At 42.0% G+C, this 136,675-nt stretch overlaps 2 protein-coding genes across 7 annotated transcripts; one reads left to right on the forward strand and one right to left on the reverse strand.

Annotated features, from left to right (window-relative positions):
• Positions 1-1,092: 1,092 nt before the first annotated feature.
• Positions 1,093-120,755, forward strand: hdac4 (histone deacetylase 4). 5 transcript variants are annotated; one of them, XM_040027682.1, is made up of 28 exons: positions 1,093-1,178; positions 13,913-14,107; positions 52,371-52,433; positions 73,165-73,341; positions 73,423-73,568; positions 74,353-74,503; positions 76,404-76,524; positions 78,303-78,421; positions 83,784-83,912; positions 84,024-84,130; positions 86,437-86,565; positions 86,819-87,029; positions 88,066-88,283; positions 92,361-92,633; positions 93,610-93,796; positions 94,123-94,256; positions 95,002-95,104; positions 96,201-96,247; positions 99,364-99,471; positions 101,325-101,380; positions 101,569-101,656; positions 102,747-102,866; positions 102,962-103,059; positions 109,020-109,138; positions 109,861-109,994; positions 115,916-116,000; positions 116,187-116,328; positions 117,072-120,755. In XM_040027682.1, the coding sequence occupies exons 2-28, from the start codon at positions 14,086-14,088 to the stop codon at positions 117,109-117,111; spliced, it is 3,327 nt and encodes a 1,108-aa protein (XP_039883616.1). In that variant the 5' UTR covers positions 1,093-1,178; positions 13,913-14,085; the 3' UTR covers positions 117,112-120,755. The 5 variants fall into 5 exon arrangements, with proteins under 5 accessions (XP_039883616.1, XP_039883615.1, XP_039883618.1 ...); XM_040027681.1 differs by lacking the exon at positions 1,093-1,178 and adding an exon at positions 1,670-1,809; XM_040027683.1 differs by lacking the exon at positions 1,093-1,178 and adding an exon at positions 1,672-1,809 and having other exon boundaries at positions 86,446-86,565.
• Positions 120,756-129,701: 8,946 nt separating this feature from the next.
• twist2 (twist-related protein 2) lies at positions 129,702-133,236 on the reverse strand. 2 transcript variants are annotated; one of them, XM_040027689.1, is made up of 2 exons: positions 132,482-133,236; positions 129,702-130,693 (listed from the first exon to the last, which is right to left on the reverse strand). In XM_040027689.1, exon 1 carries the CDS (start codon positions 133,007-133,009, stop codon positions 132,515-132,517), a length of 495 nt encoding a protein of 164 aa, XP_039883623.1. In that variant the 5' UTR covers positions 133,010-133,236; the 3' UTR covers positions 129,702-130,693; positions 132,482-132,514. The 2 variants fall into 2 exon arrangements, with proteins under 2 accessions (XP_039883623.1, XP_039883622.1); XM_040027688.1 differs by having other exon boundaries at positions 132,598-133,134.
• Positions 133,237-136,675: the final 3,439 nt, after the last annotated feature.

Below are 136,675 nucleotides of genomic sequence, written 5' to 3' on the forward strand. Positions count from 1 at the left end.
GGAAACTCTCAGAGAAACTCGCGGATTCTTCCACTGACCGTGGCACACCTGCACCAGGGTAAACCTCCGCCTACCCCACTCCTGCTTTACAGGTGAAAATAGAGCAACAGGACCGCTGAGTCTTTGATTTTATTTATTTTCTGCTGTGTTTTACTTGCATCTATTTGAAAGAGTGAGTGTAAACACACAAAAAAAAAAAATTATGTGCTGGAATGTGCAGAAAATAGGTTTAAATATTAAACAAATTTCTTCCAGTCAGAGAATGTTGCATATAATTAAATTTTTGCTTGATGCATAAAGTTAAAAGATTGAAACTAATAAAACAAGTTTTAAAAAGAGACTTTTCCATTTGATTACATTTTGTATGATGGATTATGTAGAAAAAGTAGAATTGGGCTGAGAGGTCTATCGCTTTATCACCTATTCAGGTTGTAAATCGTGTTTTTAAAAAGTAACTAAGTAACTAAGTAATTAATTACTTTTGAAAATAAGTAATCAGTAAAGTAACGGGATTACTTTTTTGGGGAAGTAATCAGTAAAGTAACGGGATTACTTTTTTGGGGAAGTAATCAGTAATTAGTTACTGATTACTTTTTTCAAGTAACTTGACCAACACTGGTGGCGACTGAAGAGGAAAAACTATGAGACAGATGTATGCCATGCTCCAGTTTGTTAGAGGAAGTTGGAGTTGCACTTCTCAGCTTACGGAAGTGTTCCTTTAACAAACAAGGGGAATCAAGAGCACTACCCCCTGATGAGAATTAAGCCTTTTGGTGCTGTGCAGATATCAGTTACATATGTGGTTTTGTGGCTATTGAACGTCTCCTTGGACACTATAAGGCAGCTTTATACATACACACATACACACACACACACACACACACACATATATATATATATATATATATATATATATATATATATATATGTGTGTGTGTGTGTAATTTGAAGTGTATATGGTTTTAGAAAGCTCACTTCCAGGAGGGCAACTGCAGTCCTCCAACCCCTTCTGGAAAATCTACTGTTGCCACATATCTCTCCACCTAAGTATTAAACCAGCTACTGCGTGTGACAAGTTGACACATGTTATCTGCAGTTTGGGAAAGTCGTCCCGGAGTGGGAAGAACCAACTGAAACAGCAGACTGAGTTCGCACGGGGATTCCATTCTTCGGTACCAGTGGGTGCATTACTTTTCCTGATTAAAAAAAAGTACAGGCTTGTTTGTGTTATATATTAAAGTAAGAGGAGTGCCGAGCATTCCAGTGACATTAGAAACCTTGTTTCTTTAGTGCAGGCTGGGTTTTGCTTGGCCTGTACTTTGGTATTTGCCTAAAAATACTAGAGGTTTGAATCAGCACTCAGGAGCTGTTTTACTGTTTATTGTAATTTAAACAAAATTAGGACATATACGTCTTTGCTGAGCACATACTTGGATATCAAATGAATCCTCTATTGAATGTAAAACACATAAAAACCCCATTAAACAAGTTAAAAATAAAAAAAAGCTTAATGTACTTGGTAGTAAAGGAGGATAAGGACGGGTGATGATACCTGTGTGTCAGAATGGTGGTCTTACCTCGTGTCCACTTAGAGATTTTCCCGTCAGCTGTCAATCATACTGCCCGCAGACCCCGCCTCCTACGGAAACACAGGGGGTTGTCTGACACGTGATTAATTCAGTATGGCGGATCTGTTGGATGAGTGATTTTTTTTTTAACGGCACCGACGGGTCCTAAAACCCTGCTCCGTGGATGCTGTTAAGCAGCGGGAGAACAGCAACAGCTCCCGGCCAGCACAGCTCGGTTCAGGTACTGTTTCTGTTCCGTGTTTGTGGAAAAATAAACAGTGTTTGCTTTGAACGTTTAAGGCACATGATTGAAAAAAAGTTAGCGATGTTTATCTCTGGGGTCGCTGCGCTTTGCGTCTCCCCGAAGTGAGCTGCAGTCGTGGGGCAACTCCACTTTACTCTGTTTCGTGTGGGTTTGTGGGGTGTTTTACAGTCAGCTGAAGGAAGCCGTGAGTGTTGCGCAATAGAAGCGTTGTTGCTCACTTTCAGCAGTTTGTAGTAGGTTATCAAAAACAGTGTGTTGTGCAACATTGTTGCTCAGCTTTCAGCTCGGTAGAGTCAGACTGCGGTGAGAAGCGGACTGTTATTAACGCGTATTCACTGTTTCTGCCTCGTGTTGGCACACTGCCTTCATGATGAGTTTGAGGTTACAGCGAAGGGCTGCCAGATGTTCTGGGGAGGTTTCGGTGCAAACAGCCGCGCTTTCAGCGGAGCTGTTCGAGCTCACATAAAGTTTTGTTCTTGTAGTTAAACGCACCGCTTTGCTCCATAGTTCCTCAAGTAACACAGAGACAGCACGGGTGTCCGTGTGCGTGCGTGTGATGGAGGTTTCTGCTGAGGTCGGACCGCGCTGCCGCAGTTCTGGCTGTAAACTTTGTCTCGGTGAAGTGTAAACAGAGCGGAGCAGCAGCAGCAGGGCTGTGCCTGTGCTCTGCTAAATCTCCTGTAAGCCTTCACTAGTGGAAACTATTCCCTCAGCATTACAAGCTCTGGAGCACTGCTGGCGCATGCTTGTAAACTCCAGGCCCCACGGGAACAAGGTCACAGCAGTCCACTAAAGAAATGTCTGAGTTGTCCTCCTAAAGGATGAGTCTGCCGAGAGCACAGGCCAGACTGGTGAAGATGTAAAACAGGATCATTGAATTATGGCAGGATCTCTTTCTACAGCCTGCTGCCTGTTATATTCTTACTCTTTAAGAGCTGGTGTTCAGCAGTGTCTGTGACTGAGAACTCGTTAGGCATGTCTGATCTTCTGTAGCTTCAAAACGTCCTCGTGTGGTCTCATTCAGTTGTTTGGTGATGACGGATGTCATTACATCATGATCTCAATCCTTTGAAGGTAACAGCATAGTGAAGATGATGGTGTAAAAGAAATAAATGTTTGTGAGCCGAACGCTCGGGCTTCTGGCATCTCTGAACGATCAGCTCTAGACTGTTTTTCACTCTTGGCTTCTCGTGATGTCATGTAATCTCAGACACGCCGCACTGATTGTGAGCACAGCAGCTGCAAACTTGAACCTTCTGACTGAGATGGGCAGCCAACCAGAAGAAAGCTGATTTGGGGAGTGAGTTAAATGGGTTGTTCAGACAGTGGATAACCTGAGAGGTTACACCAAGGCCTACTGTAGGATAAATAAGGGTTATTTGAACGTTGGAAAAGTGACTTCTCTAAGGAGTTGAGTCCAAGTATTGAGCTGGAATAAGTGGGAGAATAAGATGGTTGGAGGATGGGTGTCCCCTTTAAGAAGCATATGCGAAGTCTTGTTGTACAAAACAAACTCTAAACATGCCTAATAAAACTCCACGGGGTTGGCAGCCTGTAATTATTCTTTGGCCACATGAAAAATTCCAGAGGAAGACCATATTATGGCGTTTTGGATTGCAACGCAAAGCCGCCACAAAAAATGTTTTTGTTTGAAATAAATGGTTTTGCATTTGCACAAAGTTTTTCTTTGTGGCGATTACTGCCATTTTGCATTCTACATGCAAAGAGGAAGTGTTGACATGGTTGTAGTGCGTGGTAATGATTTCAGTTATTATTATCTAAGTCACTTTGTTTTCTTTGTAATGATCATGGGGTGTGAAATATCTTGCAGTTCCTCTGGATTTTAGTCTTTGTAGACCAGTGATGATGATTTGTGTGGGTTATTGTAGAATGTGAGTGCGAAACTGAGTCCGACCCTTTTGCTTTCTGGCAAGGACGACCCTACCAGAGTTGATCGACCCACCCAAGACAGTTCTTGGATTTTGACCAGATGCTCTGTATCCATCTGTATCTGCATCTCCGTGATGGGGGTGTACAGTAAGCTACAGGAGAAGCATAAATAATCTGGTCAGATTTCAAATGAAACACCTGTTGTATTGCTTGTATTGACTTTAAAAGACAAAAAGTCACCTGCACATTTGATTTTCCCCTTTCGACAGCTTTACCTGGACTAAGGACTTAAAGGATAACTGAGAGTTTTTAAATCACTGTAAATTAATTGTGAGTCCATCTAACAAAACATCTGCATGGCTTAAACACCTGCAGTAACTGTCTCACATTTTAGACTTTTGTGTTTGTGGAACTGAATTATTCCTAATTGTACTGTGCAATGTGGGATTTTGATGTGGGCAGCACGGTGGTGCAGTGGTAAGAACTGATGCCTCACAGCTGGTCAGCCGGGGCCTTTCTGTGTGGGATTTGGGTGTTCTCCCTGTGCAATCCAAAGACATGTGCACGTGTTAGCTCTGCGATAGACCAGCGCCCTTCCCAGGGCGTAACTCGCCTCTTGCCCAATATCTGCTGGAGGGTGTTGGATCTTAGGCGTTAGTGTTTAAGAAAATAGGTTTTTTTTCTTGTAATATTTAAGCTAAATGAGACTTAATAGCACGATACAGACTGGAAGTCCCGCTATTGTTATTATGTCAGCCATAATATGTCCACTTTAAAGGAATCTGTTGCAGTTAGTGCCATGTGCAAAAGGCTGTAATATTAGGAAGTCTGCATTTTCAAGCAGGACTTGGGGTTTGACAGTAAAGAAAAAGAGAACTTCTGTCTGTCTCTAACACTGGGCTGATTGGGGTAAATGCAAAGTAACCAGTCTTTTCATCTTTTCATCAGGGAAAAGGCTTTTATATGATGGCCTGCAAGTTGTGCTTTTGTTTGTTTGAGTATGAACCGAGAGTGTACCGTGAGATTGTTTTGTATTTCTATTAGGAGGATTAAAATGCTGGTTTTGGGAAAGTACAAGGAAAAAGAGGGTTTTTTTTGTTATTTTTCTTCAATCATCTAGTTGATTCAGCCTCTATTTTTTCTTGGAGTTTCCCAGACAAAAGTTGACTAACAAGACAGGTGATATGTCATGCTGATATCTTTTGGTCGTTACTCCAAACTCATGGTACTAAGTCACGTAATAAGAGAGGTTCAAAGTTATATTGGTCTTTAAACCAACCAAGCCTGAGGCAAAATTCATAAAGTACCAGAAGTGTAGGACAAGCATTTCACAGTGTGACTGCTGACTACCAACTGACCAATAGGAATGCAGTGTGAAATGATGCACTGATCAACAAGCGCTTGTGAAAGAGCCAAAACAAACTCAAACAGTATAGATGGAAGTAAAGCATGCAGAACAAAATAGTTGAGATTCCAACAAAGAAGAAAATCTTGTTGAGAAGCTTTGTTTGTATGATTTGTCCCCCAGCTGGTATCATCACTGCGCCAAGGAGGGTGTAGCACGGAAAGATATAGTGGATGTATAACAGCTGTACATCTTGGCCCCGATTCAGTACTACGCATTAATATCATAGGGAGTACATGCATCAAACCTCTAAGTTCCATGTTGGCTTGTAGTATACTCAGAGGAGTACAGAAATCTCAAGATGTGTAGAATAGACTAGAATAGCCCTTTATTGTCGTTGTACATGGACTATGAAAATGTAGGTGCTCCGCATCAACTGTGCTGGGATAAAATATAAATAGCAAACAGGAGAAATGTGTAAAATCAAGAAACAAGAGAAATGTAGACAAAAATAGGAGAAAGGCGCACATAAGAGAAGTTGCAGTAAGTGACCTTAGACCAGCAAGCACACGGGCTACCTACATCATTACCTTACCAAAGTTCATGAGCACTTGTGTCCTAAGTTTGCCTCTTTTAATCTCTTTAATAAGCTCATTTATCTTGGTTCCATTGTGCTTTGTGAAATTCCGCGTCTGACTTTCCAATTTCCTTCTATTATTTAGCACAAGCTGGCGCTCAGAAAGTTTGCTTGTTTGTGGACAGTTTGTGGACATTGTCACACTAATGGATTCTAATGGGTTCTATTAACGCGACTGTTGTGCTCGGAGACAAATAAAACCCAGCAATCCACAGTCACCCAGTAGGAATTTGTAAACTGGGAAGGTCGTTCCACCAGCTCACTGCCGTTCTGAATACTACTGTATCTTTGATTTCAGTCTGTATTCATTTATTCTTTTATTTTGTCCTTCTCTTGATTGCACAGTGTTTGAGAAGACACTAATATAGTTTGAATGACACTTGGGGAAATCGGCTGCACATGAATCCTTCAACTAAAGCAGCCAACCAGTCAACAGATGGTTACAGTACATTGTTTTTTCTCATTTGGCTTACTGTTGTGCAAGTTTATAAAAAGAAAGGAAGCTGGATATTGGCCAGAAAAACAGCAAAAGTAAACAAGAGGAAGATTGAAGGCAGTAAAAAAAGGACTGTGAATTTTCAATGGCCAACTGTAAAGAAGCTCTCAGCCTCAATTGATGTGATTTGAAGCTTGATGAATCCTTGTGTTGACCCCCTTTGGGTGCTGTATGAGTTCACTGCTGTTGACTATTCTCCAACATTCAGCTCTATCCCCAGTTGGTGCCTCAAAACTCCAATAAAAACACCCTGTTTAGCTCTTTTGTTCTTGTCCTGACTTTGAACCTCTAAAATCAGTTAGCATGTGGTTGGTATTTGGGACAGGCATCCCTGTTTGTTCACATGTTGTTTACGTTACACTGATTGACTTTGTAAATGGCATTGGAGCTTTGGTTTCATACTCAAGCAGCATGGTCCAAATAGTAATTTGTCTATCAAACCAAAACTGCAGTTGACAGTTGCTTTTCAAATGAGTGTAGTTTAGATTTTAATTCCTCTTAATCACCATATGTTGGTTTTAGTCTCACTTCAATAACCTTCATTGTGCCATGTGTATTTAGAAAACTAGATGCAGATGGCAAAAGTTGCTTCTCGGTATCTGACAGTGTTAAAGTTGGCACATGCTAACCATTCAGTGTTTTCCACACGTAAACTTGCGCGGCTGTAGGTCTAACGGCCTCAGTATATTAGCAGTATATTTTTCATTATAATTTCTTTAGCTGTCTGTTGGAATGACACCATCACTTTACTAGTAGATGATCCCTTTGCGCTTTTTCTCATTCTTCTGCTGCTAGCCGCCTTGTTGCTGCCCTTAACAGTTTGGGTTTTCCGCACAGGTCGGCTGGCTGGCTGTTATAGCGGTCCTCAATGCCACTCACCTGCTTATGCACCAAGAGTCTTCTACATCTGTATTTACTTCAATATCACCATCTGGGACTGACGCTGGCAGTGGTGGTCCTTCTTCGTCAGCAGTTGTAACCTTTTTCTGTAACCATGACCTGGAGCACATGGACAACCGGTTCACCTGCTGCTGTGCCAGGCTTACTGATTTAAAGTCAGAGTTGGAGTTACTTGCGTGAAGTATATTTGAATGAATGAATTTAAGGAAGCAAGCATGCACACACAATGCTTGCAGACTACTCCCTCCCTCCACAACACCTCCTACCTCTGTTACGGTTGTCAAAAAAATAGATTCTCAGATACTAACTTGACTGATAATACTGCAAATTACTTTGTGATTATGTTATCATTTGCAGCAGTACCAATACAAATGACAGCATCTTGGCCTCCTCCAGTTGACACAAAACATCACACAGAGCAGTTGCAGACAGGTAGGTACACAGCTCCTCCCCTTACCAGCAGCTGAAGTATTCGATGTCCACAACACTGAACAATTTTGAGAGGTCATGAACCATCATAAATGTTAACTTGGCCACCAAACAATAATTTTAGTTGCTTAACTATTAGGAGTTACAAACCCAGCCTCAGGGGATCACAAACTAGTGTACGCCTAGTGTTGGTGTTGGTCCCATGCCTCCTTAATTGGGAGCGCTGCTTTAGGAATTGCATCTGGTATTAAAATCTTTGCCAAATCAAAGGTGGATCTTTCAGCTGAAGGTATTTTTATTTGATAGCAATGTTAGCCATCTGTTACGTTATTAATTATGATGTTACAGACAGACAAAATTGATAACATTTGTCTCCTGGCTTAAAATTGTCATTAAGGTAGCGGGCTAAGAATGAAATCATAGCATTATCGTTCTTGCCTGTCTGTAACATTATAATGACCACTGTCATGTTTTAGTGTTTTGGTGCTCCCTAAGACAATCTTAAAATATTTGTCACATACATATTTTACAATTACTTTTTTGCACTATATGCTATATATAGTCCAATCAAAAATGGTGTTGTCACTGTTTGCACGATTCTAACATTTCTTTAAAAAACAAATGGCTGTATAAATGCTATAGAAGAATCCGCCCATTTACCATTTACAGTATCAGTGTGCTAATGTTTGGATTTTCTAAACCAGTAAGAACGTAGGGAAACGTGCAACCTGATAAAATCAGCACACATTGCTTATATTTTGATCCAGAAAACTTTCAGTACAGGTGTGTTGATGTTAACCTTCCAGGAAAGACAGCTGTGCGTGCTAGGACTTTTCTATTATTAGCAGAAGAGTGCTTTGTTACGTTCAGACTTGTTCATTAGTATAGATTGAAATTTCACTTTAATCAAAGAAAATGGATTTTGGCCCGAAAAGAAGACAAAGATTGAAAGCAGCAAGAAGGATGCTGGGATTTTAATGGGCGGCCATACAGAAGCTCTCATCCTCAACTGATGTGATTTTGAGGTTTGATGAGTTCTTGTGGTCACCCAATGAACTCATGGCTGTGAATTATTCTCCCACAGTTCAGCCCCTTACACCCTGTTGGTGCCTCGCAACTCTAATAATAACCCGTATTAGCTCTTTGTGTTTTTCCAGGACCTCCTCCTGACTTGGAACCCGTCCTAGTGCTCTGAAATCGGTTATCAATAGGTTTGCAGTTTGGAAAGACATCCTTATTAGTGCCCATTTTGTTTTCCTTTCACTGATTGTGTCTATTAATAGCACAGCTGTGTTGGGTTAGAGCTTGGTACCTGTGATGGATAGGCCTGCACACTCAGCCATTGTGCAAATAGCCATTTTTTTTAATAGGCAAAAGAAAGACCATTTCAGGTAATCTGTCTGTTCTTGTGATGGGAATTTTGGTTCATATTCCCTTCCTAGTTGCATTAATATTCTCAAACTATTAATTTAAAAAAATAACTCAACATAAAAGGTTGCATCTGGTTGAGTCAACCATCAGCTGAGGATGCTGGAAAAGTGAATTTTCGGGCATTTAGCTGGTGTGCTTCACCCGCGTCGGGATATTTTATTTGACATTTAGATGAATTCCAGCATTTTGTGACGTTAACCCAGTAATAAAAACAGTGACTGAAGATGAGTCAGTACATGAACAGAAGTAATGCTAAAATGGTATGTTGTTGAGAAATAAAACACTGTATTTTAACCACGACCTCCACCACTTTAGGCTTGAATGTTTAGTAATGATTTGCCTTCACCGTAGCTGCATTTAAAACATTTTAAAGTCGCTTAATTTAAAAGACTTTTAATGCAATATCCGTGATGTTATTTGAATTTGTGTAGAACTCCGGTACCAGGTCTCGAGGTTGGTCTCATGATTTTTATCTCCAGTCATTTCATTAACATGTACTCGGTTACTGTTTTGCATTTTGATCTGGAACATTGTGTGCTGTATTGAAGTTGATGTGAAGGGAAAGGTGTCAGTAAAATGAGGACTTTAAAGAAAAGATGATTTAAAGAACTTCCACTGGACGAGGCTGGTGTCTTCATCCAAATATCCACCCACTCCTGAACCAGAAACACTGTCAGAAGTGTCTTACCTGGACTGTTCCTCAGTAGTCTAGCTGCTCTTTTCAGATAAAAGTACATTTTGGAGTAAAGAGGCACAGAATCCAATGGATTTGAAGTCCAGCGTGACGTTTCTGTGATGCTTTGGGGTGTGATCTGCTGGAGTTGGCTGCTGTTGGTCAACTGTGCTTCATCAAGTCCAAAGTCAGTGCAGCCTTCTACCACGAGATTGTGGAGCTCTTCATGCTTCCATCTGCTGATGAACTTCATGGAAATCCTGATTTACTTTCCAGCAGGACTAAGCTCCTGTCCACTGTGCCAAAACTACTGTCAAAATAAGAGCAGTCATTTCTGTGAAGGTGCACGCAGGCAGATATAATGCAAGACCTGTTTTAGGGTTTACGCACCCAAAAGTGATGGAGTACAGGTTCTAATTCTTATGACCACAATCTACCTTTTCAAAGCAATGACGGTTTCAGGCTTTTTGGAAGCAGTGGTGGTGCAGTGATTCAGCTGTTCTCGTAGGTCTTTGGCATGTACCAACTAAAACTATGAGATTTGAATCTTTTTTGTTGTTGTTGTTGAGTAATTTGGCTTTGAAAAGAGCAGTTTTGTTCTTAGTGTCTCGTTTAAATAAAGCAGGAAACCTCATCAGCTTCAGTCACAAATGCAATTTTAACATTCAGTTAACGAATGCCTCAAACTTTAGTTATCACTCACGTCAGGAGAAATTCCAGAAAGTGAGAGTCTGCATAGAGAGCTTTATCTAGGGCACACTTTATATACCTCAGCATCAAAGGACATTCTTATATAAAACAGAACTGTCTCATTCGGTATATGTTTTGAAATTATATCAGCTGTACATTACCCAGCCCTTGTTTTACACCCTGAACTTCACAGATGGACCAGCTCCTGTCAGACACACTACAATATTCTACCTTTGTCTTGGTGGTAATAATAAAGCAAAAAGCTTCCTGTTGGGCCATCCACATCTATTTCAAGAATACTGAGCTGCTATCACACTGTAAAGACTCTACACCTCAGAAACATGTCAGTCCATGGCATACAAGGCACTAATCCCATCGCCAGCTGAATAATTCATAGTCAATTAGGGCTGAGAGGCTGAGGCGGTCTTCATGGAGCAAATGCATTTTCAATGATTCATTTCATGAGCTATGCAAGGGGTCTCTTAATTGTTGTTTACTGCTCACTATCCAACCACATGTTATTTTTATGCTATCGTGATTACTCCCGGCAGTGCTCAGAGTGCTTGGGAAATGAAGTCCATTAAGGGGTCCTGAGAGCTGTTTTCCTGTCAAGCGCCATGAAACGTTTCCAGATCCAAACTTGACTGCATGAGAATAATAAATCTTATCCAGACGAGTTAGCCGGTGAAAATGAGATGCTTGAAGAGATGCAGGTGATGTGTTTTATGGTGCCACAGTGCAGGAAAAAGAAATATCTGCAGTGTTGTACAAAGATCCATTTTTAATGGGATCCCCGTAGAGTAATTAAGATTCCAGGAGAAAAAAAATGAAGTCATGTGGAAGTAGCATCACAACTGACAACAGATCAGCTTTACAATCTGCAACTGGCTGGAGTCGGTAAAGGCCTGTCTTTGAGCTCCACGGTGTATGTGTTTGGCAACAGAGAGAGCAGGAGGAGAAAATGCCTAAAGTCACTGCTGTCACACTATAACAGACTGTAAAAGCACATTGTGTGTGTGTGTGTGTGCGCATGCGTGCGTGTGTGTGTGTGTGTGTGTGTGAGACAACTCGTCTGACAAAAATAGGTGGTTTGAGCTGAGAATAGCTCCACTGCCCTCCAGTTGGCACCCTGGCGACTTTTTCTGACACCCCATGCCTCAGCAAATCCATCAACACCCATTTTCGGTGTCCCTCACGGTCATCCAAGTGTCACCAGTGTACATGTAACTAAACACACACCCTTGTCAGGAATTCAGACTGACATCTAAACCTCTTCCATTGTTGTTTTGCCCCATGGCTTGAAAGATGCTATGAAGAGCACACTCAACGCAAAGAGTGGAAATACTGTGTTTTGACTTTTGTCATAGCAACACATTCATCTTTTTCTCAAAGTCACAAGTGGCAGTTATCCCATCAGTACTCTGACACTTTTTCCCCTCGCATTTGACGGCAATTAATAATCTGGTTTCTCAGATGATTTTGTTCTAGACTTAAGGGACCGTTATGGTGTTTATGGTAATTCCTGATAGCTGAGGTAAGAGCCTGGAGACTGTTGGCAGGAGTACGTTTCCATGAAGTTTTATTTTTCTGCGCAACAGAACTGAACGTAGGTATGTGACAGTAATTCAGTTTAGCAGCTTTAAAGAGCGAGCGAGTGTGTCTGTTTGAGAAAGAGAAGGGAGCGCAGACGCACTTTGCTGCGGCCGCCGTGGGGTTTAAACGGACTGATTGCAGCTCTCATTACCACATGTTTGTTTTCAGCTCTGCCGACACCTGTTAGACGTGACAGAGGTGAGTTTTAGTTTCTGCCGGTTAAAGTTGAAGAGCCAGAGGCCTCTCTGTGTGTTTGTTTGCGCACCGCTTGCAGTTTTGATTGCATAAGACACACAAACACCAGGCAGTATGAAAAGTTTTCTTCCCCTCTTTCTTCTGCTGTTGACTCAGAGGTGAGTCTAAGCCTTCATGAAGCCTCTGTTTGCATTTCATTTGGAGCTCTACTACAGCCTTTCATTTAGGCAGTGACTTTCCCAGGCCGACCATGCAAACTGTGGGAGCAAACACGGTAACAGCGTAACAGTAATAGATGTGATCAAATCTTAAAATGCTTGCAAAGGCGTGTGCCCCGGTAAGCTCTGATGCATAAATGTGAAAAATGCGGTGTATTATTGTTGCAGTGCTTAATCACCGATGTACACCTGCTCAATCTCTTTGCTGGGTGTGGCTCAGGCAGCGTTGTGATGACAGTTCTGATAGTGACTCGCATTACTCTGTAAACATGCTGTGATTTTAAGTAAAGCCAGATGGTTCAAATGAATCATTTTGATTTGATAAAAAAATAAACATCTTATACAACTTGCCGGTTTGCTTTCACTCCGTTTTCTTTCTTTTAGTCTCCGTTTTAAATTTGCTCGTGCACTGAAAGTTTGGAAGACCCACATGGACATGTTGTAGCCGCCTCCTGTCACTTGAGGGCAGTGTCAAAAATATGTGGACCAACCCGCCCTGTGGGCTACTCTTGTTGCTCTTTGCTGTGTTGTTGGTCCTTTGGTTTAGCCCCTGCTGTGGAGAAGAGATGCCAAAATATACAACAGAGTGTTAAAAATGAAAACGAATGTCCAGTCTGCCTTTTTTGTACTTTTTCCCTCTTCGTAGTTAGCCCCACTGTTGCTCCCTTGGCTGTTCAACCATCAGCATTGGAGAACATCAGTCCTGTAAGCCCACAAGCTGTTGTGGAAGTTCGTCTTCACAGCCCCTGCACAGACTGAATTCCCACTCCTGCTTTTCTCCACCAAATCCAAGCTGTCTAACACCTGCACTGCTGCCCTGAACTTTTCTCTGTATAACTGAGCCGAGTTTTATGTCAAAATGAAAATCTCCAAGCCAGTTGGATTGAATATTAAAGAGTATTTACTGAAGCAGCTCCCCAGAGCAAAGGCTGCGTGATGTCCGATTGTGAGAATGGAGAGGGTATTTGTCCGGGAAATTCTCTGCAAGCCATGTGTGTTGCCTGCCGAACACACTCTCACCTAAACTGAACTCTGTGTTTCCAGCATTGTTGCAGACCGTCTCCTGCTGTGTGCTGCATGTGAGAAAGTGCGACTCAGGACCGTGTCCTAACTTGATTCTTGCCACATTTTCTTCACCTTATATCTCACTTTTAGCAACAATTGTAATTGTAAGACTGTTTATAACAGATTTACAACAATTAGGAAGTTGCTGTTGAACATTAAACACTTGGCTTTGTTTTGTAACAGCAATAGCAGAAATTGCAGTGCAGTTTATTTTCTAATTGTCAGTGGTTTTCACCAACTATGTGTCAGAATGTCCTGGACAGTTTTGTGCAAGAGATTTAATTTAAATTGGGGCTGAAGAGAGGCAGAAACTTTGAACTGGGGTCATCAGTTCTTTGAAAGCTGGTTGGCATGCAGGGCTGTCTGTGCTTTGTTGCCTGTGCAGGGAGGAATAAATGAATGGCAAAAACCATAAACGTGTTTGTTTTAAGTTTGTTTAAAAATTTGGAGCATATTGCAGTGATAAATGAGCGCCTGCATGAAATCCCCCGCTTTTTTTTGTATCTCCTCCTCACAGGCTGTTTGGTGAAGCAGTCCAACGAGGTCTTCACCTGTGGCACAGTGTGATGAACCCATGTTCCTCTTTGGTCGAGCTGGGTAGCGAACGATGGTGACCACGACAGAGGCGCGCTGACGCCCTCGCTCCTCTCTTTCCACATCAAGTCTGCACGAGCAACAGCAGCCATAACAATGAGCTCTCACAGTTGCCAAGGTAAGAAATAAGAAATGTAAAATTTAAACACGGCAGTTTATTTTGAATAGATTTATAGCTGCTGTGTTATGGGAAAAGTATATATTCTTTTCCTCCTTAGCACAGGTCTGGATTTTCTATTTTACTTAACTGGACAAAAGGTCCATTGTGTCCTCACTTCCCATCAAGCTCTGCTTGTGTTGGTCATGTTCAGCAAATTGATTTCACAGGCATTTATTAATTGTTGCAGTACTAAAGATTCTGTGTGACACAATGTAGCTTGCTGGCATCACCTTCTATTCTTTTGAAAAGTGTTTGGAGAAATGGTTGAGTCCCTGCCAAAAGGCTTTTCAAAGGGGTTTGCGTCAGAGGGGATTCATGTCGTCACATTACGGGGAAAACTGGCACAGGCCAAAGATATTTACTGATTTCTTTCTTGGTCTTCTTCCTCTTTTTTTCTTTTTCTTAAATACGCTGCGTTATGCAAGTGATCGTTGGAGTGGGCCGTGTTTTCCTGTTTCATTTCCTTTTTATTTTGGTCATTTCTGTTCCCTGCTCATGCTCAGAGAATATGACATAAATTTAACTTAGCAGTTTTGGTTTTTTTCACATAATAAATCTGAATTGATGACGTTTCTCCAGTGTTTGGTTAAAGGAAGAGTTGTATTCGTCGCATGTTTTTCATTTCATTTGGGGAGGTGGAATTTTTACGTCACAGCTAACAATCTGCTGATGGACAAATCTTTTGAAAAACAAGTGTCAGCTGTTATGAAATGAAATAAAAAATAGGTGAGGGATGATTGTGTTTGCATTAGGCCAGAGCATTCATCCAGTGCCAGACGTTCCTTCTCTTTGGGGAGCTCAGAAATTAAGCTCTCATTGCTCAGTTTCACTTCATGTTAGCAGTTCATTTTCTCCTTGTCGTCCTTCAGTTTGTGCAGTTCTGGTAAAGCCTTTTTCCACGTATGACAGATCATCATTTCCTATTTTTTTCAGACCACCACTTAGAGGACTAAAGAGCCTTTTGTCTGACTTAAACTTGGGTGGCAAAGGCTGGCATGTTGACATGCTACTTGGCATTTTGGAACTGGGTTTATGGCCTTGGAGGCAGAGCTAGAACACACACACAGAAAAACTCTCTTATCCCTGCAAGACCTTCCCCTTCTGTCTACCCCCCCTCTCCCTGCCCTCGTCTCCTCTCTCCAGCAGCAGTAATCGGTGGCAGTCCTGGCTGAGGGGGATCTTGCGTCAATAAATCGTCATGCATAGCGACTCGCCGGCCTGGAACACAAACAGAGAGAGGGGCCGTCTGGTGCTGGAGGCCTTGTATAGCTGGTTAAAAAAGCTTTGAGACCTCTAGAGTCTAACCAGAAAAAATCCTGGATGTTGTATGCACTTGGGTCAGAGTGTATTGTGCAGTCTCAGTCTTGTTTTTGCCTCTTGGACTGGCCCCAGCCTCCTCTTCTGTGATGATATGGATGCTGCTGTTTAGTACTTATGCTTTATGTTTGCAGTCTGGACAGAATGTGTAAACAAAGCAGCCACAAACTTTGACAAAGTGAGACCAAGAAAACTCCCCGCTGGAGTTTTTTCTTGCCTTGAAACCATGAAATGCTGGCGGCATCTTAACGTGTCTGCTTCATGTCCGCAAAAGCACCTTAGTCACTTTAACGTAGTAGGTGTGATGACATTCTTGACTAACGTATCACTTTCAACATGACAACCACTTGCTTTAAAGTAACTGATAGCTGGAGCTCTGAAGATCGCTTTTTATGGTGTGGAGCTTCAGTGCTAATCAGCAGTGAGGCTTTAAGAGCCTTTAACCAGTTGGGGGAGATAAAATGATCGCAGCGTTGTTTAACAGACCATTCTCATGGTTAAAGGTGAGGTTAGTGCTGTTGTCTTAGGCTTAGTTGTGAGTAAAATAATCACTCGGCCCCAAATTTGAGAACCAGCAGCCTTACTGATAATTACACACGTGATCATTTTGGAGACTTCCACTAACCTCATACAACAGTCACCTGTACATAATAACATTTTACATCTAAAATTTCATTTCTAATTTACTGCAGACATAAATTGGCTTAAATTGTCGAGAAGGTAGAGACGTGTTTACGTCTCCTGCTACTCTGGCTTTCTCCCACAGTGCAAAGATATGCATGGGTTGGGTTAACTGCGAATTCTAAATCGCTAATTATTTAAATCTGTAGGTGTGAACATGAGTCCGTCTCACTTCCTGTGACGACGTAATAAAGTGAATCAAAAGCAGACCCACACTTCCTTTCTGTGAGACACACAAACACACACAAAATAAAAGAAGTGATCACAATAAAGGAATCGCACCTCCTCGGTCTTTTTTTAATTTAGACTGTTGGTTTATGGCAGATGGCTGTGAATTATTCATGTTTTTGGGATGACCACAGCCATGTGTAGATTTTATCCCAGAGATTATTCAGTATCAGGAAGGACGGCACAATAAGCGCCTCATAAATGATGCTGGAGTTGAAACCAGATAAGACTGTTTTGTTTTGTTTTCTCTACTGATCGAGACAGTGCGTTCTTCATGATCTTAATGATTTTTTTTTTTCCCCTTAGCTCTCGTCAATTTTGTCTGGTTCTAGCATTTCAGTAGTGGTGCTAATGTCGCAGTTTTAAACTAAAAATGCAGGGTTTCATTCTGTAGTCTTTCCTGGAGGGTCTGTTTCCTGTCAGAATATGAGATACGTGTTTAGGCCTTTGGGGTCAGCTCATTCCTCTAACAAAATTTAAGCCCAAGTATTAGATTTAAAGGTAATCAAAGGCAGCTGCTCTGCAGTTTACGCTCCTGCATTGGAAATAGGAGTAATTTTTAATTCTTTCACTTGCCCTTCCTTCTCCTCTGTCACTCTAATTTCTCAGTCTGTCTCGTTTTCTCTCTGGCTCCAGGTTTTAATCAGAAATTGTAATAAAGACTCTCAGTGGGAGCTATCAAAAGCTTGCAGTGGTGGATTAGAAGAGAGTGGCTAGCCTGGGCCAGGCCACTGCAAGTGAAGCATAATCTTCAAAAAGGGAGCTTAACACCTGCCGGTCCACGCCGATGATTCCTCATTTACAGAGGCCGGTGTCGCCGTATCGGAGAAGGCTCGGGTGTTAATTGATGGTTTAAGTCTGAACGTTTTGAAAGTTGTCTAAAGATGACTGAAGTCGACAGAGTCGAGAGGCAGAGTGAATTAAGCAGGAGCTCAATCAGAGGAAGTTATCAGGGAAGTCGAACACAGAGCGAGGTGGTTCAATTCATCTGGGCTTGATTGGAGCCGTGCACAGAGCAGCTACTGCTATCTAGTAAGAGCTGGAGGAGCACAACGGTACTCTCTCCTATCCGAGCCTGATTGCTGCATTCAAATCGCGCAGCGCGGTTATTGTTCTAATTTATCCTTGGCTCTGCAGAATATTTCTCAATGGAGTGATGGATTGGAGTGAGAGCTGAACCGGACTAAACAGAAGCATTTTTAGGAGAACAATGGGAGCTGCTGTGGAGAAATAAGATTACTGCTTCATGATTGTCTTCCCCTCTACAGTTTTCCAGACTATTCCATTCAAGTAGTCTCATTGTCAGATGAAACAAGCGTGCGGTGCAGCCTTCAGAAGAATTTATTAAGCATTCAGAGCTTTGCTGCTGCCGCTGCTGGAACAAGAAGCTCGGTACTGAATTGCGGTTTTGTGTTTTTTGTTATGCATAGTGTTCTTTCACGTAATTAAAGATCATTTCATAATTAGATTATTTTTAGGGCTGTTTTTGGTAGCAGTGACAATGTGGTAATGGATTTTTAACGTCCTCTCATACCCGGCCTTTTGTGTTGATTTTTTTTTTTTCTTTTCTTATTTAATCTTTCAGCAGCTGTGCTAGTAAACGAGGCTGTCCTGAAACTTAATACTTGCTGCATGTGACGTTGCTTTGTGGGGAAAAGAAATGAAATGACAGCATGCGCTGACCTTGTATGTAGTTATGGGGTTTTTCCCAGATGTCCGGTCTGGCATAAGTAGTGAAATGAAGAAAACGATTGACCTCTAAGATTAACCCGTAAGGCTTCACATCTAGAAGTGAAATGCAAGAGGGCCCCATTGTCTTTAAGACCTCTGCCCAGCAGAAAGCTCTGAAAAGAATATCCGTGTACTGCTGTATTTCCCATCTGGCTGTGGGATGAAGTCCGCTGAGTTCAGCAGGGGACAGCCGAGAAGAGGGAGGTGGGTCAGGTGGGTCTCTGAGGATGTAATCCTCCTGCTTCTATGAACAAAACAAAATCAAAAGTTCCAGCAGTTACACAATCCCTTTTAGGAAGGACTCGGTGCACCCTGGATCTCTCAGGGCAGAATGAACTTTTCCAGGCATTAATCCGAGGATAAGCCCCGAGTCCCTCTAACTCTGTGTGCCACGGCGTGCTAAAAATGCATGAAATACCCCACGGAGCCGCCACGCTCGCTATGATTGGCATTCCCCTGCAGATTTGTACTTGTGGCACCAATTTGGTGGTTTGAAAAAGCAGGTCTTGCCTTGCAGGAAAGTTGCTTTAAAAATAGAAACTGCGTGTTTCAGAAACAGTTGGGTGGTTTTGCAGCGACTCAGTTCCATAGATTAAGATTAACTGATAAGCAGTCATCCACTCAGACCACAGTCTAAACACTCTTATCTCAACCTCTGCCTCTTAAGGTTTTAATGCAGGTCTGATAAAACTGACATTTAACAAGGTTTCTATTTGCTTTGCTGATTAATGTCATGGATGATGAATAAACTTTTAGAAATGACTAATTCATTTAGCAGAGGAAGGTTTATTTTTAGATTGAAATGTTTTTAATGCTAAACCGATATTTAGAGACTGTCGCTGATATTAGAATACTCTCATACTTTTGTAAACTTGTTTGTAATAGTCTTGGTTTATCTAATGGAGCTTTTATTTTATTTTTAGTGGATCAATTATGATTTTTTTTTTCAGAAATATACTCTATTACAGTTATGCATATCAAACATGGTCAAGATATGTACGAGCAATCTCAGGGAGCTAAAAGCTCGGCTGTCAGACTCTAAATGCTTGCACTGCTTTATCAGTTGCTTAAAGTCCGTCTGTCAGTAATTTTTGAGGCTATTAAATACATAAAAAGGTTTGTATTCTTAATTATAGTGTGTAGTTACATTTTCCAGAAAACTGATGCATTCTCATGAGCTTGTAATTAATCTCTTAAAAATACATAGGAGCTGGGTTTGTAGTTTGTGGGAGCTATCATGTTGCCCCACCATATTTAAATGCAGTGGCTGGGACAGAGATTAATGCAAATAGTTGTGTTTCTCGTATGTAGCTAAAACTGACCACATACATGGAACACCAAAGGTGGAGGAGAAGAGAACTCAATGGCTAAAGGGCAACAACAGGTTATAAGCCAGCGGTCTCCAACCTTTTTTGCGCCATGGACCAGTTTATGCCTGACAATATTTTCACGGACCGGCCTTTAAGGTGTTGCGGATAAATACAACAAAATAAAACTAGTACCGGTACCGAAAAAAAGAAGATTTATTCATAACACACGTGAAAAGACCCAGGAAAACCAAGTTAACGATAAAAACGATAACAAAATAACGCTGAAAACCGATAGAAACCCTGAAAACCATACATTTCACACCTGAGCTTCAACTCTCGCGGCCCGGTACCAAACGACTCATGGACCGGTCCCAGTCCGAGGCCCGGGGGTTGGGGACCGCTGTTATAAGCTAACGGTGCCAGCTAGTATTATGCTCAGGTATCCTAAAAATCACACTTTAGCTCCCACAGTTTGATTACATCCTCACATCATATGAGAGTTTATTCACTTAGCGTCAGAGCCCAACAATGTTACGTTCACTTTAAAGACAGTTTTATTAACGCTGGCTAACAGCAGCTAATGGGGACTAACAGCAGCTAACTGAGGCTAATGGCAGATAACAGCAGCGCTTATTGACAGAAAACAGCATATTGCCATCAAAACATCACTCATCGACTTCTTTCACAAAGTTTAAATGTGGATGTTTGTCACCAGAAATTGAGAGCTGAGGTATAAAATGATCGCTTCAAATGTTTTGTTTGTGAGAAACAGCCAATCGGATGAAGGTAGGGGTTAAAGGGAAGAGAAGGTGTATATTTAGAGATTCAGGATATGACTAATAATGATTTTTGTAATGTGAATCTTGCATGGAAGAATACCAAAACTATGGAACTGGAAATGAGTGTAGCACATGCCCTTTAAATTATTATTTTTTTTCCCCTCTGTGTTTGTGGAACTTTTGACTGTTCTTGTCTTCTCATTGTGATACTCCCCAAACAATCTGATCCTGGTTAACATCATTTAAAGTAGCAGCTTAATCTTCAGAGTTTTGCTAGCTGACATCATTTCACGGCATCTTATTCATGATTAATTCACAGAAACCTCCTTCTCTCTCATTCCTTTCCTCTGTGAGAAGATAATGTCTCTATCAGCACCAGCCAGCAGCAGTAGGGCGTTGTGCCACGATTCTGCCATGTGACGGCTCTACTTTGAGTGGGGCCTTGGTGCTTCTAGCCTGCTCAGAAGGTCATAATGGAAACAAACTGGCCCTAAACCTTCCTGCCTGTTGCTTTTACTGAACAGTACTACAAACCAACCCATTCCAAGAGGGACTTGACATTTTTTTAAGCAGCACTACTCAACCAGTTCTCCAGTTAACTGATGAAATTCAGTCTGCAGCAAGAGATGATTCCTAATATGGCACAAGTGACTTTGTTGAGGTAGAGGAAGACGATTTCAGACGTGGAGGTTTCTGGCTTTATAACTCAGATTCATCTGGGGAAATCAAGGTTGTTTAAGTGAGTGTATTATGTTCCTCCTTCTGAACCGTGCGCTCACCAAGCCTTTTGAACTCCTACTGCTCCAATGGAGCTGCTCAGCTGCCAAGAGTCGACTCCTGTGGTTGCACTTGGCAGCTTGCATGTGTGAATGTGTGCAATCTGAAGCCTTTTTTTGAGACATACTGGCTTCTTATTAAGTATGTCTTAAATAAATAGCAGGTAAGATTGCTTTTCATAAAATTTCTTCCGTATGACATTGCAATGATGTTGCTGGTCAAATTAAAAGCAAAGCTATATTTAGATATCTTGTTTCCATTGCCATTTGTGTGTGTGTGTGTGTGTGTTCCATCTTTTAATGTAATATAAAAAACAGATCTTTGTGGAATGGAAAGATCCTCGATTTGTGATATTTTTGTTAGCATCAAGCTGCTTGTTGGCTGTAGCGCACAAAGCCACAGTAGTGCTGCTGCATTATCTGTGTTTTGGATAAACACACTTGCTATTTTGGATGTGGAGTGATACATGAGTGGGTGGTTGATATGCAAAATGTCAAGTTTATGTTTTCAGGTATATTTAACCGCACAGAGTGAACTGAGTGAACATTAAGGCTACGTTCACACAGAGTGACCTGTGAACTTTTAAAGAGTCAGATAAAGATGAAAACGCAACCTTAGTCCGATCATTGGCGAGCTGAGGGGAAAAATGGGAGGAAGACACTTTGACATTAGACTGGTGTGTCACTGCTTGATTTCATATGCTATAACAGCATTTTAAAATGTATTACACTAATGATATTAAGCTGTCTTCTCTTCTCATCTTTGGTCAACTGCCACTGATTTCACTATATGAAATGAAATTATATTGGCTGTGGTTAATCTGGCTATAACTTGGAATAGAAACTGAACTCTTGGGTGCTGTCTGGTTGTGTTTTAGTGCTCTAGGTTGAGTTGATAATGATAATTCAGAAAGAACAATGGATTGGCTGATTTTTTTTTATTTTTTTTTATTGATTTATTTGATGAAGTCCTACTTTTAAAAGCAGAACCTCATCAAGAGCAGCAATATCTTGTTCAGCATTTCTTGACCAAACAGCAGAAATGACAAATAACGCAAAATATTGCTCTTATGAAATATATTCCAACAGGCGATCTTTGAAAACTTTAGCCAAGTCTTTGTGAAGCAACAACTGGCTTCCTAACGTGATAGAAGTGGGATTTTCTTTTTTTTACTTAGGTTAAGACAGGAAGCTTTGGTGTCTCGGACTAGCCACAGCCCAGTTTTCATCCAAATATATTATCATAAACTCATAAGATCGTAAAACTCTGCATTATCTAGCATACCCATATCACCAGAGGCTACATGAAGCCTTTACTCTGGGGAACAAGGAAACTTCCTGAATTAATCTATGCGAGATCACCGAGTTCAGCCACACTCGTCATCAGTCAAATTGCATGTAAATGAGGTTTGTCGTCCTCCCACTTTGTAATTTACCAGATTTCTCTTACATCCATTACCACAGCGTAGCACGCTCATTTCTCCAGCTTTCAGAGGCAGCAGCCTATTAGATGAATGAAGCAGCAAGAGTCTGCTTAGACTTGGTGTTGGCTAGATAAATGAGCTGGTATAAATGCACTAGTTGGGTAAGAAATATGACTCGCTGTGACCCGTGGGTTTGGAAGCTTGTTAACTGGAGTTAACTCCAACTCTGAGAAAGATTTTAGTTTATGAAAGGTGTATTTGCATATATCGAATATAAGGACTTTTCTCTTGCTCCTCTGCTGTAGCTCAGTGAAATGTCACTGATTGTTGAGCTCATGCTAAACTATCTCCTCTTTGTCAGGCCGACGATGCTTTTGTCTTTGTGTCTGCGTCTATCAGGCTCTCTGTCATTCTCACACGATTGCAACGGGAGCTAAAACTCTATTAATGAGCATCCGTGCAATGACAAGCCACTCGGCAAGCATTTCAATGCAGAGGAAGATGCTGACACAACATGTAACACACACAAACACCGCTTCTTCCGTGGGAATGTTTATTTGACCTGACAAAGATGCACACTCAGAGGATTTTTTGGTGGGACTGAACAGTTGGTTAAAACAGAAACTAACACTTGGACAGTGAAGACTGCTGTGGGTGTTGGAAAGTTAAATATGCAGGTGTTTTAAGGATTTTAAGAGGGCATTTCTGGGTTCCGATGCTGTGACTTGTCCTTCTTCTAAAATATTTTATTTTTGAACCATTGGAGATCATTGGTGTTCATTGGAGATGTCACTTGGATGAGTGACATAATGTTTCTCCCACTGAAAACGCGGCGTTCAGATGAACAGAATCAACCTTTAGGCATTTCCTTTGTTGAGCATGGTCCAAGACAGATCTATCGAGAGCTGTGCAGAGCAGCTCATCCTTTCAAGATTGAAATATTTGACATGTAAGACATTTGAACCTAATATGAAAAGTAATTCCTCCTTTATCATTAGGCTAACCATATTCATCTAAATTCGCTCTAATGAAGTAATCACAAGTTTATGTTAGTGCAGGGTGCCTTGAGGATTATTAGTGGCAGGGCTAAAAAACAAAACAAAAAAACAGGGAAATATGCTTTTGATCTATTTATAGGCCCTATTACTAGACACCAGTTATCCACCCTCCCCAGTGTTTTCCTCTCCCACAACTGTATTTTATTTGGAGAACAAAGGACATTTTGTTGGGAGCACAGATCTAATGGAGCTCTTATTCCTTTTTGTTCACACCAGAAACACACAGTAGGCTCATACCAAAACATAAACAAGCCACATCAGAGCCCAGTCCCACTGCCGTCTTCGCGGTGGTAGTTTTCCATCATAGAATTGATTTAATTGCACTGCCAGCACCTTTGAATACCGCTTTAAGGTCCAGGTGCACAGTGTTGCTCTGGTCTCACCCCGATGATGTTATGAGCTTGGTGTTATGTCTTTATAGGCGGATCAAGGCAGCCTGTTGCATTACTCAGTGAGGTGAAGCCCTGTAATAATGTTGGCAGCAATCTAAAAGCAGCCCTAGATTACAGTGCCTGAATGACATCATTACTCAGCCTTAGTTGCCGGCAAAGTGTCACTTAATGTGCTGCAGGTAAGACAGATGGCTACAAATATTTGCACACGGTGAATCATAGATTCTTAACCATTTTCTGGCTTTCATGTGTTGTTGTTGTTGTAGATATGTATATGTTTGTTTAAATATCCAAATAAAGGTCAGGGCCAGATAGACTTTAAAAGTCTTTAAAAACGTACATTTGCTCCTAGAAACTTGTGGTCATTTGGAAATCTTCTAGAGCTTCCTGATAAAATAGTTTTGGTCCTGAGCTCTTAATTAGAAGATGTAAGGCTGTACTTACTTTTGCACATGACTGCAAACTTTCTGTGAAAATTTCTTTATTATGTGACGTAGGGCTGTTCATATAACGATATAAAAACGTCTATCGCTTCATTTTACGCTATCGTTTGTTTTGTGGTGTCGCAAAATAAACTGTTTACGGCAATATTTTTTCATCGTTTTGATGGTCACTGTAGTGGCTGTATTCATTTCCTAAAGTTCTCTCTTTCTCTTATATTTAATATAACCACACTACAGACGGACAAGCGCCTGTTTTTATGCGTTGTCGTTAGCAACAACGCCGGTAAAACCATCGCGTGTCCGCTGGTTTAGTTTCCACAAACCTTTCACAATAAAGCTCAAGATCCTGTTGAGACTTTTCAGAATAAATTGAATCACGTGAAAGAGTATGCAGAGTGTTTACGGATGAGAAGCAAAAAAGAGCCGTCAGGTGCTAAAAAATAAACCTTAGACTCAAACGTTAGAACAGGCTTATACTCACAAAGAAAACGGCGGGCGTCACAGCTTATGTCTAAAAATGTATAGTTTAAAGCATCGGTTAAAACACTCAACCCCAGGTACACGACGCCCAGCTGGAAACACTTCACGCAAGTCGAGCTGCCCGAGATTCACCACATTTACAGAAAATGTTACATTTTTGTGATTTATATCGTTACCGGGACGATAGATGTCTTATATCGGGATATGAGATTTTGGTCATATCGCACAGCCCTAATGTGACGACGCATTCGTCCTTAAAGTTGTTAGATGTGACGATTTGGTGCCCTGGATTGTGTGGCGTTGGAAATACATTTCCTAAAATGGGTTTGAACCAATAACCTTTTATCCCCTAGATGACATTCAGAGGCAGTCTACTAATATTCAGGTCAGAGAAAATAGACAGCTTTCCATCTCTGCTGGCAAAGGTCAGGCTGGACACAGGCCTCCGCTATTGAAGGCCCTTTTGTTGCGACCACAACAAACAAGCAAGCCATTCTCAGCTCTGTGCTGGTGTAATTATACTGCATAAAAACAAGCGTGACGATTTTAATTGTAATTAGAGGGGGAAAATTGGTGAAGGGACTGAGCCAACGGTAAGCAACGCACGTTAGTGTGTCGGTGTGGGTCTATTAGTATTTGAGGACGTACTCCTTGTGTTTTTGCCCCGGGCAAGCACAGTCACAGGCCCTTTCATTTTTCCCTTTTATGTGAATAATGAATCCATCGCAGCTGACACTTATTGAAATGGTGCTTCAAAATCAAGCGGTCAAAGGCTGTAATCGTAGCATGTTTAGTCATACTGTGGTTAGAGCAATGACTGTATAAAAGATGGACGACGCGACACCGCCTCCTACCATTGTGCAAAAATGAAGCCAAAATATCCCGCTTGTGGAGGCTGCCATCTTGCAAATTTGGAGCCAGAGTCTGCGCAGTAGTGACTTGAGGTGGAGCGACTGTGTAACGCTCCCGCCATCACACCCGCTGGACGTGACCGCAAACACGCCCCTCTACACTTTTACGTAGCCCGGTGGCTCGAGTTTTTTGCTGGTTTACCACGACTGACGACTCGTTTAATTAAGATGTCACTGTTATTAAAAAAAAAAAAAGAAACACAGCTTATCATCTTATAGTTCTAAAATCACTCTGTTGTTGATTCGTTCGCTAGATTAGCCGCTAGCATACGCACTGTGTTGGAGGCTTGTTGCTAGCTAGTTAGCGATGCTACACACCTGTTACTCTAATAGTCCGTGTTATTGAAGGGTTCAGCACTTCTTGTGTTTTTTTTTTTTGTTTTGTTTTAAATCCATTTTTAGACAGTGATGAGATCAGCTGCACACTCTACAGAGGCCCAGAGTTACTGTTAATATCAAAAATATAACGCTGTCCTTTGAGATTTTAACATAAGACTGTGAGTGTAATGGATCTGAAACTGTTTAAATCTCTACATCCTGGTAACATGGAAACTTTAAAAACATCAGCAGAACGTTTCAGTAGTGTAGTCTAATTTGTTCTTTTCATTTAATAATAGAGTCCATATTATATCAACAGCTACATTCACCCTGGAGAGAAACTAGTGAGGGAGACCATGAGGACTAAGCTGGGTTTCCTGGGTCCAGAGGTTTGGAGAAACTTCTTCCCTTTCTTTCATCACAGCTGTCCTGTGCCAGAGGTTCTGTTGACCCACTGAAAGAGGCATCATTTAAGAAACAATAGGAACACTGAAGCTCATGGCATTGATCAAGCAGGACTCATGATCTTCACCAGCAGCTCCCTCACAGGGAAATCTTCAGCACTCTTCCGTAGGCCCGCCCCAGAAGATGGATAAACCCAGCATTTCATGAACACTGTGATGGAGACCTTTGCTTTGTGTAATGTTATAAATACTCGGATACTCCCTTGAGGCTCCAGGCTTTTACATAAAGATATTATTAGGGCTGCTCGATTATGGCAAAAATGATAATCACGATTATTTTCACTGAAATTGAGATCACGATTATTTGACGATATTTATTTAACCCTTTAAGACCTACCATGGAACCAAGTCCGCCAGAGCTTATATTATTTTTTTTACATGCTGTAGTCCCATTTATGGGAGCATTTCAAGTTGCTATACATCAATACAACTGTTATAGCCCATATTTTAATAATATGTATGTATTAAGTCCATAGTAACTACATTAATTGCAAAAAAGTGCAATAAACTAGAAAAAAATTGAAAATCGTTTTTGTTTTGTTTTTTTACATATATATTTCTACTTGGAGTAATTTAAGAGGTTTATCCCTCAAAACTTTAAATACAAAAAAGTTGCAAAAAATAGTTTACAACAACAGGAAATTTTGAGTGTCTTCATAGTTTTATTTTGGAGATACAGCAATTTTTATATACTGCAGGAAAAACGAAAAAAACAATCCTATGATGCAAATTTGCAAAGAAAACAGCATGTGCATCAAAATAAACTATTTCCAGCAGTGCAATTCGAGTTCTAAGCATCCCAGAAACTATTCAGAAAAGTCAAACATGACTTATAAAAACACCAGTATAGGCTTTTAAGGCCTACAAGTAAAAAAAACTAAATTTTCTGCGAAAATGACGTCACTTCCTGTTTCGGGCAGGAAATGCGATAGTTCGTGTTGACGTCTTTTTCAATGTGGGAAGTGTTACGAACAGCTGATCGGATCGGCAAAGCGTGTTTCTGGAATATTATGTTTTTGTTCCTGCAAGCGCTTTTTATGCAATTTTTGCAAAGCTTTATGTGGAAGGAAACCGTGACCGAGGACAAGCTGATGGCATAAGATGTAAGTACAACTCCTCTGGTTTCATATGGAAAAAAATTTATTGCGCTAGCTTAGCGGGATTTAAAAATAGTTACACAAAACGGAGCTTGCTGCTCTGACCGGTTTTAAAGGGTTAACAATAACAATGTATTGAATAATGACTTTTAAAAAATAATATAAAATAGTGTGCAAATACTGATAACAGTGCAAATGTTTGCAATATAAGAAATAAATGAAAAATGTAAACATCTACGTTTAGTGAACTTTGCAGTGTTGCTCTGTGGTGCAGCTACTACACCGTAGCAAAGTTTACACACTGTGTCTACTTGATCCACGTCTGACTCCGCGAACCCATAATGTTTCCACACCACTGAAGTTTTTTTTACCTCTTTTCAACCAACGGCAGTCACTCTTCTCTCCAAATAACTTCTGCTTAGCTTTCCGAGCTTCCGGGTCCTCTTAATTGTTGTGACGCGTGTTCGAAATGCAGAGAGGTGCGCTCGATTTGCCACACGGAGCAGCGCGAGAGTAAAGCATGAGGGAGGGGCTAATAATTGGCTCAGTCATTTTTAATGATCGGTGAAAACCCAGATCGTAATCGTGATTAAAATTCGATTAATTTAGCAGCCCTAGATATTATATTTAGTCCTGTAGAAAGTTATATATTTAAAAATATGATCCTCTCTGGTTACTCTGGTATGAATAACTCTGCATCACTTTATGGTAAATAACACTATCTACAAAAAACTGTGAAAGAACTCCAGATCACAAGTTTGTAGTTAAACATACAAGTGATGACCTTTGACCTTCATCAGGTTTTATTTAATTGTGTTAGAGAAAATCTCATATGCTCTTCATGCAGCTGAGTACATCAAGTGTTTAAAACGGAAGCTGTGCAGGTCTGAGATCAGCAGCTTTGTGAAACACCAAACTGAGGTCCTGTTAATGCTGATATATAAGTGACACAGTTACATGAGTGATTGATCCTTTTGGGTTTTTTTTTTTGTCTTTAACTTTATCAATAAAACAGCTGCAGCCTTCACTACAGCACATGTGGTATTTTAACCTTTGCACTGTTTTCATCAGTTCATTTTGCAGTTAACATGTGAACATGTTGGATGATCTGTCTGCTGTCACTGGGTGGTGCTGAGGTCTGAATCTGAGGGCAGCTCCTGTAATCACAAAGAGAACAGAATCATCAAACTCAAATATAAATTTTATCCCTCAAAATTGAAATAAAGCTGATTCTTCTGTCCTCACACACTCAGGATCTGAAGTTCTTCTCTTACATTTTTTTTCAGTATTACAGTACACTACAGTACTTTAATCCATAGTTCCTGATTAATGAGGAGTTACTGAAGTACAAGCTTTAAAAAAAAAAAAAAAAAAAAAAAAGGGTTATTGTCTTTACAGATGTGGCAAGAGACTGAAAACATGTTGTTTACACATATTTAATATTCAGCTCTGCACAGGAGCTGAAGCAGAGTGCAGCCTGTTGTTTTTACAGTATAATACTTGTAACTACAGGGGTCCAACAAAGAATGGCCACGCATCATACTGATGTCTTCGGAAATTTATTTCTCTCTCTCTCTCTCACTCTTATTGTCTTCAGACACCGTGAAAACTGAAGAAACACAAAGTTTACAACATAAATGTTTTGAGCTTATCAGTCTCTCATATCAGTGTCCATAAACAGTCTTGTGCAAGCAGAACAGAAAAAATGCACAATAATGGATATCACAAAAATGTCCTCTCATTACCAGTGTAGAACACGTATGCAACATTATACAAACAATATACATGAAACCATACCGTGTGCGCCTCTTGGACCACATGCAGAATAACATTAACGCTGAGGCTGTAGATGCATCTGTAGCCATGTATCCATGCTAGCTCCACAATGCCATGGTTGTGCTCTCAACCAAACTCTGGTCATGTGACAATTACAAACTTTACCTCATACAAACTTTACAGCACTTTACATATTTAACAAACCCATAATTTGTAATCACATATTTTAGACATGTTTTTTTTAATTAATGTTAAACTTTTATCATCTTATCTTATAAATAAATGAACTAAATTAAGCACGAATCTATCACAGAAACATGAAATAACCAACTTTATTTTAACTGTCTCAGGGACAGTTACAATACTTGTAATAAAAGTACAGTAACGTTAATTAGTGACTGAGTAGCCCGGGGCGTTTCTCTTGATTTCTTTAGTCAGGGTAAATTCATTCACCTGCACAGCTAAACGAACCCTGACAGCCGAGTGCTCATTTTAGCTAGCTAAGGTCTCAGGAGCTAGCTAAGGACGGTAGTTACGGAGTAGCTTACAAACACATTTAACTTACCGAAAAAGTGCAGCGGGGCCTCGGGTCCTTCAGTCGGGTAGTCCAGATTACTGAAGAACACCTCAGGCTGTCAGGTTAAAACACTCGGTCGTGTTTTCGTAGCGTAAGCGCTGGGCATCCTCTCAGAGCCTACGCTCTATCTGCTATTCCCGGACAGAGATACGCAAGTTTCTCCGTGACGGCAGCTGCCAGTCAAAGCTGCTATGATGACGTTTCACCCCCAATTTAACATCACCGCGGTAGGAATTAGAATCAAACTTATGGGAGAGGAGACCCCTTGGACATAAATCAGAGTGATGAGAACTATTGAAAACAAAAGAAAGAATCTTTTTCCAAAGATTCTATCTAAGGAGAATAAATGTATTTTAATCTGACCCCAGTCCCATCCGCTAACATGGAGGAGGCGGGGTTTATGACCTATACTGCAGCCAGACACCAGCGGGCGATAGAGACGTTTTGGCTTCATTTTTTGGGGTGCCGTGGCATTGTCCATCTTTTATACAGTCATTGGGTTAGAGTGAGAGTGTTCAGAGAGGTCTTTCTACCTTTATTCAACCAGTTGTTCATTGGTATTGGTACATTCTAACATTTCATCGTGAGCGTGTTTTCTTTCTGTCATAAAATCTGTAGTGGACTGAGGTGAACTAGTTGTTAAGTTGGTGTTGTGCATGGACACATAGGGAATAGTCAGTCATTCACTACATTGTGTATTTTGGGACCAGATCCAGCGGTAAGGCAGCACTTTTATCAAGCGCACGTTGGCAGTACGATTGATTAAAGATGTCTGATAGCGGGAGAAACTGGAGCGCCCAGATGAGACTAGAGCCAGCTCTTGGCAATAGTGGGAAGGAAAACTCCCTTTTAGCTTAGATTCTTAACCATTTTCTGGCTTCCATGTGTTGTTATTGTTGTTTGTTGTTGTAGATATGTATATATTTGTTTAAATATCCAAATAAAGGTCAGGGCCAGATAGACTTTAAAAGACTTTAAAAACGTACATTTGCTCCTAGAAACTTGTGGTCATTTGGAAATCTTCTAGAGCTTCCTGATAAAATATTTTTCTAAGGTTTTATGGACTGATGACATGAGAGTGAGTCTTGATGGGCCAGATGGATGGGCCCGTGGCTGGATTGGTAAAGGGCAGAGAGCTCCAGTCCGATTCAGACGCCAGCAAGGTGGAGGTGGAGTACTGGTTTGGGCTGGTATCATCAAAGATGAGCTTGTGGGGCCTTTTCGGGTTGAGGATGGAGTCAAGCTCAACTCCCAGTCCTGCTGCCAGTTTCTGGAAGACACCTTCTTCAAGCAGTGGTACAGGAAGAAGTCTGCATCCTTCAAGAAAAACATGATTTTCATGCAGGACAATGCTCCATCACACGCGTCCAAGTACTCCACAGCGTGGCTGGCAAGAAAGGGTATAAAAGAAGAAAAATTAATGACATGGCCTCCTTGTTCACCTGATCTGAACCCCACTTGAGAACCTGTGGTCCATCATCAAATGTGAGATTTACAAGGAGGGAAAACAGTACACCTCTCTGAACAGTGTCTGGGAGGCTGTGGTTGCTGCTGCACGCAATGTTGATGGTGAACAGATCAAAACACTGACAGAATCCATGGATGGCAGGCTTTTGAGTGTCCTTGCAAAGAAAGGTGGCTATATTGGTCGCTGATTTGTTTTTGTTTTGTTTTTGAATGTCAGAAATGTATATTTGTGAATGTGGAGATGTTATATTGGTTTCACTGGTAAAAATAAATAATTGAAATGGGTATATATTTGTTTTTTGTTAAGTTGCCTAATAATTATGCACAGTAATAGTCACCTGCACACACAGATATCCCCCTAAAATAGCTAAAACTAAAAACAAACTTAAAACTACTTCCAAAAACATTCAGCTTTGATATTAATGAGTTTTTTGGGTTCATTGAGAACATGGTTGTTGTTCAATAATAACATTATTCCTCAAAAATACAACTATCAACTATCATCAGACGTGGTACCGTGCACGATGGCCAAACATCAACACTTTGGTCTCGTCTGTTAAAACGACATAGTTCTAGAAGTCTTCTGGTTTGACCTGATGCAACCTTGCAAAACTAAGCTGTGATGCTATCGTCTTTTATTAGACAGAAGAATCTTTCTCATTGCAACAATTGCAAACAAGCTATATGTTCAGTCTTTTTTTTTTTTTTTTTTTTTAAACATCGTATTGTCATGAATTTTAACCTGCTGATTTTCTGCTTTTGCAGAGTTGATCATACGTGGTAATAACCAGTTAATAAAGTGATTTATTAGCAGCACCAGGCTGCTGCTCACACTCTTAATTAGAAGATGTAAGGCTGTACTTACTTTTGCACATGGCTGCAAACTTTCTGTGAAAATTTCTTTATCATGTGACGTAGGGCTGTTCATATAACGATATAAAAACGTCTATCGCTTCATTTTACGCTATCGTTTGTTTTGTGGTGTCACAAAATAAACGGTTTACGGCAATATTTTTTCACCGTTTTGATGGTCACTGTAGTGGCTATATTAATTTCTTAAAGGTCTCTCTTTCTCTTATATTTAATATAACCACACTACAGACGGACAAGCGCCTGTTTTTATGCGTTGTCGTTAGCAACAACGCCGGTAAAACCATCGCGTGTCCGCTGGCTAAGTTTCCACAGACCTTTCACAATAAAGCTCAAGATCCTGTTGAGACTTTTCAAAATAAACTGAATCACGTGAAAGAGTATGCAGAGTGTGAGATTTTGGTCATATCGCACAGCCCTAATGTGACGACGCATTCGTCCTTAAAGTTGTTAGATGTGACGATTTGGTGTCCTGGATTGTGTGGCGTTGGAAATACATTTCCTAAAATGGGTTTGAACCAATAACCTTTTATCCCCTAGATGACATTCAGAGGCAATCTACTAATATTCAGGTCAGAGAAAATAGACAGCTTTCCATCTCTGCTGGCAAAGGTCAGGCTGGACACAGGCCTCCGCTATTGAAGGCCCTTTTGTTGCGACCACAACAAACAAGCAAGCCATTCTCAGCTCTGTGCTGGTGTAATTATGCTGCATAAAAACAAGCGTGACGATTTTAATTGTAATTAGAGGGGGAAAATTGGTGAAGGGACTGAGCCAACGGTAAGCAACGCACGTTAGTGTGTCGGTGTGGGTCTATTAGTATTTGAGGACGTACTCCTTGTGTTTTTGCCCCGGGCAAGCACAGTCACAGGCCCTTTCATTTTTTCCTTTTATGTGAATAATGAATCCATCGCGGCTGACACTTATTGAAATGGTGCTTCAAAATCAAGCGGTCAAAGGCTGTAATCGTAGCATGTTTAGTCATACTGTGGTTAGAGTGAGAGTGTTCAGAGAGGTCTTTCTACCTTTATTCAGCCAGTTGTTCATTGGTATTGGTACATTCTAACATTTCATCGTGAGCGTGTTTTCTTTCTGTCATAAAATCTGTAGTGGACTGAGGTGAACTAGTTGTTAAGTTGGTGTTGTGCATGGACACACGGGGAATAGTCAGTCATTCACTACATTGTGTATTTTGGGACCAGATCCAGCGGTAAGGCAGCACTTTTATCAAGCGCACGTTGGCAGTACGATTGATTAAAGATGTCTGATAGTGGGAGAAACTGGAGCGCCCAGATGAGACTAGAGACAGCTCTTGGCAATAGTGGGAAGGAAAACTCCCTTTTAGCAGGAAGAAACATTCTCCAAAACCAGGCTCGGGGGGGGCAAGCATCTGCTGCCATGTAAAGAGAAGTCAGGGGAAGTAGTCAAGGTTTATAGTTCTGGACAGATGCAGATATTTCAGTTTAGACCAAAGTAGTAAGAGAATGACGCCTGTGCTGACCCCCTTACAACAGGACTACCGGAAAAGTCTCTCGTAAGCAGTTTTGGAGCGATGGCACATTTTCAAACCATGGAGTATATTTACTTGGTTTAAGGCACAATAACACCTAATGAAATTGAAAGGAAACAAACTATCCTAAATGGCTGTGTGTGTAGTTTTCTGTCAGTATACAAAATAGACCATGAGATAGGTTTAAGGTCCTACTGCATCACCTTACAATGAACATGTTCTTAAAGCTGTGTGTAAAACTCAGCTTGTGTTTCCATGGGATTGTATTTTCTCCTCCTTGCCACAGACAAAGCATGATCTTACTCAACCCACCCCCTCCCCCACATCCCCACATTTGCTTCAGTCAAACGATTTATGTCTAATTACCGGGTATAAGCTCTCCACTTCCTCTGAAAGGCTTCATATTAGAAACCAAATCTTATAATTAACCCATCCTTTCACATGAAAGTAATGGCAATGCTCTGCCTTGTCAGAGGCCCATGTTGACAGTTCTGTGATCTCAGCACAGCCCTTCCGAACACTGCCTCTCTAAATATGCCAGGCGTTTAGGGAAAGATGAGCTGGCTAATGGACTGCTTACTAGTGGAATGGAGTGAAGAGATTGACCTTGAAGGTTTTTGTTTAGTTAAGTTGTCTGAACAGAGAAAATCTCCTCCGAGTAGGAAAGTAAAGGAATATGATCCACATACGCTTTCATATGTGCCTAAATGTCTGTTTAGTTTAGATTAATTACACATTCTATACAGCTGCTGACTTATGGGGCAGAAAAATGAAGCCACCTTGCATGTGCCAAAAACTGCAGTTCCTGAAATGTCCACTTGAGGCTAATCCTTGTTAATATCCATAAACAAGGATATTAACAAGTTTGCAACCGTACTCGACAAAAGAAAAAACAAGTTACTTGCTGATTTTTCACTTTCTGCAAACCAACATGGAGGATGGTGCAGCCGTTAACATTGTTGCCCTGCACTGTCACAGTAAGACGATTCAGGGTTTGAACCTTCTGATCACCGCCAGGGTTGTGTTTGCAGTTTGCACGTCATCCTGTCCTTCCTCCCACAGTCCAGAGATATACATGCTAGCTTAAACGGTGATTCTAAATTAGCTGTAGGCACGGATGCAAGCAGGTAAAGCACTTAATGCATGGGGTAAAGTGGTGTACAATTGCCTCACTAATTTAGTAGGTTAATATGAATTGGGAACTTTTATTATATAAAAGCCAAAGTTTCCATCTCAGTAAATTGTATTAAGAATTAAAGCGTGTATTATTAGAGGTGGTGCTACTTTGAGTGGTGTTTTAGCCACGGATCTACACCCTTTCAAACATGTTTATGCTGTTTGTGCCATTTTCAAGCATTTATAGTACAATTATAATTATCTGACAATTAATTATGACTTGATGTGTCGATATTTTGGACTAACAGTCTGTCTGTGTTCTACGTTTGGTGAGCAATACTCTCCTATTTTGTACGAATTAGCAGACGTCTGTCTCTGAGTGTAGACTCGTACCATCTATGTGCTGCATGCTGCTAACCAAGCTTGCTTGAATTAACTGATATTTTGGCACGCTACCCTCTTGTCTAAATATAGCCTTGTCTGGCTTAGAAAAACCAACATGGCAATGCCCATAAAGATAAAGTTTAGACTTCGGAAAAGCAACTTTTATAGGCTGTGCATATTTTATGTTTCTGAAGTAATGTTTTAAATTTCATTCAGAATTTAATCATAAATGTATCTATGGTTTTTTGTTTGTCCCCCATGTCTTCTTTGACAGGTGGACCAATCTGAGTGAAACATGAACTTCATCATAAATACACTGACTATTCTATTTTTTTGAAAGAAAAAAAATCGATTTATTATTTAAAATATTATGTTCATTTATCATCCCTCTGCAAATGCGACTTTACTTTCTTTTGCGTGAATGAGTTTTTTGGGTCATGTTCACCGTACGTAGCTTGTATTTAACTCGATGGTCACAAACATGTGTATCTGACTGTGACAGAATTTTATTTGACTCATAACTAAACATGGAATGAAGAGTTTGAAAGAACACCACAGTTGATCTAAACCGATGAACACCGGCATAAATTTTGGCTATTTTTACACCAGTTTAACTTTTCTGCTTCTTGATTTATTGTCATCCTCTAAATTTTGGTGTTGTTTTTTTTTTTTAACCTCATTCGTTCCTGTTTACATACACAAATGTGATTGGCAGCACAGCATGTGAGATGAGTCCCAAGTTATTTACATTTTTATGAGGTGATTTCTCGAGTTCTAAACAACACTTGTGTGAAAGTTGGCTCTCCTTCAGTTTGTTTCCATTGCTAACTGATCTAGGGGAGTTTCAGGAGTGGATTAGTGTTGCTGAAGGAGCTTGTTGACATCAGATGGCATGGGAACTATGAATCCACACACAAGGCTCAGTGAAGGAGCTCAAGCAATCCTGCACCGGGCACGTAGAGAGAGGGGGGAAAAACAAATAAACTAAGCCTAAAGTAAGTATCTCCACAGTTGGCTTGTTCCCATAGACATTTGGTAGAGGAAGAAGATGGATACAAGGACATTCTGGTTGTCAGTGATAGACTTGGTTAAAAAATTCCCAGTAATTCCCAACAATCCGAGTGGCTTTAATATAAGCTATTGAGATATCAAACTGATAATTTGATTATTAAAAGTTTATCAAATAAACTGGACAAATTATATCATTAAACATTTTTAAAACCAACTGTGATCAGTCACACCCTCTACATGCTGCAGAACAATCCAAAGACGAGCCAGTTATGACCCATCTGTGTTATCTTAGATACAAAAGAATGAAGTTACTTGTGTATCAAGACGTGAAGTTCAAGTGTAGTGCGTTATTTGGTGCTCGTGCAATCAGAACACTCAATGAAAGAAACATACAGTGTAAGTATGAGCCCAGTATGAATATTAATAATTGTAATGACAGTGCAATTCACTCAGCATCAGACTGGTCTGTAATCCTATAGTAAACTCTTCTAAAAACCCAAGTGAGTCACTATTATTACAGATAATCCCCTAGTCTGGTTTTGTGTGACATGCTGGTGAATGCAGAAGTAAACTACACACGCGCACACGCGCACACGCACACACACAGCACACACACACCATTCTGTTTACAAACTGATTGCATTTCAGCTATTATCTTAGTTGAACAGAAAACAGCACAAAGCAGATGGCTGCTGTGTATAATGTTACAAGATTGCTTTTATCTTGTTTATGTTGTGCTGCATGAATGCTGTCAGCAGACTGTCATCAGCAGAATGTATGTCCCAGTATGCACTCGTACTTAAGCAGATCAGGTTATTACACAGAGATCCACGATGCAGATATTCTAGTTTAGAACTCGAGCACAACAGGAGAATCTTGTTGCTTTTAAGCGGTTTCCACACGTGGATTCTGGACAATGTCAGGAGGATCAGGTTGGGAAATTGTCCTGATTTGCCCTTTTTCTTACCTGTAGCATCAACAGTAGGTAGTCCACATGAGATGTGTTTTTCTGACAGTTAATGCCATGTTTTGTTAAGTGGAGGGTTAGCAGGAGTTCAGACTCATTGTAACCTGCTACATTAATAGACTTTGTATCATAGAGCTCCCTGGATAAAGGATATTCAATGTTGAGTCCAGATGATTGGAGTCAATGTCCCACATACATGTCTTCATGTCCTCCACGTGATCTCTAGAAGAAGCCAGGACTGTAATAAAACTATTACAGTTAAACAAGCTGTGAAGAAAGATTTGTAATAAAAATGAAAACTAACTGAAATTATTTTGTGAACTTGGAAAATTAAAGTATTTTAGTATTTGTTAGTTTGGTAAAAATGTTAATTCAGTTTGCCTGATGAGGTATTGATGGACAAATTTATTCAGACTTTGGGTCAGCTGCTTTCAAAAAGTTCACTGTTTTTATTCTAATACTTGAACTTCATTTCCACACAATAAGTCCAATTTATTTTGTTTTCAGGAATAGGGCAAAGTATCAGGGAATCTAATCTGGCAAACATGGAAAGAATGAGATTAAAGATTTTGTTGAGGAAAAGCTAAGAAAAGCTCTTGGGTTTTCAAACTGCTGTATGTTCGTGCACAATAACAAGTGCTGCAGTTCAATTCATTATCACCAAATGTTCTCTCTTAAATACCTCAGGACGTCACACTAGAACTGTGCTGACAGCATGGTTTCATGGGGAACTGTTGTTGCACCTGGCTGCATGCGCCTTACCGAATGGCCCACTTAGAGCTTGGACACTTTGGACTCTTAAACTGTTGATTGGTGTTTTGTGAAGCTAGGGAATCAGGTTAGTTTGACATGGAAATTAATGTTTGGGCTCTGCGCATGGCAGAAAACGCAGATCTGCACATGCAAGTGTTCAGAATGTCACTTACAGTGAACGTCTCATAAATATCAACTCCATTTAAAAAAAACAAAATCCACAAGTGGAGATCAGCCAAATTTAAATCAGCTGTGTTTTTTTGATTTTTAAAAGCAGAGCAACAGGATTTTATGATTGCAGGCAGTCCAGAATGAATTTACATAATTACTGTTGGATGAATGGACTGTAAATTTTCCCTAAAGAGGACTTTAAGCAGAATCAAAAATCCAAACCTTCTCACAGGCTGGGGCCAAACGAACACTTCACATGGACTTTATATAAGAGTGTTTGAACACACCAGTCCAGTATTTATTGGTTCTCATGTCTTTGAAGTCTACAGATTTTTTGCACTCTGCTTGAAATATCTGAACTTTTTGAGTTTGTTAAGATATACTTATTTAGCAATCGCCAACATACACAATAACAGTGCATTAGCACAGGAGAGCCAAATACTTGAACTGGGGTTACCTTGCTCATCTCTGCTTGCTATTCAAACAAGCAGAGAAACCCCACCCTTCCCCCTAAACCTCTCTAGCACCCAAGTCCAGGAGGTTTGCCAAAAGCAGCCTAACACTAAACATTCACAGCACCGGGGAAGAGAAAGCAAACTCTGGGAAGGTACAGGATTGACGTCAGAGAGAGCCACATGTAAGAAATTCCTTCCTAATTACTGGGAATGCACAGGCTTTTTGTATAAAAATGTTCCAGTTCATATTCATGTTTTAAAACTTGTCTCTTTGTTTTGTCTTTTCGGTGTTGTGTTAGTTCTCTCTGGTAGTATACATTAGCCAGCCCTAAAAATGAACTACCTCCTTGTTGATTCCCTCTTTATTTTTTTTCCCTGCACTGTGGTTGCACTTAATTATTCTCTCCTTCAAACTGCTTTATTTCTTATGCTCCTCTTCCTTCCTTCCTTCCTTCCTTCCTTCCTTCCTTACTGGTGTTGCAGCGAGTCTTCTTTTCAGGAATGTACTGAAAAGTCATCGAGTGTGTTTCATGCTCATGTTCCCATAATTGCATGAAACTAGACTCAGACAATTAGACTAATGTTGTAGTGTTGTTGCTTACTTTTACCTATAAAGTCTTTGTACAGTAATGGATATAATCAGTGTCACAAATGTCATTGTGAGAACATGAATTAAGAAAAGTATTAACTATTAATTGCGCTCCCAGTTTCAGAAAATGTATGAAACTTTACTAAACAATCGATGATTTATGCAGCAGGACACGAAGACACAAAAGACCTGTGTGCATCCTGTTTTTACAGGATTACATTGGTTCATTTATAAAGTTTAATTCACTTTAATCTTACTGTAGCTGTAGATCTTGGTCTTCTGTGAAATCACATATTTTTGCTAAAGCCCGACAGAGTCGAGGCGGGGCAAAAAGTGGAACACGATGTGTCTCTAAAATCGATTTCCTTTTCAGGGTCCTTGATAGAGTTATACTATAGTGCTTTAGTTTAAAGAGGAAGGAGATGGGCTGAGTGGCGAGAGTTGATTTAGGAGAAAGGAGTTTGATGGCGAGGTGCGAGTAGGTTTCACACACTCACAGGGAGGATTTGTGCTGAAAATGGAGACGGTAGGAAGCTCGGGGATTTATGGAGGATCGCATATCGACTGGAGGATGACTTTGAAGCTTCTTCTTTCTCCCCCAGGAAGCATTTTATTAGTAGGGGAGAGCTACTGATCAGACACATTTTGGTGGGCGATATATGTTGGAGCCAAAATGAATGTTAGAGACTTTCCTTTCCTTACAGGCTCCATATTTGGTTTCAGTTTCGGTGTTTTATCTTAGAACAATTTGTGAAAATGGACAGATTATTCGTTTTTAATAGCCAACATCAGCCCAATAATACAGCAGGCTTGTAAATTTCTTTGCATCCAGTGTGATCATGTGACATCTGTGAGCTGTAGTCTCAGGGCCGCTTAATGTTTTGGGCATGACACACACACACACACACACACACACACACACACACACACACACACACACACACACACACACACACACTTCCTGAAGGATGTGTAGTGTGTCACCCCAACCCCTGACCCTGCCTTATAACCCTACGCTGTTGCCAACAGCACCTGAGGCTATGGGACAGTGGGATCACTCGCTCCGTCCCTGTGTGCTTTACTGCTCTTCCTTTCACCATCTCACTCTCCTTTCCCTTCTAAAGCCTTTCTTAAATTGTGGTTTTATTGCTTTTATGATGAAAGTGTTAAAAGGATTTGTTGGTGGATATGAAAGTTGATAATATTGTTAATTTTGGTTTAACTTGTCCTCAAATGGAACTACAACGTAAATGAATTTAAATGATTTTAATCAAATTCAATTTAGCAGATAAACCCCCCCCTGTTAGCATCTCTTTGGTTCATTCTGGATTGGGTTTCAAATGTTCTGTACAAAGTTGTGGTTGTTTGATTTATTAAGGCGTAATGACTTAATTAAATTTCACCGTGATTAACAATAAATGATCACATCACCAAGGTTGCTCATCCGACCGAGCCTTCTAGACTCCTTTTTTGCTCATTATATTGTTTTTAGCAGTCATTTTATAATTGAGTTTGACTTGCGCTCATCAACAGTTGAGAGGCATCTGGAGGTCTGATTAATATAGTAATTTACAATATGTGAGAAGCATCAAAGTTCGGATCATTAAACCCAGATGTGAGAATGTGTGTTTTACGCCATAGCTATGAAATAAGCACAAATACCCTCTGAAAGCCTGAGCTGTAACCTGACGTGCACGGCCCCGTAAGTGGAACTTCACATCACAACCTGCTGATTGGCCTGTTGACTACAATTCATTCCTCATGTGCATTTCCAGATACATTTGTGCCACAGTTTTTTAATTTATCACTGAGAGAACAACAGTCATAGCCTCAGTATGATGAATAATAGGACTCACAGATGTCAGCAAATTCCTGGAGGAAACTGTTGGAATGGACTTGAGGGAATGTGCAAACATAAAAACTGACCGCAACAAAGAGCAGGCAGTCGGGAAGGAAAGAAGTCCTAGCGTTGATTTGTTTGTCTCGACTGACACTGTACATAAAACACTGCGACATGACCACGCAGTAATTAACACATAATTCACCAGCACAAACATTAATGTTGGCAACAGCGTCAGCCTCTTGTGCTGGTTACGTCGTAGGCTCTACAAAGATTCCCCACAGAGGTCTAAATGAGGCCTAAGGTCTTCGTTTCTAACTGTGAGCTGAGATTGTAGTGCTGAGACAAATAAAAATCATTCAAAGTCTAATGTGAATGCAGTATCTGTGATACCACATTAGGTAAAAACTGCAGCAGGGTAGAATTTTGGCTGTCCAGATGTCCTGGATGTTTCCAGGTTCAGTAGCTTGTGGGTTATTATAGGCCTAAAAATGTAAATGATGATACAGGATAGGGGGAAAAAATCCCCTCCAGCTTTTTAACCAGCGTTAAACATCGGGTTTCTTTTAAGTTTACCTATTAACATAATGTAAAGAGAATCAGGGGCATGCTTTTGACTTTCACTATATCTACATATGTAAACGCACAGCCTATAGAGAGACTAATAACAGGTCTCAGCAGCATACACACAAAATCAACAGGAGTCAACATGACTTTACATGCTGAGAATCACACCCATATTCCCGGCATCAACACACACAGTGAATACAGTTCTTGTAAAAACAAACTCTGATACACAAAAGGTGCAATTAACTCCAGCGGTTTACAGCCTGCTGGTGTAGCTAGCTTGTCATGACGGGTCTCTGTTCGTCTCACTCTTTTGTCTTCATCATGGTGGCTTCAGTCCTGCATTTTAAACTGGTGGTGCCTGCATTCAGCGTAGGAGAACTTATCAAGCCTCTATTGTCCTTATCGTAAGAAAAAGTCATTTGTCTCTTTCACAATAGAATGGTATGACAAATGAGTTGAGGTTAGAGGGTAAACATGGTACTGTGTAGAGTTGTGATGAAACCTTGGGATTTCTCTCAGTGTTACATCCTTTGAATTTCCTGCTCTTAGTCCTTTGTGGCTCTCAAGGCTAATAAAGCACAAACGTGTTTTGAAGTCAAGTTTAATCGCCACAAAGCTGGTTATAACATTTTAGACAAATATCAGCGAGGTACGGCAGATACCGCGGTTAAAACAGTTTGCCTTCTTTCTTGTTGGTGCAGCTTGGAGCACACATGGTAATGACGCAACATCTCTAAAGTTAGAAATATCCTGTCTCAGAGTGACGCTGAAAAGCTAGTTCATGCATTTATTACTTCTTGGCTGGACTCCTGTAATTCAATATTATCAGAGTGTGCTAAAAACTCCCTGCAAAACTTTCAGTTGATCCAAAATGCTGCAGCAAGAGTCCTGACAGGGACTAGAAAGAGAGAGCAGATTTCTCCTGTTTTGGCTTCCCTTCATTGGCTTCCTGTTAAATCCAGAGTTGAATTCAAAATCCTGCTCCTCACATACAAGGTCTTGCATAATCAGGCCCGATCTCATCTTAATGACCTTGTAGTACCATATCATCCTATTAGAGCGCTTCGCTCTCGCTCTGCAGGCCTACTTGTTGTTCCTAGAGTATTTAAAAGTAGAATGGGAGGCAGAGCCTTCAGTTTTCAGTGGAACCAGCTTCCAGTTTGGATTCAGGAGACAGACACTATCTCTACTTTTAAGATTAGGCTTCAAACTTTCGTTTTTGCTAAAGCATATAGTTCGGGCTGGACCAGGTGACCCTGAATCCTCCCTTAGTTATGCTGCAATAGACGTAGGCTGCTGGGAGATTCCCATGATGCACTGAGGTTTTCTTTTCCAGTCACCTTTCTCACTCATGTGTTAATAGACCTCTCTGCGTTGAATCGTACTTGTTTTTAATCTCTGGTTCTCTTCAACGGCGTCTTTTGTCTCGTCTTCCCCTCCTTACTCCAACTGGTCGAGGCAGATGGCCGCCCCTTGTCTGTGGGTCTATGTTACAATATAAAGCACCTCGAGGTGACTGTTGTTGTGATTTGGCGCAGTATAAATAAAATAGAATTGAAGTGAATGACATAGCCTCCCTGATGATAGCACACTATAACAGCAGTATATATATATATATATTCATTTTCAATGTTTACATTTTTTTTTAGTTAAAGTGGATATTTTATACGTTTCCTTATTTCTTTATTTTCTGTCAGACAGAGGAGGATAAAATTATTTCAAAAATTATCTTCAAGTTTACACACAGTGTAAATATTTCAGCAGAGGTTTGAGCTGTCACTGTTAAAGCATCATGCCCAAAACAGAAAAAAAGAAATGTTGATGTTCACAAAGCAGGAGGTGAATATACAAAGTTATCACAGAGTTTCCAAAGTGGATAGAACTGGAGTGAGGAGTATAATCGGGACATTCAAAGAGGGCCATTCCGCACAGAAGGAGGAAGTGAAGGTTTCAAAGATCGACTCTGCTAGACATGTTTAAAGACCCCACAAGGACTCCTAAGACACTCAGGAAAGACTTAGCCAAGTTGTAAATTGTAGAAATTTTAGCCTCAAAGAAGACAATCACATCAGAATCAAAATCCTGCACGGGGACGGACTGTGAGGCCGCAGACCAAGACAAGCTAAAAGTCTGGCTTGATGTCTTCTGCAGGAGAGACACATCAAGTTGAAAACTACAACAATTTGTTGCTGTGTTTAAAATTTTCATTCATATTAAATATGAATAAGCACTCTGGGAAAAATCTGTCAGAAACAATCTTGGGGTCTGTATGATGTCAGCGAGAGAGGAAAGTCTTAATAAGGTAAACTCGGGAGCAGCTCGGACTGCAAAGCTCACAGAAGCCCCACCTAGTTTAGATTTTCTGCTCGTGAGGAGCAGCAAACCAGCAAAACGACACTTAAAGTTTCAGATAGTGAATGGACTGAGCACAGTATAATGCAGAGTATAAGATGAATTCGGACTATTTGAAGTGTAACTGCTTTAATGAAAGAAAAACATGTGTTTACACTTGTGTCTGTGGGACTGTATTAACTTCTTTTTACTTAAAATTCAGCAGAAATGATCTGTTTTGTTGGAGTCCACACTCTTTCCTCCACATCTGTATATTTTACAATCTTGTGGACTCTGCCGAGTGCCGTGCACACGTTGTAATGCTCTCACAAACACAAAGGTCCTTCTCTCTTCCCAGTGACCCCTTCAATCCTGGACAGATGTCACTCTCTCTTTTTTTAAATTCCTCTTTCAGGCCTTTCTCGAACATGCGCACAATCTGCTGTCTCTCAGTGGACTTACTTCATGTTGCCTGCATGCTGCCAGCCCACATGGACTCTGTTTGTGGATAGTTGGTGTGTGTGTGAGTGAGACACAGTAAGAGTGGTAGATTGGATCAGACCGTTTGACCTAAAATCCGAATTGTTACTTTTTTAGCTACAAATATCCTGTCGAGCATATCTGGATGCTCACGCGTGCTCCTGGTTAAATGTGTACACAGCCCTTGTTTCACTGAGCACTGAGTCTTTGTGATGAGTTGCACCTAAAATGTAATGAGAAACATGGGCCCGAGTGTCACCGATGCTCTTTGTCATTGTTGATGGCACAAAAACGTGTAGTAATTAACCTCTTTTCCAGGAGCATCTTTACAGAAAAGCAGGCCTCGCACACATACGCAGATCACTTCTTTCTGTGTTTTCAGCTGTGACGCTGCTGCATTTTACCACAAATCTGTTTTCCTGTTAATGAATTTGAGAAGCTGGCTTTGTTTCTGTGGAGGTTTTAAGACAGTTGCAATGAAAATAGGAGTATATAGTACATCATATTGAAACTATATAAGTTTTTTTTAAAAAATATTAGGACAAGCATTTGGCTATTCCTCTCTGCAAAAATTGCTTCTTAATTAAAGCAGCGTACTTGGACAAAACAATGATGAAAATAAGCTTTTTTAACTATTTATTGTATATAAATATCAGAAGCTCTGTTATTCTTCTGTTTAACAAGTAAATATACTTTGGCCTTAGAAAGTAGTATTTAAGTCTTAACGTGATTGTAGTACATACACATAAATGCATATTGTGTGTACTATAAATACCTAAATTATGTTGTTTAATAGCAGCCAAGCCACACAAATGTATGTGTACGCAAACAGTACACACATGTGAGTGCAGTCAGACAAATGTAAAAAGGCTCAGCAGTAAAAATAAAGTCAAAGTCTGTGGTTTGTCTCGTAGGTTTAAAATGCCCAGAGGAAGGGCTGAGTAGTTGGTAAACATGGCCACAACACCAACAAGTGGTTTGCAGCATTGCAGTGGTGAGAAGTTTTTCATGGGTTTAGCCTGCACATAGATGGATTCAACAGGCAATACAAGGATTTGCTGTTCTGTGCATTGCTAATTATTAAAGCATGAATGAATAATGTAGAGGTCAGTCTCTAGAAAGTTCCAGTAGGTTTGATTAGAATCTGTCATAAGGGCACCATCTCTGAGTTAGCTGAAACTCTATCAGGCATGCTCTCTAATTGATCTGTTATTATATACAAAAGTCTGCATCAGTGTGAGTGATTAATCTGTGCGACTTTAATTTATAGACTGTGATTGTTGGAACTGTTGAACTTTTATTAGAATATGATATATTTGTACACAATTTTTCTCTTTATCTTAGTTGATATAGTCTTCGGTGGTAATAATATCTTATTGAGGCTAAACCTTGGCAGAAATGGGGTCAGGGAGAGACGCCCATCTACTGCGACCGGTTGGTGGTGATGGGACAGAGACGGGACAAAAGGCACACGGTGGAAGAGAGCCAGATATTAATAATAACTGATGACTGAATAAAGAGAGGTGTGAACACGTAGTGAGTGAAGACGAAACACCCAGTGCATCATGGGAGTCCCCCGGCAGCCTACGTCTATTGCAGCATAACTAAGGGAGGATTCAGGGTCACCTGGTCCAGCCCTAACTATATGCTTTAGCAAAAAGGAAAGTTTGAAGCCTAATCTTGAAAGTAGAGATAGTGTCTGTCTCCTGAATCCAAACTGGAAGCTGCTTCCACAGAAGAGGGGCCTGAAAACTGAAGGCTCTGCCTCCCATTCTACTTTTAAATACTCTAGGAACAACAAGTAGGCCTGCAGAGCGAGAGCGAAGCGCTCTAATAGGGTGATATGGTACTATATTAAGATAATATGGGGTCTGATTATTCAAGGCCCTGTATGTGAGGAGCAGGATGTTTTTCCACACAGAAGTGGCTGATTCTACAGCTGGTGACTTCTTGTTAAGCTCAGGAGTCATGTTGGTTTGACCTGTCCTGTGACTCTTTAATTATACAGGTCATTTTAGACAGTATGAGCAAACGACGGATAAAACCCTTTAGCTGGAGACTGCTTCACATACACTATAAGCTAATCTCCTAAATAAAGCTGATGTCAAGGAAAGAAGAAAAGAAGCTTCCTTACCAAATACAGAAACTGCAAGTTTCCATGGAAAGTCATTTTTTCAGTCACATGATTGAGATCTCATTTTGGATTGAGTCTCCTCATATGTTGGCTTCCCAGCAGATTATCTTGCGGTTTAGAGTGGCGATGACAGGTTGGCGTTGCTGGCACCCTCTCGGACTGGCTCGGAGTTTGGTTGTAGCAGAAGGGCAGTTTTGGTGGAGCCTCGGCAGACAGAATGGCATAGTTGGCAGAGTAGAGGGTGGCAGGGCTCAGAATACACCAGACTGAGTTGTAGTGGACTAGACAGGTTGGCGTGTATGGTAACGGTGCAGAGAAGCGGCCCTGAACAAGGCAGCTTTGACACCTTCGGTCTAGCGGGAGGAAAGGTGTGTGCGAGATGGGTGTGTAAATGTCATCACATTGTCTTATGTGTTCTTATGAATGTTCGTGTATTCTTTGTGCGTCTCTTATTACGCTGTGGAAGGGCTCTCCCCTTAGCTTAGTACACCGGGTGTGTATCCACTGAACCAGGCACTCCTGCTTCCTGTTGGCCTCGGAGCCAACTTGTCGTTCTGCCAGCCATCGGTAACTTGGCACTCCTCCTCTTCCTTTTCCATGTGGCGATCACGTATGTCTGTCCACAAGGAAGGCTGTTAGGCTTTTACAAAAGGAATATGACATAAGGAAAGAGAGCGAATCATTTTCCTGCCTGAGCTTACGGGCACACATGTATTTTTTTAATTTTATGTCAGATTTATTTTTACATACCGTATGTACTCTGTATTCCTTGTCTCTGAGGAGTATGGTCAGTCTTTGCTAGGAGGTATGCATATGGCAAAGGTCACAGGTCAGCACATTAAAATAGCCATTACATACACATAACACATATAACTTATGCACAGCATTAACACCCCGCAGGACATTACTTACTTTAATAACGCTTTGTGCATTATGCTGCACAACAAGCACATCCTCTAAATACTGGTGACACAAAATGTGTCATAACAAAATAAATAATTAAGCCCTTTCGAGTGCTCCTCTTCCCATTTGTTCAGCAGCTGAGCCAGAGCTCGGACCACCGAATGAGCTGTGAGTGGTGGCGAACCTCTTTGCCTCGTCTCTCTTGAACTTTAGCTCTTTTCACCACCGTAAATGCAGATAATAGTTGTACTGTAGAGAGGACAACTGTTCAATAAAACTCTGACACAACTGATGCGTTATTTGGACAGTATGGATAAGTGCCCTCCTTAAAATGAATTAAAGGGCTTTGCAGGCAATTTTGCAGGTAGCACTTGGTATCTTCTCCAATGGACTCGATATAGGTACTCGATTGATTAATGCTGGCTTTAGGAGAAAGTAAATCAGGAGCAAAGTAGGACATATTGGACCTGGTTAGCTAGGACACTGGCTTTCCAATTTTTGTGTCTAAGGGACATCAGAGGTCAAGACAGAATTTGAAAGCATATCTATAATACACGGTCAGATGAAGGTGCTCTTTGAATGTGCGTATGCAGCATCTATCTAACACGACACCTAAAACATAGTTCTGTGTGCTTTGCTCGGCACATAAAATTAATCTCTTTTATCTTCTTGCTACCAATCAGTGCTTTAATGTAATGTAATGTTATGCAGGGCTAATAATCATGTATGCTTGATACAAAAGGAAAAACTGGACTTGCTAATGGCCTTTTAAACAATGAAAGCTATAATGGTGATTCAGTCAGATTGCCGAGTTAAGATCTGAGGTTTATTGTCAGTCTGTTTGTTGATTATTTTGACTTACTGATAATTTCCCGATAACAGGAAATGCCCTCAAGTAGCCTGTTTTGTCATATCAACAATCCAACCTCAATTCATCGGTTGAGTTTATCCCCACATGTGTAATCCTGTGACTTGTCGATATGTTTTTATTTTATTTTTTTTAATCATAATTGTAAGAAAATTAAACTTTGGCAACATCATTGCCGTCACACATTTTCCCAGAAACACCAGGTGTTTATCCTGTGCTTCGTGGATGTGCCTGTTCTAAGAAAATGAACAATATAATTTAACACGCAAAACCTAAATAAGAATGTAAAGAATGGGAGACGACTCGAATGAAGATTTAATTACTGCTGTTTTTTTTTTTTTTGTTGTTCCAACCCATAATCTCATTAACAATACTAACCTTCCTCAAGTGTTCCTATGTCATGTTTACTTTGGGCTTTTATCAGTTTCTGCACAACACTATGTCATTTGTTGTTCTGGGACTGTTTATGTGCTGGAAAATGCCTTAACAACAAGCACTGTGACCGCTTGTTGAGCCGAGATATTCAGGCTATTTAAGGGTAGTGCCATGAGTATTGCAAACACCAGGTTTAAAACAACACGTTCTCTCTTTCTGCCTATTTGTTTGTTCTGGTTCCCATGGAGACCTTCTCTCATCACTGCGTGTTATGGCAGAAAGCTCCTGACCCGTCTTCCCGCTCAGGCGTTAAGAGGTCATACCGGTCATAGTCGACAACCCAATGAAGCTGGTTGGTTTCCGCGAAATACATTTCCTCTGCACATGCAGATAATTACACACATTTCTGAGCCTTATATTTGTCTTCCTTTTTAAGTCACTTCCTCCAGTCACGCATAAAAATCGACTTCTGTAAAACTGCTCTGACCAAGACACAATAAAAACTGAAGGTAAACAGCATTTGTGTTGCTGATCGTTGTGGCAGATAAAGAGTCATAAAATCTTGCAGCATAGATTTCCCCCCATTACGGCACACTATACCAGGTAAAAGTAGACCTTAACTGTCATGCACAGCTCCCACTTTGTCTGCCGATCTTAAAGCACCACCCCATGACTTCTTTTTCAGGCTAAAATCAGGCTGTTATACACATCTCTGCATATATTAAAGAGAAAGTCATACACAGAGTTTCCATGAGGCCAAAGGCAAAGAGGTTAAAATGAGGTGATGGAATTTAGCGTAACAGAGGGAAGATGTATAACAGCCCCTCACACGTTCAAATCTTCCTTTGTGTGTGTTTAAGTGTGGCCTGTCTCTTGCCCATCAAGCTCTGGTGTCATCTTTCTGCCATCTGCCACTGCCATCCTACTGACATGCGCGCACAAGCGCACACACACACACACACACGTGTGCACGCACAGCTTTCCTATAATACTCTGTCTATTCAAAGCTTCTCTTCTCTTTAGTTTTGTGTCTTTTCTTTTTCAATATGTTCTGTTAAACACACAAAGGAAGCCGGCGTTGCCCAGGAATTCAAGAAATGCATTTACTGTGTTTGTATGTGCGATATGAATATTTAATTCAGCCCTTCCCTTCATCATGTATTAGTCATAGGACAGTCTGCTTAGGCTCAAAATAGTGCCTAGCAACCCAGAAAAACAAAATCCATAGTAGTTGTGGGTATGTCATGTACTGCTGCTCGATCATGTGGCCACAGCACTCGGTCTCCTTTCACATTTTCCTTTTCTTCCACACTTTCTCTTTTCTTTCCGCATGTCTGTCTCCAATGATTCAAGAAAACGATGAACATTTTTTTGATGTTGTGATTTCCATTCACACTTACTATTTGCTTTTCAAATTTGCTAAGCATTGTCGATTTTATATCGTGTGTCAGTTGTTGTCGTTTTTTGCTCGTCTGGCACACATTTTTAACTCTGACAGCCTGCTGTGTTTGTGCTCGCACCCACTGAGTGTAGACAAAGTTAGACATTTACTACATTCTAAGAGTTTGCTTCCCAAAAGTGGTGATAATTGCAGGATTACTGACCCCACCATGCATACCAGCTGCCAGTCTTAAAGATAAACTAATGTAGGCTGAACGAAGCTGAGTAGAAATATGGCAGCAAGCTTGTATTCAGCACAAGAGCTTGAATTCAAGACCACGGAGCGCCAGAGTGACAGTTTGTAAAAGCAAGCAGAAACTGTTTGCCGTTTGACGGTGTCGCCCAAAAGCTGAAATTTCTTCATTGAGGTAACCTTGGAAACGCTCTAAAATGTATATTAGCTGCCTTCTTAAAATTCAGTCCAGCAGGCTAATTATAACTCTGTGTGTCCTGTACAGTCAGTAAGTGTTGGTGATCACATCCCTGTACTGAACTCATATAACTTAGTCATGAAATAAAACATAACACTGTTATCACTTGATGCCAGTGTGACTGATATTGTGAATCACTTGCTAAACAAGAGGACAAAACAAGGCTGCAGTACACAGAAGAAGAGCTCCAATATCTGTTGATAAATGTTGGAGGGCTGTTATGAATAATGGAAGATTAAATGTGACGTCTTCTTGATATAAGTTTGTTTAACTTGCCTCTAACAACAGTGAACAGAAGGGTTTACAATTCACTACATACACTGACGTGAAAGCTGAGAGTCGGCACTGCTTCACTTTCACTATTTCATTTATAAGCCCAGCATACTAGAGCCCCACTCCCACACACTGTGAGAAAAATCCCCATACTTCTTGACCACACTGCTCTTGCTGCAACTACAGTACATGGTATAATCTTCTTTTTTCAAGGTCTTACCACCTGATAGTAGGTCAAAGTCTTAGGCCGTATGAGGAAATTTAAAAATGGATAATAAATACAGTTTAGAAATATATGTTAGGAGTGGTAAGAATGGGAATACAGGGAAAAAACTGTATGTAAAGGGATATGTGTAAATTGTAAATAAACTATATGTAATGTGTGTGCGAAATTATCCAGGCTAAAGAGGGGAAAAAGATATTAAAGCTAAATGATATTAGAACTACATTAGTGTATATGGCATGAGTAACTCACACATCTGTGAAGGCACCTTTAATGCTTAATGATTTATATAAAGGTTGTGGAGAAATATACTGACACCCATGAATCTCTTTTCTGGGGAGGATTTTATTGTCTCATTCTGCACCTGATACAGCACAAAAAGAAAGTTTCTGGGTGCAAAACGTACTCATTGAAAACTTCCTCAGTATGTCCTGAAACTATCAAGTAGAAGTAAATTAGAAACAAAGTAAGCTGTAAATTGTTGAGCAGCTGAAATTCAGACAAGAGTGGAGGTGCGGGGAAAGCTCTTTAAAAACCAGGAAATCTTCCTTTCAAATCTCAAATGCTTTCATCGTCTCTCATGTGTTTTGAAAGCTGTTGCACAGATCCAGTCCTCAGTTTCAGCAGCTGTTGTCTTCCAATTAGTTTCCAATTAAATGTAGAGTTTTGGAAATTGCTGAATTCTCTTTTATTACATTTTTTTAAAGGCTGGTCCATGACTGAATCAGTTGCTAATTGTTTTATTATCACATGCAGCTAATAATTACACATGCACTCCATCATACGACAGGGGCCTGGCATGGAGGACATGTGTAATGGACAAGGCTTAAGTCTAGTTCTGGACTTCCAGCTTTCTGTACTACATCATGCAGTTTGGATTCCTAAAAGAAGCCGGAAACATTGTTAAAATCTCCTGACATATTGATAAGTGCAGTCATAAGTACAGCAGGCCTTCTTTTGAGCAGATATCTGTAGCAGTGAAGCCAGATTAAGAAAGCCTGAAGACTGATCCATTTAAGAAGAGACTTTGACATTGTGCTTGTGAATGCTTTTAAGTCATCTTCAGTACTTTTCTTCTCAGATTTCACTAATGCTAATTTCATAAGCATCCCAATATAAATATTAATACTCTCACTAATGAGGGCTTGCAAAGATGACTGAAATTAATCCTACTTAACTTAATCCAATCCTGCACAGTCCATGCCAAATTGAGAATTAATTTTGAATTCTATTTTAAAGTTAATTTTGTTGCCACATTAAAGACCATATTTAGCCCAACTTTTCCTTCTCTCTGACAGGTGGATTAACCAGCACGGAGAAGCCTCTGGAACTTATTAAACCAACGGCACACAACCATTTTGGTAGGGCTTATTTGTCTGTGTAACTGCATGTGTGTGAACTGTGTTTGGATCGGTGTTGATGGCTTGGATCAGTCTTGTCATTGTTTGGATTCACCGTACAAATTTTTATTACAGGTTTTTACAGGTTGGTCAGAAATGATACCCGGGTAGTCGGTGACATTTAAACCAAGCTCTCAAATGGTAATAAGGGGCCAAAAAGTTTGCAGGGAAAATATCCCCAAAATTCATTACACCACCATCCAAACTGTTGGTACCAGGGGGGGCTGGGTACCAGGGTACCAGGGGGGCTGGTTAGCCTCAGTTTCCTGTTCTTGGTTTACAGGAGAAGCACACGGTGTGGTATGCCTGTGAAGGTTCTCAGTCATGGTCATCGTAGTCTAAGGAGCTTGGAAAGAAAAGCGTCTGGGCTTCTTTAAGTTGCTTGAAGATGTTTCACCTCTCATCCGAGAAGCTTCTTCAGTTCTAAGGTCAAATGGTGGAGTCCTAGATTTAAGCCGTGTGGGAGTTTCCCCCCCCAAAGAGGGACAGTGGACCCCCCCTGATGATCCTCTACCTAATCACATGAGCCAAGGTGTGAAAACAGGTGTAGGCCACAGTCAGCCAAGCCCCACCCTATCATGGGATATCCTGAGGTCAGATGGCCCAGGATGTGAGTGGGCGTTAAGGCGTCTGGGAAGGAATCTCAAAACTGGATTATAGATGGCAGACAGTTGGTGCCGTAAACCACCGCCTCTGTTCAAAGAGGGTCGCTCATAGTGGACATAGATAGCTTCTTCCATTCCTCTTTCAAAACCATCATGATGTGGTGTTCTGCTGCTACAGCGCATCTGCTTCAAGGTTAGACGTTTTGTGTGTTCAGAGATGCTCTTCTGCGTATCTTGGTTGTAACGAGTGGTTATTTGAGTTCGTGTTGCTTTCCTATTAGCTCGAAACAGTCTGGATAATCTCCCCTTATCTCAACTGGGCTTTTTCACCCAGAGAGCTGCTGCTAACTGGATCATTTCTCTGTGTTGGATCATCGTAGAGATGGTTATGTGGGGAAAATCCCAGCAGATCAGCATTTTCTGAAACACTCAGACCAGCTTTTCTGGCACCAACAACCATGCCACGTTCAAAGTAAATTAAATCACTTTTCTCCTCTCTGTTCTGTTGCTCTGTTTGAACTTGAGCAGGTCATGTTGACAGTGTCTGCGTGTGCACATGCGCTGAGTTTCTGGCATGTGATTACCTGATTAGATACTTGGATAATGAGCAGTTGAACAGGTTATCCAGTACAATTAATTCAGTGGTGTACATCTTACATGTGTTTACTGAGAGCTGAGCAATTGATCCAGTCTTGTCTTTGGGTGGTGTACACCACAGGTGATTACAGAACATTAATGCTCAGAGGTGATCAGGTTTCTCTTGCTTGCTAATATGTGGCTTAAGAGTACACCCTGTCAGTGTCTGATTATGAGGGAACTTATCATTTAGGCCCAGCCATGCAATCATTTCCACTAGCTGACGTTGCGTGTTGTTTTTAGTACATGACAATTTGCTATTCAGTGACAGACTCCGTTTAGAATTCGCTCTGCGTGTGTCACTTCATGTGCATTTACGTGAAAGTGCACGTGGCACGAGCAAATTTGGTTGGAACTTCATCTTCTTGTTGACTGGAACGTAGGATGATCGCGCCACATAAGCATGTCATCAACCCACAAGCGGTATGTTTGTCCCATGTGGCAGGACGAAATGCTGATGCAGCAGTGATGTCACAGATATGGGTGCCAAGGCTCGGAGCTGTAGTCTGCTAATAGTATGTTTCATTGCCTGCAGTGGTGACCCACGTAATGGCATAAACACACAGACAGACGCATGCACATAGACAATGGTGCAGAAGTTTTAGGCATTCGTGATCTTTAGATTGGTATCCATCCCGCAGTACTTTGAGGCGGAAAGCTTACTGGTGCCAAATACAAAGCACGAGAGTGATTGTAAAGGACTAACTTCAGTGACAAGAAGAACCATGAATCCTCCGGATTGTAAGGCCTCTGCTTTGATCTCACCAGCAATGAGTCAGTCCAGGAGACACGAAAACAACTCAACCGACTGCCTACATCCATGTATTTAATAAAACCCAAAACAACAAGTGGCTCTCAGAGGCTTTCAAGTTTCATTTTAGTTTTCAATTAAGTATAAAAAAAATGTTAAAACCCCTGCTTTATGAATGAAATTGAAAGAGTGTTTTTAGAGTTTCTTAGCAAAGCTGTAAATCTAGAAAGTTTTAGTCTTCCATAAAATTTGATGTCTGCAAGAAAGCTTTGGTGTAATTATGCATTTATTGGAGCTTGGAGCATAATATAATGCATGTACAAAATTATACCCCATTAGACCAACACACTTTATCCCCTCCTGCTCTACTCCTCGGTTAACTTTGGGCTAGATGCCTGCCTTTGTTGAGCTGGTATCTATAATATGGAGAGAAATGAACTTAATGATATTGACATTTACAAGTCTTTAACTGACTCCCTAATGAGAGAGCGAAACAGAAAGAATATGAACGTGTGGGCGAGTGAGCAAACTGAAAGGGGAAGTAAATGTGAAACTTATTAATGTACTGCAAGTCTGAGATTTGTAGAAAGTGTTAGAGCTCCACTGTAGCCTGTGTTCTCTGCTAATAGTGACAAGCAGGGATTAACCTTTGACCCCTTTCTCGTGTGGTGGATAGGACCAATGGGGGTTAAACCTGTGTTATACACAAAATCGCATCACTGCGTAATGATACATTGACATTCACAAAAACGGAGAAGAGAAACTAACCCTGTGTCATATGAAAGAAGTGAAAGTAGTTTCTTAAAGGCACTATTTTTCGTGTGTGGTATGACTCATGTTTGTCACCATATCAACAAAGAAGCAGTTAAAAAATAAATTGTTTGAATTTATTTCAAGGCTTTAGTCACTTCCTCCATACAAATTGCTATAAATTGAAATATCAATAAGACCTCACTGACACAAGCTTACAGACCAGTAAATGACCACCTGGTAACCTCCAGCTTCTAAGAAAAAATGTGGTTTTCCTGATTGGTTGGCGAGTGGTTGCAAAGAGAATGCTGCAGCAAAAAACTGATTGCCTCGGACGCCTGCACTTCCTACAGAAGACGGAAGGCGCCCACGCAATAAAACTGAAAAAGGCGTGACACATACTGGAAAGTGGGCACTTTAAAACTTTTTTTTTAAATGTGCCTTACCTTTCCAAAGGTGAAACTTCAGAAGGTGGAAGATTTCCATTTCTAGTTTGGACCACAGTCTCCTGTTTTATAATTGTTTAGACAAGTTAGTACCTTCCATACAAACTACATGTGACTATAGCAAATGCTCATTTCTTTCCTCTTGTGGTGGTTGTAAGGTGGTCTCCAACTGGTCTCTACGTCTGTGTGACTGGCTCCATAAATTACAGTGTACATTACACTTTAAATGCTGAGAAGCTATACACAAAATGCCCCACAGTGTATTTAGAGTGGAAAAAATATTTCTAGGGCATTATATTACATTACTTTCTCTTGTGATGATATTTCAGTTATATTACACCAATTCCCTGTGAGAAAGAGTTTGGCGATGGTAGGAAGGAAGATCTGTTGTCTAACAGGAAGAGACCTGGCAGAACCAGCATCAGGGAGAGGCATCCATCTGCTGGGCCGGTTGGTGGGTGAGATGAAAGGGGAGGCAGCACAGAGAGGACACGGTGCCTCTTTTGACTGTTTTTATTGAAATACACAGGTACTCTTAGCAGATTCCATTGATAATTTCACTTGCAGGAGTCAGTACTTCATGGCTCTTCATTGGGGTGCTTATCAAGTCAATGAGGTTAAAGTGAAGGGAAGTAGCTGTAAAAAGGATAAACTAAATAAAAGGAAAATCAGAGATCCGATTAACTGAACTGCCACAAAATTGATGTTGAATAGTGTCGATAGTACGCACACTAACAACAAAGGGCAGTGAAAAAATGCAGAATTCCTGCTTTTTTGCACTTTGAGAGGTTGTTTTTTTTTTTTTCATTAAGACATTTGATGTATCGTAGATAATTTTCTTGCAGAGCATCGAGTATTGCAAAACTGCTGTCATGATACCATCATTGTGGGCAGCACACAGGAATAGTGTTTCATCACAGGTCGCAGCCACCCATACTGTGTATACCACAAAGGATCCGCCATAGATGGAAGATTAACCGGTTCTCTTCAAAGCTAGTACACTTGTATTTCCACAGTTAACTCGCTGGACTGAGATGCTGAATAAATTCACTTGAAAATGTGGAGACTGTTCCAACCCTAAGAATAACTAAATGTTTAAATGCCTGCCAAAAAAAGGACAACAGCATTTTATTGGAATAGGTACAGTACAATGGTCTATTAACACATTCGTACGATGTGTTAGAATTAATTAAGTGGGTGCCAAGAGCAACAGTAACACTTCCTCTGTGTGTGTGTGTGTTTCTTTGATGCTGCAAAGTCCATTTCAACACAGACCTTAATGAGATGCTAACAGCATCAGTGAGTGGTGCCGACCTTAAAGCCACAAGTCTGTGACTGTGCATTTTCTTTCTTTTTAAAGTTTCAGATCAAAATTTGAGTCAATCAGGCGACATGATGAATGCTACTGAAATTTAAAAATGAGGGAGATAATGAGGAAGACTCTGATAGAAACAGATTTGGGTGCATATTAATCAGGATGACTAAATTGCACCCAGGAGGAGGTACTGTAAGAGGAACAGAAGTCTGCACCTTCCAGAGTCACTTCCACACTTTGGATGTGAATGTAGGTTTGAGCAGCTGCTTCTATCAGTAAATGCACATGTGACATTAGACGAGGATGTGAAAATTACAGGCTAAACAAACGTGTATTAAGTGAGTTTTTTTGTGTGTGTGTTTGTGCTTAGTTTGGCTTATCTATCCATCCATCCCATCATATAGGCTAAACTGGGCTTTTTTTTTTCCCCCCCTCGGTGAGCCAAAACAGCTTTCTCCCACTCTGCACAAATTAGCAGCAGCCCACGCTCCACTCACACATAACTGTCAGAGCACAGACGCTGCAGGGAGCGAGGAGGAGGGAGGGGAAGGTGAGAGAAGTGATGAGGAAGGAGGAGGAGAGAGGAAGACAAATTGAGAGAAGAGGATGGAAAATAGAAGAGTAAAGTGGGAGCAGAAGTGACAGATTATGTAGACCAGAAATGCTTTTGTAGCTCACAGAAGGACTTCGTTATGGCTCCTTTCATCATTGCCTGCCTGGCATGCACCGTCGTAATCGGCAAGAAATTTGACAGCAGTATTTCTTTTTTTCCTTTTCAGTTTTTTAGTCTTAAGGCTTTGTGCAGTGTCCATTTTCCGTCTGCACAGTGCTGATATTAGGGCTGAGCTGAATGTGAGGCTTTGAGCAAGCCTGCTAAGAATGAGGAGCTGTTCACACAGGAAGTGGCAGACCTGTTGGTCAGCTCCTGTTGTCTGGCTGAACTGCTTATCTTATCGTATCTTTATTTAGAGTTGTCAATAATCTATGAGCACTTAAGAACCTGAGAGCAGGTTAGTGGGAGGAGAAGAATAAATGCAATGAAAGGAGATGGTAAGAGGCAGGAGAACCGCAATTTGAGTAGAAGAGAGCCTGGATAAGTAGAAAAAGAGGAACGAGGAAAGGCACATTATGCAAATACCAGCAGCCTCATTACCATTTCAAAACTCTGGAAAGGAAATCAGAAAAAAAGTGGAGAGAAACATTTTTGGACTACACCAAATTCTTTCCCCCTCTGCATCTGCATTTCTCTGCACATGCACAGGATGCTCATTGGCATAATGCATTTCCTAGAATTAACCGCTGACAGCTAAATCGCTAACCTCAACCTTAACCCCGCAGAAATGTTCTCCCTTCAGTGATGCTGAACTCCAATAATTTAGTGCAAATTTGGAAATAACAGCAAAGCAAGGACAGAAGAGAGTGGAAACGCAGCCGAAAGAGGGAAAGGGTTGGTGGTGAAAAGCCAGAGATGGAGAGCGAGGTGTGTTCCAGAGGACACCACTTGTGTAGGTCACCATGACCAGACACTTGTCTGCCAGCCAGACCCCTGCTGCCTCCCTCCCTACTCGCTGGAACAGAAGAGTTTCGTGTATCTGCGCATGAGTGTATGCTTGACCTTAATCCTGACATTGTTGTTTTGTGTGTTGGTGTTAGCTCCCACTCTGTTAATGTAAAGGAACATGCTTTACGTCACAATGGGTCAGATTTGCTTGTGGTACAACCTCATTTCTTTCTTTCATTCTGCTCGTTAACTTCTCATTTCTCTTCCGTACGACATCCTGTCATCACATCCTTTCATGTTTTTTGCTTTTGTATGCTGAAGAACTCATTAGGAAAACAAACTTCCCCTCAGGAAAACCTTTGAAGTATCGCCACACATTATCATCACATTACCTTTTTCTTTTTTTTAATCACAATCAGTGTAAGCACTAAAACATACAATTTCAAGACTGAGTCATCCATTTAAACTGAGGACGTAGGTCACAGATAAATAAACGGAACATTATAACCTTGTGAATTTTTAGTCCTAGATCCCAGCAGTGTCACTTAGAGTCCACACCTTTTCCTAATTCCTAACCGAAGGCCACCTGTTTAATACGTACATGCTCACCAGGGAACCCACAAGGCTGTCGGGTCCTGGTTCCAGCCCCCCATATGGGCCCCCAGAGCCACCTACCAACCCCCTCCCCATCCTTGTCACTCCCTGACCTGGCATGGATTCCCCTGCTTGGTGCCAGGTTGGTGTAGGCAGGAGCTGGTGGGCAGCTGCTACTTTTCTGCTTAACCACCATCACTAGCAGAAACACACACACACACACACACACACACACACTAACAAAGACGATGCTCAGGAGATTTTTCCAATAGGTTCTCTGAAACTTCAGATGAGCTAAGATATAATCCTCTGCCCTTTGCTTCGTCACGACGTATTTTTCCCAAGCGGAACAGAATAATTTAACTATTTTTAATATTCCTTAGAGGCTGATATAAAGTCCTCGGAGCATACAGCCACGAGTTTAAGGCAGAATCCTAAAACAAACCTAAAGCTGTCGGAGAGCATGAGGTGAAATCAAATCTGATCCTGAGCGAAAGATAGGCGTTACAAAGGGAATACAAGGCAGTGTATTAGAGCCTGATTATATTTACAGACATAGCCTGAGGTTGTGGCCTTCATGTCAACCCCCTTAAAGAGACACACACACATACACACTCTTCACATTTGGGCATAAAAAAGTATGGCGGAGTGCTTCGAGCCAGACTTGTTTTCGTCTTCCAGCAGAACAGGCATTGCCTTAACCTACTTTGTCTGCATCAGTGCCATTATCCTGACAGCCTCGGCAGGTTCTGCATGAGACTTTGTGCGGATGTCATATAGGGAGAAAGATTTTACCATGTTACCAGGTTATAAATATTGCATTTGGCCCTGTTATGGCTGACTGTCATGGCTTTCAAAAACCTACCAGACGTCTCAAGAGTGAGGCTGTGTTAGTCAATGTTTGTGTATGAATACATAAAAAAAAACACAAAAAAAACCCCCAACCTTCATTTTTGATGTGAGATAGTAACATTTTGGGGCACAATGGGAATTGGTGAAGAGGAGAGATGTGGGGATTTGAAGTGCCAGCGAAGGTGTGGTTGTGTAGTATTACAGGACAGCAAAATGGAAACGTTTTTTTTAATGATGGTTTTTCTACTTTTGCATTCTGATCACAAGGGAACCAACCCTGATCGTAACACTTTTAAAATTTGTTTTTATTTCCTCGTGTGTTTGTTCACGTCACAGAGTTGAAGGGGAAATTCCACAGGAACAGTTGAAGGTAGGCCTGGAAACTTTGTGACCAAATCACAAACGTTTTAAAACAGTCCAGTGAAATCGTCACGCATCCGCTATATAAACCATGACCCGTCTGCACCGGGCACGACTTTCTGTTTCGGCAGAGCAAAGTTGTCTAAATTCTGTGTTCGGTTTTTGGTGTCTCCTGCGATTGTGACGCTTTGGGTCGCATCTTCGCTCAAAGTTCACCACGGTTCAACTCTGTGGGAAAGTTCAGCCTGGGTGAACTTCCCCTGAGGAAGGTGGAGCTTTTGAGGTTGTATTGATTTGCTTTCAGTAGAAAAAGTACAAATATGTGCATTGTGGCTTCATGCAGATGAAGGAAGTGTTATTGCTGCTGTGGGGCTCTTGAATGAATACAGCCAGGCTGTGAGTATAGACTGCATATAAAGTATATCTTTCTGAAGGTACTTGATGAGCATTTCCACTTTTGCTCTCTTGGATTATAATAAAAAATAGCTTAACCTGTGCACTTTATGCACGAGAGAGATTTCACTGCTCATCAGGTGATCTGGCCTTCAATGGTCTGAAACATTGTTTGTGTGTTGTGTGACAGCTAAGCAATAAGACGGCCTGTTGCCATCAATAAATAGGTTGTTTTTACTGTTTTTCTGCAGCTATAAAAAGCTCAAGAGTGGGATAGACGTAGTGCATCAATAATGAGACTTTTTCAAAATGATTTTGCCTGTTTGCTCTTAGCGGGCAATGGAAAAATAAAAATGCATTGTTTGTGATTAAACCTGGAGTGGTCAGAGATATAAAAGTCCCTGAACACAAAGGGAGTTGGTACCACTGCCTTGAACACAACTTGAATGCAGAATACAGATTGTGCCATAACCAACAAGCTCTGCAGACTTTCTTTGTCTTGCATTGATTCTGTTAATCTGCAGCTGTGGTTTCCCTCGCTCTTTCCCTCTGCCTGTTTAAGAAAGACTCAAACGGTAACGTATTAGCATGTGCACGCTAGAATGTGATATAATCAGCAGGCAGTACTGCGAATACTCTTTTTTTTTTTTTCCCTCCTCTTTCTAAGTTCTCATCAATTACCACATCAGAGTCTCCAGTTCCTTTAAAGCCATTTGTAAAAGTAGTGTTTGTCTGTTTATATGCAAATGGATATGTTTCACATTTGACTCCAACTATGCATTGCCCTTTCACTTCCTGTCAAACTCACTTATTAATGCAGAGGTGTGTTTTGTAAAGGCTTTTAAAAGCCTTAGTAGAAATATATGGCTCTGGAAGAGTCTTCTGGAAGCTATTATGGAAGACCACTCCAGGGCTCAGACCTTTGCTTTCTGCTCGCAAAGAATTTGTTACCATTTGTCCAGGACACCATCACAACCAAAGGTTAGCTTTCCTTGGTCCCGGAAAAGGAGTTCATTATAAATAAGCCCACAGGCTAATGACTACGGCGTGGCTGTCAGTGATAGACTGTACTTTACCGCAGACTCATTTAAGAGAAGAAATAGACAATGGTTTTCTGCCTGCACCAATTTTCTAAGTAGAGTAGAAGATGGTGCCGAGAAAGACGAGAGGTGGGCGTTTTGTAGAACTGAAAAAGTGAATATCAAAAATAGACTTTCTAATCTCTTTATCAGTATCTCTTTATCAGATATCTCTAATCTTCTATGCTTACAGTTTCTGTAATAGAAAATAATCAGAGTAAAAACGAAGTATAAATAGGTATTTGAAATAAAAAAAAAAAAACTTTTAAAGGGCAATAAGTCCTTAATATAGCCCCACAAGATGATATTTGTTTATCCTCCATTTACATCTGTGGTCATCTTTGTGTTTGTTTGTCTGTGGTTTTATTTTTTTCTTCATTGTTGACAAGGCCGTAGTAAACAACAGCTTCATTGCTCATGAAGAGTCTGAGATTTGAGCGGTTGGTGTTCTTGTGACCCATGTGATTGTAAGAGCACAGGGAGCAGTGTGGTGGGCTGACGTCTTTCATAAGTTCAGTTTAGCATCACTGAAAGCTAATGGGTCTCTGTCTGCTGTGAGCTCGGCGAAGGCATTACAATTGAGATGGAGCGAGACGGTATAAAATATGAATGAACGGAGTTCCTCGCTGCAGCTGGCAGCTCGAAGCCTCTCTTTCTGTTATCTTTGCTGCGTTTTTAAGGTGTTTTTAAGCCTTGATGTTTTCAGTTCTTCAGAACTGCCTGAATTTATATTTAACACACACTGTGTGTATTTCTGTGGAGCTGTACCGCACACGCACACACACACACACACACACACACACACACACACACACACACACACACACACACACACACACACACATCCAGGCTGTACAGTGGGCATCATTTGGCCCGAGCTTTTTCCAAAAACAATGCTTTTAGCTTTAAACAGTGAAAAGCTGAGATTCATCATTATCGTTCTTCTGGATACAAACCAAGTAAATGGTAAATGGTCTGTACACTATACACAATCATCCACCCATCCACACACACATTCACACACTGGTGATGGCAGCTACATTGTAGCCACAGCCGCCCTGACAGAGGCGAGGCTGCCGGACACTGGCGCCACAGGGCCCTCTGACCACCACCAGTAGGCAACGGGTGAAGTGTCTTGCCCAAGGACACAACGACCGAGACTGTCGGAGCCGGGGCTCGAACCGGCAACCTTCCGATTACAAGACGAACACCCAACTCTTGAGCCACGATCGCCCCGAAGAAGAAATATCTGTGGATGCAATGATTTTATTTTTGAATAATAACTTTCATTGCCCTTTCAGCTCTTCTCAGAGTGTCTTTTACAATATGGCTGGATAATTTTATCTCTGTAGGCCTCCCACTCATATAAATTATTTAGCTCTATAAGGTTTGTGTTAGCGGCCTAACACAGCTAGAAGCGTTTAAGTTACATCTCTGCTGGATGACAAATCATTTCACTGTATATATGTATTCATAGTGGATCTTACAACCATACTTAGAAACAGCGAGACAGCAGCTCGAGACGTTTTAGAAAACTGATGCTGCTTCCTTGTGATTTGTCCAGTCAGCGTATGTGTGTATATTTATGTGTGTTTGTGTATGCAAAGAAAGGCAGCATCACACAGGTTTATAGCGATGGTATTGATTTCTGTCACTTTTGCTTTTATGTGTATCCACATGCTGTTCAATAGACAATAAAAAGAAGCTGATATCAATCGCTGTAAACATTTTTAAACCTCAATCACTTCGGACAACATTCAGTTCACTCCAGTATATCAACAAAATATATATACACTCTATATTTTGCCACCTTGTAAATTCTGCTGCCTCTGTTGCCATCCTAGTGGCCCTTTTGATATCTAGTACGTTCTGGGCTCTGCAGAGGGACTGGCTTACAACCCATCTGCATCCCCCTTCAATTCACCTGCTTCTTCCCCCATTTTACTTTTGGAGGCTTCTTTTAGCCAAGTGCACTTTGTCTTTTAGTTTATTTATAGTTTATCTGGGTCCTCTTAGAGACCAGAGAATAATCTGACCGGGGGTTTGGGATCAGACTGGGTGTTACCCTGTTGTAGCAGGTGGAAACCTAAGATGCCCCCTTTCTTGACTTTCATGGCGTTAACTAAATCTGTGTTGATATTATTTTGAAATACTTCGTAATACTAATTTTAGTTATTATATATTATTGTATTGTTGTTATAAGTTTCAGGTTTAGTGCCTCAATTTTGAGATTTTCCCAGTGTGCCATTAAATGGGAACGCTAAAGGGGAGAGAAGGGAAGGTAAAGGGGGATTACAGAGAGAGTATGTGTGTGTATTATAAATAACTCAAATCAATAATAAACGACATAGTATTTTGAGTTGGGTCTGGAGTTCTCTGGGGAGATGGATGAAAAAAGCAAAGCCCCCCCATCACTATGAAGAGGAGGAGGGATAACGAGAGCATACCAAGGTACAAAAATACGACTTGGTGTCTTTTCTTCTTCCTGAGCTTGAACAGGTTCGTTTATTGTTTAGTGTGTGTGTGTGTGTGTGTGTGTGTGTGTGTGTGTGTGTGTGTGTGTGTGTGTGTGTGTGTGTGTGTGAGCTGCTCTCGTGTGTACATTATGAGTCGGACACCATCCATTACTTATTCATCAGTTCTGTCTGCCTGCTTGCCACACTGTGTATTTCAGCATGCCTTGCGATCATTATGCCACATGCATTATTTAAGACACATGTGCACACTGACTATGATGCAGATAGTTATTTATCTGTGAATCACTCACTTACTGCCTCGTCTGTTTCTCTCTAAGGCTTCTAAATAACTGCAAAAGCCCAGTTTCACAGGAATTCATTGCCTAACTTGTATGAAGGTTCTGGGCTTTGACTAATACGAGTTGGTTTTACTCGATGAGCACTCGTCACATCCAGCAGTCCCAAGGATGCGGTTCGGTAGAAGCAACACTTACTGTATCTGCATGCAAACCTGTTGTGTATTTGACCTGATTGTTGCTGCCTGGCTATCGTCAGACATCAGTGATTTTGGCAGCGAGTCTTACGTGGAAGTCCCATATGTAGTTGTTATTACATTTGCTTAATATGCAAAAAAGCTGCAGTTTGAGGGGAGGAGGCACAAATGCTCAGGAGGGAGACTGCGGGAAGGGCAGCTGACGTAAAATATTTCCAAATAAAATATGTGGATCCATCTGCTGTGGTGATCCCTTGTGACTAAGGAAGCAGACAAAATTCCCAATAAGACACATATTAACAACAGGAAACAACATCTGCTGTGGCACCACAACATGGTTTGAACAACTCCGTGTGGAGCAAGAGAAGTTCTGTTTGTGTTGAAACTCTTTGTGAAGAGCTGTATATGGCACTGCAGCATGCTCCTTTATTTCAAGACTTTTGTTGATTACAAAACAAATTTGCTTTAATTGCTTCTTTCTTATGTTGTCCGTCCAAACAAGCCCAATAATGCACGAGTGGTCTGAAAACAAGTCGTCCTTTTTGCATGCGGTGTTGACCAACGAACATTTTCCAAAGCCGACTACACGCACCCCGCTCTTCATTTTCATTTGTTAAGTTGTCAGATCGTTGCTGCTGCTCTTTGACCGTCGTCTTTCCCTCCCGGCTTTTCTCTGCACGCTGATTTCGCCGCGACGTGTCAGCGGCCTCTGCGAGGGAGATTCTCCCTGTTCTAAAAATGACACGGTGTTTGTTTGCGTGCGTGTATGCCATTGCGGTTTGGGATCAGTAGCGTTAGGTGTTATCAGTGTCATGGCTGCATGATGCTTAGCTAAGCCTTTGACGTCAACACTATACAACAAGCTGATAAGGCAGGCCTTTATCGCAGCCAGGTGTGTAGGTGGGTTGTCTGATCAAACAAAATTGGCTTCCTGGATTCTACACTGAACTTCAAAAATAGCTTCTGCAAACACGCACACACAGGCACAGACCATGCTGCACACGCATACATCCACACGTGTATGTACATGCACATTCATGGGAACATATGCAAAAATAGGACAGTATGCTGCATGCTGGTATCCCGTGTGCTTCCATGATCTCTTTAGTTTCAAACCTATCAGTGTAATTCCTTTTTTTCCCCACTTCTGCTCTGTCCGTTTATTCTTATCTTTTCTCTTTTTCTTTTTATTCTCCTTGTCAGCTCAGGCATTGCCATATTCCATATGCACTAATGTGAATAATAATAGAAATGAATAAATAGATAAAGAAAAGAAAAGAAGAAGAAAAACACGCAAGGAACCTTTAAAGAGTTTACAGAGCCCGTCTTGGAAAAGCAAGATCATGATGATTGCAAAAGCTGCCAGGCTAGACGGGCGTTAAAGAAAATGATTCTTTGTTATTTTTTGATTTTTTTCAGACATAAAAACTGCAAAGGACATCTCTGACCTTGGATGTGTATGTTGCAAGCACTGGACATATCTCAGTTGGACTGAGCAGTCCTAACCCTTCAGTGTTGTTTAACTCCATATGCAGTGGATCAGAAAACCATCTGTTTCCCGTCAGAATCAAAATGAAGACAATTGTTTTCAACTGCCTTGCAAACGGGGTTACTCATAAAAGTGAAAAACTGAACATTATCCACAGTGGCAGTATATCACTCATGTTTTTCTAAATGCAGTCCCGCGAATTTCAACTGAAAAAAACAAACAAAAAACAAACACTGGCGTGAGAGCAGAAGAAAGCCCGACGCCATCACACCATCATAAAGTTGCTTGGCCCAAAGTTGCACCACATACCTGCGTATATGGGAGGGGCCGTCTCAAGAAATCGACCTGTGACTCAGCCCACAGATTCTGTTCACCATGATTCCACTGTGCAGCGCTTGGTCCAGTTTGATTTTTGAACTTGTCAAAACTTGTATTTATTTAAAGAAATTAAAGCGCAACTGGCTCCACCCGGGCTCTGAACTGGCACCCTGTCGGTGAAAGGCAGGTGTCTGATTCCAGTTCACAACTGGCACCCTGCCTTTACTCCAGTGTAATTCAAGGGGAGTTGGAAAGCAGACTGTTAGAGCGCAGAGGACAACTAACCCACTTGGGGCAAACAGTCAGGTCCTTCCTGCCTGTTTCTTTTAACACATATCGACTGAACCTTCATTGAAAGAACCAAAAGGCACGTCAGGTGTTGCCCCCAGAGGAGCACTTGTCTTAAGTGGACTGATTCCACTCAGTAGGCCAGTCCTTCAGCCGTCCCCTAAACGCTCCCCGTTATCATTCAATCCCAAACTCATCACTAATCTACAAATAAGGTTTCAGGCCTGTGATTCAGCGTCTCTCCTGTTTATTAGTCATGCATTCTTGCTAAGATTTACTTATTTAACTGCTTCAGTAGAACTCCTTAAACAGATAAACTTCTTTCCGTCTTGTGTAATAATAATCCATTATTTGCATATTTAGGTGGCGATGATTCACTGGAATAAAAGGTACTTTTCTTTTTAAAAACAGAAAGAGTTTCCAGAACAAAGTTACTAACATCATAAAGTTTCTGGGGTATCAGTCTCCACCAGTAAACAGCTCGTTTTGTTTCTATGTGCGTGTTTGTAGTGAACAGAGACAGATGTCTGTGACGTATGTGTGTCTTCAGTGGTTGTAATGTATTGCTACTGTCAAACCAGCTTCACAGAAAGCGACTGTCTATGCTGTAAGGTTCCTGGTGTGTAGGAGGATTTTACATAAAGTGTGTGTGTGTGTGTGTGTGTCTGTTAATAAACGTGTAAGCGTGGGTAAGTACAACTTGGCTCTGTTTAGTCCAAAAATGCAGATTTAGTGCACGAAAGCATAGGTGGTGTAGGGAAATAGGAATGTAGACAGAGTGTTTGCCGGTGTGTTAGAAGAGGGAGAGTGACTGTAATAAAATGCTCAACATGCCCGAGACTGCCCCCTGATGTCACTGAGAGCCGAGGGAGAGAGAGTGGGAGAGAGAGTGAGTGGGAGGGGACCGGAGGAGCAGAGGGAGGGAGAGAGTGGCAGCTGGAGGGCAGAGCAAAACACGTCAGCGAGAGGAGCAGAGAGAGGCGACAGAGTGAGAGACGGACTGTGTGAAAGACCGAGAGGGAGAAAGATTTGTTGTTAGGACCTAACCCGGGCCGGTCTGCTGTGTCTGTGTGCTGCAGTGGACTTGAACGCCATCTCTTCTCACTCGCACTTTTGGCTACAAACGCACTTTCTGTCTCTCTCTCGCTCAGATACTGTACGCCACTCTCAAACGTGCAAGAACAGCGCAGCACGGCATAACTGATGGGTAAGAGCTATTCCTGTTATGCAGAGAATTACTGTTCAAACCGCATGTAGTGAAGTGCTTCATGTTATCCTCGTGTAGCTGTGCTCGGCCGGCTTGTAGGTTTGTTGTGGTTTTCCTTTGTGTAAAGGATGTGTTGTTGGAGTCTTCTTTCACAGAGTTTATTCAGTGCAGTGTGCTGATTGTACATTAAGTGATCAACAGGCGTGCATTTGTTTATGCAGACTCTTGTTTTGCCTGTGGATGTGTTGCTGCGTTACGTATATATGTTCACTTAGGGAGTGAGTGCATGTTCGTGTGTGTGCATGTTCATTTGCTGTGTGTGTGTGGGTGTGCGGCTTGGAGTAGTGGCAGTGTTTATTGAATGGCACTGATGTATGGGGGCTCGCTCAGCGCAGCCTTTAACTGAATGGAGCAGATGGCAGTGGCTGCGTCTGTCCTTCCGCACAGCCTATTGTGCACATAAGTGTGCATTTGCGTGCATGCGTGGAGCAAAATGCATGGAAGTTGGTGTGTAAGCTCACTGGGACTACTGCTCGACATATAAACAGAAAGGACTGAATGTTAGATTGCATCCCGTATCACCATTTGACTCTGCTGCTGCCTGCCTTGGATCACATGTGGGGTCTTTAATTTATCTCAGTTTACTCCAGCTTTGACATTTAAAATCACAGCGCTGTGACACAGCTAGATAATCTCCTTGAAAAGTGCTAGTAAACACTTTTTGTATCTCTTTATCTCCTAACGAGAACACTTTAGTACTAAATGCATTTTGTTTTTTTATAAGTTAATCTGGGGAAATATCGCCAGAGAAAGGAGGAAGCAGAAAAAACCCACAGGTTTTTGGTGGCCATGTTACCATGCTACTGGGACATGCAGCGAGGCATACATCAACAGTCACACCCACCCACCCCGGACTTGACAGTAAAGCACTGAGCTAAATGCACATGCAGATCGTTTGTTGAATCGCTTGCCTACCGTCATTGGTTCACCCTCCACCTCAAGCCCCACCCCTTCTCCACTGTCCGACCAACCACTGGCCACAGTCCCAGCAGTCACCATGGTGTTTGCCTCCCTCCTCTGTGAGCACCTGAGTCTGCTGGGCTCGCAGCCGGTTGACATTATGTCAGCGATTGCTGTTCATTCTAAATTTGTGAGGCTTGTGTTGACATTTGCTCATTCTGTTGGAACTGTGAATGAGTTTGCACTCTTAGTTTCTCATAAGCTGTGAGTAAACATACATGGGAGTGCACAGGAGCCCAGTGGGGCGAGGAACTCCTCTGGGAGTCCTCATCTATAAATAACTCTGTGTGATCCATAATCTTAGCCTGATTGGGGGGGTGATGATGAGCGGAAGGAGGGAGGGGTACATCGAGGGACACAGTGATGAATGAGGAGATAAGAGAGAGAGAAGAGGAGGCAGAGCCTGGCATTTCAAGAGTTTTGTTTATGTTGGGTTTCGTTGCTTTCAGTCAGGCCGTAGTCATGAACTCTCTCGATCCTGAACGATTTCTACAAAGTAAACACAATTTCCTGTCCAGAGTTTATCTTACGTTTGCCTTTTATAGTTTTAAAGAGACGTCCTGGGGCTTAAGGACATTTAGAGCCAACTTCATTTGTGAATTATTCGAAAAAAGACTTTATTTTTTTATTACAATTTGCAGTGTTTTGTGCAACAAGGTTGCAAGAACCGCAGCAGTAGTCTCCACACGTGCACATATACTCGAGATAGAAGTCAGTGCGTAATAATAGCGCTAGTATTTTTATTCGTTTATTTCAGGAAGCATCTGTTAGCATTCATTCTGAATTGCTCATCCAAATCTGCAGCGAGAATCTTTGCATTATCACGTCCGTTGTTGTCGGGGTGAGTCAGCTGTTGTGAAAGCACCTCTCCTCCCCGTAAGCCAATGCCATATTCACAGAGTGCGATCAGTGTAAGCTGGGCTAATTACTTCACAGGTGGCTTCTCCCAGGGCTGTATGTCGCCCTGTTTGTCTGCCGCCATTGACAAGGCTTTGTTTACTATAAACATGCCTCTGAGGTTTGTTATTAGGAGAGCTGCTGGTGTTTTTGTCACGGTGCAACTGTAACAGTACTGCGATCCTTGAGAGCTGTGTCAGCTTGACTGTGAACTGTTAGTGACGCAAATATGTTTCCTTGGAGCTCCAAACTTTTGACAGCCCTCTTTTTAATGATCCAAAGCATAATTGCGTCTGGATAATTAAAGAAAATAGTTTCAGCCCCTAAAGATACACAATCCCGACAGCATTACAGTCTTAAGTGCATCTTCTCTCATGTGAGATGCATTTATCCAAGAGGATGAAACCATAGGAGCAAAAACATTCTCTCCGGGCACTGGAACGACTTCTCCGAGTCTGTGCAGTTTGGGTATAGACTGTGTTGGTACATGATCCTTATTTATCTTCCCGTGTCTCTTTGTGTAGCTAACAACACAATCTGTAGCCAGCAATAGCTCTCAGTGCAGTCTTAATGTGGCAGCCCAGTGTGGTTAGCCTCGGAGTAGCTGGTCGAAGCGATGATTATTACACCGCCTCCCTATTTCTCTCCATCTCTGTCTCTTCCTGGCCGTCGGCACTAGTAGCCCCTCAGTTTGAGGATAAGTAGCTGTAATTAGTTTATTTTGCTGCCTGGCTTTAGCCTTGCACTTGGCCATTGATCACAGCTCCGTAAGTGGCCGGCCGTGTTAACATAATAAAACATACAAAGGCATTTGGCTTTTAAAATTGCTTCCCATGTAGACGCACAGAGGTAACCCAGTGCTTCTAAAACACTGTTTGCACAACAAAAACCGCACAAAGGAATATGCATCACAGGGACAAGGGTATATTCAGGACCAGCTGCTCCGAGGTGGGGAGAGGGGGACTGCTGTGGCACAAGTTTAGCACCGTTTTTGGCTAAAAATTATTTTGGTTCTTTGGCGCATGTTTTTGGCTGAGAAACTCGCTCTGCTGTGTTTGTCTGTGAATCGTGGCATTAAGTGTCAGCTTGTTGGCAAAACGTGTGTGTCTGATAAGTTTCGTGTGTTAGTTTACTAATCTGTGCTGCGAAAACACGAGTTGCTTCATATTTCATTTCAGGTCATGCGAGACAGCTGCGTTTGTTGTTTTGTTGCTTAGTAATAAACATCTAAGGATTCCATAGGGTTGCATGAAAGTTTGGATAGCTAAATTTGTACTTTGCTGTGAAGGGATCGTGTGTGTGTGTGTGTTTGAGTGTTTGGGAGCGTGTGCCAGAGGCCTGTTTACAGGACATTTGTGCCACTCACCTAAGTTCACGTGGAAACATTTACAGCTGAGGTGGCATTAATTGAGGTCCGGCTCCATTCATGTTTGTCACCACTGATTGTCAAACAAAACGTTTTGTTTTGTTTGACCTTGATGTTTATTGCTTATTAAATATGTGTGTAAACAGCTGACATGTTTGTGTAAATGTTTGCGTGAGAGGCGAGAAGGGGGCTGAATTTGAACATGGTTCAGTGCGGCTGGCTTTGTTTGGATAACATGGTTGATTGGGACCGACTCTTTACTCAACATGGCAGTCACTGTGGTCCTCTAATGAGGCTCCTGCATGTAGACACAGATGACTCACCCGTCACAGTAAATGCTGCTAAATTCACCTGGCGTTATGTTTTTTGTAAGAGCAGCAAGAGTGGCGCAGCTGGATGGTAAACTCTTAAGTCTTTAAATAAACCTCCACCCTTGCCTAATTAATTCTAAGCCTAGTCCTTTTCATCTTTTCCAACTGAAGGATTTAACAGAACTTCTAATGTCCAGCCTATAAACAAGTCCCTGCAAGAGCAGTGATACAACCAAACACACACACGTGTGCGAAGCACCAGCAAGTCTGGCCTAGCCACACCCTTCTTCTCTCCCATGCTGTCCCATTGGGTGGTGTCAAGTTTCTCCCCGCACTGAAAACCTGCCCAGTACCAAAGATGTCATTGGACCTTTCCTGCAAGTAACTGCAACTTCATCGCCACCTCATTGGCCACCAGGGATGCCAGAACATCCACGATAGGCTGGGGAGCCTTCGCGCTGGTTTTAGGTTATTGATCGCTGGTGGAGGGCTTGGCGTGGTGCAAGCTGCTTCTCCACACAGCAGATATTGATCCGAGTAGACCAAATGGTGCACGTGAGGTTTTGATGTATAAGTCAGAATTTACTTGCATAGATAAAAGGTTTATTTCAAAAACTGAATCTGCCATTTGGATTGAAAGGAGTAGCGTGCTAATGGTGTTTGATCACAGCATGTTTTATTCAAAGATCAAGGCACAGAATTTGATTTTTTCTCTCGTTTCCCTGGTGTGCTACTTTTTGTGTGTAAGCTGCTGTGTTGTTTGCTTGTAGAGAACTAATCTGATTGCACTCGTACCCTGAGCTGTTGCATGACAAGCAGGGGTGTTGAAGCAGGGCATTACCTTTCATTTACCATGGGGCCCTGTGCGACCTCGCTGGATTATTCATATAAAGCAGATTAAATGATGCAGACTGAGTAAATCATAAAGGAAGCAACAAAAACAGATGGGTCTTTACGGTTTATTCCTGCCTGCTAATATTTTAACACCTTGTCGCGAGGTTTAAAAAGTCGATTCCTGCGACCTTTTTCTTTACGGTGTCACGTCTGAAGTCGTGACGGCTGTGACACAAGCAGTTCTGCTCACACACACACAAACCGAAACGCAGACACGCACAAATCCTTGCTGTGAAATTCATGTTGGGGTGGGATGGGCGGTGTTTACGCTCTCTGATGTTTGTATGGATTTACATAAACACGTTTTCTCCCTCTGCCGCTTACACTGATGCTCTGATGATCTCCGGCTTTCAGAATCTCAGACACATTTTATGCTTTCGCTGTGTCCCTAATGCTCTTATCTGCTGTGTACAGCTATAAAAACAGACTTAAGTTCTCAGTGCTAACGTTACAAGCAGCCGCGAGCAGCATGAAGTGTAATGATGAGTGCAGCTGGCACGGCCACAGAGTTTGGACATCTGATGTAACAAGTGTCCGTCTGTCTCATTTGGATCAAAGAGGACATGATGTTTTGGCTGCTATTAAATGAATTTAAGATGATCTTTAAATAATTACAAATTTAATGTGAACATATAATAAAATTTCCTTCTCACTGTTCCCTGCTGTTTCAGTGGACGTGAGCACAGCGGCGCTGCCCTCCACCGCCACAGCCATCCTTCCCATGGATCTGCGCATAGTGGACCACGCTCACCACCACCAGCAGCAGCCCTCCTTTGGCTTGGTTCCTCCACCCCACCCCACGCCACCCACCTCCACGTCTACTGAGACAGGCCGCGGACCAGTCATTAGTAAGTCTCCGCTTATCTTGCGGCATTCCAGCCCGTAAATGTAGATGCGCTGAGTAATCGCGTCTCCAAAACCTCCCACAGGCCAGCAGGAGCAGCACCTGCAGCAGGAGCTGGTGGCTCTTAAACACAAGCAGCAGCTCCAGAGGCAGCTACTCATCGCAGAGTTTCAGAGGCAACATGAACAGCTATCACGACAACATGAAGCCCAGATGCAGGAGCATGTCAAGGTGAGGTGTTGTGATGAAGATGGAGAGGAGAAAACTTCCTCTCCTCCCTTCTGTGTGTGTGTGTGTGTGTGTGTGTGTGTGTGTGTGTGTGTGTGTGTGTGTGTGTGTGAGAGAGAGAAAGCTGGATGGGGGTGAGGTGGGAAATCTTCCTCGGATACTGTAGAGCTGTACTCAGCAGAAATATGCCTGGTGAAGGGCAAACAGAAACAAATTGAATTTAAGTGTGTATGCTGGTGTAATCTGATCTAGTGCTGGTACGTTTTTCAGCAAATCACCCAGCTGAAAACGCCCCAAAAAACCTGACTGTGTTGCCATGACCACAAAACCAAAAGGTAACAAAGACTGTCATTTTGGCCTGACTGCATCTCTAACGGGCGTAGCTACCTCGATGCCACCCGCTTTGAACCTGGATGTGACAGCAGAGTGACCGTGAAACCCTCATCCTTACTGGCTAGTGACACACAGGTCGTTACAGGTTGCTTGCCAACAAGCATATTCCGGATAATCCAATATAAAATAAAATAACAAAAATGAGTGACTGAGCCCATAAATTCATCAGGAGAGTGTTTACAGAGAACAGTTTCCCCATAGACTTCTGTAGGACTGGAACCACAGCTGTCGCCCCCTTGTGGCCATTAAAAATAATGCCATTCTATATTAGCTTTGCTTTTCAGACTCAGTCTTTCTTGCTGTCTGTGATGTTATTTATTTATCTGCAGATCACCACGGCTAAGTCCTTTCAGCTCATACTGATTCTTCTTTACTCTCCTCGTCCTTCTCTCAGCACCAACAGGAGTTACTGGCGCTCAAGCATCAACAAGAACTGTTGGAGCACCACAGAAAGATGGAGCAACAACGTCACGAGGAGCAGCTGGAGAAGCAGCAGCGGGAACACAAACTCCAACAGCTCAAAAACAAGGAGAGGGGACAAGAGAGTGAGTAGCGACTGCCACAGAGAATTATTTTTAAAGAAAGCGACCAAGAGATCTTCATCAAAAATGTGCACAGTGTTACTGTAAGAAGGTAACGTATGGCCAAAATAGTCAGTTCAGTGCTTGGATTTACTCCGCAGTGGGATCAAAGGTGTTATGAACAAAGTCTTCGTGTTCGACCGAGCGCATATTTGCTCTGCTGCGCGCTGCCAACATCTGCTGTACCTGTGCAGAAACACTGTCATATTATCACAGCAGGTGTCAGAGGAGCTTGGCCCTCGCAGCCCCTCTGTCACAGCACCTGCAGTTACAGCACAGCGGTCAGAACAGCCTGACCTCACACATTCACCGCAGGGAATATCATAATAAGACAGCCAAGACGGGGTTAGAGGGGCGAGACGTCGTGCAGAAAGACGTGTCGTCAGCTTTTCTACAGGCGGACTGATTGTGAAATAAAATGACAGCAATAAAGCTGAACCAGGCAATGTTCTCTCTCTCTCTCTTTATTCCCTTTAAACATATTTCTTGGTCCAATGCTGGTCTGGTATCATTTCTTTAGACATCATTGCATCAGTTATTTAATCTCTGTACTCACCAATAACAACTGGGACAGAGCAAGATCATCTCTATTGTTTCCTCTACTCAAAATATTCGAACTCTCCTTTAAAATAAAATGTGATTCCTTATTATTTTAGCAGCATCAAGCTAATTGTGTTTCTAATTGTTACAGCTAAATAGTACTCGTATGAAAGACTCACTGCGTAATTGACTTTGAATTTCCTTGTTGAATGGCGCTTTGTTTATAAACTTGCCCTTTCGGTGACATTTCTGAGCCACACTTTACTAAATTGCTTCTCCACTTGTACTTATACTTGAATCAGTCTTGTAATATAGGAAATATGCATTCATCCATGCTGCTGTGTGTTTGTGCGCATTTTCATGTCTGTAAATGAACAAAACGAGGTTTTGGATACGACCGTAAACACAGTTTAACGAGGAGGAAATGGCTCACGTATTCCTGTATTTGTGCTGATATAATACTAGAATGAATATATATATATATATATACGCACACACACACACAGTGCATGGACCCCCACTTTTCAGAGCCATTATTTTTTTCCAGTAATGCCCTTTTTCTCAATCATTCTGCGCTGAGCAGAGTGAGCCTACAGTTTGACGTCTATGGAAAAAGCATTGGGTTGCAAACAGAGGAAGCTTTGTTAAGTACTGCACTAAATTGCATCGGAGGCAGTCTCATAAAAGCCAATTTGCTTCAGTGGCAAAGCAGACATTTTGGGATGTCAGCACTTCCAGCTGCACCATGATTTAGGGAACATGTATTAGCTGTTGTCATTTTCACACAGTGAATTTACCACTTCTGCTCTGAGGCTCGACACGTCACCTGTTATCACTCCTACTGTCACATTCTAATGAAAACACACCTCTACTCTATTCTCTACTTTCTGAAAGCAGTTTTTTAAGCCCGGCTTCCCTCGCTCTTCATCTCTCCTTCCCTCTCACCTGCCTCTGTCTCCCTCCCTTGATAATTTGTTTGTTGCTGTGAGAGGAGGTTGGTAATTGAGGAGAGACCAGGAGCGGAGTGAAACTCGTGATGCACGTCTTCGAGGCAGGTTACGTAGCGCTGCAGTGGTCTCAGTGGGATTTCAGTGACACTCTAATGCAAGATTGTGCACTCTGATTGTAGCACTCAGATTGCCATTATCTGTCAAAGTATGGATGGATGTAGTTATAATCTTCCTAGTGTCACAGACTGGAGAATATGGCAGCAGCTCACGTAGGGCAAAAGGTTCTTTGTGCTTTGGTTGGGAAGGACGTGGCTGTGCTGAAAAATGTTCTCACGCTTGCTTACTCTTCTGCCCGTCTCTGTGTTGCTGTGCAGGTGCAGTCGCCAGTACAGAGGTAAAGATGCGACTTCAGGAGTTTGTCCTGAACAAAAAGAAAGCCTTGGCTCAGCGAAACCTAAACCACTGTCTGCCCAGTGACCCACGCTACTGGTATGGGTGAGTGTCATTGTTTTTGCACACGTTCTGCAACAACTACGTCACAATTTGTGGAGGAATTCCTGAATATCTGTTTGGCTGCACTCGGAGTGTAAGTAGTGAAAGTGAATTTCCGAGTGTTGCATGTTTTGTTTTTTGTTTTTTTTTGCCAGTTCATCTCAGTGAATAAACATTTTACCACAAATGCATTGCATTAATTGCCAACTTGACCCAATTCGGTGGAAAACTGATAGCAGACTAAATTAATCTTATTGCTGTTTTGTTGTTGTCTTGACACAAAGTCGGTTTGAAGATGGTGGCTGCCCGCGAGCAGTCACAGACTTCCCCCACCTTCAAACCAACCATTTCAAGTTCATTGCACACGGAGGTTGCAATGAATCTCCAACCACTGTGTTCCTTATTGTGACTGTACCATTGTGAATGTGGTGCCGGGGTTACCACCGCCCATCTGTGTGGAGTTTTGATGTCCTCCTCCTCCTTCTTCCTTCTAAAGTCAAACATTTTAAAGATGAAAGAATTTTAGAGCAATTTCTTCACTCGGGTCAGGAATTAAATGACAAACCCCTGAGCCCTACACTGATGGCTCTGTTATACCGCGGTCCACTTTTGTACTTCTGATAGAAATCAGGATGCGACGTTTTGGATTAACATGTCATTAACAGCTCTCAATGCCACCATCAGACTGGTCTTTCATACATCAGGTGGTTTAATATAGACTTTGTAGATTGATTGAAGTGAAAAGACTTTGTTTTAAATGCTTTATGTTGACTTCTTTTAAAACATTTTCACATCAGTATTTCAATAACCTTAATATCCAGAGCTATGAAACATCAGCATGTGATGTTTCTCATGCATTTACCAGAGTTTGGTTGCTGCTTTTTTTTTTTTTTTTTAAAATCTAAGCAAAAAAAGAATCGACACTAGGAAAAATATCAAACATAAAAACCAGTGATGAGCAACATGAAAGTCTCTCATCATCCTGGCTTTGCAAACATGGCGAACCCCGTGGTGTTATGAACTCCTGTTGTGTAGGCGTCTGTCATTGATGTGCTTTTGTGTTCACATCAAATTTCCAACATCAGCATTAGCCTCTCTGAGTCGAGCTGCAGAGAAAACGTTGAAGCGATGAGGCTTTTTTTCCTGTCAGTGTTTGTTGTCAGTGATTGACAGCTAGCTCTCTTTGAGGTGTGTGCGCATGTTTGAAGTGGGCAGAGAGAAAAGACAATGGCACCTCTCCTGTGCTTTAAATATTTGAAGAGGCTTTAAGCAGTCAAACATTTCTGCCAAGGCAGGAGACGATGGAATAATCAGGAGGACTGTGCTGCCAGTCGCTATAAATCACGCTTATCACGGTTTCCCCTTTCTTTAGGGTTCTCTCCGTTTGTTTGACCTGTTGGCATTCTCCTCACTTCTCTCATGCGTGTATTCCCTCTCTGTTTCACCTCTGCCTCTGTGCATTTTCAGCCCGTTTACTTTCCTAAAATGAAAAATGGGAAAAAAAGGTTTTCAGCTTTCAGGCTTTGTCCCTCTAGCTTTACCTCTTTCTTCCTTCCACCCACGTCATTGTCCACGCTCTGACGTGTCTAGCTGACTTTGGAGAGAAGACACAAGCTTGTGTGTGGGTATGCGAGTATCAAAAGTCACGTATAGTAATAGATTGAGCTGGGAATGTGTCGTGTGTACAAAGCCGCGTTTCCACAGTCATGTAGCACGTTATACTGATACTATTTAGTGTTTTTAATCCTCTTTTTTTGTGTTGTTTTTTTGTTTTTTTGCAGAAAAACTCAGCATAGCTCTTTGGACCAGAGCTCACCTCCACAAACGGCACTGTCAGCGTACAACCATCCCATGCTGGGCACATACGACTCCAAAGATGACTTCCCTCTCCGCAAAACCGGTACAGAAGGCTTTGCTGAAGTTGTGTTGATTGTTGACATTCCCCACACTTCCACAGTGCTGCACTGATCTTCCTTTTTCCTCATTTAGCAACGTGAAAGTTTTGTCTTACCGGTTATCAACCACATGAAAAATTACGGGAGCTCTTAAAATTGTTGTTTAAAAAGATAACACGGAAGATTGAAGATAATAGAGCCCTCTGTTTGCTTAGTAGTCCGTTAGCTTAGCATTGCGTGAGGACTGGAGGCGGAGTCTGTCTAGACACACACTAGATTTTGCTGTTTTGGGTTTGGTTTTTTTTATGAAAAGCCAAAGTAGAAATGACAACAATGGGCAGGTTGTCAGGCAACCAGCACAAACTCAAAGATAAGAGACCTGAAATGGTTCTGAAAAAACATTTGTCTTGGTTTCAAGGTCTTACAGTAAATGTGAGTGGAAACATTTTTGTTTACGGTCAGCTTCTCCTTAGAAAAACTCTGTAGGCTGTTTGCATTCTTTAAGATTTTAACCCAGTCATTCGGTCACACGTCTTCACAGACACCATGAATCGCTCCGGTCAACAAAACAGCGCTGAAGGAAACGTAAAACAAACTTACTGCCTTTTGGTTGCATCAGATTCTGTCCATCTGTCCATATTAAGCACAGCCAAGCTGTGATTATTCACTTAGCGTCAGCAGCTGCTTTGGCCGTATCACTGGCTGCTTTCACAGCTGGAGGCCAAACTCTGTGTACTCTGCACTCTTGCCCACCTGCTGCGCATTGGAGGCAGGGATGATTTTTCCTGGCACACAAACTCACACTGCGAGTTTCAACTTTCAGGGACACTTTATGTAATTCAGGAATTTTCCCCTGAGAAATATCCACAACTTCAAAATTCTTCCCACTGAGCACTGACACAAAGCTTAATGAGGAGTTAATTATATATCAGAGCGCGCGTGCAAAGACCTCTTTAAGATAAGTGTTTTGGATTTTAAGGTATTTCTGCTTGCGCGATATAACCAGAGCAAGAGATGGAAAACTCGATTGCGTATAGACATACAGATACGGCCACTGAGGAACTGTTGTGTCAGAAGTGAGCAGGACTGGCTGAAGTGAATATGTGAACTGTGTTCGGAGGAAGTGAGTGAAAGCAGTCGCCGCAGTCGTGCACTCTGCTGACGCTGGAGCTGTCACACATGACGTTTTTGCCCTATTATGTTCACTGAATGTGCATTAAAAATTATTTTTTGACTAGCAAGTTCAGGCACACACTATATTCCAAAAGGGGCTCATTGTCCAAGTATGGAGGGCTTTGTGGTAATGACTCTCAGAACACAGAAGGCCACTTTGAACGCTATGGCAGGAAGTCTGCAAGGCCTTCACGACAGAGGCAGACTTGTCATGCTGACCCCATTTCTCCCTGTCTCTTTCATACGAGATCACACACTGACATTCCCATAACACACTTTGCACTAATGCCGAAGCATGCAGGATATCCGCGTGCAATTCAGAACTTTCCTTTTTCCTTCTTTTATCCTGCTCAGCTTTACATTTTGACACTCCTTTATGAGCTGCATGTCTCTGGTGACTGTAGTCAGGAAGGTCACGTCCTAGCTTCGAGTTTAACTGCGTTCTTTATTGCTCCTATCTAACCCCAGGATGAACACTTAGCACTTCTACATATTAAACTAAACAAAAGGTAAATCAAGCAAAAGACTGACTGTTCGTGATGTTGCTGGAATGTGAATTGGTTGCGCGATGCTCTTATGGGTCGCTCTGGTATGTTACAAATGGCGGTAAAATAGCTGAATTGTAAAAATGACTCCATTCTTTCATTCTCGCTTCTCATATACGGCTCGGCTGTCGCTGGTTTTAACAGTTGTGTCTCCCCTGAGAAAACCTCAGTGTTTATAATCAAAGGGAAACTGTTGGCGAGCTCTTTGGTGTCTTATGTTCATATTTATTTAATGTGCCCGCAAGAAATCTTTTCTTGAATTATGGTTTTTAATCACAATGCTGTCTTTTCATGCCATAAAATGGCTTTAGTGAACTGCTTAATCAAAGTTGATTGACTTTATTTTATTTTTAATTTTTGTAGAACACATGCAAATGAGACAAAGGCTTGTCTATATGTCTTTGTGTCTGTGTCCATCTAATCCATTTATCTAATGTAGATCCACATATAATGTTTCTCGGAAGCTCCGTTGATGAGTTTCAGCAAACTGCTCTATTGATTTCCATAAACCTCCCTCCCTCCCTTTCCTTGGCACAGCAGCACGGCTTCCCCCGGCTTGACTCCTTTAGCCCGGGACTCCTCTGTCAAAACAAATGAGCATCTGATCAATATGTTTTAGATCTGAGAACCGGTTTCCCCGTCACCTCCCTATTAAAATATTAAATACCACATATGCAGATGTTTAATCTGAGATTTAATGGATAACTTGAAGTGTAAGGGATCAGAGTTTTTGTCCTGTTCCGTGAACAGGAAACCATCAGCACGATTCATATAGCCACGTGACGTCAGGGAGTCTTGATGCATGGTCAAGCGTCCAGGTAGGACGTTTCTAGAATTCCATCTGGATGTTTTGAGGGGGTGATAAAAGATATAAAATGTGCCTTAAATTCAAATATGTTATGCCACATCACATTTATCATGCTCGGACTGTTGGTTTTTAAAGTATGTGTTATATAGGTTATAGAAGTCCTTCTGGTCCCATCTATTATCACACCTACAAGGCCACACAGTTATGCTGCCTAATGTCCTGCTCTGGTGGGAGATTATCTAAATCTGAAGAAAAGAAAAACAAAATCGAGGCAGTACTGTAACAAGCAGTGTGTCCATGAAGAGTCAACAATAAGGAGCAGGAGAGGAAATAATTCCAGAGAAATGGGCTCTTAGACTAAGCCAAAGAAAGAAGGGCATGGATGGAGGTGAAGGAGGCACAAAAGGCTGCAATAAAACGCTATCATCAGCAGAAAAAAAGAACCGTCTGGGCCCTCTGCAGCGAGTGTGTTCGCACGTGTGCACACTGGTGTGCTTCTGCCCAGTCGGCATTAACACCCTTCAAAGTCACTGTGTCCTGAGGTGAACACTCCCATTGTGAATGGTGCCCAGCAAAGACATACACCCTGCTTCACCCTCCTTCCTCGTCTCTTTAACGTCCTTCTAATCTCCAGCTTGTCCTTCAGTAGCGGTCGCACACTAGCCGCTCCCTTTAGCACTCCATATCGTAATAACTCTCACACACAAAAAAACCAACCTTGAATGCGTCTCTCTTGTGTCTGCTGTAACTACCTTTGTGGTTCTTTCTTCTCAGTTTCCATCGCCTGGCTGCTCATGTACACAATCTACAGACCAGAGGGATTTTTGATTGCAGAAACTTTTTGGTCTATTTTTAGTCTGATTATAGTTCAAATCCTACTGACCAATCGTTATTTGAGCAAGCTTGCAGGGAGGTAAACGCTCCAGTTTGAGAGCAACAGAGTGGCTCAGAAACATCGGCTAGCACCTGATGACTATTTAGCTTTTTCTTAGGTTTTACTAATGTATCAGTTCACATAAACAAGCAGGGACATGTGACTCAGTCCACAGGTAGACCTTTGATGGAGGTAGATCAGCTCAGTTTCTCATAGGTTCTCAGCACACGGTTATCTTACCCTTGCCAGTATTTAAACAAATAATTGAATCGTGTTTAAACCAGACAGAGTCAGTCAGGTAAACCAGTTATGTTGAATGCTTTCTTTTATGACAGCTACAAACTTCATCAGTGAATGCTGGCATTCATACAAAGATAACACTGATTGCCTTTTTTAATGGCTGAGAACTACACAAAGGCCAACTTTTGTTCTGTTTTGTTGATTAAATCAGAGATTATTAAAGCAGAGAAAATCTGACGTGCAGTTATTATCGTTTTCTTTGTCAGTTATCATTATCGTGTCAGCACTGAAAGAATGGTCAGGCTGTTACAGTTCAGCATGTCATAGTCTAAAATAAAACTTTAATGCACTGCGCTCCTTTTCTCACAGGCTTCACTCTCACAGGGTCTCCTCCTGTTAAACTAATGCATAGCATTTTATCCTCAGTCTCCCCGTCCCTCTTAACAAAGACTTTGGAAGAGTGCCCTCCACTAAGAAGGTCTTTTTTAAATAATTGACTTTCATAAGTTCTGCAGCACTGTTCCCCTTAAAATTGAGAGTGCATTTGAAAAAGTACTTAGACATTATAGATTCATGATAGTTTATCTCATCCCCGCTGACCAGGAGGTATAATGAAAGCTAGCACCTCTTTGAAGTACATTAAAACTTGGTGCATTATCCTACTTTGATTAGCATTCTAGGGGCCAGAGGGTTTGTAATGACCCAGAATAATTCTTCTGCTGCAGAATAAATCTCCACATTACACAAAGAATCAATCGCTTCCACTTGGCTGTACCAAAAAGGCCCCGCCTCCTTCTCTGAGGCTAATGAATGAGGCATGGTCTGTTTGATACTAGGTCAGGGGACGAGCATAGGGTCAACTGGTGGTCAACCGTCCTGCTTTACCTAAGTGAACGGAAGGAAGCCAGTGGAGTAGAGAATAAATCTGCCTTTGTTTGGTAAACTGCCTACAACAGAGACACCAAAGCAGCGCTGCGCAGAAAATGTCAGGCGCTGATCGTGACATGACAGGAATCCCGGATATACCGTACGCCTGCCTCTGACAAGCCTCTGCACCTCATGTAGCGCCTTCCCACACCACACACAGCATTTGCGTAGTAACCTAATTGAAAACACTGGCAGTTTTCTTTTCATTTTTCGTATTTGTATTAAATTGGAAGTGTCTGGAAACAAGCAGTGTTCATTAGCAGAGCGTGAAGGCAGCATCATTAAGCGTGGGGTCAAAGAAAATACCATTTGGCTGCTTCCCCTGGTGTTGCACCGCTTCCCGCTGTCACATGATGATGGCAAACCTCAGCTCCCAAATATGTCAGCCAGTGCATACAGTGTGGTCTATAGGGACAAGCTCATTAGCACCGCTACACGGCAACAAACGAGCTCCCACTCGTGTGACCCACAAATCTGAGGGCCAGACTGCCAGGTTAGAGAAACTGTGTAAACTGTAAGTCATTTATGGGGCGAGCTTGAGCAGTAACACATTTTATTTTTAGAAATGGTGCTTTAGTTGGAAATTAAAGGCCTCTAGCCCTGTCGCAGCTCAGCTATTTCAGTTATAGACATTACAAACAGACATGAGTTTAAGTCAAAGAAAGTCTGATTTACTTTAGGATGTAACATTTTAGCGTCTTTACATTACAATATGAAATGCTTTGAGGTGACAGCTGTAGTGACGTGGCACTAAATCGTTTAAACTGGATTGAAATGTATGGACATTTGTGTCTTTTCAGCCTCTGAGCCCAACCTGAAGCTTCGTTCTCGGCTAAAACAGAAGGTGACGGAGCGTCGCAGCAGCCCTCTGCTCCGTAGGAAAGATGGACCCCTTGCTACTGCTAAGAAGCGTCCCCTAGACGTCGCTGGTAAGGACTCCTGTCACTGTTGTTTTAAGGTGCTATCACAAATAGTAACCCAGTTTGATGCATTTCAGTGCAGAAAGTTGATTCATTTTTTATTCATTGTATGTACTCTAGAGTCTGCATGTAACAGTGCACCAGGCTCAGGTCCCAGTTCCCCCAACAATGGCTCCAGTAACATCCCCACAGAGAATGGGATCACAATCTGCAGCAGTCCAGGAGAGGTAAACATCATGGCATCTCTAATTATAGCGTATGCACATGTGTGTTTGTGAAGCAGGACACCAGGATTTGCAGTGTTAATTTATTTTAATAGAGGCATCAGCCTGTGAGTATATTTAATCCATACACTTCAGATTCTAGCCAATCATTTTACGTTTCCAAGGATAGTAGGCGGGTCCAGGTGCGTCCGTTCTTTTAGAGCAGAGCTACAGATTAAAAATGCCCAAGGCGAAGCGGTCAAAGTCTGGCTGTACTTCACAGCAAAAGATGCAAACTCAGCAGCCTGCAACAAGTGCTTTAAGGTGACACTGTGCAAAGGAGGTAACTCCTCGAATCTGATGAAACACCTGGCGACGTATAGAATTTTGTTAAAAGCCGAGAAATGCGCCGTATTTGATAGCTTGCTGCGAGACCTCACACCGTGCACATCTACTGCGGGTGTGGTGCCTGTTATCGGACGCAGAGTCAGCAACATCCCCCAAGAACCGGAAGAGGAGAGTCCTGGCCCCTAGCCCTGCCAGTGTATAAGAAATGATGATGGATGATGATGCAGCAGCAGCCGTTCTTCTCTGGGCGAGTAGCTTAATGTTGTTCGTGTATAATTTACGTTGAGTAGGCTAACCACGTTATTACATTAATGCAGGTAAGGTGAACTAGCAAACACCGTCGTGGGTACATGCGGCTGTCTTCTTGTTTGATGGCAGATGCTCCCTTCACCCTGGCCAAAAAGGCTAAAATGACCAAAGAAAAAGTGGAAAACAGTTAAACATGAGAGGTTTTTGGACAAAGTTTGTGTTTTTTCCATTGTTTAAGCACTGCTTCCAGCCAAGAGTGATACCATATATGCCCCATAGCTGCAGAAAAGGCTAACATTGTTATCTTTTTACAAAAAAAACAGCTGAACATGAGAGGTTTTTGGACAAAGTTTGTGTTTTCCATTCTTTAAGCACCGGCACCACTTTAAAAGTACCAGTTTGGTACTGGTATCAGATAAAACCTAAACGATACCCATCCCTAACCATGACATCAACCTCTGCTACCAAAAGTGGTTAGCAGTTTGTAATAGTAAACTATACAGATGCACAGATAGCTGCTTATTAGTGATAAGTAACAAAAGAACATGATACTAGATTTTCACTCTTCAGAGAAACCTGTCGCTTCAAACAGCCACACCTTTACTTCCACATGACTCTAAGAACATTTAACTGGGCGATAGAGTCTGCGTCAGAGGACAAAAGTGTTCAAGGCCCAGAGAGACAACCAGCTTTCTTAGAAAAGGGTCTCACTGCTGTTTCAATAAGTAACAGCAATGAGACCGAGAGCTAAATTCACACATAATCACACAAAACTGTGTTATTTATAGTACTCCAGGAATCAGTCCTAGATAATACAGTCATAATGTGTGAGTCATACAGGCTACACAGAAAATTCAAGGACAAATAACCCGCATCACAAACTTTCTCAGGTGCAAAAATGATGAACTCTGCACATCTTGAGACAGTTGGAGTCTCCGAATGTGATTCCTGGAATCCCATCGACATATTTTTATTCATTCTGCAATTTTTAAGTGATCTCACATTTTATAACGAGCCGCACGAGTGGATAAAAAACATGTTTTACATCCAAAGAGACACGAGGGGTACTTTCAAAAGTTCAGCTCCAAAATCATCAGGTACACGTCAGTGGCCTTCAGCCAGCTAGGTTAGGTATACTCTGAAGTTAACCGTGTTGCTTCTGTCTCTTTGGGTCTGTAACCCTTTCTTGACCGAACTCTGTGTAAAAGAGCCTGGCCCACAGCCTGACCCTGTGGTGTTAGGTGAGGTATAACAAGCTCCATACAGTTGACATAATGGGGAAAGTAAGTAGGAAGACCAAAAGAGTTGGTGCCAGGATGTAAACATGTTTATTTCTGCTATTCTGTTATTCTCTGTGGACTCGCGTGCATTTGATGCCAGCCTCAAGTGGCAGTTTGAGGAACTGCAGTTTTTGGCTGTTAAGCTTTGGCTTCATTCTTCACCTGCAGAGAGACCCGCATCTGTTTAATCAGTGTCATCATTTAAGTCTTCACAAAGCAAGTCAATTTTAATTTTCGGGGGAAGTTTTGATTTTAGGTTAATGTTATATTTGGATTATTCATGCCATAGCTGTGGTTACATATTGTGGTAAATAGATTTAAATGAATCTAATATCCGTGGCTGTGTGCCCGTGGCTGTGTGTGCATTTGTATGTGTGAGAGAGATGGAAAAGTCTTGCACTGTACACAGCACTGTTTTCTTGGATCTGCACTGTATTTATGTCAATGTGAATGTGTCTGCAGACCTCGCTGCTCCAGAGGCTGGCAACACGGGAAGGGTCAGTTAGCCAGCTCTCTCTCTACACCTCTCCCTCTCTGCCCAACATCACCCTGGGCCTGCCAGCCACAGGACCTGCTAGCACTGTGAGTCCATTTAAAAGAAAATACCACAGAATCAAACTTTTAGATATGACATTAGTTATAGCGAATCGTTGTACTGTAATTATTCTCATCACTGTGGAGAAGGTTCATTGGTTAGTTTCCTTAGAAATACAATGGATATTACAGAGTCTGTAACTGGATTTGAACTTGTCAGTCTTGTCATTGCCTTCATTCTTTCCTTCTTTCCCCACCTTAACATCTCTTTCTCCCTCTCCCTGCCTGTGTGTCTTTGTAGGTGGTATCGGGACACCAAGATGGCGAGAGTCATCTGGCATTGCCTGCATTGCAGCAGGGCATTCCACTGACCCCTCCTTTCCTGCCCTCCCACCTGCCCTCCTACTTGGCATCTTCAGCACTGGACAGGGAGGGCCCCGGAGGGGGCACGGCGGGTCACAACCCCCTCCTCCAACACATGGTACTGCTGGATCCAAGCCACAGTCCAGTGGGTCAGTTTTCACTGCAACATTTGCAGGATTTTTCTTTTTCTCTCTTTCAAACAGTGGGTGAGGTCTGAATTATTGATACTGTGTGGTCCACCGAAAGAATCTACAGCCCAAATATTTTGCTGTTTCTTCTCTAAGCTTTAGCAATAACAGTATTATGTTTCAAAGTGTGCCAAAATAATTACTGGAAAGATTACATACACGCAATTCAAGGTTCTAATGATTCGGGCAGCTTATAGTTTTGAGAGCATCACTGGAGGAAAAAACGTCAACGATTTTTAAGGAATAAAATAAATACGATTTTTGTTTGAGATTATTTGTCGTGGATTCGGACAATGACCTCACAGTTCATTCTGTACTGCAGCAATCTGTGATCTCATTGGCTATTGTCTGCTGAATCTGGCCTCTAAAGATGAAGGCCGATCTTTTTTGGAAAGCTTCCCATAAAGCTGGCATATATGAGGGCCAAGACTTCCTCTTCCTTCTGCTGCTCATTGTTTATGAATGGAGATGAATTAAAAACACTAATAAAGACCTAAATAGCTGTCAAAGGATACATTTTGCCAAAATCAATCCTTTTTTGGCCTTTTGATTGCTCAGATGTGATTCAGCCTGAGGAGTGAAACTCTGTCACTTACAGTACATTTAATGCATGATCTATTTTACTGTTTATATTGCAGGGGCTGCTTGAACCAAGCTACTGAAATTTATAAGTGGAGACAAATGTGGCAAACTTGTCTGACATCATCTTATTTTAAAATATCACTTCAGCTAGAAAAAAGCAGGACCTGCACTGCATTGCAGCTAAAATGTGCAGCCGGTATTCCTGAGTAACGGTTTCCATCCGTCATATGAGAGGGGCCCCTGTGGTTCCAGTTGTAAAGCCTCCAGTTTCTTTTAAGTAGATGAAATAAAATCACCTAAAATTATCACCTAAAATATGTGTGAATGATGAGTGGAGCTACAGAAATAAGACACAGCTTTTGGAAAAAAAAAATGCTTGAGATCATTTCCTGCAACCGCTCTGTGTTTTCTGTAGTTGGGCTGGGTGGCCTACCGCTGCCATCGCCCTCCGTCTCCAAGCTCATGCGCAGCCACCGTCCCCTGGGGAGAACGCAGTCGGCGCCTCTGCCCCAGCAGCAGTGCGGACAGACACAGGCCCTGCAGCACCTGGTGGTCCAGCAGCAGCACCAGCAGTTCCTGGAGAAGCACAAACAACTGTTCCAACAGCAGCAGCAGCAGCACATCATCAACAAGGTATTTCAACACATGTCTGTGCGCAGTATCAAAAGTAACTCTGAACAGCTGCGGTATTGCAGGCAGCTGTATGTCTGTCCATATACTGTGTGTGTGAGTGTTTGTCTATCTACATGACACTGACTTGGTTAATGTTTGTGAGTCCTATTTTCTTTTCTCCAAGCGCTGGATGATTCAGCCTGCAATTAGCAAGTCTTTTAGCTAGTTTTTTTTTTTCTTTCTGTGTTCATGTGTCCCTGCTTCTCACTGTCACCCTGGCAACTGTGCACTAGAGGAAGCATCTTCCATATATGGTCACACAGGAAATATGACTCACTGCTTCATTGTTGAAGAGTGTGCGTATGTGCAAGCTTATGTGTGAAGTTGCTCTATGATGCAGTCATAATTTATGTGGCTGAAATTCATAATTTCATATATTGTGTCACATGGCTGCATTAAATGTGCCCAAAGGTTCAAATAATCAGGTAAATATTTGTAAAAGTAATCAATGTGATCGAAAATCTGAGGCTTTGTCAGCTTATCATGGACGTGCATTCATCTACTCAAGGTATAGCACCCCCCCAAAAAAAAATATATTTATATCCATGCACAATAGGGGAAAGTTATTTGACTCCCTGCTGAATTTGTGCATTTGCTCTCATGCAAAGAAATGAACAGTCTCTAATTTTAATGGTAGTTTTATTTTAATGGAGAGAAACAGATGTTTCTTATAGTTGCTCACCAGGTTTGCACACCCCTCAGGAGAGATTTTGGTCCTCTCCTCTTCACAGAAACTTTAAATCCTTTAGGTTTCTTTGCTTGTCAGTGGGGTTGGTGTTCTGTGGGTCATACTCAGCATTTTCCTCCCAGTAAACATGGTTTCGTCCGACACCCAGGCCTTTTCTGAGTCACTGAGATGTTCACGGGGAAACCTAAGACCAGCCTGTGTGTGTGCCTTCTTGAGCAGGGGGACCTTGTAGCTGCTGAAAGATTATCAGTGGTGGTGTTCTTGGTGACTGTGGGCCCAACTGTTCTTATTCACCACCTTTTCTCATGATCATCCTCTTGCAAGCTCTTGCTCTTGCTCAATTCTGGCTGGGTTGCAGAGGATCACTGAGTGACTTTTATTCTGTCTCTCTCCATTAAACCGAAACTGCCACAAAATACAAGACAGTTTGTTTATTTGTAAGTGAGCAAACTTACAAAAAAAATCCCCCATTTTTTATATATGATTAAGATACTAAATCAATAGTTTTATCACATAAAAAGCAAGCAGTGAGTGTCATACTTACCAGAAACATCCTCCTGTAATCCTTCTTGTTGTGGATGTCACCTCAATATTTCAGGTTGGGGATCAGGCTTGAACATGTATCTGCAGAAAGAGTTTTTCCCCACATAAAGATTTATACACTAGTAAGAGGAAGAGACGGACAAAGCATGCATATTAGAAGGAGGCGCTGAGGGAGACTGGAACTAAAATGGTTTGAGTTGCACAGAGGATGAGGTGAGGAGCTGCCCACTAATCACTAACAATCAGCAGCCAAAGTTTGCGGTACACCCAGAACAACATATATGCATAAAAATGAACAAGTGTAAAGTCACCAAAGCTTGTGGCAATTTCTGTAAATCCCATTAGGTTATTTGTCGGCAATTATAATGAGCTATAATGTTCTGTGTAATTTTGCGTTGAGTTCTGCTACATAAGTCTTCCAATTAAGTCAGTTCATTTTTATTATTATTAGGGTCTAATTGTAGCTTACTGGTTTCCCGACTTGCCTCATGGGAAACAGATACTGGATTTAAAGCTGCTGGAACGTTGAGGTCTTTGTACAGTTTGCTTTATTTCCCTGGGTTGGCGTGGTTACTCGCAGCCTATTTTCTCCTGTGTGGCTTGAAGGGATGACAATTGTGCATTTGTGTGTGTGGTGTCCATGACGGGCCTCGGATAGGCTTTCAAGCAATCCCTTACCTGATGATTTCCTCTTCATATAACAGTGGAATTATCACACAGGATTAAATAAAAGGCGTCCAGTGAGGTTTTCAGAAGAGGCAGGAGTTCAGTGACTGCATGAAGTTGTTAAAAGACGCAGGACAGAAAAAAAAAGGTGGGTGTTTAGTTAACTGGAGCCATTCTGCGTAGCTTTAAAAAGCTTTAATGGCACCTTTAACGTTAACGATCTGCCCTTTTTCAGCAAGAAATGTAACCTGAGTCCATTACTCAAAATATCACCTGAACACCTGAAGAGCTAGACTTTAAGCTTTAGACCACAACAAGAAAATGCTTTGGCGTGTGATGATCGCTGAGCGTTACTATAGTGCTGTGTATTATTTTACCAAAGTCATGCACAGAAGTAGATTAATGAATAAAACCTCGAGCTACTGAATGGTGTAGTTGTTCTCCTGCCGTCCGTGTCTGACTGCCGTGTGTGTGACTTGTTATCCTGATATTTGTGACTGTAATTATAGCTCCTGCATTAACCGCAAAGCAGGATTATGACAGTGCTATTTTAGGTGTCTATTCATTTCCTGCTTTTTAATGTTGCCTAATATCATTGCACCATGGAAGTCATTGGAGAAGTTCCCCCAGCGGACTCCCTAGTTACTGATTGCCTTTGTTTTGTTTTTGCCTCATAAAGATCAGACTTAATGAGGAATTTAACATTATCCCCAAGAAATATTGATTGCTGCGAGCTGGTTTTAATATCTGCTATATTTCTGTTTGACGTGGGAAAATACGCGACTAAAGTTAGCAGCGTGGGACGAATATGTTTCCAGTGATGCATGTAACGCCTACCATTTGACTCTTAAAAGTGGTGCTAACTATTATGTAGAAATATCCTGTTGGCAGGAGTTATTTCATTTACCCTTTTCACCCTTGGATATCCACCTCTTGACTCATCTGCAGTCTTCCTTCCCTTCCCTATTTGCATCTATCAGTCAAGTCAGCAGGAAAAAGGGGTCTTCCTGAAAACTTTTGGCTTTTTTCTGCAGCAGAAAGAAAGAAATGAATGAAAGAATCTTGAAATGGTTCCAACCTGAGCTTGTTGTGTGCCATTAATTACCCCCGATAGCTATGGCGGTACAGCGGTGTGCTTAGGGGAGAGAAATAAACGCACAGAGTCCGAGTGTATCAAGTGTTTCCACCACCCCGTCTCTCCTCTCCCTCTTCCAGCTGATTTAACAGGGTTATTTAGTGTCTGTCCCCCTTATGGTTCACGTCCCAGCCACTATTTCCTCTGTAAAAGAAGAAGGGTTAGACAGAGGGAAAGAGAACAAATTGAGAGAGAAAGGAAGAGAGTCAGTGTGGCAGGAGTGTTTTGAGTTTGTTTGGAGAAGAGGGACTGGGATGAGGCAAGAGCCTGCTCTCTCTGACGTCAATGGACTGTTCCCTGGGCAATATGCCAGCCGTGTGTGTGTGTTCCAGGCACAAACAGTGGTCCTGTCCAATCATGACCTGCACATCAAGGTTGAGGTCTGTGACGACAGGGACGAGGGCAGCTGCCAAAACAAGATTATTACAATCCCCCCTCTGCGGTGCTTCCACTCTCTTTCCTCGCTTTTTCTTTTCTCTTACAGGTTCAGACACGACGAACTTAGCAGTAAAATTCATCCGTAGTCTCAGGAGATTATATCATTAGTTTGAAAACAAATAACTAGCCTATCAGAATCCAGAGTACAGATGTGGTTTATTTCTGTGTGTGCAAAAAGTCAAAAGCCCCGGCTAATGTTAGCTTTTGGTGGGTTTATCTAAGGTTGTTTTCATTATCTTTGTACGCGGACTGATTAGTCAGTTATTTTTGGAATGAAAAACATCCAAAGTGTAGTTTTAAATTGGGGCATGTTGTCCCTGATGTTTCCTTAGTGCTTTCCTCCCTTCATGCTTTTGAAACTCTCGGTTCTGTCTTTCTTCTGTTTTCTGGAACGTCTTTCTGTTACTGGCTCCTAACATCATCAGTTGACTCCCTAATCTTGGCCGAATGTTACGTGAATATTTTTTTTTATGTCCAAAGTGTTCCAGTTTTTCCTCTAAAAACATGCATAACACCGTCAAACCACTGCGTCAAAAGTTTGACCTGGCCGTGTCTTTTTGCCCTCTAGATAATGTCCAAGCCCGGCGATCAGGCCTCAGCTGCAGGCCCGGGTGCCTCAGGACCAGGCAGGCAACACCAGAGTCACCCGGAAGAGACGGAGGAGGAGCTTAGGGAGCACCAGGCGCTCTCCTCGTCATCATCGTCCTCCTCTCCTACCTCTGGGCAGGAGACGGGGTTGCTACGTGGGGTGGTCATCAAGCAGGAGCCTCCGGATCCCCAGGAGCAAGAAGAGAGGGAGCACAGAGAGAGGCAGGCTGAGCAGGACTTCCTGTTCAGACAGGTAAGCACGAATGGCGGGGACCAGTTGGAGTGGAAAAGGCGGACTGGGCATGAAATTCAAATTCAAATTCCACAAGTTTAATCTGGCATTTATAAAAAGGGAGAAAGTTTCTTCTTTTGCATGACTCTAAAAGCAGTGTCAGATTCACATGTTTGACATAATGTCTTCATATATGTGCATGATGATTCAAACTGGCAGCGATTGCACAGTATGGAGGATTCTTTTTGTATTACAGTAATCAGTAAGTGGTTGTATCTGGGCTGAACAACACACTGATAGCAGTGACAGATGGAGCTTCTTGTGACTGAAACATTACACTCCACATTTGTTTGATCTGCCTTTCCTCCCGACTGGACTGACTACCCAACCCGCTTCCAGTATAATATGTGTATAAATATCCTCGAAATTAGTCCGTAGCACAACTTCATGCGGGCATACACGTGCAAGTATTTTATGTAAAAGCTGTTAGCAGCAACAAATCTCTCTGTTACACGTGAATTTGTACATCGCAGTCTCTCTTTGGCCACATCCCTGCTGTCCGCTCAGCCAAATTCAATCAGACACTCCTCTCACTGTCGCCATGGCGCCCATAGTGTAGACAGACACACCCATCAGAGCAGGAAAACACGACTGCTTAGCGAGCACTGAAATATTCCACTCAGGTGCTTACAGATCATTTTGAAAACAATTACATAAATAGTTACATAATAACTTTTCTTTTCTGTAAGCAGTTTAAAATAATTATCACGCCTTAATGTGAAACACTCATGTTTGGCACTATGTCAGCTAGAAAATGTTGCTTCAACAACCAAATGTAGTTTGGTTCTTTGCAACAGGAATCTCTTTATGGAAGCTGATTAAACTGGGCGCTATAGCAAGTAGGAAGATGTTGGTATTTGGTGCCATCTTCTGGTGGGAAACTCATATTGCAGCCCAGCTTTCTGTTGAATATTGCACTGTCTGTGTTTGTGAGCAGCAGGCTCTGCTCTTAGAGCAGCAGCGGATCCACCAGTTGAGGAATTACCAAGCCTCGATGGAAGCAGCCGGGCTTTCGGCCAATTTTGCTGGCCACCGGCCTCTGTCGAGAGCTCAGTCATCGCCAGCCTCTTCCTCCTTCCCCATGGTCGTGCAGGAGCCGCCAGCCAAACCTCGATTCACTACAGGTCTGCTGAGTTACATAATTATTTCTTTGCACATACACACACACACACACAGCAGTGATGCTTTTTATTGTCATGAGCACCACAGTAATCAAACACAATGCAGAGAGTGAGTAGCTGTGTGCAGTGTTTAAACATCCTAAACAGGGTTTTTGCTTATTGCACAATGATAACCTGTTGCTTTAGAAGAAGCAGGTGCAATAGATGATAATCACACCACGTCTTATGGTGTGACCGTAAAATGTCATCGTGACAGCTGTTTCTATCCTTGTTGTCAGTGGTGCATAATCACCCATATGTTTGTGCGTGGTGGTGTGTGAATTTCCCAGGTCTTGTGTATGAGTCTTTGATGCAGAAGCACCAGTGCATATGTGGTAGCACAACGAGTCATCCAGAGCACGCTGGCCGCATTCAGAGCATCTGGTCCCGACTGCAGGAAACAGGCCTCAGGGCGCACTGTGAGGTAAAGACAAAGTTAGACTTGTGTTATTATTGAAGGACAATTAGAAAATGTACACGAGTATTTAGCTTTCAGAGGCAAACAATAAGAATCGTTGTCAGTCTTTGGAAACGTTGGGAAAGCAAATGTTAACTTCACTGACGTTTATGCAGTCGTCTCCTGTTTGATTGATGCTAAACGCTTTACACTAGAAGCTACGCTCATATGTTTTCCCTCACATTCATAATGCACTTGTCTGTCGCGCACACACCCTCTAAAATAGTCAGGTGCACTGGGACAATTCAGGGTTCAGTATCTCATCTAAGAACACTTATGGAGCAGGCCAGGAATCAAACTACCCACCACACCTGCCCAAATTTAAAAAACAGAAAAAAACCAGCACATTTGTTGTTGTGTCATTGGAAATTGTTTCATATATTAGTGTTTGTGTTATTTTCCCCTGACAGTGATGTTTTACCATTTTATTGCAGGTCGTTGTCGTAGCCAGAAGGAGGCAGTGTTAATGCACTTCTTTTGACGTTTGTCCTTATAGGTGAAAACTCTCACATTGAGGTTTCGAATATGATCTAATATTAAACTGACTCAGTGACAACACTGGGACGCCTTGTATATTATTTCTTCGGGCTAACAATATGATAAAACTTCTGCAGAACTCTGCTCTCCTATCCTGTTTTTGCGGGGAGTTTAAATGCGGAGCATGAAAAGCTAATCAGAAGTTGTGTATCTTTTTTTTCCTCTCTGTTTTCAGTGTATCCGTGGTAGGAAGGCCTCATTGGAGGAGTTGCAAACAGTCCACTCTGAAGCCCACGTCATGCTATATGGAACTAACCCGCTGCGGCAGAAACTAGACAGTAAGACATGCTTCCTCACACACATTCACAAACACACTTTTTCCAAGCGTGCACTGCTTCACCTCCTAGACTAGATTACTCATTAGTTTAGTCTAAAAAAATTGTGGATGCTTTAAGACTTACTGGGTTTTTGAGAATTGTAGAGTTTCATGCATTTATTCACAAGTCTGAAGTTGACCGCCTGACTCTGCAGGGTCCGTTTAAAGGAATCTGTTCTAATGCTTAAATCGTATCATAACTAAAGGTCCTTCTAATAAAGTCCTCAGAGGTGTTACGATAAGACAAGGACCAACTAGAGCTGCTAAACTAAAAGTCTCGCAGGCTGCTTAGTCACTTATGTCTGGCCTTAAAGTGCAGGTGTAGTGAAGTAGTCTGCATTATGTGAAAAAACCAAAGGGGCGAGCCCCAGTGGCGATCTTGGCTTTCATTCAGTGGAGGCATAAATTCCTCTTATTATTACTGCTCACACAGGAGTCTTACCAGATACTCCTGTGTGAGCTTCAGCGTACAAGTGGGATAGCCTACAGTAAGAGCTGGAGTAAAGGAATAAACCACAAAGGTGGCGGCTAATCAGGAATTAAAGTATTCACACTATATTAAATATCTGTTAGTGGTGTAGTGTTTAACTCTGGATTAGGATTATGTTAAGCAGTCAGATTTAATTTCAAAAGAAATTACAAATAATAAAGTAAGCTGATGTTGTTTTGTTTGAAAGGAAATTAAAAGTGTAAGCACACATTTGAAAAGAGTTGACTCGGGGTCAGTAACTACGTCAGCTTAGTTTGTTTTCAGACATGTCAGAAATGTGAAGTTTATTGATTTTCTTCTTCAGTGACAAACTGACCCCTCTCTGGTCAAATCTAGATTTTTTTTCCTGAAGAAGGCTTGATTGAGAGGTCAAGCAGATACTTTTTTTTCTCTTCACCTCACCTAATTAAAGCATGCCCTCGTGTACTATTGCTGTTAGATAAGGTCACAAAGTCAAATAGTTGGTTTTAAGGGTGTCTGTGAGTCTGCAGTGCAACCTCTTCCCTTAGTAACCTTTCACTTTTGCTTTCTTTCTTTCTAATTCTTCACTTCATTTCTTTCTCTTCAGGTTCAGTAAATCCCATGTTTGTGAGGTTGCCGTGTGGAGGCATAGGGGTAAGTCACTTACTCTGTTTGTTAATTCATGCTTAAGTCATCTTCCAAATATTCACTGTCTAATTAAGTATTTGTAATTTGCGCTCTTGATATTTCTTGGAAAAGGCCATTGTTAGTCATACTGGTTTATTCAGTGGAAAATTGTTGTAATAGACACTTGTGTTTTTACAACACTGTTAGTCTAATCAATACCCATCTGGCACAACTCCATCAGACTCTGGAACGAAGCAAATAAGCATAGTTTCAGCCTTATCAAATAGCAGTATAATAAGTGTCTCCTTCGCCCACTCATTCTGCCCCCTGCCTAAATAATGGTCCCATTTGTTCTCTTTGCACCAAACAAACACACACACACACACACACAGCCTTGACACACTAGCACGCAGATGCACACAAACACACACAAACACCACCCCTCAAGGACCAGAGGCAACAAAAGCTGTTGCTCGCCTTTCCGCCGTGTTAGTAATTGTAACCAGATGTTACGAGCTGTGTGTGTGTGTGTGTGTGTGTGTGTGTGTGGGGCAGGGGGTATGACTTTGTTTGTGTGCATTGCATAGTTTGTGTTTGGGGATTCTTGTGTGCTAAGGCAATGATTTCGATGGCTGCTTCATGTTGGAAGTGATAATGTATCTGAAAACTGATACATTGGAACAGTTGTGCACCTGTTTGTGTGTGTTTGTGTGTGTGTGTGTGTTTCCATGCTTTTTTTGTTGTTGTCTTCACAATATTGAGCATTTGAAAGGCTACATCATGCCTACCTTGCCACATACCTGATCTCTCTACATCGTTCCTCATCTCCTCATACCTCTGTTTCCTTTCTCCTCTTCTTGCCTCCTTTGGGGCCACCACTCCTGCTGCTGCAGTGGGAACAAGAAAAGCCGGAGTTCTGCGTTGCTCCGTTCTGCTCTTTATAATGGCAAATGGGACTAAATTGTTGTTTTCCTGTCATACACACACATACAAGTCTTACATACACACACTCACTCGCTTGCAGAGGAAGGGGGTTCAAATTAAGCTGTCAGCCTGTGGAGAACCATCATTCTGTCATACCAGCACGTTCCCGCTATTTTCTGCCTCTAACACACACACTCATTCACACTCACACACATGCACACACACACACACGCACCACTTCCCTTTCACTTTTCCCCGACGAGCTTGTGTCCCCCTCCAGGCTCGAGGCAAAACTAAACATCAACATGGGAAATAATAAAGCACTCGCGCTGCTTCAGAGCAGCATCTGTTTGCGCTCATTAACCTGACTTGTATATATGATTCAGTTTCCCATTCACTCACTCACTTGACTCTTGATTTGCTCGCTCGCTCAGTCATTGACTCGGCTACTACATACTGTCATCCACTTACACCGCGTTCCCCTCTCTTCACATTGGGTTCCATTAGTCACTCATCAACAATGCACTCCATACTTCCTCACTCCCCCCTTTTTTTAGTATCTTTAGTGTATGTTGAGCGCTCCACAGTTTCATTTCATGACAAATTCTTTCTTGGCGCAACTTTAAAAGAGCCCCTTTTCTTCTCCGTGGATGTTATTATGGAGTAATCATCCGGCCTTGATCAGTTTCGTCACTGGAGACCGGAGGAAAGGGGGGGGCGGCTGTCGACTCGCTCGGCTCGCTGACTGGTTGAAGGACCGAGGATCTGACTGGGTGGCTAAGGTTAATGTTCCACTCGGTCAGTTGACTGACTGAAAGGCCAGCGGCGTGGATGAAAGGGCGAGCGACTGGCAGGTTAAAGTTAACATATTCAAAGACCCCCAGGTTTACATCAGGAAAGCCTCGCTTAGAGCTCTGGCGTCGGCCGCTCTGCACATGTGTGCACGGTTCAAAACACACTGACACACAGGCCTTCACTTTCTTCTTTTCCTCAGCCAGCTTCTTCTCTCTGTGTTTATCGTGTGCTCCATCTGCCTGCAGTATCTGCCATGCCTGATGGAGGGTGTGTATATTATCCTGTGCGTGGCCCTCTGCGTACAATCAATCACACAGACTATTGTGGTCTGTTGGGCTTGTATGCATGTGTGTGTAGGTACTGTAGTGATTTGGGCTGGGGGGGGGCGCTGCCCGTGCTTCTGCATTAATCAGGCTTGACCACTGAATAGTTGCCCCGTGTCTAAGCATGCTCAAACACACACACGTCGGGTATTCATATCTTATGGGTATATCTAATTGACATAAAGCTTTCCCTATCCCCTCACCCTACCCCTAACCATGATATATGAATGCCTAACCCTTACCCTATACCTAACCATAACCCTATTGTAACCCTGTCACTAAAGCCACATTTTGAGTCTCAGAAATGCCTTCAGACTTGCAGGAACCAGGATTTTGGTCCTCACACGTATAGTAAACGTCCCTTTCTTGGTCCCCACAAAGATATGATCACACACACATGCACATTTTAGTCATTTAAAAAAAAAAAAAAACCTCATGTTCTATACCAAAAAAAATTATTTTTTTTTTAATTGGCCTTTTACAGTTTTTTTTTTTTTTTTTCTGTCGTGTAATATTTTAAGGCAGATAAATTATGGAATGTCTCTAAATATCTGTAAATGTAATGAGTGTTGTTTGCCTGAAAACCCCTCTATATGGTTTAACCTTAAAACTGACGTATAAACTGACGGCTTACTATAAATTTGCTGCTTAACCTGTTATTAAGGCTTTTGTGTTTTCATCATATTATACTTAAGTCTTTGATTGGTCTCTGGAGTGCGGAGTTACAGTGTCGTATCCTTACGGATCAAAGGGATTTTTAGAAAGTCTGTTGTGTTATACACAGCACGATGAATCCTCCAATTTTATGTAGTGTTCGTAGTGTTTCTCTCTATTGTTTTCCTCGCAGTGAATAAACTTTCCAGCCCTTCTTGCACCGCTGCAGACAAACTTTCAAAGAGTAACTTTGATGCTGTGAAATGACACAAGCTAAATGATTTCAAATGTGCTCAGTTTTACGACTTCTGCCCCACTCAAGTGCTGTCAGTAACACCAGCAAAAAATAGATAAGTGGAAAACAGTATGAAGTTGCACATTTTGGCTCCGTTTGAAAATGTTATTTAAACAATACAAGGCCTCATGTGTGTTTGTGTGTGTTGGCAGGTGGACAGCGACACCATTTGGAATGAAGTCCATTCATCCAGCGCAGCGCGTCTGGCTGTTGGCTCTGTGGTGGAGCTCGTCTTCAAAGTAGCATCGGGAGAACTGAAGGTTGGTTTGGATGCTCCGTGGAGTTCGATTAGTCATGGCTGTTTGCAGGGCTGCAGTGTATTTTTAGGCATTGGAGCACTTGTGGCCTTTAGGAGCGGGTAAATGTGCGTTAACCTTTAAATGCTATGTAACTCAAATGGACTCTGCAGTATAATTGGTCCCCTCCAACTTCGAGGGGTTTGATTTTAATATCCTTGTTAAGGTCTTACTGCTCTAGTCGATTTTCCACCTGAGTTCCAGTCACATAGGCTTACAGACAGAACAAGGCCCAGCGCAAAGAGAGCACTATATCAGGTCACCTCTAGTAATGTGCTATCCGGCCGTACTTCCAGACACCTTAAAAAAAAAAAAAAACAAGGAAAAAGTTCCAGAACCAACTTTCGCACCTCCCAGACAGACATCCCCACCCCATCACGCCTCTCCCCATCCCCGCCAGACTCGTGCGTCTGTGGCGGTGGCGGCTTGCTGTTTGAACCCAGCAGGGAGACCCGGTGCACACGCACCGCAAGCGCCAGCAGTCCCCATTAATAGGCCCCCTTTAGAAGTGTTGCACCAAAGCCACCTGCAGACCAGGTTAGCGTTAGCTTTGCACCAGTATAGCACACTATCTCGTGACGTTCTTCAGCAAGAAACAGTAGCACACCATGCTGATACCCAGCTGAGTTTTGGGTGGGGTTGCTAGCATCCTGCCATCATGTTGAGTGGGCATGAGTGATTGTGCATCACTTTGCACAATTAACAACAACACAGTTTAGTTTGAGTGATTTCCTGCTTAAAGTTTGCTGGTATTGACTTACCCTCAAATTAATGCTTGTATACACACACACACACACACACACCTACACACACACACGCATGCTTACACACATGCAGACGGTTCTCCGAGGATCCTTCATGGCCAAATGACCACATTCCACCTGCACCAACAACTCTATGAACTCCACAGAAAGCCATAAATCTACTGAAGGCACACATTCACACTCCCTCTCTCACACACACACACACACTTCTGTCTCTGCGGCTGCTACTTTCTGTTTCCCCCCACGTCTGTTTTAATTTAATTACTTTTTTCTTTGTATAGAGAAACTTCACTCACTCACATACATATGGTACCGTACAGAGTCCTTTAACCGTGTGTGGGGAAACCAGTAGAGGCAGTTGTCGCTACAGTAATCTTCCGGCTGGCTGCTAATCCGCTGCAGCTGACTCAACATCATTAGTCCAGTTTGCAATCGCTCTACATAAGCTCAAACATCTATCTAATGTCCCCACATTGCGCTGGGACCCTCCAAAAACAATTGCTTGGAGTCCTGCCTTGACAAAGCTCGCCTTAACAGACTCATTGTTCCCGTGAGGACACGCATGCACTTTCAGTGGGAGAAGCTAACATCTGTGTTCTTTAGAATACAGAAATAGATTTTAATACTTCTGAATGTATTTGTGTTCTTTCTGTTCATCGACACATTACTCGTCCTTACGGGGTAAATAGCGATGCTGGGAAAATAATGTGTTCGTTGTTATAGTCCAGTTGTGTTAGCATGCTTTTTAGGTTCATTTGTGATGAGTTGTAAGTATGAATGTGAGAGTGTGTGGTTATGCGTCACTCTGTGTTTGCCCTGTGATGGATTGGACACCTGTCCAGGGGACCACACGAGGGGCTAATTCAGCCTGTGTAGGCCCACTATCCCAAGCCCCCACGTTAAATAAGCAATTAAGAAACTGTCCAAGCGCAGTCTTTATGGATTTCCATGTGTGGGTTTTTGCATGCAGCAGTGGATTTGTGAAACTATTTTTTACTAGTCTTTTAAATGAAGTGAGCAGGCGTGTCATCTGTGATCTGTTTTTGCCGACAGAATGGCTTCGCTATCGTTCGACCCCCTGGACACCACGCTGAGGAGAGCACACCTATGTAAGTAATCCACACCTCATCTTACAAAGCTGTTTTCCTCTTACTTTAGTGTTTCTGTACTTTTTATACAGCACTTACTGCATGATGCAAATAATATTGCTTAAGCATGAGTATAAAATTTAAAATGTCATCATTTTGTTGCTGTCTTCTTCTCTCTTTTTTTTTTTTTTTTTTTGTTCAATCCTCAGGGGTTTCTGTTATTTTAACTCAGTCGCCATAGCAGCCAAGCTCCTGCAGCAGAGGCTCAATGTCAGTAAAATCCTCATCGTAGACTGGGTGAGTTTCTCAGTGGGATGTTTGTTACATGACAGCATACCTGTATGCACAGGTACAATATTAGACACGATGTGGCTCAAGGTTCTTGCACGGTAGACGTCTGCTCTCGCTTGAAGGACAAAGAGTTGAGAGAGAAACTGACAACGTGGGCTAGCTACTCTTTGTTTCTCTTTATGCTCGTGTTGCATCCCAGAATAATCCCTTCTGCATAACTACTTTTAAAATAATTTTTTATACCATAAAGTGTGAAAGAAAGAGACTGTCAGCTGACAAAGGCACAAACGTCTCACTAACTTCTATTAACAAAGAAAAGAAAATAGCTGCTAGATTTATGAGGCAGTAAAAATATAAAAATCCTCATTATGTTATCTGTTCCACTTGTTTTTAAATTGCGACGGGTTATGAACATAGCAGCCGCAAACTGAGCTCTTGTCTGGCTATTTGGGTCAGATACTATCCTTTTTTTCTTCACAGAGAAAAAAATAAAATTTATAAGAAGGTATGACGGAGCTTTTGTCGTGTCCAGGAGCGGTGCTGTTCAGTGGCATCCCTGGCTGGTCACGGCCATTCCCCAAAGCCTTTGAAGGGCCTTTTAATTTCCTCTCTGTCTGTCACAGGGGGACGCTGAGTGCAGGCTCATTGTCATGGCACTCGCCTCCAGCCGCCGGGACATTTTTAGAAATTGTGTACTGTAGCATTCATAGACATAGACAATGAAGTCATTTATAACTGACGCTTTTGGCAAAAGTGAGCAGCTGTTGAAGTCGAGTGTTTTATTGAATCGCGCTGAATCCTTTTGTGACATCGCAACAGGCTGGAAGGAGATGATATAGTCTGGCAGTATAGGACTCTCTCTCTGCATCAGTCAGCTGGTCCAAGTGGAGGTGCAGAGATTGATGGTCCCGTTTCTGTGAATCTCATTAATTTCCTCAAACCTATTCATCATAATCCGTCTTAATGACGAGGCAGTCTCTATGTGCCCCTGGTATTTGGTTTTTCTTTGACCGAAGAGATTTAAAGGATAATTACACTGAAAATATTATTATATGCATATTTTTTAATAACAATATGCCCATTATAATCTTTCCAGGATGTCCACCATGGCAATGGCACCCAGCAGGCCTTCTACGCTGACTCCAGTGTCCTTTACCTGTCCCTGCATCGTTACGATGATGGGAATTTCTTCCCGGGAAGTGGCGCACCCGATGAGGTAAAGACGACGAATGCTTTTAATAAACCTTTCAGACCCAGCCTTCGGTCAGCCCACACATAACAAACCCAGTCACGTGTGTTTGTGCTTCCTAGGTGGGCAGTGGAGCAGGTGAAGGTTTTAACGTGAACATGGCCTTTACTGGGGGACTGGACCCTCCTATGGGGGATGCAGAGTATCTAGCTGCATTCAGGTAAGACAGTGATGTCACTCACTGCAGTCTAACTCTTCCTGTCATAGCCTTGGAGTATGAAGTACAGTGTGTAACAAATTACCTGTTGGTAGCTGTTAAGAACTTATGGTGCTCACCCTTATCCCATCTGATTCCCGTTAGGCGCGCTCCTATAACTATACATGAGCTTCCACAGATACAGGCATGCACTCGGTGCAGACATGTACCTGTCTCTCATACATTTTTAGTTCACACAGCTGGAAAGGAGAAGGCCTGGATTGGTTCCAGCGCTCTTTGAAGATGAGTCCATGTTTGCAACTGTCTGTCCATCTGGCCCGAGCCCGACACATCAAACCAACAGGCCACTGGCTCATCGCGGCTTTAGGCACGCAATCCCCCGGAAGTACACCTTAGCTTCTTAATGCACCCCAGAACCCAGGGTGCTCTCGCTCCCCATCTCTCTCCTTTGTATTCTTCTCTCTCCTCCTCATCCTCCTCTTTCTACCCTGCTCTTTGCATCTGCGTTGATGACAGCCACGTAATGTATGTCATACTGCAGCTATTACTTATAATCTATGACTGAAGCCAGTAGCTGCTGCCTCATTCTCATTCCCTCTACCATCATAGACGTGCTACTCTCAGGAATTTATAAATAAATAAAACCACAAAAAGAGACTAGTAACCGTGCTCTGTATTAAATCACCTTTTAAATGTTAATGACTGTGTTGACAGTTGAGATGAGTATAACTGAGAGCTCTCCAATACTATGTATTTATATGTTTATTTGCGTTAGGAGGGGAAAGAATTAACCCTGCACACTCATTTCAAGTTTTAGAAATTCTTGAATAGTTCCAAAAATATAATCATGAAAACACAGTTAACTGAACCAAAGGGAACTTTCACTCAAACTCTGGCTTCCTGTAATTAAGAATTTGCCTCAGAAAATAGAGTTCACGCTTTTTTTTTTTTTTCTCATTTACAATTATTTAATATTTAATTTTACACTCTTAACGCACACTGGACTAAAAGTGTTGCTGTCATCTGGATCAACTTTTCTTATGCCCTTGTTTTGTGTGCGTTTGTCCTGGAGTGATGAACACAGATACGTGCATTTGCATATCAGCCTGTGCATGCTGAGGTTGTTAATGCGATTGCGATTCAGCCTTCTTTGCGTGAGGCAGAATAGGAGCTTGGTGTTCATGAACCTCAGGTCGTGTCACCATTAATTCCCAGAGGCTCCAGAGGTATTGGACAATTTATATGCCCCACGGGGGCACCAGCAAACCTGTGCTCAGGTCATAGATCTGTCACAAACGCACGCACACACACACACGCATGCATGCACTCATTGTCAAACAAATGCATCATGCCCTGATTCAAATTTGCATGATTGTGTGCAAAATGTGCACAGTGCAACAGATGTGCAAATGCACACCTTTCATATCTCTTTGCTCACACATCTACAACCCAAAATAAACACCTGGTGAACACAGTTGCTCTTTCACTCTTATTACTTGTGTGTTTTGGTCTTTTCCTTCCTCTCTCTGTCTTGAGGAGGGGATGCGTGCCTTGCAGCCAGTACCTTCCCATTCCTCCTCTGGCCTGTGCCACGTTGCATTTGCAGGGGATCAAGTCTGAGCCTCCAGAAAGCACAGAGAAAAAAGATAAGAAAATTGGCCCTAATGAAAACCAGAAGCACCGTCTCTTTCCCCGTCTCTCTCTCTCTCTTCCTCTCTCACCCCCATCCCACCCACCCCCCTCTTTTTGCCATGAACTTGGAAAGACGAGAGAGGAGGAGAATTAAATTTAATTCAAACCAGCTCTCCGCAGAGCCAGATGACAGGGCTTTGAAGTGTAAGTGTGCGTGTGTGAGTTTTTCGCTCTCTTATTCTCCCTCTTCTCCTGCTCTCCTGTTCATTTTTTATGAACGAAGGGGGGAAGCCTGCAGTTTAACCTTTTGCTTGCTGGTTTGACAAGTGCTGCTCCCTCTGAAGGGTCTTTCTTTCCTTTTTTTTTTCCCATGAGAATGAATTTCTCTGAGCTTTAAAGCTTACAAATATCTAATTTGGTGGCATTTTCATCTAGACCAGAGCCAGTCATCCTATACAAAATGATAGGATAGTAATACTTTTTTTTTTAATATATATATTCTGTACATGACAGTACTGCTTTTCATGTTACAAAGCTGAAGTACATGGGATCACAGGGCATAATCAAGATCTGGCAATGTATAAATTCAGGACTAGATTAATTACATACAGATGTGTAGTCCCGAGAGAGGAAGTTTTTCTTGGCTCAAAAAAATGACAGCTATGCCGAGACCTATTGCCGCGTTAACTTTTTCGAGTGTGCACATTTGATATCATGTTGGGTGACATGTGCCAAATACTAAAAGTGCTCACTGGAATCAGACAAGGAGAAATTACTTGGAGCAGAGTAAATGAAAAAGAGTGTGCATTATAAGGTTGAGCATGGTCAAGTCTTTTAAAGCGGTGCCAATCGAAGATATGTGTTCGCCTCCACAGATTTTACGCATGGAGATCTGTTCATACAGCTTAGGGAATGCTCCTCACTCTGTGGACGGGAGCTCCTTCTCTCTGAAAAGACTGAGAAAATACCCCCAGTGATGTCACCAGGCTTATTCTGGCTTGCAGAAACAGGAAGTGTAGGATTCGTTGTTTTCAAGCTCCGCTGCATCTATTTTGAGTATTCTTATTAAAGCCATCTCATAGCGGCGCTTAGTGCTGAAGTGCAACAGCCATTCAGCATTCCTTTGTGCTCTCTGTGCATGCAGACTCAGCTGCACCTGTTGCTAGGTAAGCCAAACAATGCTAAACAAAAGTTTAGACCACATAGCTGTCAAGTAATTGCATTTGTAGTTAAATGTAACTGGGAGACAGCCAGCAGTGGTTTAGATTTCAGCCTCTTTGGTCAGGATGTCCCATCGCTTACGGCTCAGTCGTAAACTCTCCCCTCCCTTAATTAACAAAAAGTCTTTTTCATCTCAGCGTGCATAGCCTCTGATTCACGCACAATTAGCCCTTCTCAAAACCACTTACTTCCCTCTCTGCCAGCCTGGTAATTGATCACTGTGGCTTTTTATTTGTTTAAATGTCAGGATATTATTTCAGTGGAGTGGGGTGTGGAACTGTCGACACCAGCAGTTTTCAGCATTGTGACCAGAACTAGTTGCTGTCTGTGCTCAAGGTTGGAGGGGAGAGGGTGGAGGAGCCCTTGGTGGTTGAGGCATATCCTCGGCAGTCAAGGTTTCCCACCAAGTCGTGTGTCAGGCCACATAAGCGTCTGTGGCAGGCTTCTTTTAGTGTGGGGTCTTTATGGCCCCCAAATGTTAATGGGCCAAGGCTGTATGCTTAAATAAATGTAGCAGTTAGTCAGAGGGTTTAGCAGAAGTCCTTTTTAATTTAACATAAATCCAAACATAATTATCTGTGTTGCTCGTGTACACGTTTGTGTTGTTTACGGCTGTCTGACTTGAAGTATATGAAAGGCTGGAAAACGGCAAAAAAAAGATGCAGTATGTCACGTCTTTCGCCTCATTCATCCACTCTTCATTTATGTCTTTACTCGATTAAGTTCACTTTGTTTTTCATCCTATTCGGCCTGACGTTTTCATCTGAAACGCTGCCAGCTGCACGATAGCGCACAGTGACGCTCACACTCTGCGTATACTTACTGTCTGGGACTCCCAAAAACCTCCCAGTGCTACCTCCCACCTCTCCCTCAGACAGCTGTGTGTATGTAGGAGTGTTGTGTTGTGGTGGGGGGTGGGGTGTGCACAGCTAAGGGTTATAATTTGGTGGTGAGCAAGAGATGGAAAAACCTGCGGCCTACGGAGCTCAGGGCACGCTGTTCACCCACAGCTGGCAAACCAACACCGTGTTCCTGAGGTCAGCAAAGTACAGGGGACCTACAACGAAACCCTGTGGTACTCCATCAGTCACAGACCTCACTAAAACGCTACTTGCCCAAATATCCCAGGCCCCAGAAAAATTGTTGTGCCATGCCAGAGGTTCCACAGCGAATGACAGAGACACTTGTTTTGCCATCTGGGAAGTCCTATTTATGAACTCAGTTAGACATTGTAAATTATGCTAAACCAGAATGCTATGTCACATGATACGTCTGTGCCCCTCCTGTTATTACTAGTTCGAGGATTGATTATTACAGGTTCATAACTTATGGAAACCCCATAAACATCTAAAGTTTTCACTTCTTAAAAGTTGTGTTATTGTTATTTTGTGATAGGACGACAAAAAAAAGTTAAATATAAACAGCTCTAATCTTATTTTATCTAATCTGCTTGGTCAAAAACCCTTTCTTCAAAACAAGGTCATCCTATAAACCGACTGGATTTTCCAGCCACAGCTTGCAGTGAATCATTCCGCACTATTCCACTGTTGATTTGATTTCTGTGTATGACACATTGCACACAAGCAGTCAGATGAAGGTTGTACACAAGCAGCCCTCATTCACCACACCCATCCAGTCTTAGTTATCCTCCGTACTTAACACGCATACACATATGCAATTATATCTGTCCTTCCGTTTTTCCTTTTTACTTAAGGTTCATGCGGTTCATTGCACTAAATTTCCAAAACTTCCACTTCAAACATTTATGTGGCAGTTTTCCTTACCACACACGTACTGTACAAACAAACTGATTAGTTGGATGTTTGCTTTGAAAACCATGAAATGGAGAAAAATGCCCGTTTAGAAATTAAAAAAAAAAAAAATACTGCAATTCATTGACAGTGCGAGTGAATTGTAGCATCCCCAGAGTGGAAGAAAGCAACATCACGAGGGCACTAAGAACACTGAAGCCATTTCTTAGTATATTGATTTTATAGCAGTCCTTGTTACTCTTCTTTTAGCCATCAGAGCTAACACAATACTGATGCAAAGCCATATAGCAGTCCATATATGCCTAAAGACGATGGCAGTTATTAACATAGTTTTCAGCAGCTCTACATACTATTATCATCACTTTGTCCTTCAGATCAGTCCATCGATCTCAAAGCAGAGGTCAAATCTGACATGATACTTTAAGTCTATATATGGTACTTTCTATAAGCTGCCAATTTATAATAATTTTTGTCAATTTTCAAACAATAAATCATCAAATTAACCTTGAAGACCTTGGTAGATCTAACCCAAATTTTAATGGATTATAAACATGACTACAAAGTTCAACCTTCCGAGCTATCGTGTTTAATAACCTTGGCTGAGGTAATCGTTATTTGGTATTTATAAGTCTGTCAGTCCTGAGTTTGTTGATGTGAGCACTTTGGTTTTTGTGCTTCTTTAATGTCCACGTATGCTTTGTTGTGAGTTCCTTATCCTTTGACACAGTTTCATGTATTGGAAATATGGCAGTGGGAAAAACGAACTGTTTATATTCACATGGGACAGCTTTTAATAGTGTTATAATTTAATCTTGAAATCTCAGGCTTGGTGGTTTTGATTCTCCTTTTGGTGGTTTGAGCTGCATTTCTTTCTAATCTAAAGTATTTGCTGTATTTAATGCATTTTTTTTTTTAAAAATACATGTTTCATACAGTAAGAGCAGCCCGGTCACCCTGTCATTTAGATCAAATATTAACCATATGTGGCAGTTCAAGAATATCCGGTTGCAAGAATGCCAGTGAAATGTAGTGTGACACTTTTTATAGCCTTGCTTGAAAAATATAATATAATAGTGAGAATTTTCCACAAGGCTGTGTGACAAAATCTAACCTCACTTATCGCCAAGATTTTGTGATGTTTTTGAGAAACACTAGACTTTAAAATTACTTTTGGTTTCTGGCCTTCCTGTGTGGGGCAGCAAGCCAAATAAGAAGCATGCATGCAGATGCTGATGTGTAAGGTCGAAATATAGACATCAGAAGCTGAAAACCTTTGACTGACTGAGATTTAACTAAAGTGTTTTTACGGATACATTACGTTGCCTGTTGTTTCTCCAGGACGGTGGTCATGCCTATTGCCAATGAGTTTGCCCCTGATATGGTTCTGGTATCTTCTGGCTTTGATGCAGTAGATGGACATGCCCCACCGCTGGGAGGATACAAACTGACAGCCAAATGTAAGTGCTGATTCAAACTGTCCATTTCATTTCTTCTAAATCTGTTTTTTTCTTTTTCCCATGAGCTGAATCATATATGCACATCTTAAGGCGTGCACCACGTCACTCGTGCCGTATGCTGTGTGATGCTACACTGCTTTCAATGCTAGGAAAGACTCAAAAACATAAACTCGCCCCTTTTGTGTGCAGTGTGCATATCTGACTTACATATTCAGATAGAGACCCTGGCGTGACAGCAAAGAGCTTTTCTAAAACCATCCAGCAGATCTCAAATAAGAGCTAGGGGTCTTTGTTGTCAAAGAGGGGGGGTTATGGGTGGGTTAAAGAGGATTGCAGGAAGAGGGGATATGGTAGAATTTAGGGGGACTAAAGTATGGCTGAATACATATATAAGAACGCCCCTCATCCTGAGAGGAAAAACATCAAAGGCTGTGACCAAGACTAAACGCAAAGCCACATTTATTAAAATTAAACCTGGCTTATATTAGGGCTTGTTTTTTGCCCCCCAGTAAATCCACAGTGCACTCGCTTTCTCTTTTCCTCTGTGATGCATTCACCCTTTCCTTCATCCACGCTCCAGCCGCTTTTTTTTTTTTCTTTGATCAATATCCAGGAAGGAAGTTAGAGGCTGAATACCATTTCATTCTTCTTCTTTCTTTCTTTTCCTGCTCTTTCTCTCTCCCTCCCTTTGCCATTTCTGCTGTGATTTCCTGTCTGTCCAGGCTTTGGCTACCTGACCAGGCAGCTGATGGGTCTGGCAGGCGGTCGGCTGGTGCTTGCCTTGGAGGGGGGTCACGACCTCACAGCCATATGTGATGCCTCTGAAGCCTGCATCTCTGCTCTGCTTGGCAATGAGGTAAGATGTGCAGAGAGAGAAGGAGAGAGTACTTTAAATATTTGTCAAGTATTGTCAAACTGTTCTTGATCAGCACATTAAAGATGACCGTTTGCCTGTGTCAGCTGATATGTGATGATATGTGAGCACTCATATAATTCTTGCACTGGAGTTTGAGCTCCAGTGCAAGTAGGCGGTTCAGTAACACTGCAGACTTTTTGTGTACACTTTAAATGAATGACGCTAAAACAAAAAGTGTTACAAATGAATCGCTGAGCGATGATTTCGGTTCTTGATTTGCTGTTACAATGTTTTAGGATTCAATATTTAAGTGTTTGTCATGTATTTTCTTACATCGCACATAACAGCAGTGTTTTGGTTCATAGTCCCTGCTGAAGGATGAACCTGTTTTCAAAAATATTTTATTACTACACCACAAGTTTGTACAATTCTGCAACAACAGCAGGCTGATTTTTATTTTTAACTCATCCAAGCCCAAGCTCTTCACATTTTCTTCATCTACCCCACCACTCAGACAGGAAGTGAGCACCAAACACACACACACATACGTCAGAGGGAGGATTTCCAGGCAGAAGGTTAATTGTAGAGTGTGTAGGTTGTGGAGTGGAGCAGCTCTGTGATTCATGGCTACCCACAGATTTCTTCTAGCTGGTGTCTGATTCATTGCAAAGGAACCAGCGAACTGCGGTTTCAAGTGGAGATTCTTGAGAGACACTTTACATCGAGGATTAATATCCAGACTGACATATATTAACATTTATTTTAAAAATGGAACAATCTAAACTGGAGTCTTTGCCACACGCACAGGCTCAGATCGTTGTCATTGGAGTTGTTTCTGTTCCTGCTAAAACCGTCATCTTCTGCAGTATTAGCAGTATAGAGCACCTTGAAATACAAATACATCATACCATGTGATGTAACAGTGTATTGATGCAGTGTTATTAACATTTTCCTCGGGACACTTTAATGCAAAATACTAAAAAGCAATAATAATTAAAAATGTACTTTTATTTTAAAAACTCTAAACAAAGCCTGCATGAAAAACAAAATAAAAATGGCGTTTCTAAAAAGAATCGTAAAGTGCATCGTGAGCACGCTGGCGATGTTTTAACCGCTGACTAAACAGATCAAAGAAAGCTTCCAGCTCATGGGAAATGGCTAAACTTGGAGGCTAAATGTAATAACTTGCCTCTCTGTACCTGCATTTTGCCCACCAATGACTTGAAGCTGCAGTACATAGCACTGCCATTACATCTGTTAAAGCTTCAGGAATTCAAGGACACTTCAGAAGGGCGGATGCTTTTTGCTGTCACGAAGGTTTGTGCTCATGACTTCCAGCTTGAAGGACACTTTCGTTACTCACAGTACCGCCCTGAAGCAAAAATAATATTTTAGGCCAGGGGCTTTGCTTCTAAGGTTTCAGCCGCCTGTAGAGCACCAGTCTCAGCAGGGGTTTGGAGGAGGTACCTGGACGAGTGCCATGGGGAGCTGAAAATTCGAAAATAGGCAGGAGGCAGGGAGCGTCAATTGCCTCGGCTCTGCAGGGCATCCCTCTCACCCGGGGCCCTGTCATTGATACACATCTGAAAGTGGTTACCCTCACACCTCTGCAAGCAGGGTCAGCCTTGGTCTTGGAATCCGATAATAAAAGGAAATGGAGCAATCATTTGAAGTCGGGAGGGAGGAAGCTATTGTTATTAAGACGTGTGTAAGTATTGTTGTACCTGTGCAGGTCTTCAGAGTCTTTTTCAATAAACCTGGCCACTATATACAAGTCCCAACAACTTGGCTTCATCTTTAATTTAAAAAACAAAATCTTGAATAATGATTTTAAATATATATATATATATATATATATGGCAGGAGCCTGACAGGACATGTTGTACAGAAGGCCTTACTGGCATGTGTTGAATGGGCAGACTGGTTTGAGTAAAGTTGTGAAGAACACAATGATGTTTTTCCCTTTCAAAGATAGAACTAGAGTTTGCATGACCAACTCCGGCTGGCTCTTTGGCAGCAAGTGATGTCAGCTGTTTGAACAAAGGCAGATCACACGGTTGTTTGGTGCTTTGATAGCTGATAGCAAAGAAGAAAAAGTAGACTAAAATGTCCCTGATCGGATCAAAACAGCAGGAAGCAAGTGTTTCTAACGTAATCTCAGCAAACGTTTCTGTAATGGACAAGGAATGTTGATGGAAAACGTCGGTGGGGGATGGAGCTGGAGGGAAAGGATGGTGGCCTGTTTTCTTGTTTTGTTTTTCTGTCCTGGTAATGGCAAAAACAAAGTTTAGGAACAGTGAAGCCTTGCCAACCTTTGGGTCCAAGGCCAGCTGGGCATCAAATGAATAACAGAATAAATCCTTTTTTTTTGAATGACTGAGTACTTTCGTTCTCTTTCTTTGAGACTGTTTCAGTTTGTGCATGTGTGCGTGTTGGAGGGGTGGACTGAGGCTGGTCAGCTGTGCATTTGTTTATGTTGCTTCGAGCTGCCGGGGAGGGGCGAGGGGTTTGTCTGCAGGTATCATGAACCCAATACACGACTATAACTGAAACACCGTTCATGCTGTTGGTGCTCTTTAGTTGACCATCATGGACTGGGAGGTAATGCGCAGGTACTGCAAAAGACTCTGTATGTTATACATCATCTTCTCTTCCCCTGTGTCTCGTACTTTCTGTGTTTTACTCGAACTTGTGTGAGAGTTCTAGCCATACTTTCTTTGGCAGGTTAAGACAAGCTTTGCTATAATGAGTATTGGGTTTCTTTTGAAAGCAGCTCAAATTAGCTGGTGGGAAGAGTTAGGGAAGAAAATTGCTGAATGGACTTTACAGGCTCTTTTATTCAGTCTCACTGCTGTAATGCATAATGCTGAAGTTTCTCTAGTTAAATAGCTCATGAATGATGCATTGGCAGCTCCACTAGTCAACTCTGAACTCTGGACTAATTGATGATTGCTCACAAACAGATGTTGGCCCAGCTCGAACCACGGTTGTTAGCAATTATTTGATAAACAACTGGCTAATATGCTAATTGTTACCAGCTGTCAATGAGGTTATTTTGTGCATTTACACTCCAGTTACAGTAAGACGCTCGACTTCACCTGTCCCCCTCTTTGGATCTGACTGTTCCCCCACTAGAGCAAGGCTAACCCACACCTTTATTCCAAAAAAAGGTGGCCTGCTTTGCACAGTGCACATCATTTCCTTGTTTACTTAGCATAACATAATCAACTGGTTTTAGCGACCGCCGACACATGCACACATACACAACAGTAAACAATGGATGCCTTGTGCACTTTTTCTTTGTTGAACAAGTGGAATTCCTCCTCTTTCCACTGTTTTGGTTTCAGCCTCTCTTAGGAATGTTTTTACCGGGCCACGTTCCTTTCGCTCAGCTCATGGCTTTCCATGGTGTCTCAGTTCCTTTGGGCTGGAGTTTTTGTATTTTGGACCGCTGTGTCACAGAGCGATGCAGACCTCCTCAGAGATTATTCAAACCATCATTCTCTCGCACTTATCTATCAAAGACTGCGACACATTTATAATGACACCAAGATCCAGACATCCGGCCAAGGCCAGTACAACCAACTCAAATAAGCAGAATTACCATCACAGAGGATGTCCTGGAGAAAGTTGGGCTTGTGTTAGAGTACGCTTGCATATCTGTATGTGTGTGTATATGTGCGTTTGCCACACCTGCTGGGTGGGGCCCCTGGACTACCCTGACAAGAGCCATTAAAGTTTATAAGCGTGAGGCCCAGCTGTCAATCAAGCTGACAGACTGCCCCTATCCAACTCTGCTCTGACGTGAACCTCACGAAACCCCAGAGAACCCCTGACCTCGCTCTGACAGGGAGCTGACGCACGCTGGATTTGCACGGGCTGGGTAGTTCTGGGCTGGAACTGGCTTGGGTTATGGTGGGTAGATGGTGGCTGTAGCCTGGAGGTTGGAGGAGTTAGTTTTGACTAAAAGATTAATGATTTCAGTCTACAGACTTGGAAATTTTGAGATGGGATAATAAGCACTGCTGTTTCCTTCTCCGCCACAACTAAAGTAATGTTACACCACTTTTAAGGAGCAGAGCTGCATACGACTCGGGTCATTTCATGTGCTTCTCTCCCTCGTTTCTTTGTCCAGTCAGTTAAATGACATTTGAAATTACAGTATCACATAAATGTGATTTCATTTCTGTGAAATGGCAACACCAGAGAAAAAATCCAGACATTTATTCCGAGTTCAGCTCCGTTGAAGAGGCGGGATATGAAGGAGAGCCGGCTGACACGGGTTGACGCGTACGTCGTTGCCAGACTAAATGCGGCGCTGAAGAACTGAACCTTCTCCGGTAATTGAGCTCCATGGCTGTCGATTATTGAGTGCAGCAGCTCGTTCTCGTAGCTGGGCCTCACTGCTGTACCTATAACGGCAGCGAGGCAGATCTGTCACTGAATCTTAGGTTAGTGTTGAGGAAAGGTGTATTTTAACCCTAAATTGAAGCAAGCCGTGAATTAAAATGAAATAAGAAGTGAACGGAAAGGAAACAAAGAGGTGACTGAAAACCATCAGCAAGGTCCCGAACGGCCCTTTGGTCCGTTGAGGGTTTTGTTTGGATTTAAACAGTATGGAAAAGTAAGGCCGGCTTTGACTTATTTCATAGATAAATAGTTGGAGTTGATGGATGGTCATTAAGCTTTAGGAAGCTTAATGACCGTCCATTGTTACTGTATGTTACTCTGGATGAAAGTGTTGGCCAAATATTAAATAGGCCAATGAAAATATTGTGCTAAAACTGTGTGCGCGTGTGTGTGCGCGTGTGTGTGTGTGTGCGCGACCTCTGTCCATTCTTCATTGCATGATGTAGCCTGTCGTGCCACAGTAGGATTAAAGTATCCCTCTCCCCAGACTGCCTTTTCCCTCTTCCCTCTGAACTCCTCCCACACACTATTTGTTTTAATTATAAGAAAACTTCCAGCCTCGGCCAAGCGAGACCAACCGACAATGACTTTTTCCTCTTCTCTCTGGCATTCTGCTCACAAATCTCAGGCCAAACTGTTTTTCTTTCTCTCCGTGTCTCTCTTTACATGATTCTCAGTCGGTGCTTTATTCCGTTGGGGTTATGACTGAGCAGAAAAGGGATGCATGTTGTCTGTGGTGGAATGTGGAGCTGAATGAGCCTATTTGACAAAATGGGATGAGAAAGTGTCGTATGTGCAGTTAGCCAAAAGGGAAATTGAATCATTCGGGGTTGGGAATGCACTTTGGGGAATAGCCCCGTTTTCTGTGTGTTGCGGTTGGAGCTGAGCTCTCCGAGGATTGCATTTTTCGTGCGTGCACGTGTGTGCCAGTGCGAGCGCTTGGGTGAACTGGCAGTTTCTGCTTTAATGCATCTGTTGCACTAGCATGTGTCCTCGGAGTGGGACGCTGTACAAAGCACGCATTGTCGATTGTGTCAAAGAGTAGCAGAGCTGCCGATGAGTGGGAGGTGGTGTGCATCTGCAGGCCTATTTTCTATTGTGTCAGCAGCTCAAACTTGCTCCCCACCTCTTGGATTGACTCAACTGTGGGCCGTGGGCCACGATCAAAAACGATCCCTTAAACCTGGAGGGACTCGCATTAGTTCAAGTGAAGTTTTGGAGGGAGGCTTCTGAACAGCTGTCAGTCACATTTATAGAAAGGCCTATCTCGCCATATGCAACTCACCAGAAGAAACGCTGTGATACATTTAAAGCGCTTAACCGATGTTCCCAGTAGACATAGCTTCATCGCCAAGTTAGAGCAGTTTTATTTCAGCAAAGGTGCCATAAGTAGTCTGACAGATGACTCTTCTGATGGTTCAGCGCTGATACTGTAAAAATGTGCATGTTTTTCTTTTGATAGACAAAAACATTTCATGCTTAATTTTTCTATCGTTTTCTGTTCCTTTCAGTTGGACCCCATTCCCGATGAGGTGCTGCAGCAGAGACCAAATGCGAATGCGGTACGGTCTATGGAGAAAGTAATCGAATTTCACAGTGAGTAGATCTTTTACATTTTTTTTCCTGCTGGCATTAGAAATAATAATTAGGTGTAACTAGCTTCCCTAAGGGTAAGTCAGGTAGTTGGTAAGCAAAGCTTCTAAATGCTAAACTTCACATTCAAACCCAGTTAGCGGAACATATTATATCTCTGCACACACTCTATCTGCATTTCGTTATTAGGTAAATACTGGTGCTCACTGCAACGTTCTGCCTCCTCGCTGGGTTATTCTTTGAGTGAGGCCCTCAAGCGTGAAGCAGAGGAAGCTGAAACTGTTTCTGCCATGGCCTCATTGTCTGTTGCAAACAAGCACGTTGGAAAGAGGTAAGTTGATTGTCGTCATTTACAGTCACTGGTTTACATTAGTGTACATTTGGCTCAGGAGGTAAAGCAGGTCATCACGATACCGCAACACCAGAGCCAGAGTTACCCCCGAAGAAGCTTTGCTTGTTTAGAGGGATTGCCAAGAAAACGCCTAAAGTTAGGCTTACAAAGTTGCTTCTGAATAACAGAAGGTGTTTGCCCATAATGCACAGCACCTTGTTTAATGAAAACAAACACGGCACATCAGCACAAACACCTCACACCAAGTTGTTTTTCAGTCAGAGGACATTGGGAATCTTGTAGTCAGAATTAAATGTGAGGCTACAGTAAAACCGTTGCCCCGACTGGGCCAGGACACAACAATGATCCCAAGCACAATGGGATTGCTGAAAAAGTGCAGTGGCCCAGTCAAAGTCCAAAGTGATTGAAGTGCTGCTGTGAGAGATAAATGAATCAATGAATGACTGCGAATCTAAAAAAAAAACTGAAGCAAAGCTGCAAAGAAGAGTGAGCCAAAATTCCTTCACGATGTGAGAGAAGGAAAAAGTCAAACAGAAAGTGATAACTTCTAGTTGTTGCTTCAACACGCTACTGAATCCTGTGAAAACTTTCTTTTACAGGACTCTTTCAATGCAGCCTTTTCCTGCTGTAACATTATATGTTGTATTTGTTGTGAATTAGTTGAAACAGTTTTAAGCATCTGTTACTTCTCCTTTGTTCATAGTGTTATCTTTTTTTCACAGGGCTGAAGAGGAACCGATGGAAGAGGAAGCTCCTATGTAAAGAAACATCCACGACCTTTTTGATCACTCACACTCGTCTGTGGCATTTTATCGTGACAAAAATGGACCACTGAAGATGAGCGACCCTTTTGCTGATCAGCGGTGCACTGAGCAATCAGCATAAACGCGTTGCATTGCATTGCACTTAAAGACTTTTGGATATACGATTGTTTCAGCTATCCCGTAATGACAACCTCCAGTGCCAGTGCTTTTAAAACACTAGACAGACATACTTTTGATTGCCAGTGAGAACCATGCAGAGGACCTACAGTCATCTACTCTTCGTGTAATTCTGCTCTGTCCCTGCTTTATCTTCGTCTCTTCGCTTTCGTGAAGACCACCATAGCTATTGTGATTGTTACTCTGGACTAAAGATGGGTTCTTGCTCTTTCCAGATATCTAAACGAGAGGGAAAAAACGTCAGTTTTCCATGTTGTTGAAGGTTACAGATGAGAAAGGTCACAAACCTGTTAGAGTAAAAGACATTTGTGCCTTTCCCCCCACCCCGTCTAAACTTGGTGGAATTTTTTTGAACTCCACTGGAAGAGTTTTGCCTTAAAAATAGTTTTGGGACTGAGGCCTCTTCTCCCCAAGCCCTCACACATTTCTATCCTGGCAAGACATCCACTGCCTGCATGTTGTTGGCACATAGACTGAAGGACTTTGGCATGTTTACCTATAATTCCCTGCAACCAGCCTACTGTCTCTGCCCCCACCTTTTCCCCTCATTTTCAGTGTCAGCTTGGAAGGTAGTTCCCAGCCACAAGTTGGAGGTGGCTCCTTTAAAAAGGAAATTAAGAGTTGGAATTGTATCGTTTAATCACATAGGCACCAGTTCTTCTTCGTCAGAGAAAGATATACGTAGCATGCACTTTACTGGAGCACTTGGACTTATGAAAGATAGAATCCTGTTTATATCGTATGTAGTAGTTACATAAAAATGAAGCCAAAGCATGACAGATTATTGTCTCTGTAGATTATAACCACTTACCGCCCCACACATATAACAACGACTGAGCAGTGTCGGTATTTACATTAGAATTTGTCTCACTTTTTCAGACATTTGCCGAATGGAAATAAACGAATCTCACATGGGCTCATTTGTTGAACCAGCCCTCTCTTTAAGACAAGGACCATACCACCTGGGATTTTCCAGAGGGGTGTTCTGGAGCTTTCTCAGCTGGCCTAACATCTTTCGATCCTTTCGATCAAGAACATCTGCTTTGCAAATGTCAGGTGATACGAGGCAGGTGTGAATGTTTCTGCCTCTTCGTTTTCAATAAAGCACAAACTGTTCTCTCTATATTTTTTTAATAGTATGCAAACATTTTTAGGTGTTCTGCATTATAAAATGCAGTCCTCTTTTTGACAGCCCTTGGCTCAAATGCACATATTTGAGCTTTAAATAGCACATGTAGCTCAGCCTGTCCTCCTGGATTCTGAATCGTTTCGTTAGGCCGGGTCTCGTTACTAATCTGAGCATCAAATCTTTTTGAATCAGCATTTTTTATATGTTATAATATTTTAGAAGACAAGATGTAAAATTTTCCTGCTCTGACTTTTTTGAAGTCAAGCCCATGATATAGCTCCCAGTCGCTCTGCACCACACACACAGCCAGCAGCTAGGTCGTAGTAGTTTAATTTAATAATTAAACAGTCCCAGTTTAGGACTATAGTGGCCCCTCTGATCAACATGCTAACTTCCTTCCAGCTTGTGTTTGGCCCTCTGGGCAACTACCTTCTGCTGCCTTTATTTGACCTAAAAACTAATCGTGTCTTTAATGTCGTTTTTAAGTGAACAGGAAACGGAGCGCTGTGGTATTTACTGTTATTTACTGTACATAGGACACTGATCTCCTGAGTATTCCTGCCACACACATTCACTATTTTTGTGGTTTGTTTTCCTCTCTTTCGCTTTTTTCTGCTTTTGAGCTCTAGTGACTTATTTTTGTACAATTTTCCTGTTGTTTTGTGCGTGTTGTCCACTCTCTGTTTCTCTGTTATGTTGTAAAGCTGACATACTTCACAGCAGGTGAGGGTTCAGACTCTGTTTTTAGTGGACGTTACATGAGTACGTTTTCTGGGTTCAGGGTTTTTGCGGGAGCGTTGGGATTCAAATGTTTCTACTTTGTATAATGATGGACAATTGTGTATTTACTGTCTGTTCATAGTAGATTTATATATAAAAAGAAATGAGTATATTATATATCTATACATTACAAAATGCTACGATCTTGTTTTTGAAGTTGGTATTGAAAAACAATACTTTCCGTGGGTCTTAGTTACAGTTGGCCCTTTTTAGGGTGTTACTGAAGGCACCTTCTGCTGTTGATCATGTGTTGAGCAGCGTCTTTCTGGCTGTTTTTTGTCTCTCAGCAGTAATGACTTTTTTGTTGTCTGTTTTGTTTATTTCATTAGTTACCCCATTGGTACCATAACACTGTTACAGTAGGTGTGCAGTCGCCCTCTGCTCAGCCTTGCATTTTAATGCACATATTTGTCAGATTCCATACCTTTTCTTTCTCGTGCAGATGTTCTTGCGCGCATATCTTGCCTGGCATCTGTTAAGTTTCAGTATTTCAAGAAATTTGAGTCTTTTTTTTTTTTTTTTTGTTCCTCTTTGTTAAAGATTATCATCTGACGTATTTGAAAGAATAGGAAGAATAGCGAGGGCGGATTAGAATTGGAACACAGCCATTGCTTTTTCCCCCTGTGTTAAATCACCACGACGGGCCTTGCAAATGGTTTTGTATGATCAACGTTTATTTCCTTATCAGGCCAAGTATGCTTAGTTTTTAATTTAAATTAACATTTTTCAAGTTCACAGCTGAAGTCTCATCAGCTTTGGTATGCAAGTTATGTTTCTGTATCTAAAAATCGCAGTTTGATCACAGTAACAGCCAAGCAGGACCGAGGTATCGATGCCTTAAAAAAAAACAGGAAAAAACACGTTTGATTTTCTTTTTTGGGGGGGGAATTTCAATCAGACGTACAAGAAATAAATTTGCTTATTTTAACTGAATGTATTTAGCAGAGATCTTCCCTCTCCTTACTAATGCACCACTAATGTCTTTAAGTCTCGAATCCTTTCCGTAACTTTTGTAGTTGAGATATGGATATGGTAGATTGTTTCCACCATCATCTTTTTTTTAGTAAATTTCTAAAGATAATGTCTATACCAATACAGTTTGCATTAAATCGTGCATAAAGTAAATTCTGCCAAAACAAAACCTCTGGTCTGGTTGCAGCAGGGCATCTTTTATTATCATTTTTTAGCTTTTTCTGTACATTCCCTTTTTATGAGACACACATTGTTTTCTCCTCCTTTGTAGATGTTGGCCAGCTTCTTTGTGTGTGTGATACTTGCGTACTTTCATAGTCGGGATATGAAAATGCATATAATCGGGCTATCCTGAATATGACCTCAGCTGGGATATGCTGACATCTCGGCTCATTTTAACACACTTGAAGAGATGCCTTTCAGTAACCCAGCCCAGAACATTCCCAGAACCTTTGCACAACAGTGCCAGTCATGGCTTTTCTTCTGTTTAATGCTTTCGTTTCTCAAACGCTGCCAAAACTAGCACTGTCTGGCTACTCTGGCCATCTGTCTTCACTGTTAGTCTTAAAACAATGTCCAGTAACCAAAAAGAAAAAAGCAGCATTCCATTTTGGTGTAATTTCCATTTATTATAAGGTAAATCTTTTTTTTTTTTTTTTAACCCTCGCAGGTCTGAGAGCTGTCTTGTTTCTGTAGATGCCCCGGTCTGACCCCACGCAGCTCCTCCTCTTTTCTCCCTGCATGATCCGTCTGTCTGCATGCATTACCTGTCTGTCTGTCCCCTGCCACACACCAGCACAAGGGATCAAGCACTGAAGGACTTTCACTGTATCCAACCTATTTTTATCTCTTTGCTTCTCTTTCTGTTTCTAATATGGAGGAATTTGGGTGCTTTCCATGTTGTGCTTTCACCTGTAGCGAACGAATCATCAAACCTGGCAGACTTAAGTTGAATAAGTCACAAAAAGAAATAGTATCAAGCACAGACAATAGATTTTATTGTATTTATGTAGAAAATAAATTGTTTGGTGGGATGCTTTGTAAACTATAAGACCAGAATGGACTGTCTTCTTTTTTTTTTTTTTTCCCCAAACCAGGCGAGATGTGACTTTGGAGGATTTTCAGAAGATATTTGTGTTTTCAGTCACGTCTGAACTCATCAAAGGGCTCCATCCAGACGCCAGGTCATTGTTACAGTTGTCCATTCCAGTAAATAAGCCAGTTATCTCTTTGACCACTGTGGTTCAGAAACAAACAGTTCTAGGTTTACATATGTATAAAATGCATATTCTTTTTTTTTTTTATCAGTTATGTTTTTGACTTGTTCCACCATTGTTACAAAAATAGTACATTTTTCTCGGGAACCTTTGCTCTAACATGTTGTCTTTGACATGTACATTATAAAGTATTGTTTTGAAAAAAAAAAAACCTCAATGTGTGTTTTTATGCTTTTACTGTTTGCTGTAATTTCGAAGAAAAAACATGAAGGCAGACGTTCAGGATGTGTCCTCATACGCGATAAAAGAAATACTACAGAGATTTAAAGGGATTGCACTTAAAAGTTCGAGTGCAACAGCATATCCGTATCTGCTTCCATCGCTACTTTGCAGCAGTTTGTTGTGGTGGGTAATGGTTGGAGACTAGACAGAGTTTAATCCTGCATAAACATATCATATGATTGCATATGAATGCCACGCTTGGTAAAATTTCCAAAAAAGATGGAGCCTGAGAAAGGCTTGTGTTTCTGAGGATATTCTGATGAGGTTGATCTGGCCTCGCAGACATGCAGTTTCCAACTGGCAACTTCCAAGTGAGTCAATACCATAGTTAAAATGTAAATATCAAACTTTACAGCATTAAAAAGCTCACAGGTCCAAGGCTAGTGCAAAAAACTCATCCATCTGGATCTGTTCAAGGTCAAAATCAGGAGGGTGGATGGTTTGACTGAGAGGTGTGCCAACACAGCAGGGTGTAGCTGATGGTTGAATCTGCCAAGCTTCGCCTCCAGTAATTCCAGTCATAGTCAACTGGACCTCATGCTAATATTTATGATGATGGTCCATCCATGCATCCATTTTCTTAACTGGTTATCCAGTCCTGGAGCGTATCCCAGTAGATTCGCCAGTTAAACTAATATGCTTTTGGCCAAATCTCCTGCGATGTATATTGACCGCAGACTGTTTGGTCAGATATTCTGCTCTAACAGAAGCTAAAGGTCTGAAAATCCCCAGATTTGGTTTTTCTTTCAAGCTTGTAATCTTTAATCCAACCAACAGCCAAAAAAACGGACTCGGTTTATTTATATTGAACATTTAAACACTACAGACGACGACCAAAGTGCTGCACAAACAAAGTCATCAAAAAAAAGCAAATGATTTAAGAACAAAAAAATTTAAATTAATAAAAATATAAATGACAACAGTAAATAATACAAATTAAAATAATGAGAGTGAAAGATGACACACTAAATTAAAGCTAATCTGAAGCTAAAGAAGCTATCACACTGCACACAGCTCCCTCTGCAGGCACACAAGTTTTTATAAATGTTAACATTCAAAGTTGCGCTCCCCAGTTCCTGCAAACAGCCTTCAGTGTAAAATTGGGGTAGTGCGCCTTTACGTCCAGAGGTGGGCATCATTGGCAAGAACGGCAACAAGGGCCCCACAGTAGCTTTGACCAGGATTAAACACCCATTTGGAGAGGTCAAAGGTCTTAACCAGCGTTGAATCCCTGATGGCGGTGGAACTAACGCTAAGACAACAGTCCAAAAACAAACAAAGCCAATCCCGACTTTCCTCCCCTCAAATAAACATACATCGCTGTGCTTTCGGTCAGAGTCTGAATTCAGTGAGTAACAGTGTAAATAACACCACTGCGGCAGGATTTGTAGACTTGTCAGGTTTGAAGCACCATGCAGTGTAAAAGACAAATGAGAAGACAACATCTGGCTTCTTGAGAAAATGACGTTCAGCTGAGGCGTGAGGGACAATATTTACCATCTTAGAGATGCTGAAAAGAGCTCTGAAAGCGCTACTACTAAAAACAACGACAGTAAAGCTGGGAATGTGCTCTTTTATGGTTCCTCTGTGCCTTGAGATGCTCTAATGGCGTGCCTGTGACACACACAGTCTGCCCGTCTCACCTTAAGTTCACCGTATTCCCGCTATGCAGTGACACGCAACCCCCGTGGCCTCTAAGTCAGGTCAGGTCAGAGAAAGGGTGAAGCCCTGCTAGTTGAACTTTCCCCCCTCCTGAAGCTCAACCCACAAGATGGTTTCTTCTTCCACAACAAAGAACTGAAAAGTCAGAACCCCCCACCCCTTATTTTGTTTCCCTCTCATTTCCCTGCAGTGACATTCTGGTCTGCCGCAGCTTTCTTGCCTTGCTCATCTTCCTCCAGCGTCAGCCGTTATCAGTCAGCTCTGTCATTACCCAGCCGCCCGTATGCGTAAAAAAAGGCCTCATCCTCCCAGCTGTGCTCATCGCCGCACTTTTTAATTGCAGGTTCAAGTGACTCCAAATGGGCGATGAGGCTTTGGCCAGTTGCTTGGATGACATATAAAACTAATTATAGAAGAGAGTCATTAGAATTAAATTTGGATCTTCAGCACACAAACATCAGCTATATTTAACAGGTCCTAACAAACATGTACGTTGGGATCACAGAGGCGGCCCAGTCGGGTAATGTCTGTGAAGTCTTGGAGAAGGAAAGGTCGACGAAATGTTAGACACAAAATTAGAACGAATCCAGCAGTTTCTCTCGACTTCTTCTATTCCAAGCATGACTTTGGAAACAATGGAAATGAACGTGAGGAGCATGTGGCCGTTTGCTGTTCTTTCCATCGGATGTTCCGTCAGTCCGGCTGACACTTCTGATCCATAGTGTATTTGAAAAGCTGTGCAGCATTTGCTTATCTTGCTACTGTGTGTGTTTAGTCTACTGTTCGGTGTGCGCTGACATCAAAAATGGAAAGACACACAGACACACACATGGCTGGAAGGTTCTGCAAACAGAACAACAGTAGGTCACTCTCAGCTTGGGTTTCAGGACTAAGTACGAAGTTCAGTGACGGACAGCACCACATACTGTACATCCACTGATCAGCCACATTAAAACCACATGCTTAATGTTGTGTAGGTCTGCCTCTTGCCAACAGAACAACCATAAACCCATCTGGGAATTTCCACGGGACCGCTGTGGACGTCCTGCGGTCGTCTATAACAAGGACATTAGCAGCGGATCCTTTGGGTCCTGTGGATTGTCTGATGGAGACTCCGTGGATCAGGCTGTTCTTCCACATCCCACAGATGCTTGATTAGTTTGGTATTTGGGGATTTTGAGGGCCAAATCAATGCCTCGGGCACTGTGGTTTGTTATTCAGCTGTTCCTGAGATGTTGTTGAGGTGTGGCTGAGCACACTGTGGTTCTGGAGGAGGCGAAGGACAATTTAAAATCCTTCGATCGTGGCTCAAGAGTTGGGAGTTCGCCTTGTAATCGGAAGGTTGCCGGTTCAAGCCCCGCAGCCTCGCCTCTGTCAGTGCGCCCCAGGGTGGCTGTGGCTACAACGTAGCTTGCCATCACCAGTGTGTGAATGGGTGGATGACTGGATGTGTAAAGCGCTTTGGGGTCCTTAGGGTCTAGTATAGCGCTATACAAATACAGGCCATTTACCATTTCTCCTCATATACAGGGTCTTTAATTGTTAGACCCCATCTCAGTGCATTATCACACCCAAAACAATATTTTGCACTCAGACTGTGGGCTTACTTGTTGTTCCTAGAGAACTGGAGGCAGAGCCTTCAGCTTTCAGGCATCTCTTCTGTGGAACCAGCTTCCAGTTTGGATTTGGAAGACACCTCCTCTACTTTCAAGATTAGGTTTAAAACTTTCCTTTTTCATAAAGTGTATAGTCAGGGCTGGATCGGGTCACCCTGAACCCTCCCTTAGTTACACCGACTTAGGTCAATGCTGCTGGGGAGTTCCCATGATGCGCTGGTTGTTGCTTCTTCACTCACTGTGTGTTCATACACCTTTCTGCATACTTAGTTATTATTAATCTCTGGCGCTCTTCCACAGCCTGTCTTTTCCCGTCTCCCTCCCTCCCAACCAGCAGATGGCCCCGCCCCTCCCTGAGCTTGGTTCTGCCGGAGGTTTCTTCCTGTTAAAAGGAAGTTTTTCCTTCCCACTGTTGCTAGATGCTTGCACATAGGGTTTTTTTTTAATTGTGTTTGTCTTCTCTGTATAATTGCGGGGTCTTTATCTTACAAAATATAGTAAAGCGCCTTGCAGTGACAGTTGTGACTTGGCCCTATAGCCTATAAATAAAACTGAATTGAAGTGACTGAGAAAATTGATGCTGTTATTATTATTTACAAATGTTCTCTAGATATGCTACTAATAACATTATTGTCTATTGTTTTTAATTCCACAGTAATCGTAATCATGAATCCGAATGTTGCTTGTTTGAAGCCGTGCCACCAGCGGCGTCTCCAGGTCTTCAGACGGCTTGAACTGTGATGTGGATTTAACCGCTGTGTCCTACAGATGGACCTCAGCGTTTATAGTGGTGCCTGTGCAGAGTGTGAAAAAAATACCAACAAATTCCTTTTGGGTTTTCGAAGCAGTGAGTAAATATTTTATTTTTGCCTTAAATTATATTTCAGAGTATGCACTGTATGAATATATTAGCTGTTTAGTTCTCATTTCTCTTGAATGTAGTGAAAAATAAACGAGAAGGTTGGCTCCTGAAGTGGCGTGACCTGGTGACTCCTGCTGACCCTGCAGTCATCACTAGTGCTAATGATGCGCAAAGGAAGGGGGGGCACATCACCCTACAAACACAGACCCTCGTCTCCTCCCCGGCCTGCAGACAAATCAAATTTTACTGCGTTATCTGTGAGCAGCTATCAGCCTCGTTACTGGCTCTCAGCCACGGTGAAGGGAAATTATACATATTCATATTTGTAAACTGTGGTTTACCAGCAAAAGCACTGATTTGTTGGTGTCTGGCCGAACTCACTGTGGGGTGAGTTAGAAATATTGATCAACTGTTATTATAGCTAATGTGTGTTTTTGTGTGTGTATTTGTTTGTGAGTAAAAAAAAACAGTGAAATCTTAAAAGAAATGTTTCGTTCTTCCACCGTCCTTCGCCTGAACCTGATAGCAAGGCTGCAATTATTGTTTGGCTGACATCACTGACGCTAAAGTTGGATATTTTCTAACTTGGTGTGACGATTCACACAATTTTTTTCAATCTTATGAAGGGATAATGCATATTTAAATGCACAATAACAGATGTTGGCTGTGTTAGTCAGAAATGGATGCAGTTTATATATATGTGTGCATGCATATAAGGTGAGGTCAGATGGACTTTAGAGAACACCAGAGGTTGTGTATAATAAACACACATAATGCAGGTGCAGGCCACAGCTGCATGCATATTTGTGCTCTGCAATTATGCTTTATCTATTGCTTAATTGATCACATTTATTTCTTAATGCAATCCAGACCTGATATCAATTGATGCTCCAAAAAAAAGCTTTTGTTTTGACAGTCTGTCATAAAAGACTTCTAAATAACATTTCATACCCCAGAGAGGATTTCAACAAAAGCATCTGCCTCCACATTAATTTGGAATTTGGTCTCTCTGCTTTCCAGAACTGAGTGTGATTGCCTTCACTGTTTTTATAACAACAGTAATCTCATACAGAGGGATACGAAAACAACATGACAGATCAGACGTTGTCTTTTTTTCACGTGGCAGCAGCATCAGATCGTTTTTTTTTTAGTACATCACAAATCAGAAGTGAAAGGTGTTTTCAGAACTGCACTGCAGATGTGTTTGTCACACAAAATGGGGAAATAAAATACCCCAAAGAGACACGCAGTGAAGGGCAGCAGTGTGGGGATGAGAGGATGATGTGCACACTACGACTCAGAGCTGTAAAATGCAGGAAACCCTTTGATAAGCACAGAGATGACAGAGAGTAGGTATGAGACCTGAACTATGTGCATGCAGTGAACTTTTCTTTTTATAGGGCCGATGACAGACACACAAAATCGGGGTTATGAGGATACTTAGGAGTGCTTTAGAGTGCCACGCCCTTTAATGTAGGATTAATGGAGGATGTACCTCAGCAGTGTCGTGTAAAGTCTGTTAAGTTTGAGGCTGTAGGTCAGGATCGAAGCAGACTGAGGGGAAAAAAAGGGTTTGCTGGTGGAATTCAACGATCAGTCATTACAAACTATCCCATACACCAAACGCTTTCTGTTAGTGTAATCAGCATAATCAGCAATCAGCAGATGCATGATGAAGAGGAAGGAGCTGACTGTGAGTGACGACGTGTGGTGACTGTAAGAGGCATAAAGCTGCTTAAGAAAAATCTAAAATATTGAGTTTCCACCTTCTTTGAAGAAATAAAATCCTCATATTTAAGAATATGAGCCTGAGATATGACAGTAATGCAGGCACATGCTTCTGTGTAGGATCTCAGGGCGCCTGAATAAATGATGGAATGAAGGAAAGGTGGAGACGAGCTTAAGAAAAATGCCAGAATCTTCTGTTTTTTTTCAGGGCAGCCTCGACAGCTCAGTCTCTGCCAGGTTTCTCTGAACTCTCAAACTATCACACACTCTCTCCTCGCATTTGAACTTCTGCTCATTTACCTTATACACAGCAGTTTATTGCTTTGTTAGTGAAGATGTCCATAATGTCAGCACCGGTTCATATAAACACAGAAAGAAACGCCTGCAGTTTCATTTTTATTTGTTTTATGACAGATGGAGGATCTTTATGTGGCTTGTTTGCAGCTTTTGTTGTGTTTGCATGAAGCATTTTTCTCCTCTAGTGAGGCCAGTGTATGCATAAAATACTGAATAATAAAGAGCTGTCTTGCTCAAAGTAGTTTAATTTCTTAGCAGGAATACCTTTTTAATCACCCGTTTCATCAGTCTTAACTTGATAAAATAAACCTTCACAACAGGGGAACCAAAGAGAAAAATCAGATATGGCTCAAACCTTTGAGGCATATTTGAAGCCTGACTAATGCTTTGTGTATTCCCTCAGTGGCAGCCTACACAGCTGACTTCCAGCCTTGCCAGCAAACACATACAAACAAATACACACACACACACACACACACACACACACACACACACACACACACACACACACAGAGAGAGAGAGAGAGAGTTGAGCCAACATCACCCTTCAAAGTGGTAAAAGGTTAACCTTTGATTTTTATTATTTTTTTTAACTTAACCAGGCGAACACAGAATACCGTTTGAGGCACACAGAGTGTAAACCTTTACTTTATTCCGTTTTTTAGTGCAAATTAAAGTTTTGTAGCTTTTTCCGTCTGATTTTACGGGAAACATCTGGATCTCTCGCACCACTGGAGCGGTGGCCCCGGGTGATTCTGTGCTGCTCAGCTGTGAGGGCCTGGGATAATGAGCAGGTATCAAACGGGCTCCTATGGATAAGCCGGCCTTGGTAGGAAGGGCTGCACAACAACGTCCAAGACCACCATGCCAAAAGTGACTGCACACTGTGGCGTCTGTTCATATTTTTTTGAAACATTGTGAAAGATTTAGAAAAGGATTCTGGCTATTATTGCTTAAACTCTTAGAGATTAATTAGTTAGAGCTCACAGGAATATGCGCTTGTTATTATACAGAAACTCCAGTGAGTGTGTTTTGGCTGCCATGCGGCTCAGGTATAGCATGTGTAAATTCACCACATTTACAATGGCCTGATCCTTACCCTTCATGCAGGGAGGGTCGTGCCATTCCTCGAGCAGTAAGACTGGGACTGGTCACACCGTCTTTATCAGATAAACCAATCTATTTTAAAAGGTTGAAATAAATATAGGTCACTCTCGGTTTCTAAGTGATGGAAAGCTCTTGATTTTCAAAATAAAAGAGGCTCCCTGCTGCACAGACTCCTCACACTGCCACATGCTCGTCACTTTTATTTTTAGTAAAAGTGTTTGACGGCAGAGTGCCGCATTACCATATTCACAAACCTACAGGAGGATAAAGCCACGGTGGCTGCAGGTGGCTCCTAATTGAGGCCGCGTTCAAAGACCATTAAGAAAAAATCAGACTCAGCATCACTCCTGTAGAGGGTTAAATATTTAGCAACACAAGTATTTTATAAGACCAGCTCAGTGAAGATCGCTGATTCTTTATACAGCTTTTCACCGGAGAAGCCGGCGGGAAAAAGTAATTTGAAAGTGCTGTATTTAAACCAGGGGGCAGGCGTTTGTTTTACTGGTTGATAAAATTAGGCTACCCAGTTATTCCAGCAGCAGACCCACAGTGCACTGTACACAGCTGAAATAGCCACAAAGAGTCAGCCATCCATTTACACTAACAGCCCCACGTTAACAATGAGGTCCTTTTAGTGTTTAGATTGCATCTAACCACGTCTGGGAAAACGACATGTAAACAGTTTGGATGTATTGACTGAGCGGAGATTCAAAGGAATTTCTTCAGTCATTTAGGAGGGGTCTTTGGGTTTTTTTTTTCCATACTACAGGCAGAGTTATTGTCCTTATCTGCGGTTTTTTGGGGGCTCCCTGCTCGTTAGGAAGCACAAAGGCATCGCCATTTGAAATGATTACTCGTTATTTAAGCGTACAAACATTTTATATGACCCAGTTTGAAACTGGCTCGAGTTTCCTGCACTGTTAATGAAGCTGTATTATTTTATGGTCTGTTTTTTCTCTCTCGGTGTTTTCTTTCCATAACAAGAGGAGGGGCACGTTCTCACACCCAGCGGAGAAAGAGGGAAAGAATGTGGTTAACATGGGAGCCGTATTCTTTTACGCCCATCTAAAAAATTGGCTCAATATTTTTTTTTAATTTTATATTTATTTCTTTGATGTATTTTTATTTGAATTTAATCAGCAGAACTACATGTTCTAGCCTAAAATATATAACTCGAATAAAAAAAAAACGGAACGTATTTCTTTCAAAAAATACGTGTTTTAATAAATAAGCAAAACAAACCAAAAAAAAATGTACACTGGACGGAGTTTGGATGGAGACTTGCTAAAGAAAGTCGATGAACTAAATCCATGCAGCGAAAAAAAAATCTAAATTGCATTGGTCCCTTTACAGGCTATAGGCGTACTTACACAAGTATTTACAAAATGCATTTATTTATATATATTTATAATTTGTTTTAGTCTTTAAAAAACAAAACACAAAAATATATTTACTTCTAAAAACGATTAAAGGATGGCTTTGGTGGAATACAGGCCGTGAATCCGAGCTATTCGCTGTAACATCTTTTAGGCCTACACACATCACAGGGCTCTGGCTCTTTTCCTGCTTCCCCCGCTCTCTCTTCCACAAACTGCTCCGGACGATCAGAAGCAGTGCGATGGGTCGACATCCACACTCATTCCCAGAGAGTTTGTAGTTGTGGCTCGCATTACGCCTCTGCGCCATGCCTTTGAGGTCCATGGGTTCTTCAATAATCCCTGTGGTCTTCATACTTTGTAGAAGTTAACAGTCTGCAGAAGAAACAGGGAGAAAGAAATGTGGGGGAGATGTTATTGATCAGGAGGGATCACGTGTGTGGACAGTGACAGGCTATCTATCGGCTCTGGCTTTTCGGGGGGAGGACATCTGGCTTTTTTTACGCATTTAAGGGCTCAATTAGCACGTGCGAACTAATGAATGAATCAATTATTAGCCACGGAGCTGAGTAAAACCACATGGAGGCAGGGAAGCAGCGTGGTTTTGAATGCGAATGTACTTCCACAGCTGCTTTTATTCTGGGCTTCGGTTTTAAAGCACCTGAGTAAATTCGGCGTTAGTGGACAAGCCTGAAACAATAAAATCCAATTCCTCGGAGCAAAGTTAAGCCCCGAGTTATTATTGAAATAAATCACGCGGCTCACCAAGGTCGCAGTTTGTTTTGAAAGGCCCCGCAGTGTGTCCACAGCCCGGTGTGAATTATTCATTTTGCTGCTAAATTAAAAAATGTTTGTTGTTACTTTTCATTCCAACTATATTTTGGATAAACCTGAAGCCCGTGAGAAACCCCAGCGCGGGTTTAACTCTGCCTTTTTAACGCTATCAAGCCACGCGTCGGAATATTTTGAATCTAGCCAGCATGTCGCGGATGCGCCTTCAAATTTAAAGCAAATCACGGTGAAGAGCCTGATATCAGAATCAGAGGAGCTCCGAGGAGCAGTCAGGACCGGACAGGCTTCGATCTTCACATCGGGCCCTGAGCCCTGTCGGATATTTAAAGGAAGGTTACAGCGACTAAAACCAGACGCATTCCTGATTACTGACATCGCTAATAGAGTCACTGTTACTCCCTCTTTAATACCCTTTTGCTAAAATAAAAAAAAGCTCAAATTAAAAGTAAAACCTCCAAAACAGTGTCATCTGTCCCAGCTGCAGGTCAGCTGTAGAGTAACCAGTCCACCAGATCAGGGAGCAAAGCAAGCCCGAAGAAAGTAACGAGCCTGCGTGTTAATGCGGGCTCTGTTTTTGTTGTCTTGCACTGGCCTGAACTTCCCCGTCCAGCCGCAGGAGCTGCCCATTCCTGCGGTCTCCACACAGGAAGGCGCTCTGTTGTGGATATAAATTACCCGTAGTGGCACTACAGCTGCATCTTGGCCCTTTTAAAAAAAGAAAAACTAGGGTCCTTATAAGAGGGACTACAAAAGTTTTAAAAAATTAAAATAAATAAAAACTTAATTTTTTGGCAATAAATAGAAGAGAGCAGCAGATGTGGCACCTACTTAATGCCTGGCATGTAAACAAGTTCCGCAACTATTATTTGTATTCACTCCTCCGCCTAATCCTTCAAATAAACATGAGCCCATTTTTCACATCCCGAACGAGCCCTCTGCTTCACTCAAGTCTCGGAACATCAAATTGATATCATGGATTATACTGTCCCCGAGAGTTAGCGCGCGGACAGGCAGGGTTTAAAAGATGCTGCGGCCTCGTGCTTAAAGTTTGAACATTTAAAAAAAGGGATGGGGACACGTTTGACGCACTGGATGCCTGTCACCTACACATCTGGCTACAGTTTCCCTCCAGACACGTGGTCAAGTCGTCACCTGATAACGACTCTTTTTTTTAAGTAAAGTTCAAAGTGAAAATAAACAGAATTTGGGGGATGACTCCCATAATGCGCTTCATAACCGTTTTACCATAAGGCGTTATATCTGCCTACAGCGGCGCCTTTACAAACGAGCCCTTCATCGTTATTACTTCTTTTTCCTGCTGTAAACACTGACATCATCGACTTTTTTCTTTCCGGGCTTCGTGCTACCCACCGCTTTGGCATTGGAAGTGACGGTCTGTGGGTGCTAGTGAGATGCTGACATAGACCAAGCGCCCTCCATCCTCCACACAGAGAACGCATAACTGAGTCTTTCGTGCGCTACGTAACTGCAACTGGACATCTTGCTGTCCATCTCGTCGCTCTGCAGCACCTGACAGAGAAAGTCGATGTATCTGGAGGCCAGCTTCAGCGTCTGTATCTTGCTGAGTTTGTCCGACGGCAGTGTGGGGATAATTTTGCGCAAAGACGCAAAGGCCTCGTTCAGAGACTGAGTCCGTTGCCTCTCCCGGACGTTGGCCAGGACCCGCTGGTTCTGCAGCTCCTCGAACGACTGAGTGCTGCTCGGACTCGGCTTCTTCCCCCGTTTCACCGGACCCGGGCTGCTGCCGCTGCTGTCGTCGCTGGACTTTTTGCTGTGCCTCCTCTTCCTCGCGAACCTTTTCTGCTGTCTGTCCAGCTCCTCCTCGCTGGTCACCAGACTATCCACAGGGGAAACCGGAGAACTGGAGCCCTCTTCCATTTCTTTCTTGAAGAAATGCAGAGATAGAGAGGAAAACACGCTGTCCACCTTTGAAGCCGTGGTTACAAAAATTGTATAGATATCCTTGAAGCTGAGGGGAATAATTTCGAGATGGGTCTCTGCGCGTCTTACTTTGGAAGGAACTATGGTCAAAGTGGCGGTTGGCACGATTCTCCTCGTGCAGGAAGTTTTTTCCTTACAATATTTTTGGAAACGGTATCCCGGCGTCAGATGCTAAATAGGTTTAAGAGTGGAAGGGGAGGGGTTTTGAGGTGCGGAGGGGGAGCTAGTGTGCGCCTTGGTGTTCAGCAAGCGGGAGGGACCAGTCATGGTTTCGTGTATCATAGAAGACTTAAACAAGACTCGTATTTACTGTCAGAGGCCAGGGATGACCGACTTACTCTGCTCTTATTTTCTTTTCCCTTTTTAGCATCGGTGGTCCCTAGAAGGAAAAAAAAGTACAGTTTCTTTACGTGGAAGAAAATTACGTTCACTATTTTTACTGAGATGATGAAATGACTCATAATTTAACAAAAAATAATTTAATAAAAAAGAAAAAAATTGTCTCGTTCTTCTTGGAATGTTTGCAATGATATTTTTGACATATATCTGTAGTTAGTTTACATCTTAAAGTTAAAGTTTAATAATAATAATGATAATAACAATAACAGTCTTTCCTCATAAAAATATTTTCCAGATTTCTTAAAAGGTCGCTGGATTTGAATTAAAGTAAAACATGAGCCAGAGCCTTTAGGGTCAATAAAACTATCAAATTAACTGCAGTATAAAATCCATTTGTTCTTGGAGAGTGAAGGCTTTGTGCCACAGTCGCTCCCTGCGAGGCCTTTTACAGCCACACAAACCTTCCGTGTACCGTAAAAACAGAGTTTTAACGCCAGTGTAAAGTATGCGCACCGCGGAGGGCGATTTACGCACAGACTCGTCGGACCGGTGGAAATATATCCGCTTGATATTTAATCGAATCAAGTCTGTGCGCACTCGCAGCTCCTATAATGTGGAAGTCAAACAGGAAGGAGGCTTAAACTAACCATCGAGCTCTCCGGTTTCTGCCGATACCTCCAATGAACGGTTTTCCATGCGTTTTGTCAGCGGCCCACCTCTTCATCTGTCACGTCGTGTTTTCCCTACACAGAGCGGCGCACAGGTGGCTCATATTATAGAGCTGAATTTATCCACTGCCAAAATCTCAGTTTGTCCAAATCAGCTGACTGTGACCTCTGGAGATTTCTTTAACTTCTTTGTTATCAGTTTCTGACTGGAGAGCATTTCAGCTCCCATAAAGCACCAAAATATAACCAGTTATTTTATTGTTATTGAAAAAAGAGATCGGACAAAAAATATGACAGTCGGATGAAATAAGATGTTCTATTTTAATCAAATGCATTTTATTCGACTCTTGGGGATAAAGCCGACTTTCACTTACAGGAAATTGGACTAATATTAGTAATAAGACTGTGTTGAAGATAAAACAAAACATTTCCTAATGAAGATTAATGAACGAGAGCGTGTATATTTTACTTTTTTGCAGCAGGGGCTATATTTATAACCGGTATTGCATGATGTTCATGTATTTATTAAAGAAACAGAAATTTTACTGCTAATGTAAATCCAACGAAAATCAAACTGGTCCAAGAATGACATCATTAACAAGCAATTTAGCTAATTTACACACACACACAAAGTGTGAAAATAATCACGTTACAGCAGCTCGACTGTTAGGCGTGTTAATAAAAACAGAATGTAATGATTTGCCCATTATTTAAGATTTATATTAATTGAAATAGTACAAAGGCAACATAAAATATCAGAACTGAAAATATTTATTGTTCTGTGTTAAATTACATGCTCGGTTTGAATTTGATGGCAGTGGCACGAGGAGCCGTGAAGTTTCAAGTATGAAGTGAGCAAACGTTAAACTCCTGAGAACTTGGTGTTGCTTATGCGAACCGAGTGTGCTTTGTGTTTTAGGCGTCACCGGTAATGGTTAGTGTCACTCTACTTTTACGTAGTGCCAGATGCATTAATTCAGACCGTGGCATGCCCCGGGCTAGGTCCAAGTGTGGTTACACATTTTACTGGCCTCCTTCATACAGCTTCTACACGAAGAAGGAAATGTTTCACACATGCAAATATGAAAGCAATGCTCGAATATGCACAAGAGCAAGTATGAAAGAGGGAACATGCACCTGAAGGAGCGTGCACAAAATTGCACACACTTTCCCCCAATTATGACCTCTGACCTTCTGCTCCCTGGCTGGGCTGCAGGAGGCCCCTGGGAGAAGGGTTGACTTGCAAAGTATGAGACTGATCCTGTGCAGTGACTATGAGGTAGGCTTCTCAACCACACACACACACACACACACACACACACACACACACACACACACACACACACACACACACACAAACTTCACAAAAAGAAGAAGAATGGGACCTTAGCTGACACTTTTCCACCCACTGTGTGCTCTAGGCAATGCTAAGCAAGTGCCCACTCAAAAGTCAAGCAAAGCTCGCAAAAACACTTTTCACACTAACAGAGTAAAAATAATTCAGCTAATCAAAAAACCTTTATCTTGATGTGCTGCTGAGGTAGTTTAGTTACCATGTGTTGTTTCTTTATTCATAATTCAAATACATCTCACCCAGTGTTCAATGACATGGAGAGAGGCTGTTGGCTCTTGGAAGATAAAAACACCGCCAAATACTGTAAAATGAAGTGAGACAGGGGGGAGAGAGAGGGATGACTTGCCTCTCAGATCAAAGGTGAGCTTGGGCCGTAACTCAGCGTAGCAGGATGACGTACTTCTGTCTCGTCTGACACCTTTAAGACCAGCTCCACATGAGCCGAGGGCAAGGCCTTAATAAGCGCAGAGCCTTTCTGCTGTCACTGCAGCAAGAAATGCATCCCTGCTGCATGCACCGCCTCATAAACAGAAAAGGACAGAGATGAGGAGTGAGAGTGAGAGGTGTTGAGAGACAAAAAGCAGTTTCAAAAGAAAAAGAAAGAAAAGAGATGAAATGGCAAACAAAGAGGCCAAATGTACGGACGTGTGGTGATTCACAGAAGACTTTGATCTGACGTGGAGGGTCACGGATGTGTGAGGAAAGTCAGGAAAGAGATGATTTGTTAGAGGCTGCGATGAGTGAAGTTTTGCTGTGTGTCTGACAGATTTGGTTACCTTTGACTTCACCACTATCCCGCCATCCCCAGACACTCGTGAAGTCTCACCCCAAATGATCTTGGAAAGAGGAACTAGCTTTGGCCTGCATGCAAAGTCGTGTACAGTCTACATTATCACCTGATTACGGCATGCATCAGTGCATCCACATTTGCCTTTTTATATGTGCACTTAACATGTGCGGATCTGCGCGTGCGGGTGTGCCAGAAAGTGATTCAAGATGAACCAGAGATCAGCAGAGGAAGGCCCAGCTGCTTTTCATTGCACAGAGTACGGTGTCTATTACCAGGAGTGCAATCGCTTTTAAAGCTACTTGTAGCACCACTGCTTCCACTGGAGGAATCCTTTACATATCTATACAGGAATCCAACCCTGCGACTTGAACCAGCCACAAAGCACCTAACGACAAGGGATTTTCTCCGAACAGGCTGTGAAGACTACAAGCAAAAAGAAGAGTACAACATTT

The sequence above is a fragment of the Simochromis diagramma genome, unplaced genomic scaffold (assembly GCF_900408965.1).
Source record: "Simochromis diagramma unplaced genomic scaffold, fSimDia1.1 OVJJ01000343.1, whole genome shotgun sequence".
In the NCBI taxonomy this organism is placed as follows: domain Eukaryota; kingdom Metazoa; phylum Chordata; class Actinopteri; order Cichliformes; family Cichlidae; genus Simochromis; species Simochromis diagramma.

Excerpts from the sequence above, each read along its gene's own strand:
- twist2 (XM_040027689.1), bottom strand. The coding sequence starts at position 133,009 with ATGGAAGAGGGCTCCAGTTCTCCGGTTTCCCCTGTGGATAGTCTGGTG.
- hdac4 (XM_040027682.1), top strand. The coding sequence starts at position 14,086 with ATGAGCTCTCACAGTTGCCAAG. Across the intron at positions 83,913-84,023 it reads GCGTCCCCTAGACGTCGCTG|AGTCTGCATGTAACAGTGCA; the intron begins GTAAGGACTCCT and ends TATGTACTCTAG. Across the intron at positions 87,030-88,065 it reads TCCAAGCCACAGTCCAGTGG|TTGGGCTGGGTGGCCTACCG; the intron begins GTCAGTTTTCAC and ends TGTTTTCTGTAG.